At 42.1% G+C, this 144,179-nt stretch overlaps 1 protein-coding gene across 2 annotated transcripts; it reads right to left on the bottom strand.

Moving 5' to 3' along the window:
- Nucleotides 1-1,537: 1,537 nt before the first annotated feature.
- LOC116986768 (alpha-1,3-mannosyl-glycoprotein 4-beta-N-acetylglucosaminyltransferase C-like) lies at nucleotides 1,538-75,117 on the bottom strand. 2 transcript variants are annotated; one of them, XM_033042424.1, is made up of 4 exons: nucleotides 74,658-75,117; nucleotides 11,751-11,908; nucleotides 6,440-6,590; nucleotides 1,538-4,176 (listed from the first exon to the last, which is right to left on the bottom strand). In XM_033042424.1, exons 2-4 carry the CDS (start codon nucleotides 11,880-11,882, stop codon nucleotides 3,020-3,022), a joined length of 1,440 nt encoding a protein of 479 aa, XP_032898315.1. In that variant the 5' UTR covers nucleotides 11,883-11,908; nucleotides 74,658-75,117; the 3' UTR covers nucleotides 1,538-3,019. The 2 variants fall into 2 exon arrangements, with proteins under 2 accessions (XP_032898315.1, XP_032898316.1); XM_033042425.1 differs by having other exon boundaries at nucleotides 74,557-75,117.
- Nucleotides 75,118-144,179: the final 69,062 nt, after the last annotated feature.

The raw sequence follows: 144,179 nt of genomic DNA on the forward strand, positions 1-144,179 counted from the left end.
AGAGAGCCGGCCTCCATTGCCCTCTGAGGCAGAGAATTCCACAGACTTCAGGGGAGAAGAAATAGACAGTAACCAAGGCCAAGGATTTACACGGAAAAACTTGTCAGAATCAAGCACAAAATAAGTTTCTCAAAGTGAATGTAAGAACCTGACAGATTACAACATAAATTTGTATAATTTAGTAATGTAAATCAATGGACAAGTGTATAACCTTTAGAAACACTAGTTAGGTTCTATTGTCTATGGTCTTGCATTCTGGAGTGTAAATGCTTCCAACCTAAGCACACTTTAATCTCTCTGCAAATCATTTGAGGACTACATCGACTTCCAACACAGACTACCTTGTAGTTGATCCCATGCCAAAGTGGTGATCATCTGCAGTAAGTTACCAGCGGAATGATAGAGGCAAATACAACTATGTTAAAAGGCATGTAGACAGATACTTAGTGCTGGAGTAACACAGTAGGTCAAGCAGCATCTCTGGAGAACATGAATAGGTGACATTTTGAGTTTGAAGAAGGGTCCTGATACAAATTGTGTTTTGATCTTAGATTACAAAGCACCTGTTAAATGCTGCAATGACCTGCTGAGTTACTCCAACACTTTGTTCCTTTTTTGTAAACCAGCATCTGCAGTTCCTTATTTCTACTTTGGACAGATGCTTACATACTCCATAGGCGTACTGGTTTGTAAGCTAATTGGCTTGTTAAAATTGTGTGTAGGATAGTGCTAGTGTGTGGGGATCGCTGGTCGGTGCCGACCCGGTGGGTCAAAGGGCCTGTTTCTGCGCTGTACCTTTCAACTAAAGAAAATAGGAAACGCATACACGGATATGTGCCTAATGTAGCCACATGTGATTAGTAGAGATATCATGATCGTCCCGGATGTGGAGAGATGAAAGGGCCCATTTCTGTGCTGCCCAACTCTGTAGTTTTGCATTTCAAAAGTAATCTAACAGGCCCCTTACAATCTGATATCATAACACAAGAAAAACGGAACAAATACACTCCAATATTTACCTAATGCGTCTTCAACTACTGCAACAGTTGGATATTGATGATCACAGGGTGCCAATGAATCATAGCAATTAGTGGCTGTCAGTTAGTCCATAACAGATCCATATGTGATGAGTACTCCGGTGGAAGGGTTAGAAAAACTGCGCTAAAATTAATTAATTTTATTTAAGTGGCACAGTCCATTTTTAAAATAATCATTTGCATGGTTATGGTCCAATGCTGGACAATTGAACCTCTGGTGCGTGAGCAGGTTTAACCATGTATTATGGAATTAAATAACATTGATTTTGGTTGGCGTAAAAAATCTTGGTGCTTCCTTGTAAGGGTAAACCACACTCAATGGTTCCTCATTACTTTCACCTACTAGATACTTCACGTGTGTGATACAACAGTTGTATTTATGGCTAATGATAAAATTTTGAAGAAAATTGCGTGTGTTGGGTTTGAATGCATTCAGTCCACACTCTCAATCTATAACTTATAATGTACAGTATAGTAGAAAATGAGGCAAAGGAGGTACATCTTGAAAAAGCTAACTGTAATAGTGCAGCATATCTAACATTAATGAACCACAACTGCATTTAATATCCAAATATTTTAACAGCTGCTCATCTCATTAAAAAACAAGTAAACAATTCCTTATTCAAAAGATATCATGAATAAACATCTTCATTTGCAAAGTTACCTTGAAAACATCAATGATCACATTATTTGTGGAATATATTACATGTCAAGGCATTCTTTGAATCAAGGTACAAATACTTGTACAAAATATACATAATTTGTCCACAGTTATTTACACTTAATAAAGGCCATTGATCCCCTTCCCTAAGGTGAGGCAAAGCTCAACTGGGTCCATTTGAAGAGGAATTGTAAAATCATTTATAAAGAACAAATTAACTTAAATTCTCCCTCCTACAAGTCCCCTACCAATCCTCTCCATTCTTAGACTCAGATACTGAGTTGGGGACATCCCTAGTTGTGGGTTATTCCTTTTCAGGTAAAACAAAGACAGGACACACAACCTGACACTTTGTACTCCTTCCATCACATTGCAAACCTGTACCACAATGTGCAAATCTTCCATTTTGGGGATGACCACAGAGGGTTTAACTCTTGATCACCTTATTGGAAAAGATTAGGTGTGATCTAATGTCCATTTGATCTGAACATGACTGTTACCATTCTTGCTCAAAAACTTTAAATTTTTTAGCTTTTCAGTTTGTCTGCCAGATTTATTGTGCTTATTCATTTTTGATGCAGGAAAAAAAAAGATCAAATATCCAGAGCTTTCTTTGTAAAATGTTCATGTGAGCTTTGAAGTTCAATTATCATGCTTCCCGGCCCTGTCTACTTGCCCAGTCACACTCTCTCACTACCCATCACACACGTGAAGGGCTAAAAGGTGGAGGAAACGAGAGAGCTGCCTACTGATCACCATGATAATTAAACCTCTGAACAGATTTCATAATTCTGGGCTGACATATTTCAACATCAGCTTAGAATACAAAATCTCGCACTTTTTTCAAAACATCTATCATTTGTGCTGCATGCCACACCAGGAACTAAGCAATTGACTCGTGATTCCGGCTAGCTGGCTGGCAGAGTGTCGTTCATAAGTCATTTTCGTGTGGTCTATTGGAATAACGCTCATGATTTATTGAAAGATTATGTACATCTGAAAAATTGCCAAACCACTAATTATTTAGCTCTTTTCGGTATTCCTGAACTGATGCACTCTAATGTGATCCTCCTGGACAGGGACGAGGGGAAGGGATCTGAATCTGCATAGAGGCTTTCTCCTAATCACCATCTGAGGGCTGGAGGTGCATTCGGAAATTGATGAGGCTGCACAGTGCAACAAGCTCTCAAAGTTCGCTAGGCAGACCCGGTCACGAACAAGCGACTGCTTTACGAGGTGTACACACAGAACAATAACCCAAGGCAGGTCACTGAGGAGAGGACAGCCAAAGACAATAGAGGGGTATAATTCATGTACTTTGTCATAGTGAGGTGGCTTGCTTTGCCCAAATACTAATACTACGAATAATAAGCCAGTCGCTTTGGCTTTCTGTCACAAATATCCGTACACATTCTACGGTGAAGTTTATAATGTTACCTACATCTTTTTGGTCAAACTGTCCATTTTGAAACTCCTTTAGTTTAACATATTCTATGCAATCTTTCCCCTTTTGTGTCAATTTTGGATTCTTTCCAACTTCAACGATCCCAGAATGAAGAACATCACCATGTCTATCTTCTGAGCCAGTGACTATGTGAATTCTGGTGATGTTCATCGGCTTCATGAACACAATGGTGAAGAAATCCCCAGTGCTGGGTGATTTTCCCCAGAAGTACTCATCACTATTACTGTAGGCTTTGCTGGGGTCATAGTTTTCAAAAACTTTGAGGCTAGTGGAGATTGTTGCTGGCGGGTTGTCAGGAACATCAAAGAAGTCTTCTTCAAAGTCATCGTCCTTTAACCTATTTTCCGTACCCCTGAAAGATGAATAGTATCCGATGTGTTGGAACAAGGAAGGCTTAAAACGAATGACATTTTTTTGTGTGAGAAGGTTTCGGAAATGACTTAGTAACCAGTCACATGGCATCTCTTGGTAAAACATCAGAAGAAAGTGGGCCAGTCTAGGAAGGTCAGTTGAATGGTAAAGTTTTCCAATGTAGCCCAGCTTGGAAAATTCCAAGGTCACCCAGTAGGAGCCCTCTTTTGAAGCAAGGACTTTCTTAATTGCAGTTAGGAAAGAGTGGGAACATTGAACATCATCTTCCAGCATTATGTAATAATCAGATACATTTGCACAAAAGTTGAGCAGGAAAGCATAGTCAACATTTTGTTTTGACCTGAATGTCACACGATCAGCAGGGTCATTATAATTTCTTTTCAGGCCTGTTAGCGGTGGGTAGTGCTGTTCAGGGGCATGAATGATGATCAAGTGGCCAGAGATTATGTGGTGGGCAAATTTTGTAGAGATGTCCTGCACCACTTGCATATTCCACAGCATGTCAAAGTCAGCCATGTGGACGACCACCACCATCTCGGTGAGCTCTTCATTAGTAGACTGCTTGAAGATGGACTTAAGTGTCTCAAGAAGGTAATTTCCTCGCTTCCGTTTCACAGAAGACAATCCTACTGTGATGTATTCTGTAAGTGGTGTAGAGACAGAAACAAGTTTGAACAATTGTGAAGAAATATGAAGAAGACCAACTGTTTCCATTCTATTTACCAACCGTGTTAGTTTTATGTAGTAAATGACACTGTACAGTATCTAAAGCTGAGCTTGGACTGATGTTCCAGTGTTTTGTTGTGCTTGGGTATGGCACACAACTTCAATTAAAACCATTTACTTGCTTTGTTAACTGGCTTTTTTTCTCTCCCAATACTTGCCAAACAATTGGTTTCCATCATCAGCAGGGACAGGCCATTCAGTTTTAGGTTAACATGAAAACATGGACTAAATACCCTCGTTTAATCCAGGCTTACAATCTACAGTAAATCTATATTGAAATATAAACAGGTTATCCCTGGATTACTAATGACTTTGTGCATATTCTCCCATGCATTTTAAAGCATGTTTCAAGCTACTAATGGTAATAATAATATAATGTTTCATGGTATTCATTAAAAAGTCAATACAATATATATATTCCATTATTTGAAATATGGGTCATGCCCGAGTGGTTATTGAATGAAATGAAAGACTTATAGCAAGTCTATAAACAGTGGTGAAACATGGGTTGGTAAAGAAAGTGGGCATTTCTGACATCGAAAAATCAGTTTACTAACAATTCCCAGGAACGGAACATTTATGTAGCCCCAGTACTGGCTGTACTCTGGAGCAAAGATGGATGATACAGTCAATTGAAGTTTATTTTCCCTAGTTCTTTACGAAAAAGCTAATGCAGGTTTGTAGAAATTATAACCCCTGTTCCAGGTGCTAGGGTCCCAGGTAAAAAGGTGTCGAGATGACCCAGTTCATAATTTCACATGAAAATGTTTTAGCAATCTACTGGCTTGCACAGCAAATACAAGTGTCACACTTGTATGTGGGTGAAATGAAGGAGTTGTTTAATACATAATATAAGGGACTTGATACAATGCTGGACCATTGCCAATGCTGACATGGGAATGATTGATGAAGTTTGATGAATGGGCTTTTTAGTGAAATTAATATCTTTCAAGCAACTGAACAATATTTAACATTTTGACATGAATTTTGATTATGAATTTTAAATTCTAAAATTAAAAAGATTTCTCTGCATGCAAAGTCTGCAAGGGTAAAATCTATAAAGGTAATTAGTTTGGTCGTGGATTAAATAAAAAGCATGGAAAATGTCTTGGGGAAAGGGCAAATGTGCACTCGTACATAATTTTACTGTCAAAAGGGTAAAAAGTCCTATGTTTACTCATTAAAAGTAAAACAAGAGTTTGCATTTTCTTCCTGTGACCGTGTCAGTTTCCTCCGGGTGCTCCAGTTTCCTCCATATCACAGACACGTGCGACTTTGCAGGTCAATTGGCCTCTGTAAAATTGCCTTTAATGTGTAAGGAGTCGATGCAAAAATGTAATAACGTGGAACTATTGTGAAGGTGTGATCAGTGGTTGGCATGGACTCAGTGGACGGAAGGGCTGTTTCCTTGCTGTATCTTTAAACTAAGAGATCTCATCAGTCTCACTTAGTGATGAAGTGTTGGGAGAGGAAGCTGTTTGGTGCATGCTGGGTGAACTATTGCGAGGTTTGAAATTTTCCATTTGAAGTGAACTTCCCAGAAACCAGCCCCAGGTCCACTGGGATCTATCTACTCATTCAGGGCCACTATAAACCTTATCCATAATGTGATGATGACCTGTTTCTATATGAATTAACCTACAGGCCACATTAGCGAGGCATCAGTCAGACACATGTTGCATGCCGTGGGAAGCCACTACATGTCTACATGTTACCCTGCTTTATTACATCACATGCGTGGAATACCCAAAATATACAGTACATTCTGGGCTTTGAAATCAATGCAGTAAATCTTGGTTTCTATTCCGAATTGTTTTCTCTTTGACATTGGATCGTGCAAAAAAACTGCTGTTACACAATAGAATATTTATCCCAAGGTGCTTAACTATTGTTTGACTCAAGAATAATTTCTTCAGCTAATAATTGCGTCTCAAATGGAAATAAAACTGATGGCACATCTTCGCATGCTTCGTGGGAACACTGGAATACTGTGGATGAAAATAAGGTTATTTTCCCTCATACAATAGGAATGCAGTTAAAAATAACCTACTTTAGCTCATCTGCACACCAAAAAGTTCCTGTTTTAGATTTGAGATAAAATGGCACCACATTTACCTCTTAATTGCATTAATCCTTTTTACAATTAATTCATGCCAAACTTTATAATTATTCTCTTACTTTTTTTTAACAAAGGGTACCCTGCCAAATATTGATAGGTGACGTTAATGGGGGAAGAGAAATTGACCAGCTCCCTGAAGTTCTGCACGTTCCTCTCGGAGTACAGCTGCTGCACGGCTATTTCTTTGGCCAATCGCCTTTCTTCCATTTTCTGAAAGACAATGGCACATTGGAGTAGGAAAATGGACAATATCAAACATGCATGCTTCAATACTGCTTATTTTATGGCCATACTAACACCTTAGCATAAAAGGAGACGTCACAGCACATAGGAGCAGAATTAGGCCATTCGGCCCATCGAGTCTACCCCGCTATTCTATTACGTATACTGGGAGGACTTCCTTACAATTTCCCATTGTAATTTCCTGTTCATCTAAATAATGTCCAGTATATTTCAGTTAAACTCAGCTGAAAATGAATTAAATTTAAAGCAAAATGATTAAAGCAGGATTTAAGCGATTTTCTGAAGCTGGGTCATTGGAAATTAGTTAGGATTTTTTTTAAATGGTCATTCCCATCTAGTCTGGTTGAAACAAATAAAGGAAAATACTGAAAACACTCAGCAAGTCAGGCAGTATATGTGAAGAGAGAAACAAAGTTAAACAATTCATGCCAATGACCTATTATTGGCATTATCTGTTGTCATTTGCATTTACCTTATTTGCAGTCTGATATTTTTAACCTATCTACTGAAGTTAGCTTGATTAGTTTATACTCAGCAGAGACTGTGCTCTCAGTATTCTGCTGAAATTCCAACTCAAAACTAAGAGAGATTCAGTACAAACAAAGGCCAAGACAAAACAGTAATTGGTCTGGACAGGGGATTATTAAAATACACCAGATGAAAATTATATGAAAAGTGAATATTTTGATTGCAATCTAAATAGCCTGGTATGTTTTAAAAAAAAATGTGTAGTCATGCTAAGCACTGAAAATATAAATAACAAGATTAGAGTCGCTACACTTTCTCATGAGGGACACTAAATGATTGTCAATAGAACTTAACTTTGGAAGCAGCGTACAAGACACAGGCATTATTATATCATGGATCAAGTCCACCCAACTCAGGATGAAGTCTGAAATAGGGTTCCAACCCAAAGCATCACCTATTCCTTTTCTCCAGAGATGCTGCCTGACCCGCTATGTTACTGCAGCATTTTGTGTCTATCTTCAGTATCAACCAGCATCTGCTGATCCTTCCTACAGGACTTGCATTTCTTGATTTGACTTTTCAAATAGTATACACATGGTATTCCACTGCTTTATTCCCCCAGATTTACTTATCACACAGGTAGATATTGAGCAGGGAGGAAGCAATGCATAGATGTTACTAAATGATATTACTCATAGCCGGTGGACCAAGATGAGCAGGGTAACTGTCCAGTACAATTATAAAAGGATCATATATTGTGCCAAGATGCCAGCATTAAGATGAGGTTGAAATACTTACACATTTGCCTATACAGATGAATGCAAATGACCAGCTTTGGAAAGAATCATTGATTACATTAACTTTACCGCTGACTTCCACTCTGCCCTCAAATTCACTTGGACTTTCTCTCTGACATCTCCCTCACCAATCTTAATCTCTCTGTCTCCATCACAGGGGATAAATTATTGGCTGACATCTACTGTAGACCTTCTGACTCCCACAGTTATCTGGACTACACTTCCTCCCACCCTGCCTCTTGCAAATAAGCTATTCCTTACTCTCAATGTAATTGTCTCTGCCACATTTACTCCCAAGATAAGGCTTTCCACTAGAACCTCCCAGATGTCTTCATTCTTTCATAAACATGCCCCCCCCCCCTCCCTGCTGTAATAGATGGATCCTTCATCTTCATCTCCTCTATGTCCTAGTTCTGCTCTCGTTTCTCCTCCCACAAGACGGAACTGGAGTTCCCCTGGTCGACACCTTTCATGCCTCCAGCATCCATGTCCAACACATCATCTTCTGACACTTCCGTCACCTCTAACTTGACTCAACCACCAGTCACATCTTCCTATCCTCACCCCTTTCCGGCTCCCTCCGCAACTCCTTGCTTCACTCGTCCCTTCTCATCCAAACCACACCCTTCTCAGGCATTTTCCCCTGCAGCGGCAAGAGATGCAACACCTGTCTCTAAACCTCCTTCCTCACATCCATCCAGGCACCCCAACAGTCCTTCCAGGTGAGACAGAAGTTCACGTGCACCTCCCCCAACCTCAACAACTGCATCCTGTGTGCCCGATGTGGTCTTCAGTACCTCAGAGAGACCAACCATTGACTCAGCGGGAGTTTTGCCAAACACTTGCGCCAAGGCCTTCTGGATCACCTGGTTGCTAACCATTTTAATTCCTCTTCCCATTCCCACACTGACCTTTCTGCCATGGGCTGCCTCAATTGCCAGAGTGAGGCCACACGCAAACTGGAGGAACAGCACCTCATATTCTGCCTGGTAGCTTACAACTTAACAGCATGGACTTTGAATTATTCAATTTTAGCTAACTACTTCCCCCCCCCTTCTTCCCCCACCCCCCCCCCCATTCCCTCGCTTCCCTCCCCTGTACCCTACCTATTCCCCCCAACCCCCCCCTCCCCCGTCCATCTACATTCCTTACTCTAGCTTCACAATGTGCAACTCCTCAATTCCTTTCTCTAACTCTTACTGTCTTTTCATCTCTGGCCTTTGTCCAATTATTTGTGTATCAACCCCCCCCCCCCCCCCCCCTCACTTATATCCAGCCATTACCTGCCAGGCTTTGTCCTGCCCTTCCTCTCCTCCAGGCTCCCCCCACCCCCCTCCCCCTACTATTAGTCAGAGGAAGGGTCCCAATTCTAAACGTCACCTATCCTTGTTCTCCAGAGATGCTGCCTGACCCACTGAGTTAATCAAGCACCTTGTGGCAATTTTGTAGACCAGATTCTGCAGCACCTTATTTCTACCTTGAGCAAATCATACATCAGTCTTGAATTTTACTTGTTATATTTGACCCAGTGCTTCAGTAATAATAGTGAGACCTACAGGTAATTTCTGTGCGCAGGCATATTTGTTTTATTCTGCTGCCAGCTTTGCAATGTGATAACATTTCAGGTTACACAGTGGTACAGCCTCACAGCACCAGCAACCAGGAGTTAATCTTCTTCTCAGCTGCTGTCCATGTGCAAAATAAAGCAAAGTGGCTTTGAATAAGTCTGTGGTTGCAATGGAAACTATTTTGACAATAGCCTATTGACCAGAAGGTCAAACCTTCTGAGATCTCTTCAGGATAATGTTTTATGAAGAACATTGATTGTTCTGTGTGTCTATATGCCAGAACAACTGACATATTCATTTGAGAGTGGATTTTTGTTTAGTTTAGATTATTGTCATATGTACCGAGGTATAGTGAAAAGCTTTTTTGCTGTGTGCTATCCAGTCAGCAGAAAGACTATACATGAATACAATCAAGTCGTCCACCGTGTACAGATACAGGATGACGGGAAAAAATATAAAAGTCCGATTAAAGATAGTCCAAGGGTCTACAATGAGGTAGATGGTAGGTCAGAACTGCTCTCTAGTTGGTGATAGGATGGTGCGGTTGCCTGATAACAACTGGCAGAAACTGTCCTTGAATCTGGAATGTTAGAGTTCATGTACGTTAATATAATAGAAGAAATTTAGACCAGACATCAGTTTGGATTTGGGTGAATTAACTATTCTTCTTTTACCATTGGGAAGGCAATCTCACTATTACCACAAAAAAAAAATACCTGGGCTAGAATGCACTAATTAACAGGCGGGATTCTTAGGTTTTATGTCAATAGAAATATACAGTTAATCTGACACGTGGCACATAGGGGAACAATGCTGAGAGTTACGCTTTGTCACATTTGATTAACTCTCACCACTACCGAGATAAAAACAGAAGATGCTGAAAATACCCAGCAACAGGGGAGTGAAAAACATAGAAACATAGAAAGTAGGTGCGAGAGTAGACCACCAGGTCCGTCGAGCCCACACCGCCACTCGCTCATGGCTGAACACTAAACAGACACACCTACCCACAAACAGTAGACACAAGACACAGAACACAAGACACTACCCTCCCCTTTATACCGCTATCACCCCTCTCCACCCCAAGAACCTCGTGATCTCCTGGGGGAGGCAAAAAACCGGATAAAACCCAGGTCCAATTCGGGAAAAAAATCCGGGAAATTCCTCTCCGACCCCAATCCAGGCGATCGACACTTGTCCAGGAGATCACTCAGGTCTTACTATACTAACCATACCTAGGTCCATATCCCTGCCCTCTCCCCGTAGCCCCTTATCCCCTTGGCAGCTAAAAAACCATCTATTTTAGTCTTAAATATATTTAACGTTTCTGCTTCCACTGCTCCCTGGGGCAGTGAATTCCATAAATTAACCACCCTCTGGGTGAAGAAGTTCTTCCTCATCTCAGTTTTAAAAGAGCCCCCCCTTATTCTGCAACTATGTCCCCTAGTTCTAGTTTCCCCGATCATTGGGAACATCCTCGGTGCATCCACCCGATCAAGGCCCCTCACGATCTTATATGTTTCAATGAGATCGCCTCTCATTCTTCTAAACTCCAAAGAGTAGAGTTCCAGCCTACTTAACCTTTCCTCATATGTCAATCCCCTCATTGCAGGAATTAATCTTGTAAACCTTCGCTGCACTGCCTCCAGGGCTAGTACATCCTTTCTTAAGTATGGACCCCAGAACTGTACACAGTATTCCAAATGTGGTCTCACTAATACTGTGTACAGCTGCAGCAAGACCTCCGTGTTTTTATACTCAATCCCCCTAGCAATAAAGGCCAAAACTCCATTGGCCTTCCTGATTGCTTGCTGCACCTGCATACTAACTTTTAGTGATTCATGTACTAATACCCCTAGATCCCTTTGCGTTGCATTACAACGCAGCTCCTCCTCATTTAGAAAATAACTTGCCCTATCATTTTTTTTCCCAAAGTGAATGACTTCACATTTATTAGTATTAAATTTCATCTGCCAAGTTGTTGCCCACTCACCTAGCTTATCTATATCCTTTTGCAGACTCTTCCTATCCTCCTCATCCCCTACTTTTCCTCCCATTTTTGTATCGTCCGCAAATTTTGATATATTACACTTGGTTCCCTCCTCCAAATCATTTATATAAATTGGGTTAACAGAGTTAACAATCCAGGTTAATGACTTTTCATCAAAACTCCAAATCCCATAGTTATTTGTTGAAAAGCAGTGTTAACTCAACCTACTCCTGACACACGATTGTGCAGAGTTTCAAAAATCAATGCAGATTAGGCACTAAACTCTTCCATTTAAAATACTCACCAGTGCACTCTCTTCTTCATCATCCTTTGTGCAAATATACACAAGCAAGCAAAGGAACAGGGAAAAACCAAGAGTAGTTACTGATCGCTTCCAGTAGCATCTCATTGCAGCAGGAGCTTTCCAAGTTGTCATGAGACTGGCGTGTTTTCAGTCTTGCTCTAAAAAACACAGATGTTATGAATTAGACGTGGAGTCTTCATGTGAACATAGCAAGTAATATCTGCATCATTTTTTACAGAGACCATCACGGGAGAACATGGATAGAACCAAAGTGCTGAAATAACTCAGCGGGTCAGGCAGCTGGTGAGTGTGCAAACCGCGAGAGAAACAGGTTGCAAGGGACTACTCGATGTAGTACCCTCCACCCCAGGTCCCTGATGTAGAGGGGGAGATGGTAACCAGCTTGGAGGGGGATGATGGTATTGAATGCCGAGTTGTAGTCTATAAACAACAGCCTGACGTAAGTGTTTTTATTTTCCAAGTGGTCCAGTGCGGAGTGGAGAGCCAGTGAGATCGAATCCTCTGTTGACCTGTTGTGACAGCAGTGGGTCGAAGTTCTTGTTGAGGTCGGAGTTGATATCCATCATAACCAACCTCTCAAAGCACTTCATCACTACAGATGTTAGTGCCACTGGTCAATAGTCATTGAGGCATGTCATCTTACTATTATTGATGCCCTCTTAATGCAGGTGGGAAGCTCAGACCTCAGTAGTGAAAGGTTGGTCCCGACCTGAAATGTCACCTATCCATTTTCTCCAGAGATATTGCCTGACCCACTGAGTTAATCCAGCACTTTGTGTCTATGATATAAATCAGCATCTGCAGTTCCTTCTTATTACATCTTGGGAGAATAGATGGAGAGAGTTTCAGAGACTTCACTGGGATGGGCACATGTTTAAATAACTGTAGGATATTTTCTGCTGAAATGAAAAGTGACAAATTGGGTGAGAAACCAGGATGCCAACATCCAAGGAAACTTTCTCTTACTGGAGTCACCTCTTTCCGAGGCTTTGAATAGGAAGATACACTATCCGAGTCTGAGAATTATTTGCCACATTGAGACACAGCATGTGGGTGCAAATTTTGAAAAGGTCTCTTAAAAGTTCATTATCAGCCACATCCTCATATTCTGATAGTGGCTACCGACAATCCTTCAATAACAGAATGCCTCACCTGTGATTTTTAAATGGCGTAAGCATTGATGTGGGAGAAAAAATGCACCTACATTGTCAGCGGCAAAGGAAGCACCTCGAAAAACTGGAATAAGTGGGAGCATTTAGAGGGAATCTATCTCCCTCCATTGGAGGGATCTCTCGGAGGCGCTGCCACAATAAGGCAGCCAATATCAAAGGCCAACATCACCCTGGCCATGTCCCCATTTAATTCCTACCATCAGGAAGAAGGTATAGGAGTCTGTAAACTGTGACTACCTGATTCAAGAATAGCATCTTCCCAACAACCATCTTGAACGCTACACTGCGCTAACTCAATGGACTATGAACACAATGAAATGTTATGGACTCTCTGGTTGGACGAAGGTTGATTGCTTTTTATGCACCAGTATTGTATTTATTAATTATTTTTATCTATAGTGCATTATCTATCTATATTATGTTTACATGCCTGTTATGTTTCTGCATGTAAGAATTTCATTGCCCGTTGTCGATATGTCAGACAATTAACCGCTCGTCGCTTGGATCCAAACTACTTACAGAAAATTGCTTGAAGCCATTTTATAGAAAATGACTATTGGGGGATAAATCCTGATAAGATCGGACTGCCTCATGTTGCAATTTTATTTTCCTTCCTGTTCTGTATTCTCAGCAAGGAATTAAGCCACGCTTTGATAGCTAGATAAGTAGTATTATTAAAACGTTTTATTTAATTAAAGTATTTACACGTGTTTCAAAGTGCATTAATTAAAAGGCAATAGTGCAAAATTTGCCATTGTTTGTGGGTAAAAAATGAATGCTTTAATTTAGCTGCATCTATCACTAAAGGTAACACCAAAAGGATCCATCTGACTGATTTGTTTCTGACTGTATTATACACTCTGAACCAGAAATTCTTCTAGTCTGGAATCCTCTTTAATGCAAGTATGTTGGACATAATTTCCATTCTATTCTAGGACAGGTGATTGATAGCGTGGGGGGACAATCAATAGTTCTCTGTAGTGTATCTCTAGAGACAGATATCTCTGATGTATTCAAAGCACCTGTCACCAACCCTAAAGAAAAAGGAATAGCTAAATCAGTCTATCTTCTTCACTCAAGAGATTGATAACAGGAGCTTACATACCTTCCTGTCTCTAAACAGATTTATTGTATAACCCACCACCCTACCAAAGTTACATCCTTCCTTGGAACAGTGTCCACAGAGTATTCCTCTCAACATAATCAGCCCATGATTTCACTCTAATCCTGTGCTAGTCATTTTTCTTGTCCCAATTAATATGTCAGTGTATGTCCGTAGCACAATAACTCAAACACCCACAGTTTAATTGCATGAGGAACTGCACTAGATTCAGACCGCATTTTTTCCAAGGACTGTTTCCAAACTTTTCAATGTAGCAAAACTTTCATAACAGTGGAGTTTATTTTAACAAAGGAATTAGAACTGTACAATTATTTAACTGAGAATGTTGAAGTTCTGAGGTATAAGCTACATGGACAGGGATTGTGTTTCTCCAAATGCCAAACTTCCAGCAGTGCAAAACCAGCAACTAAAACCTGATGTTATTATATTACAGATGCAAAAAACACTTGACAGCTTCTAAGCCAGTGATACAAAAAGGTGTTGTTGTGTTTGAGTGGACTAAACATTTCGATTGGGAATTGTTTTCATTCCAAATTTTCAGCATGTACCCAGCTTACCTCCGCTGTGGGTGGCACACGAAATAACGATAATTAAACCTTAAGTTCCCAAAAGTAAATGAATTATCAATGTGATTTTGGTGATGCCTCTGGTTGAGTGTTAATAATGTTACCTGAAGTAGAATTTAATGGAGTGATGACTCTAGAGACTACTGCAGGTGGTTTAGCTGCAGTGCTGAAAGAATGTTACACTATTTGTGATTTACCTTTGCAGGTTCCTTGGCAGAGGAACATAAAGCTTTCTATTGTATTTTCTGAAGGCGTGTGAGGGGGATGATGCACTGCCTAACATTAATTCCTCAAGTGAAGTCCAAGCCACAACATCTAACTAATTGCAGTAGAACTCTGTGTAAATTAACTGCTGCATTGCAATCAAGACTGTGCCCCGGAGGTACATATTTGGCTGTGAGGAGCTCCACTGATTCTGTCAACAAGTCTAAAGCCAAAGCAGGTCAAAGGCCAAAGTTGGATAAACATCTGTGCAGCTCCTTTTGTAATCAATGGTAAATGGGAGAAACACCCAATAACACAAGACACACAGGGGTGGCGCAACTATAGGGCTGCTGCCTCACAGCGCAAAAGGCCCAGGTTCGATCCTGACCTCAGGTAATGTCAGTGTGGAGTTTGCACGTTCTCCCTGTAATGGTGTGGGTTTCCTCTGGGTATTCCGGTTTCCTACCACATCCCAAATATGTGTGGGTTTGCAGGTTAATAGGTCTCTACAAATTGTCCCAAGTGTGCAGGGAGTGGATGAGAAAGTGGGATAACATAGAAACATAGAAAATAGGTGCAGGAGGAGGCCATTCGGCCCTTCGAGCCAGCACCGCCATTCATTGTGATCATGGCTGATCGTCCCCTATCAATAACCCGTGCCTGCCTTCTCCCCATATCCCTTGACTCCACTAGTCCCTAGAGCTCTGTCTAACTCTCTCTTAAATCCATCCAGTGACTTGGCCTCCGCTGCCCTCTGTGGCAGGAAATTCCATAAATTCACAACTCTCTGGGTGGAAACGTTTTTTTCTCTCCTCAGTCTTAAATGACCTACTAGTATGAATAGGTGACTGATGGTCGGCTTGGGACTCAGTTGGCAGAAGGGCCTGATTCCACCTTGTATCTCTAAACTAAACAAGAAAATAGGAGCAGGAGCAGGTCAGCTGGGTCAGTCCCACAATTCAATTTGATCATTAGTGATCTATGCAGGCCTCAACACCACTTCTGTGCCAGTTCCTTAATTCCTTGATCTTTCAAAAATTTAATTGAACTCCACCTTAAATATTTCTAATGGTCTCACCTCCAATAGTCCCAGGGGTAGAAAATTCCAGCGGGCAATAGAATCAGGAGACTAGGGTGACACAGTGGTGCAGTGGTAAAGTTGCTGACCTACAGTGCCAAAGTTCTGGGTTCAATCCTGACTACGGGTGCTGTCTGTACTAAGTTTGTATATTGCTGGCACAATGTCTGGGCCAAACACGATGCCAAGTTAAACTGCCTGCACATGACCCATACCCCTCTAATCTCTGCACACCGTTATCCAAAAGCCTACGGTATGCCACTCTCATATCTGCCTCCACCATCACCCCTGGCAGCATGTTCCAGGCACCCAGCACTGCCTGGGTGAAATCAAACTTGCCCTGCACATCTCCTTTAAACTTTGCCTTTCACTTTCATTCAATAGCATTTGCTTGAAAGTGTCCACACACAACAATGAAACAGGATACAACTTGGAAATGATGGAATGCAATAAGTCTAATGAGAACAAATAAATATTGCAATAGGAATAAGCTTAGTTCCAACTAAGCTTTATCAGTGTTAGTTAAAATTCTTATACTTTACAAGTCCCAAAAGAGCCGGAATAACTCAGTGCATCAGGCAGCATCTCTGGAGGACCTGGTTGGATAGGCTCCAGCACTTTGCATCTTTTTTTGTAGACCAGCATCTGCAGGTCCTTGTTTCTCTCTTATACTTTGCATGTGGATACCATTGGATGTTCCCTGAATCAATGGGTACAGCGGTAGAGTTACTGCTTTACAGCGGCAGAGACCCGGGTTCAAACCTAACTACGGGTGCTGTCTTCATGGAGTTTGAACGTTCTCCCCGTGACCCGCGTGGGTTTTTCCCGGAAGCCCTGGTTTCTTCCCACACTCCAAAGACGTACAGATTTGCAGGTTAATTCATTTGGTAAAATTGTAAATTGTCCCTGGTGTGGGTAGAACAATGTTAATGTGCGGGGATCGCTGGACGGCATGAATTCGGTGGGCCATAGGGCCTGTTTCTGCGCTGTATCTCTAAACTAAATGAAATACGAGTTTAATAATCCATAGACTTTACAGACTCTCACACAGGCAATGTAAAAGAAGGAATGCTTCAGAGCAGTTCTGAGCAACATAATGGAATTCTGTGTCAACTTGCTGCAACTTTTGCAGTCATGACTCGGCCTTGGAGGTACACAGTTAGTTGTGATGGGCTCAACTGATTTTACAAACACCTTATTAAACCACATAAACCAGGTCAGAGTTACAAAGTTGGATAAACAATTATGTTGCCCCTTGGAAACGGGAAGAAAGATACAAGAGCAGTTAGATAATAACAATAATTTGCTCAAATACACAATTAGAGAACACAAAATAACCAAGTATGTGGCCTATTCAAGAAATAACATGAGAAAGAAGATTACTTCCACAACTTGTCTATTGGAAAAATAATGGAAAGTCTCCTCTGCCATCACAGCAGCAATGATGTGGCAGCGTGGATGGATCAATGTTTAATTTAAGATGTCCCATTTTAATCATTGTTAGAAACTGTTATCTGGAAATTCCATTGCATAAAGGTGCTTTTTTTCAGCGCTGTGCAATTGAAAATTGATTTGTTTTCAGAGTGAAAACATTAATGACCAATTTTGTGTCATTTTGCTATTTCTGCCTTTATTCACACCTGCATCCCTGCTGTGATTTCCTGTTGGACATGTGCGAGCCTTGGAGTATTTTAGGGGAGCTTATTAATGGGTTTCAGAGGACAGCGTGGTCTTATAATCACTGTACCAATCTAGAATAGCAGAAAATAAAGGGGAGGCACATGGAACAGCAAATGCTGGAATGTTGAGCAAGGTACAAACTGCTGGAGGAGCTCAATGGGTTGGGCAGAGGAGAGAGGGAAGGGACAGGCGACATTTTGGATTGAGAGCCTTCTTCGGAGTCTGAAGATGGGTCCCCACCCGAAACATCGCCTGCCCATTCCCACTACAGTTGCTGCCTGAGCCGCTGAGTTCCTCCAGCACTTTTGAGCAAGACAAACAAACTTCCTTATCTACATCTTGTATCTGTATTACTAAGATAAAGTTTATTCCTTCCACCAACACCCATCATCTCCTGGTGGCTCTCAAGACACTACCCAGAGTCCTCTGATGTGCAATCGCATCCAACCCAACCTCCACCCTGAACCCTTTCAAAATAATGTTGTGAACTCTGCACTATTTCCCCGCCAACATCCTGTCAAGTTGATTGCCGAGCCTCTGATTCCCCATTGTCATAATGGCATTTGGCCTCTGATCCCTTCCCCTACAACAATTTCCCAGATCCTGCTCACAATTTCTGCTCCTTTGATCGCTGGGGTTCTTATGCTTCTACCCCCCTTCCCTCCCAGCCTTTGGGGAAAAAGGACCTGTTAAAATGTACAATGGCGCAGCAGCAAAGGTGCTGCCTTACAGCACCAGAGACCAGGGTTCGATCCTGACAATGGATGCTATCTGTAAGGAGTTTATACATTCTCCCTGTGATCATGTGGTTTTCTCCAGATGCTCCGGTTTCCTCCCACACTCTAAAGATGTGCAGGCTTGTAGGTTAATTAATGTGTAAATTTTAAATTGTCCCTCGTGTGACAGATACTGTTAAGGGCCTGTCCCACGAGCATGCGACTGCATGCGGCAAGCGCGACCTAACGTGGTCGCTTGAGCCGTATGGCCTCGCGGGGCCGGTCCTACTTTGATCGCCGGAGCCATATGGAGTTGTGCGGAGCTGGTCCCGACATCGCGCGGGGCTCCGAAAAACTGACACTGTCCAAAAATTCCACGCGACAACGGCCTGCCGGACCGCAGCCGCATTGAGGCCGTAAGCACCGTCTCGACGCCGTACACAGCGTCTTGATGGCGTACGCCTTTGCTCAAACTTCACGTCAACTGGTAAGGGATCACTCGACCTCCACGCGGCCCCCGCTTCCAGTTTGGTCGTGCTCGCCGCATGCAGTCGCATGCTGGTGGGACAGGCCCTGTATGGGGATCATTCGACCTCCGCGCGGCCCCCGCTTCAAGTTTTGTCGCGCTTGCCGCATGCTCGTGGGACAGGCCCTTTAGTGTACAGGCTGATCGCTGGTCAGCGCAGACTCGGTGGGCCGAAGGGCCTGTTTCTACGCCGTATCTTTAAAGTCTAAAATCTAAAATGTACAATGCAAATGCAGCTTTGGGTTGAGGTTGCACCTGCAGTTTTATGCATTGCTGAATGGGATGATTTACAATTTCCAGACCTCCCCAAGTGGAAAACAAACATGAGCACATGCCCAGAAATATACAAGATATCTGTTAACCTTAACGCTGACAAAAATCTCACCACAAATAAATATTTTTCATGGAGTATGTGCAGTAGCAGCCACCTGTATGCACATATTATCAATACAGTATTACATTGGATCCATTTTATTAAGAGGTTTCTTGGCTGCAAAGCATTATTTTGTCAAACAAATAAAGAGCAAAAATAGAAATGTAAATGAGTTTGGTTCGAGCTTTTGTTCCAACATAAAAGGTTTGCACCCTGACAAACCAGTTGAAAACATGCAGCCCACATACAATTCACATCCATTTTTAATTATGTGCTGTATTTTGAGAGATTAATTGACTTGATCATAGAGATAATATTTGTGTCCCTACTGATCTACTACAGCCCAGGGTGATCAGTGGGGATATTAATGCTTTGAATGAACTGCCAAAAAGCTCCTTTGAAAAATGTTACTTGACTATAAATCAGCTGCAGGAATAATTCTCAAATAATTTCTCAATGTGCTTCCTTTAATAAACTTTCAAAGCCCGTCTTTGTGCTCACCACAAAACATTAACTGTTAGCACGTAACAACAATGAATTTCCTTTGCCACAAATTAAAACAATCAAAATCACCTTTTGCAATCGGGAGGTGGCAGGAGGTATTTTAGCAATGAAGGCGAACAACTTTTTAAACAAAGGGGCACTTATGTTGTACGCCTGCAATGATAGAGTGTCCATTAGACACAAACCTATTACATGTAGAAGGGAAATAAATATTGTATATCGGAAACAAAACTAAAGGATGCCCAAGATATTGTCTCCGGTGAAATAAAGATGTTTCAATGACTTATGTTTGATGAAGGAAACTGAAGGCAAAAGAATAGTAACTTATTGTGAGAAAAGTGTTGATCTCTTTTCCTGGCTGATCTCTGAACTTGCGGGCAGTGGCCTAGCAACATGGTCGCCTGACTTCTCGTTTCCAACCAATAATATGTACTAAAACAGAAAATGTTGGAAATGCCCAGCAGTTTAGGCGGCATCCGTGAAAAGAGAAACTGCATTTCGTTGTCTCTGTGCTGTACACTGCACAATGACAATAAAGTTTGAATGTGAATCTGAATCTGAAACAGAGTCAATGTTTCAGGTAGCAGACTCTTCCTCAGAAAACCTGTTAGGATTAAGTTGCAGAGAGGGTGGTGAGGGTTGGACAGGGCAAAGTAAATATCCTTGATAGTATGAGGACAGAGTTATATGGTTGGAAGATTAATGATGGCCTTTATACAGAGAGAACACAACGAAAGATGAAAGCTGTGAAATGTAAAGCAGCATGACAAGGCCAACAGGTTAGACCATGATAGAGTGAGTCAATATGCAGAAAGAAGCAGGACTGGCCAATTATGACACAAAGTTATTCTAAATTACCTATTGGTCTTTAATACAATAGGGAGCCCAAAAGGTTGCAGCTAATCCAGATAGAAGATGAGGCGATGTTCAAGTTTACGCAGTCTTTTTATAACAATATAGATGACATCAACTGTTATCTCTATAGGAAATTTGGCTTTAGCCTTTCAGAGATATTGACTTTGCCCCACCTTCCCTGCAATTTAAATCTAATTTGCTCTCTCTTTTGCCTATTCTTATAAAATGTCCTTGACTTGAAACATTACCTCTGCGGTTGACATCACAGATGCTGCCTATTCTGTTGAATTATTCCAGTATTTTCTCTTTCTTAATTCCAGCACCTGCAGTTTCTAATTTTCATTGATATGTTTTCAATAATTTGGATCATTAAAAAAATGTGACCCAGTGAACACACATTCAAAATGAAGTGGAAAATAATTACTAAATGTTTCTAACGTGAGTATAATTAGCAATCCAGGTGTAGCTTGCAGTAGCAATGTCTTTTGTTCATATTTCTGTACAACCTAAATTGCCCCTCTTTACAAAAATTAAAATCCACTCCAAACTAGTTATGGTTTTAGAATTTTTTTTGTAATCTTTTTTGCCCGAAAAATAAAAAATCCTTGGGATACGTGGTAGTGATAATCTAACATAATTTTATTAAAATAAAAATGGCTTTATCACAATAAAATAAAGGTTTTAAATTGGTGGCGACTCTGCCACCTGTGAACAACCAAAGTTGATTTCTGCCCCTTTGTCCCGACAAGCAGCAGATGTCAGGACTGGCAGTTAAAGTACCGAGACACCTGCGGCATCATGTCTGGAAATTCTGTCATGAATAATCTTATTTGCACATTCTTGTGGCATGATACTTGGGTAGGAGTGTAGACAGACTCATAAGAAAAGATAGCATGTTCACAAACAAGTCCAACAGCTGCAGCTGCCAAATCTTGATAATTTTGGATGATATCCAGAGGATCTTGAGTCACCGTTCAGTAAGTAACAAGGTACAGCTACAAACACCTTTTATTGAAACTAATCAATGCATTATCAACACCAGTGGCTAACAAGCGATGCAGTTTTATATGTAAGCCAAATATAAGTTTGCTTACGGTTTTCATCCATTTGACCACAAATTCTAGTCTTAAAACAGCTCTATCTAAGATCGCAAGATATTACCAGACCATCACACAAACCAACCTCCCTTCCATTGACTCCATCTACACTTCGGCAAGGCCACCAGCATAATCAAGGATGAGTCTCACTGCAGTCACTCCCTCTTCTCCCCGCTCCCATCAGCAGGAGGTACAGAAGTGAGAAATCGCACACCTCCAGATGCAGGGACAATTTCTTCCCAGCTGTTATCTGGCAAGTGAACCATCCTATCAACAACTAAAGAGCGGTTCTTGGGTACTATCTACCTCATTGGAGACCCCTTGGACTATCTTTATTCGGACATTACTGGACTTTATCTTGCATTCAACGTTATTCCCTTTATCATGTATCTACACTGTGGATGGCTTGATTCTAATCATGTATAGTTTTTCTGATGAATGGTTAGCACGCAATAAAAGTTTTTCGCTGTACCTCGGTACACGTGACAATAAAAAACTAATCTAAAAACTAAGCTATTCAAGCTAAACTTCATGCCACTAATGCATCCATTCCAGATATTGATAATCCTAATGGATCATTTCTTCCATACACAATTAATGTAGTATTATACATCGTATGACATATTTTCTAAACATCAACTGAAACACTAAACTTTATCAAGTAAACAACACTTATTAACGCCTATAGTTCAATACATTATCCAATACCATTAATTCCATAATATTTTCAATGTGAATTCCTCAGTTATTTTTCTTGCATGGTCATGCATATTGACTTCTTCTAGACATTGATGAAATTGCAAAGTCATCATTTCTGACCTTCCTCTCTGGATTTCTAATGCTTCTAATTTGGTCATGTTTTCAGTATCCCTTTCTGTACTTGGCTTCGCTGAATGGAGTCAGTACAGGCTTAGTATAAAATCTCTCTTGGGATCTTCAGAATTTTTACTCACTCCACACAACACAACAATTCTCCCTCAAAGCATCCAGCCCAATTGGAATTTGGTTGAATCATTCAGTAACTCTGCAGACACTAAACATTTTGCCATTCACTGCAACAGTTTTATCTCATACAATTGAAATGACTTAATTACAACATAGACACAGAGTGCTGGAGTAACTCAGCAGGTCAAGTAGCATCTTTGGAGAAAATCAGTGGGTGATGTTTCAGCTCACAATCCAAAACGCCACCCATGCTTTTTCTCCAGAGGGGCTGCCTGACCAGCTGAGTTACTCCAGCACTTTATGTCTATCTTCGGTACATACCAGCATTCGCAGTTCCTTTCTACTCATTCCAGCACGTTGCATTGAGATTGCTGCCCTCCATGTTATTTACAATGGTAAAGGTCTCAGGTCCTGACACTCTGATGAACCAATTGCCTCATATAATCCAAATGGCTCACAGACGATTTGTTCACATTTCCTTTCAAGAATTGCAAATAACTCCATTGCTCTGAAAATGCTAAATGACCATCCAAATTATATCTTGAAGTTCAATCTGTTAAAATTGTGTTGCCCTCCTCTCTTGGGACATCTCACCACAGTCCAGCTTTCAAGCTTGTCTGTGCTGTAGAGACAGAACAGTACAGGCGAGGACAAGCCATTGGCCCACAATGTCCATGCAGAACATGTCAAGACCAACTCTCATCTGCCTGCACATAATCCACATCCCTCTATTCCCTGTATACCCATGCACCTATCCAAAAGTCAGTTCAATGCCGCAATTATGTCAGCCTTCACCATCACCAGGCACTCACAACCTTGGACTCACTCACTTACTGGACTCGCTCAGTAGCAACCTCTTCCCAACAACCGTCAGGCTATTAAACACTAGACCCTCCAAATAAGCTCCGAACTACATCGACTTGAAGGCATTGTTTTTGTCTTTGCACTATTATTGTTTATTTTTGTTCAGTTTCAGGACATAATGGCAATAAAACATTCTTGACTGTGTAAAAAAAAACTTGTATCACACATCTCTTTTAAACTTTGATCCTCTCACCTCAAAACTATGGCCTCTAGTGTTTGACATTACTATCCTAGATAAAAGGTTCTGACTGTCTATCCTATCTATACCTCCCATAATTTTAAATACATCTATCAGATCACCCCTTAATCTCTGGTGTCCCAGAGATTTGCTTTGATCTTTCATCTCAAGATGGCCTTCTTCTGCTCACAGTAACGCTATATTCAAGGTCTCATTACTCCACATCAAGGTAAACATGTGCAACCATTGGGCTAAGTGTTCGGCTGGCGACCGGAAGGTGGCCGGTTCGAATCCCGCTTGGAGTGCATACTGTCGTTGTGTCCTTGGGCAAGACACTTCACCCACCTTTGCCTGTGTGTGAATGTGTGTGAGTGATTGGTGGTGGTCGGAGGGGCCGTAGGCGCAGAATGGCAGCCACGCTTCCGTCAGTCTGCCCCAGGGCAGCTGTGGCTACAGAAGTAGCTTACCACCACCGAGTGTGACTGAGGAGTGAATGAATAATGCGATGTAAAGCACCTTGAGTATTAGAAAGGCGCTATATAAATCCCATCCATTATTATTATTAACCATGCTATAGACAGCAAAACATATACACTGCTTTCTAAGAGAATGTCAAGAACATTTATTATCTACTCAAAGGAACATTCTTCATTCATGTTGCTAAGTCACACTACAATCCCACATCTGGTGGTTTTGCCTTTCCACCCACTGCAGTGAAGTTCCATCACACCCCTTGCCTCTACATTACTTGATCTTGTGGTTCCGTGCATTCTACCCAGCAGCCCAGTTTCTGGCATTAGTTTTGTAATAACAAGGTTAGCGTTACCAACAAAGCATTTTTTGTCAGTAGCCAGCACTCAATGGGTGCAGAGTATGATAGAACAAAAGCCACACCACATAATACACACAATCTACAAAGGAACCACTGCCACCCTTACATACTTCATTGGATGTGTAGATACGCAAATTCTATATTAATTGGAGCTGTCGCTACTGTGTGATGTGTTTAGTGCTACTGACCAAGGATGAACTTCAAGCCACTTTAGGTTTGTGACAGAATGACAAAATGTAAATTTGCATTGGAATAATCCATGAGATTGAGCCACAAGGAATCATTTAATTAAATTTAATGTGATCTCCTTTATTCTGAGCTAAATAAGGGGTGAACAATTTCTTCAAAGTTGGAAGGGTCTCGACCCGAAACGTTGCCTATTTCCTTCGCTCCATAGATGCTGCTTCACCCACTGAGTTTCTCCAGCATTTTTGTCTACCTAGGGGTGAACAATTGGTAATCAGACTAGAAAACAAATGTGAAATAGCGAGGCCTGCATGTGAAAGCATTCATCACTCCCATTCCTTCTCTTCCCTCTGAGTTACTCCAGCATTCAGTGTAAACCAGCATCTGCAGTTCCTTTCTACACACGATTGTTTTCAAATGCACGTGCTCAGGCATGAGTGAAGAGGGATAATTACAGAGGGGATATGGAATTGGAGTGAAAAAGGACACTGATTGCAAACCAACAGAGTTAGCCTGAAAGGACATGGATCATTTCAGTCTACCGATTACAACAGCAGAATATTCTACCTTTCAAGACTGACTATCAGCCAGCAGTCTGGCAACATCTGGGCTGTAATGAGGTCAAACTAGGAGGCAAAGATGAAAAACTGAATAAGAATATTATGCACATTATTGGATGATGCAATCAGCTTGAGTATGAGAACTATGGGGAGTGACCCATGCAGAACGACTGTGGTCAGGTTCTGACAAACATATTTTACATTAATTCTACATTTCTAACCTGTGTTCCCATGAATCCCCTTTGCTTTCTCCTCCAAAATGTTCATTTAAGATAGTGAACCTTTGTAAAGTTAAAAATATTGCATAAATTTACTTAGGGAAAAATGATAGTTTTAAACTGATCTAATGTAGAAATCATGTTACTATGGTAGCAATTTATGCCATTTGACATAGATTATGTCACAGATTAAAATGCAAATGCTGGCTATATTCATCTGTGAATATAAATGAAAGGGAGGGAGAGAAAAACAATTAGATGACAGAACAGAATTCAAATTATTTCGTTAGAAGTCCAATATCGGGACGACAGATGGCACAATGGGCTAAGTGTTCGGCTGGCAACCGGAAGGTAGCCGGTTCGAATCCCGCTTGGAGTGCATACTGTCGTTGTGTCCTTGGGCAAGACACTTCACCCACCTTTGCCTGTGTGTGAATGTGTGTGAATGTGTGTGAGTGATTGGTGGTGGTCGGAGGGGCCGTAGGTGCAGATTGGCAGCCACGCTTCCGTCAGTCTGCCCCAGGGCAGCTGTGGCTACAGAAGTAGCTTACCACCACCGAGTGTGACTGAGGAGTGAATGAATAATGCGATGTAAAGCGCCTTGAGTATTAGAAAGGCGCTATATAAATCCCATCCATTATTATTATTATTATCTTATCAAGTTCATTCCTAACATGATTAGACTTGGGCACCGATGTAACTTTTTTTTGTGTGTTGTATCTGTTCCACATTTCCTCTTGCACAAAAAGGTGGGAAAATGGTTTGCTCTCAATTGTGGGGCGACGAGAAAACTGCAAGTACAATGTGAAGTGAATCTGTCTTCTCTTTCTCTTCACTTCCATTCATTTGGTCTGCCTTTTCTGCAGAGATCTGGCTCGGGTTTTATTTTCTCTTTTTCCTTAGCCTGGCCACACAAAACAAAATCCATAAAACCTACTACCAGGTAGACACAAAGAAACTGCAGATACTTGGTAACAAATAAAGGCACAAAGTGCTGGAGTAACTCAGTGGGTCAGGCAGCGTCTCTTTAGAACATGGATAGGTGAACTTCGGGTTGCGACCCTTCTTCAGACTTACCAAATGTTTATAAATATCCGCGCAGAGGGAATTTGTGTAAATGTACCTCGGTACATGTGACAAATAACTAAACTAAGGTTGTGGATTAAATCATAAGACGACAGCCAACAATGCTTTCATTGGTGCCATTCATGTAATTGCCAGGGAATTTTGTACAGCTTTGCACAGTGGCAATGATAAAAGCCCAGAGGATATAGCCATGGATCTAGTGTACCGAGGCTCATTGTCCTGCATAGGTCTTGAGACCTTTTTTCAGACCTGATGTCTGAAGAAGGGTCTCGACTCGAATCATCACCAATTCCTTCTCACCAGAAATGATACCTGTCCCGCTGAGTTACTCCAGCATCTTGTGTTTATCCTTGCACTGTTTGAGCGGAGAGGACTGAGAGCAGAAGCACAGAAAATAGAAGTCACTCACTTCTATCATTAATTCTGTTTTTTGTTTCCTTCTCTACATAGACACTGACCTAGTGGACACATCTGTCATTTTCCCTTTATGTTTCTGATTTCAATCCTTTTTGTTCTTCAATCTACATCCTTGTGCAAATTAAGTCAACCAAATATATACTTGTATATAGCGTCAATATACATGTCAAAGATCTACCTTTTAACATCGCATCATTATATACATGTCTTTAGTACATTGTATGTCCACCACGGTTCTTTATCAAGTCTGACGCGATTTGCATGGAATTAACCAGATTCCAACGGTTGTGAGGATTTCTTCATCTTGATATTACAGTAGAATTATGACCTTGATGAGCTTTTACCTCCTTCTGCAGACCTGTCCTTTCAGTCTCTTTGAAAATTGACCACAAATTCTGAACCAGATTCAGGTCAAGCGAGTTCCCAGGTCAGTCCAAGACACATACGCTGGAAATATTGGGTCACCGTCTTTCACCGCACGATGCAAGGGCTCGCTGGAACATCCCAGATCCATCTGAAAAATCTTTACCATCTCCTGCACCATTCTTCCCTGCAATGCTTTGACATATTGTGGCGATCACATCATTCATCAACTGGGTGCAGTGAACAAACATAACAGCAGCTGAAATGACCCGATAACATCACCTATTCAGGGTGTTTGACAAACTGGTCGATGTGGCATTTTCTCATCGATTCTCCGTTGATGTCTGAAACTGTTATCCATGTTGGCCCTGAACTAGGAAATGACTTTCAAAGTGAAAAACTTTGTTTTGTGTGCTCTCCAGTCAAATCATACCATAGACAAGTACAATTTCTAAAGTAAACTCCAAATCAAGCCGTACACAAGAACAATAGGTTGCACAAAGGGAAAAATGAATAGAGTGTAGAATATATTGTTACAACTACCAAGAAACCCATGTTACCGTTACACGTATTGGCAGGTGATCTTGGTTTCTATATCACCAATAGAGAATCATCTTGGAATGATTTACTTAGTGATACATGGATCATACAATGATCTTATGTCACTGGAAAAGGCCATTTAGATTACTGCACTTAATGGGGAACACCATATTTAACAAATAATGTATCAATTTGTGAATATTGAGCTAGAAACAAACGGAATGACAATTAAAATGATTCTGTCTATATTGTCATTCCATTAACTAATTGCACATTTGAGATTCCACAGGGTAATTTAAAATGCTGTTTTAGCTTTCACCCTCATTGTATGTGGCAGTAATACTGGAATGGTAATGAATCTTACAGGAACAAAATGACCTGGAATGGAAGCTATAATCATCCTTAATCCCCCAACTATCCCAACTGTATCCATTGATGCATTTCTTCCTCAGTTGTCCACACTGTACAATATAAACCAGGAATCACATCATATAAATAAGATTTACAGTACACATTGAATATGGTTGCATTGTAGAGAAGTAACCAGATAAGATAACTGCCATTATCCACAACAACAATGAGCTAAAGAACTTTGAGTCAAGAATACCCAAAGAAAAGAGCTGTGAAGCAGTGGGTTGTATGATCCAGCCCTTGGTTCTGACCATGAGGGTAACTTTTACAAAAGGAAGTAGCGTGCAATCAGCAAAATTAAATTGAGAATCAATTACATGCCACCTTTATTTTTTCAATTTGTCTTCCATCGACTTCAATGGGAGGGAAATATTGGTGGTAATATATACATCCAACTTCTATCAAACTTTTGGCATTATCACCCAAAATTAAAACTACGTCAAACTTCACATTTCCACAACCCAATTTTCTGGAAATTATTAGAATTTCTAAAACGAGCATTAAGGTGCTCTGCAAAGTTCTAATGCAAGTAAAAATTAGCAAAGGAATTTCAAAGTTACAGAGTACCAGCCCAGCTGTTCAATTAATATAATCAAATTAAAAAATTCCCAAAAAGGTTGATATTATATGTATTTTGTATGTAGTAATTGCACACTGTAGTCCATAATCATAAGTGACTTCATTTAACTTGGTTTCCAGATCACATCAGACTGCAATAATGAGTTCAAGGTAATTTTATTTAGTTATTAATCGATCACAGACTGTCTCTAAAGTAAAGATTGTTCCGTTCTTAGAAGACATTATGGCTATAGGACAGGCAGATCATGAATCAAAACAAACTGATCAATGACTTCATGGTCATCGGTGTACAGTTTTGGCGAGAGAAATAATTGATACTCTTTCATCTTTTATTAAGAAGTTCCATAGGAACAAATTAACAATCATTTTCATGCAAAACAGTTCTTGAAATATTATCTGATTGACATCATAATTGTACCTCGTGAATGTTTCTGTCAATGCTGAAAAATATGTTAAAAATTGGTTGTCAGATGCAACAAAACATGAGATGCTAAAGAGTGAAGGTGTATATTAAAAGCTTGAAAGCTTGTCCTGGCAATCCTGGAAGGTTGGTAGCTCCGACTGAGAGGCCAGTCATTCTAGAAGCACCAGAGTAAGGTTGTGCAGAGAAATGGTTTCATAGTTCAAATAGACTTAAGAAATTTGGTCATTGAGAAAACATTCTAATATTAAATGAAAACATTTTTACATTTTATATTAAAGAGCCATACTGAAATTGGCTTTTTGCTATCAGAGGGCTGGGTTTGTTTCACAAGTGAGCATCAGCTTTTTACTTTAAATTGTTCGTAGTAAGTGGATGTGCCTAGAAAGGCCAGCGTTTATTGTACATCTCCATTCATCCTTGAGAAGCTGATGGACTGTGAGGAATATCTCTCCAGTTTAAGTGGAGAATTCCAGGACCTTTAAATAGCCATGGCCAAATAAGAACAAAATGTTTCTGAAGACATTGTGTGATATGGAGAGGAACAACTGGTAATACAGTGGCACAGCAGTAGAGTTGCTGCCTTATAGTGCCAGAGACTTAGGTTCGATCCTGACTACGAGTGGTCTCTGTACGGAGTTTATACATTCTCCCTGGGATCGCGTGGCTTTTCTCCAGGTGCTTCGGTTTCCTCCCACATTCCTAAGATGTTAATTCCCTAGTGTGTGGGATAGAACTAGTGTGCTGGTGATTGTTGGTCGGCACGGACTCAGTGGGCGTAAGTGCACTTTTCCCTGCAATATCTCTGAACTAAACTAAATTGGGTGATGATGCTGCCATGTGCCTGCTGCACTTCTTTTTGGTAGCAGAGGTCACAAGTTCCAGAAGTGCAGTTGAAGAGGTTATTGGGCAAGTTGCTGTATGTTGCAATATACACTGCAGGCATGGAGTACAGATAGTGGAAGTGGTTGTTCAAGATGGTGGCTGCAAGTTCTTTAAGCAAACTATTTTTTTCTTGGTTGGTGTTGAGTTTTATTTTTTTAAGTATTTTTGGAGCTGCACTAATCCAAGCTCGTGGAAACTTTCCACTAGTCTGCATCAGACTGTTCTGACAGATGGTGCCTCTTCGATGGTTTAGGTGACAACAGGCCCAGGTCATTCAGAAAAGACAGCCCAGTGTCTTGACTGTTCTTGTAGGATGGGGGTGACGGAATTCTGAAGGATGGATCAGATATTTAGGGAAGGAGGTCAAAGTCTCCCTGTTGGAAATAAATAAAAATGCAATTGCTGGAAATCTGAAATAAAACAAACTGAAAAAAAGACTCAGGAGCATTTACAGCAAGAGATGCAGGAGTTAATGTTTCGGGTAAAAGATTGGAGAAATGAGAAAACTGGTTAGTTCTGGGTTTCAGCGAGGGTGGGGGAAGAATAGATAGGACCAACGGAATATCACTTATAGGGTGAGGGCAAAATTGCCAAGGAGATTCCACTGGTCTCAGACCTGTCAGGTTCACAGACTAATGAGGGCAGATTGAGAGAAAGACAACTGACAAACTTGTGAAAGCTGAGAACTGCAGGCCAGAGCAGTTGCCTAGATTGGAAACTGAAAGGAGAATGCTGGAATTGCCCAGCAGAATAGGCAGCATTTGTGGAGATGGAACAAAAACAATCTGTGTTACTATCATGGATGGAAGACCTTGTAGCAGCACAGGCCAGTTCTACTGCAAACTGTTTTCTTATTTTTGGTTTCCCATAGCCATCGATTCCATCTCATCTATTTCCGTCAGCTCCCAGCCAGCTTCCTCATTCAATGTCGTCCTTAATAATATCTACTACTTTCAAAGACATCCCACCACCAGACACACACCCTCCTCCCCTCCTCTTTCAGTGTTTTGAAGTGACTGTTCTTTCTGCAACTCCCAGGACAACTCTTCCATGTGCATTAACCACTCTCTTCTCTTGATACTTTGCCATGCACCTGCAGTGGATACAACGCCTTGCCAAGCACAAAATAATAGTTATCCGCCTGATAACAATACTGATATGTACAGTTTTCTGCACATTTCCTATGGACTATTTCAACTATACAGTAAATCAATGTTGTTTAGTGCATTGGCGTAGAAATGGAAAGGTATGAATTATGCCATGCCAAGCTTTTAACTGCTCACAAGTTTTTAAAAGGTGAACATAAAAGTATACTGTACAATAGTAATACAAAGCCTTGCTCAATAAGCAAACTGTTCATGCTGGACTGAATCCAATATTATATTCCAGTCTGACCTCACCTCAACCCCACCTCCATAGATCATCAAGACTGACTGCAAACCTACAGTCAATTGCAGATCTAATTCAGCTGCTCTACTTGCACCTGAAATCCAACAGGAAGGGACAATGTACCGTATGTCCTGTTCAAGTTCTTTCCAATTGCCATCTAATTTTAACAGCATTTCAATTGCACCTGACATGCTGGTGCTCACAATACATTCCTGTACATTAAAGAAAATCAAATGCTGATTAGGTTTCACACGAAGAGTGGCGGGTGTTCGGAACGAGATGCCAGAGGAGGTAGTCGAGGCAGGTACTATCGCACATTTAGACAGGTGCATGAATAGGACGGGTTTAGCTGGAAATGGGCCAAACGCAGGCAAGTGGAACTAATGTAGATGGGACATATTGGCCAGTGTGGGACAAAGAGCCAGTTTTCACACTGTAAGACTCTATGATGCTTAGCAGAACACTTTCACTCAGGTTAATCTCAGCTTCCAGCTCCCTGCCTCATTGACCTCCCATTCCCACCCTCACCTCTTTGGCTAATAATGTTAAATGTAGGTTTGAGGTAAATCATTTCATGTTTTGTCTGATCAAGTTAGATCAATTGAACAATTTCAGACAACCTGTCTTTCCATTTTTTTCTCATTGTAGATGGGGTCATACATGATGAGTGTTTCCACCAGCTCTTTCATTCCAAATTTCCAGAAACCACCTAGTTTCTCAGATCTGATCTCATTCATCCTCTGCTAGTTATCTTCTGCCAATGTCTCTACTTTTAGATGTTTGAGGAGATTCTGCATATCACTGAATAGTGTAACAAATTTCTACAGATGTGCTGCAGAAAGTACTCTGACTTGCAACCGTTTACATTATGGCCTGTTACAGCAATTCCAATGCAAGAGTGCAGGGAGTGATGAACTCGCCCCCGACCCATTAAGGGCACAGCCACCCCACCATTGATGAGGCGTTGCCTCAAGGCAGTGACATTATCGAGGATCCCCACCATTTGGGCCATACCCCTTCTCATCACTACCGTCATGAGGGTGGTACAGAAGCATGAAGCCCCACACCACCAGGTTCAGGGACAGCGACTGTCCAACAACCATCAGGTTCCTCAACAGCAACCTGCAAATCTCTAATCCCCCCCTCACCACAGAGCACTAATGACCACCTTTTGCGCTAATGTCCTGTGTTATCATTTTTTTATTTTCATTGTCTTGTATAATTTATCTGTAGTGTATAATTTGTTTCATGTTTTATCCAAATCTATGTGCTGTGGTGCTGCTGCAAGCAGACTTTTTATTGCACCTGTACCTTCCATATTTGTGTGAGAGACAAAATATTGCAACTTGACAAGCACTCACAATATTCCCTCAGTTGGCAGCATCACCAGGTATGAGTAAGTGTCTTGGTCCACACCCTATGACTGCTATTCCCTTTGTTCCCTCCACCCCTTCCCTTTTTCCTGGAGGTTTAAACATTTTGACTTCTATTTTTTTCAGGTTTTGACTTGAATCACTAACTGTTTCTCTCTCCACAGATACAGCCCGATTTAGAAACATAGAAACATAGAAATTAGGTGCAGGAGTAGGCCATTCGGCCCTTCGAGCCTGCACCGCCATTCAATATGATCATGGCTGATCATCCAACTCAGTATCCCGTACCTGCCTTCTCTCCATACCCTCTGATCCCCTTAGCCACAAGGGCCACATCTAACTCCCTCTTAAATATAGCCAATGAACTGGCCTCGACCACCCTCTGTGGCAGGGAGTTCCAGAGATTCACCACTCTCTGTGTGAAAAAAGTTCTTCTCATCTCGGTTTTAAAGGATTTCCCCCTTATCCTTAAGCTGTGACCCCTTGTCCTGGACTTCCCCAACATCGGGAGCAATCTTCCTGCATCTAGCCTGTCCAACCCCTTAAGAATTTTGTAAGTTTCTATAAGATCCCCTCTCAATCTCCTAAATTCTAGAGAGTATAAACCAAGTCTATCCAGTCTTTCTTCATAAGACAGTCCTGACATCCCAGGAATCAGTCTGGTGAACCTTCTCTGCACTCCCTCTATGGCAATAATGTCCTTCCTCAGATTTGGAGACCAAAACTGTACACAATACTCCAGGTGTGGTCTCACCAAGACCCTGTACAACTGCAGTAGAACCTCCCTGCTCCTATACTCAAATCCTTTTGCTATGAAAGCTAACATACCATTCGCTTTCTTCACTGCCTGCTGCACCTGCATGCCCACTTTCAATGACTGGTGTACCATGACACCCAGGTCTCGCTGCATCTCCCCTTTTCCTAGTCGGCCACCATTTAGATAATAGTCTGCTTTCCTGTTTTTGCCACCAAAATGGATAACCTCACATTTATCCACATTATACTGCATCTGCCAAACATTTGCCCACTCACCCAGCCTATCCAAGTCACCTTGCAGTCTCCTAGCATCCTCCTCACAGCTAACACTGCCCCCCAGCTTAGTGTCATCCGCAAACTTGGAGATATTGCCTTCAATTCCCTCATCCAGATCATTAATATATATTGTAAATAGCTGGGGTCCCAACACTGAGCCTTGCGGTACCCCACTAGTCACTGCCTGCCATTGTGAAAAGGACCCGTTTACTCCTACTCTTTGCTTCCTGTTTGCCAGCCAGTTCTCTATCCACATCAATACTGAACCCCCAATGCCGTGTGCTTTAAGTTTGTAAACTAATCTCTTATGTGGGACCTTGTCGAAAGCCTTCTGGAAGTCCAGATACACCACATCCACTGGTTCTCCCCTATCCACGCTACTAGTTACATCCTCGAAAAATTCTATAAGATTCGTCAGACATGATTTACCTTTTGTAAATCCATGCTGACTTTGTCCAATGATTTCACCACTTTCCAAATGTGCTGCTATCCCATCTTTAATAACTGACTCTAGCAGTTTCCCCACTACCGATGTTAGACTAACTAGTCTGTAATTCCCCGTTTTCTCTCTCCCTCCCTTCTTAAAAAGTGGGGTTACGTTTGCTACCCGCCAATCCTCAGGAACTACTCCAGAATCTAAAGAGTTTTGAAAGATTATTACTAATGCATCCACTATTTCTGGAGCTACTTCCTTAAGTACTCTGGGATGCAGCCTATCTGGCCCTGGGGATTTATCGGCCTTTATTCCATTTAATTTACCCAACACCACTTCCCGGCTAACCTGGATTTCACTCAATTCCTCCAACTCCTTTGACCCGCGGTCCCCTGCTATTTCCGGCAGATTATTTATGTCTTCCTTAGTGAAGACGGAACCAAAGTAGTTATTCAATTGGTCCGCCATATCCTTGTTCCCCATGATCAACTCACCCGTTTCTGACTGCAAGGGACCTACATTTGTTTTAACTAATCTCTTTCTTTTCACATATCTATAAAAACCTTTGCAGTCAGTTTTTATGTTCCCTGCCAGTTTTCTTTCATAAACTATTTTTCCTTTCCTAATTAAGCCCTTTGTCCTCCTCTGCTGGTCTCTGAATTTCTCCCAGTCCTCCGGTATGCTGCTTTTTCTGGCTAATTTGTACGCATCATCCTTCGCTTTGATACTATCCCTGATTTCCCTTGTTATCCACGGATGCACTACCTTCCCTGATTTATTCTTTTGCCAAACTGGGATGAACAATTTTTGTAGTTCATCCATGCAGTCTTTAAATGTCTTCCATTGCATATCCACCGTCAACCCTTTTAGAATTAATTGCCAGTCAATCTTGGCCAATTCACGTCTCATACCCTCAAAGTTACCTTTCTTTAAGTTCAGAACCATTGTTTCTGAATTAACAATGTCACTCTCCATCCTAATGAAGAACTCAACCATATTATGGTCACTCTTGCCCAAGGGAGCACGTACAACAAGACTGCTAACTAACCCTTCCTCATTACTCAATACCCAGTCTAAAATAGCCTGCTCTCTCGTTGGTTCCTCTACATGTTGATTTAGATAACTATCCCGCATACATTCCAAAAAATCCTCTTCCTCAGCACCCCTGCCAATTTGATTCACCCAATCTATATGTAGATTGAAGTCACCCATTATAACGATTTTGCCTTTGTTGCACGCATTTCTAATTTCCTGTTTGATACCATCTCCAACTTCACTACTACTGTTAGGTGGCCTGTACACAACACCCACCAGCGTTTTCTGCCCGTTAGTGTTTCGCAGCTCTACCCATACCGATTCCACATCCTGCAAACTAATGTCCTTCCTTTCCATTGCGTTAATCTCCTCTCTAATCAGCAACGCTACCCCACCTCCTTTTCCTTTCTCTCTATCCCTCCTGAATATTGAATATCCCTGGATGTTCAGCTCCCAGTCTTGGTCACCCTGGAGCCATGTCATTTACTGAGTAATTCCCACTTCATGCATTTTTACTTTATTTGCCCCGTAACAATCATGATCACAATGCCTCTAAACATTCCTCTCAAGTTCTTTTGAGCACCTCTAATGACGGGTATGTGTGGTAGGCCCGCCAGAAGAAAAAGCATGTTGAAGTCAAGAGACAATTGTAAATCTCTTTCCTAACCGATTTCAAAACCATGGAACTTATCCTTCAAACAACATTAATTAAATTAGTTTTCTGTTTGAGGCCATCTCGTGGACTGCATTCAAATCAACTGAGCTGTTCCCATGATTACAATAATGACGTCAAATTGGATAATTTTAAGCACAACATAGTGCCCAGAAGTCATGGAAAGTTATTCAGAAATGCAAGTGTTTTTTCGAAAAATCTCTTGATTTTTCCTTCCTTCAACGAGTTATAGGCCTCTCATGATTCGAAATCATATCATATATTGACTGGCATAGAACACATTCTAACCCAACCTTAGCCACAAAAGCCTTGTCGTGCTTGTCATCTCTTTTTACTCAATTGAGAAACAGAAGTGGATTTAAACTAAATAATGAAACACCCTACAGGGATTTATGCCCAGCCCAATGCGTCATGACAACTGGGAAGAGTAAAATCACCATTGCGCTTATAAATTTTTTAATACGTGACAGCAGCTATCAAGATTCAGTAGTTCAACAAAAAAATCTAGTTACTGTAAGTATTAACATTACCCAACAGTCCTTGTCCTATCACTGCCAAAAATGTCATGATGAAGATGTCAGAGATCATTTGTCAATGGAGTCCTTTACACAGGTGTCCACTTTGTTTGGCAATAACTTAGCAGGCCAGACAGCACGGTAAGAACACAAAGTGCTGGAGGAACTCAGTAATCAGGTGGCATCTGTGGAGCGAATGGACAGGCGACGTTTCCGGTCGGGAATCTTCTTCTGACTGATGAGCGGTATATGTGGGGACAAAGGCTCAAGGTGAAGAGGACACAAAAGGGTGTCAGATAAGGAGTGAAGATGAGTGGTTGATGGGCACAGGGATCCAGGAGACAGAGAGCATGAGGGAGGGGAAAGGAATAGTGTGATGGCGGTGTTGGGGGGAAATGGGGGCGTGCTGGGGAAGGGGAGCACAGGAAAGAGAGATAGGTTGGTGAGGGGTATTTACTTATTATCCAGGCAGCATTAATGGCAAAAAGAAAGATACTAATAGGCCAAATCATGTTGATAGCTAAGTGGCAAGTCCGTGAACATCAGTACATGCATTACCGTGCTTGGGGCGCTGTTTGGAACACTTGACTGTGTCACCAATGCTGGTATCACCAATCTTAATCCTCAATAAAAATGCTATCACTATTTGTTCCCTCTGCTGCTTCACACCCTCGATTCAAAACCCAAGGTCATTTGCATTGCTTTACCATTGCAGTCTGAAGAAGGGTCTTGACCCGAAATGTCACCCATTCCTTCTATCCAGAGATGCTGCCTGTCCCGCTGAGTTACTCCAGCATTTTATCTCTCTCTTCAGTTTATACCAGCAACTGCAGCTCCTTCCTACACATGCTAATTATTGCTTTATCTTGGTCTTAGACAGGATTATCTCACCCGGCAGAATTCAACAATCGTACCTGGGATCTTCCCATTCTGTGTGGCTCGGTATTATGTCAGTGAACTCACCATCCAAGTTGTTGAAGAGATCTCTCTACTAGCTCTTCCGTAAGTTGAAGTTCTGCCTTTATGATGTACAGACTATGAAATATCACGCTACATGTGGATAATGTGCCATTCACAACAATATCATAGGATAGGCGTAGGGAATAGACCCAACTGTCCCTTAAATCTGTTATTCCATTCAATAAGATCATGGCTGATCTCAGCTAAGTGTCAACTCCCCTGTTCTCATTTCTCATGATTTCTCGGCTATGAATGTACTTAATGACTCGGAACATGCGGGTGATTGAGGGCGAGGGAAGGCATCTCATTGTTTAAGGACATTAACTTTCTGAGAAGAGCCACGAGATAGATTTTGTCTGGCAACTCTCAGCAGGGCAGGCCGGTTGGTCAAAACACAAGCGCTGTTGGAACTCATTGGGTCAGGCAGCATTTATGGAAGGAATGGGCAGACGATGCTTTGGGTCAAGAACCTTCTTCAGACGGATTACAATCCGGGGAGAAAATGAGAAGAGAGATTTGGGAGCGCGACAAAGTTAGGCAAATGAATATAGACAAAGGGGATTTGATTAGCAGATGGGTGGAGTAAGTGACAAAGCGCGCGGAGACAAAAGGGTGTCAGATAAGTAGAGGAGAGGAGTGTAATCTAAAGCCAGTGGGAGGGATATAGTTGGATGGGCACAGGTGTGAGGGGAGAGAGGGATAAAGGGTAAAGTAGGTACGTGATGGGAAGGAGGGGAAAGGAACAGGGTGATGGGGGAGTGGGAGAAATGGGTGCACGCTGGGGCAGAGGGCACAGGAAGGAGAGAGAGGTTAGGGGATATTACTTATTATGCAGGCAGCATTGGTGGTGAGAAGAAAGATGCTAATAGGCCAAATAGTGTTGATAGCCAAGGGGCAAGTCTGGGAGCATCAGCGGCTAGCTGCAGCACATGCATCAGTGCCTTCCTTAGCTCCTGCAGTGCAGCAGCATGAAATGCAGGGCATCTGGCGATTTCATTTCCCTCCACCAACAATGCAACACATTGCTTTGCTCCCTTTGAACTCAATCATCGCGGGCTGAGCCCACTGAATGAAACCATTGCTTCTCATGGTGTTTAGCCATCAAGGCCCAAATGCTGCTATTTTTAATTGCAATACTTAAGAAATTAATGACCCTGGCGCTATTCAGCAGTTAAAAGGGACTGCAATCATTCAACCCACGAATGTGTATTATTTTCAAAGAATTGCTATAATATTTAATGGAGCCTTAAAATTGACAGTTCCTTACACTAATTCAATGCAAGAACATTCCATAAGACTGCTCAACTCTAGGCTGCATGTTAAAAATTAAACAGATCTCATCATTAATTCACACCAGACCATCAAGATTGCTAGATGTCTATTAAACCCTATTACAAATGAAGAAAGGCTTATCGTAAAGGTAGTATAGAATAATGTACAGTGCCCTCCATAATGTTTGGGACAAAGACCCATCATTAATTTATTTGCCTCTATACTCCACAATTTGAGATTTGGCTTCACAGGTGTTTGTAATTGCTCAGGTGTGTTTAAATGCCTCTTTAACACAGGTATAAGAAAGCTCTCAGCACCTAGTCTTTCCTCCAGTCTTTCCATTATACAGCAAGACAATTAGGGTAGCTAAAGTTATCCCACTTTTTAAGAAAGGTGAGAGAGAGAAAACAAGGAATTATATACCAGTTAGCCTGAGATTGGTGGTAGGCAAGATGCTGGAGTCAATTATAAAAGATGAATTAGCGGCACATTTGGATAGCAGTAACAGGATCGGTCCGAGTCAGCATGGATTTACGAAGGGGAAATCATGCTTGACTAATCTTCTGGAATTGAGGATGTAACTAGGAAAATGGACAAGGGAGAGCCAGTGGATTTAGTGTACCTGAACTTTCAGAAAGCATTTGATAAGGTCCCACATAGGAGATTAGTGGGCAATGTTAGGGCACATGGTATTGGGGGTAGAGTGCTGACATGGATAGAAACTTGGTTGGCAGACAGGAAACAAAGAGTAGGGATTAACGGGTCCCTTTCAGAATGGCAGGCAGTGACTAGTGGGGTACCGCAAGGCTCGGTGCTGAGACCACTGCGACGAGAATGCAGGGTGACTTAGACAGGTTGGGGGAGTGGGCATATGCATGGCAGATGAAGTTTTATGTGGATAAATGTGAGGTTATCCACTTTGGTATAAAAAACAGGAAGGCAGATCACTATCTAAATGGCGTCGTTTGGAAAAGGGGAAGTACAATGGGATCTGGGGGTCCTTGTTCATCAGTCTATGAAAGTAAGCATGCAGGTACAGCAGGCAGTGAAGACTGTTAAGGGTTTGGACACGCTAGAGGCAGGACTCCCCCAACATCGGGTCCTGCCTCTAGCATGTCCAAACCCTTAACAGTCTTATATGTTTCAATAAGATTCCCTCTCATCCTTCTAAAGTCCAGAGAGTACAAGCCCAGCCGCTCCATTCTCTCAGGCCTACTCCTGCACCTATTGTCTATTGTCTCTCCCAAACATACTGTTAAAGCAACAAAGGAGTTTTTCAAAGCAAAAAAATTGTAAATTCTTGAGTGGCCAAGTCAATCACCCGATCAGAACCCAATTAAGCATGTCTTTTATATGCTGAAGAGAAAACTGAAGGGTCAACACCCCCAAAACAAGCAGAAGCTAAAGATGGCTGAAATACAGGCCTGGCAGAGCATCACCAGAGAAGACACCCAACAACTGGTGATGTCCATGAATCACAGACTTCAAGCAGTCATTGCATGCAAAGGATATGCAACAAAATACTAACCATGACTATTTTCATTTACATGACATTGCTGTGTCCCAAACATTATGGTGTCCGGAAATGGGGGGACTATATATAAACACTGCTGTAATTTATACATGGTGAAACCAAAATGTACAAAAATAGCCTTTATTAAAATCTGACAACGTGCACTTTAACCACACGTGAATTTTTTTCTATTACAAATCTCAAATTGTGGAGTACAGAGGCAAATAAATAAATGATGGGTCTTTGTCCCAAACACTGTATTTAACATTAAATTTATGGGAAGTTCAGTGTTAGAAATAAAAATTAGTTCTACATTGCTGAATGCTCAAATGGGAATGTAAAGCTGAGCTTTATAAATTGATTGCTAAATCTTCTCTTTATAAAGTGACTGCAAAATGCTGTGCCTGTGTTTCAGATTCACAACACCACCAATCATGCACTGCCATTTTGATGGGCGATACAAAGTGCACAATAACAATAAATGTAATTATTTCAACAAAAAGATTATACAGCCCTTTGGTAGGCCATTTTAATTAAGTTTATGAACTTTATCATAAAATCATGTTCAAAAGTTGACAAAAGGAAAAAGGACGAGAGCCAAGTGAGAGTGTTAAAACAAATGGAATGGAATGAAACATGATATAACTAAAATACTTATTTAAACCCCCTACCATGCTTAAAATGTTGAAGGGAGTTTTTAAGTGCACTAACTTCTTGCCCTTCCATACATTTCAATACTGTATTTTGGAAAAGTACAGTCATGGCTAATGTCTTGGAGAATCTATACATCTCAAGACAATGTTCTGACCTATTGCATTTCACTGTGCCAATGCAGACACTAACCATATAATAACCATATAACAATTACAGCACGGAAACAGGCCATCTTGGCCCTTCTGGCCCGTGCCGAACACTAGAACTTCCAGCCTGATTTATTCCTTAATAACAGTGGTGAGAGTCTTACTGTTATTCTTACTGCTAACCCCCACTAATGTATGTCTTCTCGACATGCTGAAGTCAAGAAACTGGAAACATTATTGCTTTAATAAAAGGTTCTTAATTGCTAACACTGAACATAATTGCAAGTTCCATCCTCTTATCAGACTGGTGAAGAAAAAAAACTATTATACTGGTTGAAGACCAACTGTTTATAACAAAAAGCCACTTAGATTGTCTAATTGTACAAATCCTACAGGGCTCACAATAAAGAAAATCATTATCACTGAAGAGGTTTGAACAGACACGTTTACAAAAGAGCAATTGCATTCCCTGGTAAAATGCCAAAATGTGTTTTTCACAGTTGGAAGAGCATGTGCAACTTCCACCGTACACATTGAGAAACCATCACCTACCTCCATCAAATAAAGCACTTCATCAAAACAAAACTGTGCTTACCTTTACACACAATCAGCCTCAGCAGTAAATGGACAATATTTCCCAACATCAATTGAAACATGCTTACACCTACAGAAGCCAGTTGACATTCCACTTGTATTATGTCAAATGTTGTGAAATGTTAACATTTTATTTCTAAACTTACGGTAATAACTGTGCAAGTAAGCACTTGCAGCATGACTCAATTGAACCTCACTGGTAGCAGCTAGGATAAGCTCAGTGAGGGCATTTGGGTGGAAGGCTGTTGTGGGCAGAGAACCAAACTGGAAATAATGATGAAGGCTTTAAGAAGGAACTGCAGATGCTGGAAAATCAAAAATGTAGACAAAAATGCTGGAGAAACTCAGCGGGTGAGGCAGCATCTACGTTCAGACTGAAGAAGGGTTTCGGCCCGAAATGTTGCCTATTTCCTTTGCTCCATAGATGCTGCCTCACCCGCTGAGTTTCTCCAGCATTTTTGTCTATAATGATGAAGGAAGGGGTTGAGTTGGTGAATGGTGGATTAAATGGGCCGTCAGTTTGGGCTGGATGTTGATGGCGCGAAAAAAACAATTAAGGCTGCAGATTGGTGTGGAGGGGTTAAATGTAGTGTGATTGGCCTGTGAGAAGAGTGGGGGAAATCGAAGGAAGAGCTAATACAATGGGCAAATAACCTCACACACACACACTGCTCCTTTCCCCCTTTTGTACACCCATCTCCAATCCCCAAGTCCCCAAATTATTTTATTCCCCCTCTTTCTCCTCCACCCACATCCCTCCCTCTGGCTTTACAGAGCAACAAAGTAACAAAAGATTTTCACTGTTCCTCAACACACGTGACAATAAACTAAACTAAACTGAACTGAAACCTTTCTCTCGTCCGCTCCTTATCTGCTGTCCTTTTGTCTCCTTCTCATCCTCTTCACCTCACACCTTTGTCACTTACTTCACCCATCAGCCCGTCAGATCACTCGACATGTATACATCTATCACTTGCCAGGCTTTGTCCCACTTCCACCTCATTCCAGCTTTAGCTGCCCCTCCTTCTCCCCCACCCAGGGGCGGAAAACCCGGGGGGGCCAGAGGGGACACATCCCCCCCCCATGTTTTGAGAGGTAGGGGACATCCCCCCCAAGTTTTTGTGATCCCGATTTTAAAATCTCCGCTTTTAGCGCTGTATTGAGCCTCCGAAGCTGCGCGTGCGTGTGTGTGTGTGTGTGTGTGTGTGTGTGTGTGTGTGTGTGTGTGAGTGAGTGAGTGAGTGAGTGCGCATGCGCGCGTGGCCACCAAAAAATGGTGTCCCCCGTCCCCTCCATGTTTTGATAGTGAGTTCCGCTCTTGCCCCCACCCCACTACAATCAGCCTGAAGAAGGTCCCCGATCCAAAATGTCCTCTATCCATTTCCTCCACAGTTGCTGCATGACCTGCTGAGTTCCTCCAGCACTTTGTGTTTTTAACAGTAACACTTATTGTTCTTACACAAGTAATATAGCTGCAGTTCAGTAAATCTCCATTCTGTGTTTAAAATCCCCATCTGGTTTACTGCTGTAATTTACTACTTGCTTCAAGTGGAGAGGCTCATTGGTAATGGAAAATGCCAGTCATAGCGAAACCAACTTCCCCTTGCCTCAACTCAACCTGATCTTGTGGACACAGATGTGAATGAGTCAGATCGGCATGCAAAGCATTCCTTATCAAATCTGACACAGGGTGACTTTGGAAGAATTAACTACAGCTTATATCTTTAAACGGCCACTTGAATCACAGTGAAAAGGTGAAGCACCACCAACTCAGCACTGTTGCTGGTTCCAGTCTCACTGCTCTCTCACCTCTGACAACCTGTGTATTAATAAGTCTGTGCGGAGAGGAGAGAGGTAAAGGTTTGAAATCTGTGAAGTCTGATGATCTGATACCAGATGGAGCAGAGGGAGCCTGCTGTCAGTGGAAGATCGAGCTGTTTATTATGTACTGTAGCACTGAACAAAATCTGCAATTGGATAGTAGCTTTGATTTAAAGTCTCTTCCAAAGTGGCTTCATGATGTTTTGTATTTACTCCCTCGTGGGATAGCGATTTTCCTGGGCAGTAAACACCAATTTGTACCAATCTCTTGACAATTAACCCCTTTGGTGCATTTCAAGTTTAAAAAAAAATGAAACTCGCATGATTCCTACTGCAAACCCCTTCATTAGGATCAACTGGATCAGTACAAATAGAAATTTGGGTTAGTTTTGTTCAATTTGATGGATTGTATCATAGCTATTAATTTTTGCCGCTCTAATGCAGCCATGCTGAGTGGTGGATGCAGACATCCATCCCCATTCACTTCCACACCCATTTGGCACCCTCCCAGCCTCTACCCTAACAACACATTGCATCATTATGGTAACAAAAAAATAACTTTTTAAACTGCAGCTTAGATATTCTTTACACAGAAAATGTCAAGACTATGAAATGAAAAATAGTGAAGACATTGGGTCAGTTTCAGACAGATGCCAGCGTTAAATTTGACGATGGCTGAGGAACATAGATTGTTACATGAAATTAAGATGATGCTTTCAGTCTTTCTGATGTTTAACTGGCAGAATTCCCTTCTCATGCAGAATTAGACAAACAGTCTGATGAAAAAATGTTAATAGTGGATGGACAAGACAGATAATAATGAGGGTATCCTAACTGGTTGCTTCATAGCCGGGTATGGTCATTCCTATGCACTGGAATGCAAGAGGCTGCAGAGAGTGGGAAATTCAGCCCAGTCCATCATGGGCACAGTCCTCCTCTCTATTGAAACACTGCCTCAAGAAGGCAGCATCGATCGTCAAAGATTCCCACTATCCAGGCCATGCGCTCTGCTTAGTGCTACAGTTGGTGCAGGAAGCACAGAAGTCAGAGGTCCTACACCACCCAGTTCAGGAGAGCCTGCTTTCCTACAACGTCCAGGTTCTTGGACCAACCTAATACTATTTCAATAATGAAATGCTACAGTCCACCTTTTGCACTACCATGGACTTGTTTTTTTTTTCCTGATGTATTTTTGGTATAAATGTCTATTTAAGAGTCTTTTAAAAAAATAATAATATTACATGCATTTTATGCATCATTTGTTCTCTTTGCTTGTCTGAGTCTACAGTGCTCTCCATAATGTTTGGGACAAAGACCCATCATTTATTTATTTGCCTCTGTACTCCACAATTTGAGATTTGTAATAAAATTTTAAAAAATCGCATGTGGTTAAAGTGCACATTGTCAGATTTTAATAAAGGCCATTTTTATACATTTTGGTTTCACCATGTAGAAATTACAGCTGTGTTTATACATAGTCCCCCCATTTCAGGGCACCACAATGTTTGGGATACGTGGCTTCACAGGTGTTTGTAATTGTTCAGGTGTGTTTAATTGCCTCCTTAATGCAGGTATAAGAGAGCTCTCAGCACCTAGTCTTTTCTCCAGTCTTTCCATCACCTTTGGAAACTTTTACTGCTGTTTATCAACATTGTAATTATCCTCCTAGAGCTAATCCCCTTAGTCTAGTTCAATAACGAACTCCCTATACAATACCTAACCACCTTGGGATCGATCCTTGTCTCTGCTTGTCCAAGCCCTTTAGCCTCGTGCAAGCAGATACCTCCTAAAGGTTATGCAGTCCCAAGCACCCCTCCAGAAGATTGACAATGATCCTCATGGGGGTTACCTTTTATAGGTCAACGGACCTTGCGTGGCAGAACTACATTAGGGTGGTAACCCCAACAAACCAATCACAGATATCGATTACATTAAAATAATATTGACTTCCCCAACCCAATTACAAAGCATCCCATTACAATGTTTCTACAGAAGCTTCTGGAAGGAAGTCAATTAATCAAGTAATACAACATTCTCCCAGGGAGTATAAACAATTCAAACAAGGCTTCACACTTCAGCCAATCATCAAACAGTAACATAAACACATTGCAACATTACTAACAGTATTTACAACCCTTCAGCAGCGGGCCAATCCTGATCATGCATCTGCAACACCTCTGAGCTTCTCTGCAAAGTCCTCATACATTTTAACAATAGAGAGGACATCTGGATCTTTCCCCATCCTGCATATCAATCTAGGGTTTAGACTAGCTGGCGCCAACTCACAGCCTGTAGCTTTTCACAGACAGAGGCCAAGGAGGCCCTGCAGATGCAAAGATCCTCCATTTTATAAAAGCTCTATTTTGGCCAATATTAACAACATGAGGACCGAAATTGTGCCAATGAAAGTCAAAGAAGCCATTATGAGACTGAGAAACAAGAGTAAAACATCAGCCAAACTTTAGACTAACTAAAATCAACTGTTTGGAACATCATTAAGAAGAAAGAGAGCACTGGTGAGCTTACTATTCGCAAAGGGACTGGCAGGCCAAGGGGACCTCCACAGCTGATGACGGAAGAATTTTCTCTATAATGAAGAGAAATCCCCAAACACCTGTCCGACAGATCAGAAACACTCTTCTGGAGTCAGGTGTGGATTTGTCAATGACCACTGTCTGCAGAAGACTTCATGAACAGAAATACAGAGAAATACAGAAAAACACTGCAAGATGCAAACCCATGAGTTAGCTGCAAAAACAGGTTACAGTTTGCCAAGAAGTACCTAAATGAGCAACCACAGTTCTGGAAAAAAGGTATTGTGGACAGATGAGATGAAGATTAATTTATATCAGAGTGATGGCAAGAGCAAAGTATGGAGGAGAGAAGGAACTGCCCAAGATCCAAAGCATACCACCTCATCTGTGAAACACGGTGGTGGGGATGTTATGGCCTGGGCATGTATGGCTGCTGAAGGTACTGGCTCAATTATCTTCATTGATGACACAACTGCTGATGGTAGTAGCATAATGAATTCTGAAAGTGTATAGACACATCCTATTTGCTCAAATTCAAACAAATGCCTCAAAACTCATTGGCCGGCAGTTCATTCTACAGCAAGATAATGATCCCAAACATACTGTTAAAGCAACAGTTTTGCAAAGCTAAAAAATGGTCAATTCTTGAGTGGGCAAGTCAATCACCTGATCTGAACCCAATTGAGCATGCCTTTTATATGCTGAAGAGAAAACTGAAGGGTACTAGCCCCCAAAACAAGCATAAGCAAACGTTGGCTGCAATATAGAACTGGCAGAGCATCACCAGCAACTGGTGATGTCCATGAATCACATACTTCAAGCAGTCATTGCATGCAATGGATATGCAACAAAATACTAAACATGACTTTCATTTACATGACATTGCTGTATCCCAAACATTATGGTGTCTTGAAATGGGGGACTATGTATAGACACTGCTGTAATTTCTACATGGTGAAACCAAAATGTATAACAATGGCCTTTATTAAAATCTGACAATGTGCACTTTAACCACATGTGATTTTTTTTTTCTCTATTACAAATCTCAAATTGTGGAGTACAGAGGCAAATAAATAAATGATGGGTCTTTGGCCTAAACATTATGGAGGACACTGTGTTTGCACATAATACTGCTACAGCAAGGATTTTCATTATACCTGCAGCTCAGGCAATAAACTTGCCTCGACTCAAGGTAAAGCTAGGTACAAGTAGCATTCCTGTGGAGGAGGATGCTGTGTTTTTGGTTGAAATTGCTGAGGGGCAGTATTATTATGAGACATTGGAGGGTCAGGTTAGATCCTTAATGAACACCAGAGTTAATTACCCAGTCATTATTGGTAACTAACCATAAAATTAAGAGCAGACATGTATAGTCCTAGCTAACAGTACATTGTAAGGCTTACATTTTAACTGCAGCAAAAGAGAACTCGGAAAGGTTATGTGAGAGGCTTGGTCACAAGCAGAATGAGGCATAGAGTTTAAATATTGTTTAAAAATATATATAAACCAGCTTCATTCCAATTGTCTGCATCCAAAAAGCATAGACACACAATTTATAAATGTAAACTGTAATGAAGCATGAACAAATATCAAATACACAGCTATAAAACAAGATGTCCTTTATTAAAAGACAGTAGTTCTCAACTAAACTGTAGTAATTGTGTACAAAAATCTATCATGGGGTCATACCACATGATAAATGTCAGTTTCTAAAGATACACTGGGTAAGTAACATGCTCCATAATTGTGCTGCAGTTGCTTCATTACATACCTTGGCAAGCACAGTCCAGTACAGTGTCGGCTGCTCTACAATCTTTCTAAAACTGTCCACCAACTCCAATTCCAGTGTCAATTACAATGAAAATAGAGCAGTACCCTCCCAACTTTCTTCTTAATGTTTCTTCTTAATGTGTAGGAAGGAACTGCAGATCCTGGATTTCACCGAAGAAAGACACACAGTGCTGGAGTAACTCAGCGGGCCAGGAAGCATCTCTGAAGAGAAGGAATGGGTGACATTTCGGGTCGTGTCTGAAGAAGGGTCTCGCCCCAAAATATCACCCATTCGTTCTCTCCAGAGATGCTGCCTGTTTTGCTGAATTTCTCCAGCATTTTGTTGCTTTTTAATATTCTTCCTATTTAATAAACATTCTGAGCTGCTTTATCAAGTTGCTGTCACCTTTAACAGGCTGAGACTGAATAATTAAAGTTATAGTCGTCCTGCTAGTTTCGCTGTTCCTATCCCTTCGTTATCACCTCTCCCCACAGACAACAATGGACCATTGTGGACTCCACCATTCCTTGGCCATTGGTGCCGCCTGATTTGTTCGATACCTTTTCATACCTCTAGTTTCCCTCTCCCATAACTCTCAGTCTGAAGAAGAGTCTTCATCCAAAATGTCACCTAGAGATGCTGCCTGACCCGCTGAGTTCCTCCAGCATTTTGTGTCTATCTTAAAGTTAAAACATGTTTATTATGATGAGCAATTCATAAGATTTCTAAATCGAAATGGGAGAAGTTTTGATTGAAACTACAGAGTGACTATATGCTGTGCAAGCTTAGATTATTTTAGAGATACAGAAGGAAACAGGCCCTTTGGCCCAAAGAGTCCAAGCTGACCATCGATAGTTCGTTCACACATTTTCGATGTTATCCTGCTCTCTTATCCATTCCCTACACACTAGGGGACAATTTACAGAGGCCAATTAATTTGAAAATTTACACGCCTTTGTATTGTGGGAGCAAACCAGAACACCCAGAGAAAGCCCACAGGGAGAACGTGCAAACTCCACACAGATAACACCAAGATCAGGATTGAACCCTAGTCTCTGGTGGTATGAGGCAGCAGCTCTACCAGCTGTGCCATAGTTGATCGCGGGGAATGGTGGGGAATCCAGCGCTAAATGCAACTCAACTCTGCCTGTCTCGCCGGGTTAACTACAGCCCTGTACGGACTGATGGGACACCAGCGCTGCTTCTCCGCGCTGGCCACATTTCCCACAAGTCCAGGAAGGGTTGTAAGCTCACCTGGCGGGACAGGCAGAGTTAGCTGGGTTTAGCGCTGTTTCTCTGCGCTGGCCCGTCTGATTCCCGACCAAAGATCCTATAGCGGAGGATCTTTCCTGCCGACTTCTCTCGCCACCCGCGGGGGGGTACTCGGGAGGGGACAGGACAGCGCCGGAGACCCGGCCGGGATCGATCCTGGCTGCGGATGAGGCGCAGGTCTGTGCCACATCTCCCTCCTCCAATCACCGCGCTCTATCCTCAGTCTCACCCCTCCCTCCTCCAATCATCGTGCTGAATCATGTCCCGCCCCCATTGCCTCCTGACCGACGTCTCTCTCCTCCAATCATCAGTCCCACCCCCACTGTCTCGCAGAAAGCGGAGATTTCACCGGATTTTAAAATCCGGAATACAAAGACTTGGGGGGGGGGGGGGGGGAGGAAATCGTCCCCCACCTCTCAAAACATGGAGGGGACGTGTCCCCTCTGGCCCCCCCGGGTTTTCCGCCCTTGCACTCATTTACACTAGCCCTACTCTAATCCCTCTTTTTACTCTCCCCACATTCTCATCAACTCCTTCAAGATTTGACCTATTCATCTACACACCAGGACCATTTTACTGTAAGGCCAATTCATGTAATAACTTGCACATCATTGAGATTTGGAAGGAAACAGAAGCACTTGGAGGAAATCTTGATTGCAGGGTGAGAATACAAACTATGTGCAGACAGCACTTGAGGATGCAGTTGAACCTTGGAGATGTGAGGCAAGTGGCTCAACTAACCGTGCCATAATAGTGGGGTGAAATATCTATTCAAGAGATTTCTAATTTCCTTTGAAAGGCGAATGAGATCCAAGAGGTTTCTAATTTATTCCTTTAAAAACAAAACAATATTTGTGTCAGAATATTTTATAGTTCCCAACTGTTGAAATAAAATGGGAAAGCTGTTGGTAATAAAACCACTGACTTTTTATTATTGTTACTGAATTGCAACAGGTGTTCCAAATAACTTTAGCCATTTTTCAAAAAATGTATTCTGCAAAATTTGCAGGGAAAAAAAAAAATCAATTTGACTGCAAGTATCACTAATTCTGCCGTCAATCTTCCTGATTTAACTGTGCAACACTGTTAATGCAGGGCAGCTGATGAGCACCATGTGTCTGGCTGTGGATAAATATTTTCATTTAATCAAGGCATGTGTGATTATCGGGTTGGCTGCACTGACTTATGGAAGCATGTTAAAAAAGGAAAAACACTCTCTATCCGCTTCAGCAGCCTAAATTTAATCATGGAACAGGATAAGTTTTGTATGTAAGCAGCACACACTTACACAAGGTAAATTGGCCTGGTTAAAATAACTAAAATAAAATGCAAAAAATCTTCACAATTTTGAGCATATTAAAACACGCCTCTAAAAATCAGAAATGTTAACATATTTTTATCTTCATTTTATATTTGGGCCGAGCACTGGTACATTGGTTACCAGATTAGGTCATCTGTTTTTGTTCATTCCCTCCCACTGCATCCATTAATGGAGGACACACACTGCTACCCTATCTCTAAATCAGAACAACATGGCAAGGAAAGGTCACTCTCAGTTGCTTTTTTGGCAAGTAATTAAAAATAAGCATTCATAACTTAATTAATCCAAGCCAGGGTCCTTATTTTGTTTTTAAACAGTGCATTGTGTGAGAAGTGGAAGGTGGTTTATGGTAACAGCATGGCTGAAGAACTTGTACAATTTGAAACAGATGAAGTATTTCCTAATAAGAGGAATGGGTTTTGTCAGGATAAATACAAACCACAGCCAGAACCCTGACCTAATCTCTCTCCAGAAGTGATAGTTTAGGTTTGCATCTTTACAATGGCTTAAATGGAGATTTTTTTTCAAAGATTTACGTACATAGACAAGACAGCTCCTACTCAAATTTCATCAGCTATAAATATCTGCAAATAGAAATGTAGCAACACTCGAACATGGGAACAGCTGGAATACTAGTTGTTTGGCTGATCTGCCGCTCTTCTCTAATCAAGCGCCCTGGGAGTGTCTCTAGCTTCCATGACGTAACACTGCACTTCTCAATGATACTGTGCATGTTCACCATCACCCTTTACCAAAACCGTATTAAAATAATGATCGTGAAAAACATGATTTTAAAAAGTGCCAGATTCTAAAATACAATTTAAAAAGTTTTGACAAACTTAGAATCAGAGCCAACTGGGAGAAAGATAGATATTGCAGTTTCACATAAAGGACTTGCATTTATATTGCGTTTTTCATTGCGTTGGATCATCCAAGATATTTTTTACCAACATTTCAGTGTCATTGTTGTAACATGGGAGATGAGGCAGCCAGGTTTCACAAAGAAAAATCTCGTCAACACCAAGGGAATAACGATCAGATTGTACTCCAGCTGTGACGTTTATTGAAGGAAACATATTGAAGAATAAAAAGGTCACTGCGGCCAACTTTCTTTAAAGTGAGTGCACTGGGGTCTGAAAGTTTATCGTCTTATCCAAAAGTTGGCACTTCCAACAGTGCTCTGAAAGATTTTGCCCTCAAGTCTCTTTGGTGGGATTAACCCACAAATGACTGAATCCAAGACAGAGGACTACTCAGGGCTCTCACTTAACTTTTTTTCTCTGTTGCCAGCCGGGCAATCTAGGCAATTTTTTAGGTTGCCGAATGACAGTTTAGGTGGTCATTTAAGACGGCTTGCATGACGTGTGCGATAATGTGCTCGGAAGAAGTGTGTAATTACCAGTCGGAATTATGCTCAATGAAGCATTCACATATTATTTCTGCTTCAAATAAAGTTACAAACTAAACATATTCACCAATAAAGACATGATAGATACCACAATGACATGCAGCAAAATTATAATACAGTATCTCAACTCTTTTTACATTGCAATGAATGCAATTTCTATTATTTCTTTGAGGATGCTAGGGGGTTGCAAGGTGATTTGGACAGGTTGAGTGAGTGGGCAGATGCATGGCAGATGCAGTATAATGTAGATGAATGTGAGGTTATCTACTACGGTGGCAAAAACAAGGAGGCAGATTATTATCTCAATGGTGTCAGATTCTGAAAAAGGGATTCGCAATGAGACCTGGGTGTCCTTATGTACCAGTCACTGAAAGTAAGCATGCAGGTACAGCAGGCAGTGAAGAAAGCAGATGGCATGTTGGCCTTCATAATGAGAGGATTTGTTCCGCAGTTGTACAGGGCCCCGGTGAGATTATTGTGTGCAGTTTTGGTCTCCTAATTTGAGGAAGGACATCCTTGCTATTGAGGCAGTGCAGCGTAGGTTAACGCGGTTAGTCCCCAGGATGGCGGGACTGTCATATGAAGAAAGATTGGAAAGACTGGGATTTAGAAGGATGAGAGGGTAACTTATAGAAACATATAACATTATAAAAGGACTGGACATGCTAGATGCAGGAAAAATGTTCCCAATGTTGGGGGAGTCCCGAACCAGGAGTCACAGTCTAAGAATAAAGGGGAGGCAATTTAAAACTGAGATGAGGATAAACTTTTTCACCTAGAAAGTTGTGAATTTGTGGAATTCTCTGCCACAGAAGGCAATAGAGGCCAATTCGCTGGATGAATTTAAAAGCGAGTTAGATAGAGCTCTAGGGTCTAGCGGAATCAAGGGTTATGGGGAGAAGGCAGGCACGGGTTATTGATTGTGGATGATCAGCCAAACGATTGGCAGCCCGCCAAGAGTCTGTCTGTTTTTTTGTCTTTTTTAACATTTTTAGTGCGTTTTAAAAGTCTGTGTAAATGTTCTCCGGTTTGATTTATGTGGGGGAGGGGGTCGGGAGAAACTTTTTTTCAGTTTCGGATTGTTTTCTGGGTCACATCTCTGGTCGCTCAGCGGCCTATCATCGATGGAGCTGGAGGCCTCCTTGGACTGACTTTGAGCCCCACCGTGGGGCGTGGACTTTACATCAGAGTCAATCCCTTGTCTGGGATCGCTCTAACCGCGCCCTGCGGAATTTACATCGAGAGCTCGCAGTCTCGGGAGAGACTAGTCGGGAGCTCCAACGATGCAGAGGCTCGACCAGCCCCGACGTGGGGTTCGATCGCCCGGCGCGGGGGAGCTGACATCCCCCCGATGCAGGAGCTGATCGCCCCGATGCGGAGGACCAAAACGCCGCCGGCTACGTGAGTCAAGATCGTCCCATCAACGGAGGGCTCGAGGCCCTCAACCGCAGGAGAGGAAACAAGGGAAGAGATTTGAACTCTTTTTCGCCTTCCATCACAGTGAGGAATGTGGAGGAGTCACTGTGGTGGATGTTTATATTAAAATGTATTTTGTGTGTTACGTTGCTTTTTATTTGTATGACTGACTTGGCAAATGAAATTCCTCGTATGTTACAAAACATACTTGGCTTATAAAGTATTATTGTGATTGTGATCACAATTAATGACGGTGCTGGCCCTAAGGGCCAAATGGCCTCCTCCTGCACCTATTTTCTATGTTTCTATATGATGCATGTGATCCTCTGTCTCACCATGAAGGGTCGCTGGGGTCCCTGGATGGAGGCAAGAGAGCCAGGTGTTACACCTTCTGTGCTTGCAGGGGTAAGTACCTTGGGAGGGGGTGGGATGAGCAAACCGATGAGCTGCATAAGGAGTGGTTGCCAGAGAAAGCAGAAAGGGATTGGGACGGGAAGATGTGTCTGATGCTGGGATCACCTTGAAGATGGGAAGATGTGATTAGTGGTGAATTTATACACGTTCTGTATTGTGCAAAGATTTATAGATCTACTGGGTGTGTGTCGTTATCAGTAGGTATTTCAACTGTTTACAAGCTAACAGCTTTTTATGCCTGTGTACCTTGGATCTTAATCTTTTACAAAAGGTTAGTTCCGATAAAAGGTAAATAACTTTTGTCCAAAACATAATGGCTGGGTGTGGTGTGCACACTTTGTCGGCAGCACAGAAGATTTCCAGTGAACTCTACATGGAATTCTTGCTGATGTTAGTACTTTTAGGTTTCAAGATTAATTGCAGCATTTGTTGTTATGGGGCTGTCCCACTGTATGAGTTCACCCAAGAGCTCTCCCGAGTTTAAAAACAAAAATCAAACTCGTGGTAACACGTAGAATGTACGTAGCGGGTACGTCGGAGCTCGGGACGTCTCTTAGCGGCTCGTAACGCTAACGGCAGGTACTCGGGAAACGCGGGAAGCTCGGGAAGACTCGTGAAGATTTTTCAACATGTTGAAAAATGTCCACGAGAGCCCCGAGCACCTACGAGCGGCTATTACCGTAATTCTCCGAGTTCGAATCGGGGAAACTCGGGAGAACTCTTGAATTAGCTCGTACAGTGGGACAGGCCCATTAGAGTATCAAGCAGAAAGTCATTTGTTCTTAAAGCCCACGGCACTTCAACAATCTCACTGGTCTGTTGAAGCAGTGCAATACTTATATCCTAAGTGCATTCTTGATGTTCTAAATTTACACTATCTAATATGTGGCATTTGATAAATGATATCCTTTATCAAACAACCAGTTAACATTCTGAGTACACAATGTTAGTGGCACTTTTTAAAAAACTTTGCAGATACTTTCCTAAATTTTGCTCCTCTTCTCACAAATTTTGAACAAGGTATACAAGATTCTGTAAGTAATTATATTCTGTTGGTACCTCAACGTAAAGGAAGCAGGAAACCAGAAACAAAGAAATTATTTGGCACAATAACTAATTTAATCATGCTTCAGTGCTGTCAATAAGTTAAGTAAGTTTAAATAATTCTAGGTATATTATATTTTTAGAAAGTTATCGCTGTTCAATGTCTACCATTCAATACTGAGAGTGCACTTTTAAGCAAGGGTGTAGAGAAATATGACAACATTGTATTTCCAATGGGGGGAAAAGTCAGTTGAATGGCTGGAAAGGTCACCCACTAAAGAACCACATAGATGGAATCCAAATGTAGACAAAAGTGCTGGAGAAACTCAGCGGGTGCAGCAGCATCTATGGAGCGAAGGAAATATGCAACGTTTTGGGCAAAAACCCTTCTTCAGACTCCAAATCCAAATCCTTGTTTGAATTGAAGGTCATTTTATACAGACTAAAATGCATCTCAAAATAATTTAGTTTCCATATCTTTTTAAGATATTAACAAGCTGTCTCAGTATGTATGAATGAGGACAAACAACATAGTTAAATATAGACTTTTAGGTAGTGAGGGTAATTGACATTGGCTAATCAGTTCTGTACAAATATCTTCACCCAAATTGAGCCTTCATTAGTTGATATTACATTTAAAGTGATTAGATAAACAAAAGTGGAAAATGTCAAAGTACAAGGACAAAGCCAGTTTGATATCATAGGGATTACTTCCCGCTTTATGCAATGATCGTACGACAACTATCCCTTTGATATTTAATTGTTCCTCCCATCCACTCCGGCAGATCATTCCCAGTTCCAGGCGGTGGTGGTGATGGGGGAGTTCGGAATCTTAATGCCCAGGTTTGTGTTGGTTACAAACTACATGGAGGTAAATTCTAGAGAGGTTGATAGTCCTCCACGAAATTAACACCTGCATTTAACTCCATACTTTAGTAGATGTGGGTGAATCCTCTTGGAAAGATAGGTTGATGGTTCAAGAGATTAACATGGTTTATCCAATGTGACAATCAGTTTCCAGGCTTTTTCTTGGCACTCAGCAATATAATTAAGGCAAAAATGCAGGATTATTGGAGTGCCCAAATACGGGTCATGTAAATGCACCAACAACTGGGAGCTCACAGGTTCTTTCTGTATTGTTTGTGTGAACAGCCCTGTTAAGAGCCTTTGAGTATTAGAGATACAGAACAAAGCAGAGCCCCTTCCCATACCTTTAGTTTCCCCCTCCTTGACTCCCAGTCTGATGAAGGGCCTCGACCCAAAACGTCACTAATTCCTTGTCTCCAGAGATGCTACCTGACCCACTGAGTTCCTCCCGCATTTTGTGTCTATCTTCGGTGTAAACCAGCATCTGCAGTTCCTTCTTAAACATATTGAGTATAAAAGTTGGGATGTTATGTTATAGCTGTACACGATGTTGGTGCAGCTCCATTTGGAATATTGTGTTCAGTTTTGGTCACCCTGCTTTAGGAAGGATGTCATTAAGGTGTAAAAGGTGCAAGAAAGATTTACGAGAATGTTGCTAGGACTTGAAGGGCTGAGCTAAAGGGAGAAGTTGGGCAGGCTAGGAATTTATTCATCGGAGTGCAGGAGGCTGCGGGATGATATTATAGAGGTATGTAAAATCTGAAGGGAATGGATAGGGTAAATGCACAGGATCTTTTACCCAGAGTAGGGGATTCACAATCCTGATCACATGTTCAAGGTGAGAGGAGCAGGTTTTGATACAAACCTGAGGGACAACCTTTTCACAATGGAACGAGCTGCCACAAGAAGTAGTTGTGGAAGGTACTATAACAGCATTTAAAAGATGGACAGATACACAGATAGGGGGCTGAAGAGAGAAATAAACAAGAGAGAAAGATGTGCCTTGCAGAAGGCCATACTGGTGCGTAGAGGCAGAGGATTAGTTTCCTCGAATACAGACACAAAAAGCTGGAGTAACTCAGCGGGACTGGCAGCATCTCTGGAGAGAAGGAATGGGTGACGTTTCGGGTCTAGACCCTTCTTCAGGAGATAAGTGAAACGAGAGATTCGATTCCTCAACAGGTTGGAACACAAGTCTGTGGAAACGTACAGCATTTTCTCCTGAATTTGTCACACTGGTCACTCTTTTCTGGGCTGTTGTCAATATCAACATTGTCCTGAATTCATTTGCTTTCCATTGCTTTGACGGAAATATTTCCAGTGTCTTGAATCAGCTGGGCACAAATGAGTAAGATGGGTGACAGGACAGGCAACCTATTTTCCATGTAACACTGGTCAGAATGAGTGAATGGTGTGGTCAGGGTTCTGGCTGACTGCCCAGAGGTGCAGAGTGAGGGCCCATTGACTGCACACCCATGGTAATGAAGGCACAACTAAAACATCCAGAGGTGTTCAATAAATGAAAAGGTCTCGATGCCTTCAACAAAGCCATAAAGAAATCTTGGGTTGGAAGAAACTGCTGGTTTGATGTTGGTTTAAACCGAAGATAGACACAAAAAGCTGGAGGAACTCAGCAGGTCAGACAGCATCACTGGAGAAAAGGAATAGGTGATGTTTTGGATTGAGGCCCTTCTTCAGATTCAGAGCCTATCTTAACAAAAAATCTTGCAACAGGTGATAATAATGCAATAATATTCCCAGGCTCCTGTTATGATCCTAAGAATCTACAGACCAAACACATAGAGAAGCAGAATTAAAGACGTCTCTTTTAAGCACTCACTTCAAAACCGGTAGACATGAGGAATCAACTATGGCGGTCCAGAAGAAATAAAATGCAAGGCATAAAACAGGCACGTGCATCACTGAGCAAATTATAGGGTGGTGACAATGACTTCCAGGTGCCCCCTCAATCTGACGGAGGCCTTCATTACTCATCCAAGCTGTCTAGAATTGCTCTGGTTATTTTATGGCACTGTGCAAAACATTATGGGGCAGAGATATCTGGATGTACAGGAGGAAGAAGGGACTGATTATGGAGCCTGACAATATCAAGGAGGAAGAACAAGGAAGGTAGACACAAAATGCTGGAGTCACTCAGCGGGACAGGCAGCATCTCTGGAGAAAAGGAATGGGTGACTTTTCAGGTCGAGACCCTTCTTCAGACTGATGTCAGGGGAGTGGGCGGGACAGAGATAGAATGTAATCCGAAACAGTAAGACTGGTGGGAGAGCTGGGAAGGGGGAGGGGATAGAGAGAGAAAGCAAGGGCTATTTGAAGTCAATGTTCATACCGCTGGGGTGTAAGTTACCCAAGCAAAATATGAGGTGCCGCTCCTCCAATTTGCACTGGAACTGACAATGGAGGAGCCCAGGACAGAAAGGTCAGATTGGGGATGGGAGCGGGGGTTAAAGTGCTGAGTAACCGGGAGATCAGGTAGGTTAAAGCGGACTGAGCGGAGAAGTTCAGCGAAACGATCGCCGAGCCTGCACTTGGTCTCGTCGATGTACAGGAGTTGACACCTGGAACAGCAGATACAGTAGATGAGGTTGGAGGAGGTGCAAGTGAACCTCTGCCTCACCTGGAAAGACTGTCGGGGTCCTTGGATGGAGTCAAGGGGGGAGGTAAAGGGACAGATGTTGCATCTCCTGTGGTTTCTGGGGAAAGTACCTGGGGAGGGGGTTGTTTTGTGTGGGAAGGGATGAGTTGACCAGGGAGTTGCGGAGGGAACGGTCTCTGCGCAAAGCAGAGAGGGGTGGAGATGGGAAGATGTGGCCAGTAGTTGGATCCCGTTGGAGGTGACAAACATGTTGGAGGATTATACACTGTATGCGACAGCAGGATGTGGGGGCAAATATGTGCGGGAAGAGGATGGGGCAACAATGGGCGAGAGGTGCAAACACCCTGATCAAAGCCCTCACAATGTTCCCTTTCATCATTATTATTCCCCTCTTGAGCTTCTGTAATATTAATGGGAAACACATTGGCCAGATTTAAATTGCTAAGGTGGCAAGCTAAATCAATCAATGTCATACTAATCAATTTACTGGATAAACTCTTTGATCCTAAAAATAATTATTTCATGCAAGTAGATTTTAATTCCCTCGGATAACCATTTTTTAAATACCATATTCAACTTTCTATACTTTATACAAAATGTTATTATTTGATGGTGATATGCTGGTTGCCAGATACCCATTTGAAATGTTGCCTGAAACTGCTCAGAGGTGTGAAGGCCATTAAATCTTGACATTCAGGTTTTTTCTGTCAGTGGCTAATATTATTGCTTCAACGATGACAGCAAAAAACTTCCAAAGAAAATCTGCCTGTCATTGTTTCAAATTCCAGTCCATGCACAAATCCTTCATGGACCAACAGTAACTGGTGTATCAAATAAATCTACTGCATGATACTGCACAATAGGTATCACGTTCCATTGTATCAATCGTATACAATTAACATTTTATCTTGTAGAAATTAACTAAACTAACTAGTCTGGTTGTAAACGAGTATCCAGTTCAATTGCTATGGTATATTTTACAAGTTATTGACATTTTAAACTTTACAAAAACCACTTAAACAAAAAGTTTTTTCACTTGCCCTGCCCGTTAGCTACATTCGACGCCACAATGACGTCACAATGGGATCCCGAATTTCATTTACATATAAAACAGCAATTTTTAAAATTCTAAAAAAACATATGTTTAAATAAATCACAATTTTCATTGTATGTGTGTGCGTGTGTGTGTGCGTGTGTGGGGGTTCATTTGAAAAAAACATTGCAATTTTCATTGTGGGGCGGGGGGGGATAGGGAGGAGGTGAGGAGTGGGAGAGCAGGGGATTGAGAGAGAGGAGGGGGGTAGGGATGGAGATGAGGGGAAAGTGGGGGGGGGGTGAGGAGGGAGAATGGGGGAGGAGGGAGGGATAGAGGGAGAGATGGGGGAGTGGGGGAAATAGGGAGTCGGGGATAGAAAGGAGGCAGTGGGGGAGGGTGGGATAGGGTAGGTGAGGAACGTGGAGCAGGAGTATTGAGGGAGAGGAGGGGGTAGGGAGGGAGAGGGAGGAGTAAGTGGAGGAGGGAAAGTGGAGGAGGAGGGAGGGATAGAGGGAGAGGAGGGCAGTGGGGGAGGGGAGGAGATAGAGTGGGGGCTGAGATAGGGGGGAGGTGAGGTGTGGGGAAGCAGGGGGATAGAGGGAGAGGAGGGGGTAGCGAGGGGAGAGGGGTTATGGAGGGAGGGAGGGAGTGTGAGGGTAGGGGAAAGGAGAGGGAGGAAGAGGTGAGGGAGGAAGTGGGGGAGGAGAGGAGAGGGGAAAGAAGAGGGAGGGTGAAGAGGAGGGGGAAGGAGTGCTGGGGGTGAGGGGGAATGGAGGAGGATAGGGGTAGGAAGAGGGATGGCGAGAAGCAGTTGGGGGAGGGTTGCCGTGATTCGCGTTACATCGGGGATCTCTGGCGTCACAACGGGAACCCGTCAGCCACGCCTGCGCAGTTGGGGGCTATGGGTGAGTGGTGGAATATTGCGTTGGGGGAACAGGGCCCAACGTGTCCGCACCTGGTGTAGTGTTTCATAGCAGACATATACTTGACACAAGTAATTCTCAGCAAGTACATGTAAATAGATATTAGATCTATATAGTGACACAGAAAATGTAGTGTGAACATTGTGTCATTCTGGAGTGTTCGGCCAAACAGCAGGGAACATAATAGATCACATTGAGATGGATGAGACAAAGGACTGTGCTGTCTGGATTCCAATTATCTCCTTGAAAGATAAATTGAAAATCCAAGACAAGGGTCATGATAAAATCAGGATTAGATGAAGGGGAACATTAGATGAATGGGCCAAGCATTAAAGCCCCAGACATTTTAGAATCAAATTATTTTTTACTATTACAGTACAAATCACGAGGGGTCCTATGCCATAAACTTATGCATAGGTCCATGTCTACTAAAGGGCCTGTCCCACTTTCATGAGGTAATTCACGAAATCTCCCGAGTTTTCCCCTGATTCAAACTTGCAGGATGTTCGTAACGAGTCCGTAGGATTTCGTAGATATATCGTAGCGGCTCGTTATGCCAGCCGTAGGTACTCAGGGCATCAGGTAAGTCGGGACGTTTTTTTCCAGCCTGATAAAAAATGTCCACGAGTAAAAATAGTCAGGATGAAAAAAATTGCAACTTTTTACTCGTAGTTAGTTCGTGGGCAGACCGTGAGGGTAGTCGTAGATATTCGTGGGTACTCGTAGCACGGCAGCTGGACAGAGAAATAAAGGCGAGTGAAAAAAAAAGCTTAAGTCAACATTAGCACGTGACCTCTGTAACTCCAGTTCGTGAGCATATTCGTGGAAGGTCGTAGGAGTTCGTAGATTGCCAAAATCTTGATTTTTCTTTTTTAGGTCCTTTAAACTCGGCAGAGGTTTTGGATTAAGTCGTGAAAGTGGGACAGGCCCTTAAGTCTAACCAAAAAAAAATGGTGATGGTAATATCTGATGTCATGTATTTTCATTGTATTCAAATCCTCATTACGTCTAGTTTCTGGTTCCGAGAAGCTCCTGAACCACATTGTCCAATTGTATCTGAACAATCACACTCTTAGCCACAATGAAATCTCAGCAACCTTAGTAGAAAATAACTGATTAAACCAATCCAAACGTTCTTAATTCAGCATCAAATACTTTGTTTATTTTATCCATCAGTGCACAGATTGTGAATGGAATTGCTTTTACACATCTATTTCTGAGATTGCTGGTTGCTGTATTCATGTCTATCCTTCACCACCAGAATTCAATAATCTCCAAAGAAATGTATTGAAATGGCAATGCATTCATTGAAGAAGCTACACACTTTCAACAAGAAAACAATGGCCAGCGGGTTGAGTTACTACCTCATTCCTCCAGTGACCTGGGTTCAATCCTGACCTCGGTTGCTGCCAGTGTGGAGTTTGCACATTTTCTCTGTGACCACATGGGTCTGCTCTGGTTTCATCCCCACATTTCAAAGATGTGGTTTGGTAGGTTCATTGTCTTCCGCCTCTTCTCATCTTAGTCACCTCTTCAAAAAATTCAATCATATTTATTATCCCTAATAAATCCTTGCCTTTCTAAAGCAGGTAAATCCTGTCTCTCAGAACCCCCTGCAGTACCTTTCCTACCACTGATCCCCACCAGTGTGCAGGAGAATGGTAGAATTGGGGACACTTGATAGGAACAAGGAGAGAATAAAATGGGATTAGTGCAAGATTAGTGTTAAAACAAGTGCTTGTTGAACAATGTGGACTAAGTGGGCTGAAGGACATGTTTTAACGCTGCAGGACTCCCAATACCAAAATGTGTATTTCATCCTGAAATGCTTTTTGGAACATGAAAAATATGCACCCTGCAGTCAAACAATAGGCAATGAACATGATAAAATTCATAGCAAGTTTGAAAATCTTCATTCCTGCCTCTGTAACATTGCTTTTATCTGAGCCTGCCTCGGTCCATTTACTGCTGAAACTGTTTGTTCCTCAAGGACAAATATTTCAGTCCTCTCCTGGCGACTTTACTACCTCTGTAAACTATTAAAGTGGTTGCTAATTTTCATTTGAGTCCTAATCTACACTAAAACACTTATCCCCCAATACAATATGCACTCACTTATACTGCTCTTTGTTTAGAAATGAATCCTTTGTCCTGCCTCTCCTTGTATTTCATCCCTCCAGCTTTCTTAAATATCTTCAATTCTGACCTTGTTTTATTTATCTCACTTTTGAGGGATTGCCTTTATAGCCATGGGATTATAAAGACAATCAAAAGTGAGGCAAATTCTTGCAGAAGATCTCTATAAAACCTATATTTTTGATCAACTTTAGTCTGCCTCGATTTCTGCTTCATTCTTTAACTGGATATCAGTTTTTAACTGATACTCTCCTGTGGAAAAACTTGGAATATTTCCGTATTAAATAAAATATTGACATGAAAGTTTATTATGTTGGTTACTGAACTAATTTTTTATCGAATGTCAAATATTTGCATGTTGAATGAGGGGCGAGGAGAGGGTAACAAGCAAGTGAATTAACTTAAATGTTCATAGTTTTGAGACACATAGTTTTGGTCTTCGGCCCTTCAGCCCACCGAGTCCACACCGACCATCGATTACCTGTACATTAGTTCTATGTTATCCCACATTCGCATCCTACACACTTGTGACAATTTACAGTGGGCAATTAACTTACAAAGCTGCACATTTTCAAAGTGGGGGGGGGATACCAGAGCACCCAGAGATATCCTACACGGTCACAGAGAGAACGTGCAAACTCTGCACATACAGCACCCGTAATCAGGATTGAACAGAATAAGATCCTCATCAATGAATAAGACATATTCGCTGCTCCTGATGTGGCCTATTTTACATCGGCAAGACGACGCATAGACTAAGCCATTGTTTCGATGAACACTTGCGTTCGTTCTGCCAGGGCATGTTGGAGCTGCAGGTTTGGTAATCATTTGGTAAATCCCCTTCCCATACCGACATTCTGTCCTTGGCCCCCTCCACGGCCATAGTGAGACCACATCCAAACCGGAAAAACCTACAGCCTAATGATAGGAAGACTCAATCCTCCAATTTCAAGCACCAACCCACCGAACCCCCTCCTTCCACTCCCTTACATTTCGCCCACTTCTGTATGCTCATCTCTCACCCTTTTCTCCCCAGAATCCCTTTTATCCCACTTCTTTCCTTATCCTTTGGCTTCTTTCCTCCTTCAGCTTTTGTAACTATCTCCACCCATCTGACAATCATTATCCTCAACCGCATTCACTTATCAATAGCCAGGGTTTACCCCACCTCCCCCAACCATTCCCAGCTTTCTCCCCTCTATTCAGTCAATCTGAAGAAGGGTCCCGACCCAGAATCAGTACCTGTTCATTCCTCCCACAGGTACTGCCTGACCCGCTGAGTTCCTCCAGCACTGTGTTTTGGTCACAGCTACTTGGAGCAAGTCTGATGTACGATACTCACTAAATCAACAGAGCTACATTCTCCAATCAAACTTCTGCTTTCAGTTTCAGGGACAATTACAATTCAAGGAGGCAGACCAAAAAACAAGTCATATTCAGGATTTAACAGCTCTCTCCTGCTTCCCCCCATATGTATTGGCAGGCAATGGTAGGAAGTACTTTTTCTCAATAGCATTTCAATCCAAGGTTAGAATTAATCAAAGTGCAGTTTACCAAATAGTGTTTTACAGTCTTTTCGGGAATAACATTATGCTCTGTCACTATTCAACTTATTCAGGAACCACATTATTTATCTTCTCTGCAGCAGAGACCACACAGGCCAAGCCCATGTTATGGGGGCGGGGTGGAAAGAAAGGGTTGCTTTCCTAGAAAATGAGTCATAACACAATTTCCAATAGCAAGGCGTGTCAGGAAATGCAGATTAAATAAAAAAATACAATAGCCAGTTGGTTTGCAAATTTTTTAACCACACTATTTTATTAATATCTCTAAATTCCAGGTAATGATTTGCAAATTCTGGAAGGGTAAATTTCCATAACCCAAATGGTTGTTATATAGGGATCACCTGTACTAAATGATTCAAGTCAAGTTGAGTGTATTGTCATATGTGCATAGAAGATAGACACAAAATGTTGGAGTGACTCAGCAGGTCATGCAGCATCTCTGGAGAAAAGGAAGAGGTGACTTTTGTGCAGTGAAAAGCTTTTGTTGCCTCCTAATCAAACAGCAGAAAGACAATACATGATTACAATCGAGCCATCCACAGTGTACAGATATGTGATGAAGGGAATAACGTTTAGTGCAAGATAAATTCAGTAAATTCAGTACACATATTTGTGTGTATGTGGGGATACAGATGTAATAACAAATACAGGGTATAGATACAATTAAGGTACAAATATAATGCAAATCTTGCATGCAGCTTCATGGACACAGAGTCGCAAAACACACAAAAACATAAATCCCACGTAAATTCTGCAAGAGTGAAAAGAAAAATAGTCCTTGCAAAGAAAAGGAATCTGCCCAAAATGCACAATGAGAAAACAAGTCCACAGCAGTACAGGAAGTGGTCGGTTATGCCCCGTTGTCCAAAGCTCGCTGTAGGATCTTTGCCGTTGTCATGGTAGGATTAGGGCTGTGTAGATCAGTTCAAGAACACTGACAGCTGTGGGAAGGTAGCTGCTTCTGAAGAAGGGTACCGACACAAAGTGTGGGAATTCAGATATCTGTACCTTATGTATCTCAACAGTAACAGTGAGAAGAGACATGGCCCTTCCGTTAGGAACCCTCCCCGACAGATACCATCTTCTTGAGGCAGCAACTCATGCAGATGATTTTGATGGCAGGAAGAGCTGTGGTCTGGGCTGCTTGCAGCACATCCTCCAGCCTTTTACATTTCTGTGCAGTGAAACTGCCAATACCAGGCCATAACGCAATCCTGAGGCAACTGAACCATTCCACCAACAATTAGCGAGCAGTCCTGATCTGCTATCTACCTCATTGGAGACTCTCGGAATATCTTTGATCGTACTTTACTGAATTTATCTTGCACTAAACATTATTCCCTTCATCACGTACCTGTACACTGTGGATGGCTCGATTGTAATCATGTATTGTCTTTCCGCTGTTTGATTAGGATGCAACAGAAGCTTTTCACTGTACCGATAACATGTGATAATAAACCAAACTCAAACTAAATACTTTCTACAGTGCATCTGTGGAAGTTTGTTCGAGCATGGGGTGACATGTCATATCTCTTCCCTCATAACATTAGCTTGGCTAAAGAAAGAAGAGACTCTGGCACACACACCTTCTTTGTGATTATGTGCCTGGCCCAGGGCAGAACAACTGAGGAGTTAATAGTCAGCAACATGAACCTGCGAACTCTCAACACTGTCAACCCACCAATGAAACTGACACATACTCTCCCGACTTTCTGTTTCTGAAGTCAACTATTAATTCCATGGATAGTTACAAAATGCTGGAGTAGCTCAGCGGGACAGGCAGCTTCTCTGGAGAGAAGAAATGGGTGATGTTTCGGGTCGAGACCCTTCTTCAGACTGGTTTTGTTACTGTTGAACGCCATCAACCAGGTGTTCTATCGCTCTCCTATACGCTGACTCATCACCATTCATGAACTGGCCAGTAACAGTGGTGTCATCGATGAAATTGCAAATGGCATTGGAGCTATTCTTAGCCACATAGTAAGTGGTGCAAAGAGGGTAGAGCAGGGAACAGGAGTCCGTTATAGGTTTACTGCAGGGATGCAGCCCTGAAGTGTACCTGTGTTGATGGTCAATGAGGAGATGCTTTACCAATCCACATTGATCGAGGTCTGTCATAGGTATACAGCAGGGAAGCAGGACCTTCCGCCCAATTTATTTATCCATGCGGACTAAGTTGGCATTCTGGGCTTGTCCAATTTACCTGCAGTGGGCTCATGTCTCTCTAAATCTTCCCCAAACATACATATCCTTTCAAATGTCTTTTGAAAATCGTAATTGTATCCACTTCGATAGCTTCCTCTGGCAGTTGGTTCCAGATACAGACAACCCTCTGAGTGAAAGTGTTCCCTCTGAGCTCCATCTTAAATCTTTCCCTTCTCACCAAAATCATATGCCCTCTAGTTTTGGAATCCTCTACCCCGAGATAAAAAGACTGATCGTTCACTTCATCCATGCCACATGCATGCATCAATAAAGTTTACCCCTCAACCTCCTATACTTCAAAGAAAGACACAGCCTATCCAACCTGTAATTCCAACCTGCAAGTCCAGGTTACATCCTGGTGAAATGATTTTGCATCCTTTCCTTCTAATGACATCCTTCCCATAGCTGGGTGACTGGAACGGCACATGACTTTTCAATTGTAATGGATCATGCTGCTGCATCATGATGTCCTAACTTTTGTACTCATTACCCTTCCCAATTAAGGCAAATGTCAAAGGCCTTCTTCATCATCATGTCCACCTAAAATCACATGCTTCAGGAAACCATGCAACTGTACTCGTAGATCTCTCCAGGACTCTCCCAATAGCTGGAGATTTACATATCAAAGGACAGCACTAGAGTTACATTCCATTTGCCATTCCTTTGCCCAATTACCCAGCTGATAAAGATCTGGTTGTAAACGGAGAGTTCCTTCCTCATTGTCCACAATTACACCAAAAATTGGTGGCATCTGCAAATTTACTAACAAAGTTAACTGAATTATCCTCCAAATCATTAATATTAGTAATGTCAGTTACTAATATCAGTACAGGGACCCAGTACTGACTCCAGCGTTACACCACTGGTCACAGGCCTCCAATCAGAAAAGCAATTTTCCACAACCACTCTTTGATTCCTTCTGCCAAGTCACATTTGAATCCAATTGGTTAGCTCTCCTTGGATTCTATGTGATCTAACCTACCAGACTAACTACCAAGTGGCACCTTGTCAAAGAACTTGCAAAAAGATAAATACATAAAACTTACATAAAGATAATGTGCACTGCCGTGTCCTTGTCATTCCACTTGGCGACCTCTTCAAACATTTCTATCAGATCCTTGAGACACTATTTCCCATTAAAATACATGTTAACTATCTCTAATCAATCAATGCTTATTCAAATGCTGATAGCTTCAGTCCCTCAGAATCCCTCTAACAACCTTCCCACCACTGACATCAGGCTCACCAACCTGTAGGTTCCTGGTTTCTCTTTGCTGCCATTATAAAATAACAGCACAACATTAGCCACCCTAATGGAACGTCATCTCTGGTTGAAGACAATTCGAATAAAGGGCCTGCCCTACTTTCACGACCTAATTCACGACCTCTGCCGAGTTTTGCCCTTGACTCATGCTCGCAGCATGATCGTCACGAGGTCGTAGGAGGTCGTAGGTAGGTCGTAGCAGGCCGTGATGCTAGTCGTAGGTACTCGTGGCATCAAGTAGGTTGGGGCGTTTTTTCTAGCACGATGAAAAATGTCCATGTAAAAAAGGTTGTGAAAGTGGGACAGGCCCTTAACTCAGCAAGAGCCTCCGCCTAGCTTCTTCCTTATCTTCCCATAGCGTAATTGGGTGCGCTTGGTAAGGTCCTAGGCATTATCCACCTTAATGCAATTTAACAGCAACAAAATTCCTCTTTGGTAATTCATATTCAATCACAACATAGACATCACACCACATATGGCTCAATTCCTTAGCTTCCATAATCTTCTCCACATTAAAAGCCAATGAGAAATATTTATTTGAATATCTCCCCTATCTCCCTCCGCTGGCTCTACACAAAGGTGGTTATTAAGGAAGTCAAGGATCTAGTTGCAAAGGTAGGTACAGAGACCCAGGAGCATTATGAACAGAGTGTCGGCCTTACAGCCAACGCTAAAATCAAACAATGCTGCTTCTTTAAACCACTGGGCAACAATAACTATTTATACAGACATTTGTTTGACATTTAAAATGACCATCAGGATAAAATAAATTAATAATTTTCCCATCATTGTTCAAAGAGAAAGCTCTACATTAAAGATTTACAAGCAAAGAAAGGAGCTTATCATTTTATCTCCAACAACAATATCAAAATTTGAATTGTCACGATTTATGAACTGCACAAAGAAAATAATATTTCAAAAAATAAAGTAATTTAATTTGAAGAAAACTGTTAAGAGATTTCAGCAAGGACGATTTTCAGAAGTGGATACAGATAAAATATTCTCATATTAATTTTTTCTCTGCATGGAGGATATCCATTTTAGTGATTAAATCAAGATTCAGGCAAGAAATAATGCTTTTTTGAGGGAACAAAAATACTCGATCAGTCTGAAGAAGGGTTTCAGCCCGAAACGTTGCCTATTTTCTTCGCTCCATGGATGCTGCCTCACTCGCTGAGTTTCTCCAGCACGTTTGTCTACCTTCGATTTTCTACCATCTGCAGTTCCTTCTTAAACAAACTTCCTGTATTTGACTTGTTTTGGTAAAATTATCAGCAGCAGGATGTGGAAGATTGCAACCTTCTTGTGGTCCGACGAACGCAATCAACCCGGCTTACACAATCAAATAAGATCAAATAGAACAATTTGTCCTGCAACTTTAGGCTGTGCACGTTGACATACTCAAGAAGAAGATCAGCAGCAGGATTCTTATTGACAAGCTCCCTCTGCAGCATTAATTAGCAAGTCAATATTTTACTCCTGTTCGGACTATGACACTTTAACTGTAGTTTTGTGCTATTTCTAGCAAATATTTAATGAAATAAATAACTTTGAATATAGTAGCAGTGGAGCAACAGAGTTAGTGCTCCGGGGCTGTGCAGGAAGTGGTACAATAAAATATACCAGGAAACTAGAGTGCAGCTGTGGAGTTACAAACATCCTGGTGTGTGTATAGGAAGGAACTGCAGATGCAGATTTAAACCGAGGGTAGACACAAAAAGCTGGAGTAACCCAGCGGGAACGGCAGCATCTTTGGAGAGAAGGAAAGGGTGACGTTTTCGGTCTGAAGAAGGATCTCGACCCAAAACGTCACCCATTCCTTCTCTACAGAGATGCTGCCGTTCCCGCTAAGTTACTCCAGCTTTTTGTGTCTATCCTGGTGTACGTATTACCCTTTTCTATGCTTTGAACAACCTTGAACTAACACATCAGCCAACATTATCTTCCAAGCACAATTATTGGTCACTTTTATAATAATAAAATAATTGAAAGTGCACATTTCCCTCAACAGGTGAAGCAGCATTTGTGGAGAGGGCAATAGAATCAATTATTCCAGTCAATGATGCTTCATTTGGAACCAGAAAAGTGCATAATTGCATTTTAATTTCAAAGAGGGGCAGACAATGAAATAACAAAAGCCATCTCTGTGATGGGGAGAGGCTAAGTTTGTTCAGGTACCATCATTCTTTCAGAGCTGCCATTAAGAGTTTAGAAAAGATTTACAAAGATGTTGCCAGGACTGGAAGCCCTTAACTATAGGGAGAGATTGGGCAAGCTAAGACTTTATTATTTGGAGTGCAGGAGACCAAGGGGTGTTATAGCGGTGTATAAAATCACGAGGGGAATTGATAGAGTGAAAGCACATTTTTTTAATCCACGGTAGGGGAAAACAGATCAAAGGAGAAAGATTTAATAAAAATCTGATGCAGGACTCGAAATTAACGGTTGCCCAGGTGCCAATGGCCGTCAAAAGTCCCGCCAAAGTCTGCATTTATCCCATAGTCCCATGATACTAAAACAGATGATGTGGAATAGACTTTGTGCAGTACTATTAGTGGGATCTTGCCGTCACTGACTGGGTCCACAAATGGGGGGCGTCGGGGAAAGTGGGAGGAGGGGTTGGAAAATGGGAGAATGGAGGGAGAGAGGGAGAAGAGTGGAACGGAGAGGAAGAAGAGAGGGGAAGGGAAGAAGGGGGGAGAGGGGAAGGGAGAAGGGTAGGGGGGGAGTGGAAAAGGAGGGATGGAGGAGGGAGTGGGGAAGAGGGAGGGTGGAGGGGAGAGAGGAGTTCAGTCTACACTCACTGAAACCATCCCTGTGAAAAGTTAGAGGCTGTGATTTAGATCTGGAAGCGGACCAATACAAAATAAAACTGAACGATTCAGACATCTTTTCATCTGCACAATTGATTTTATTGTATTAATTTTAATATATTAATGTTTAAAATCCATGCATTGAAGGAAGAATATTTTACAGCCCATCTGTGGACCCTAACCCCAATCCTAACCCTAACCGGGCATCACCCGCAGGACAGCATATACGTCAGCTTGTGACAGGGCGCACGACATGATGAGGCACCCAAATGTAATTCCTGGATTTTGAAGATTCTAAAATCCTGGGGCGACAGGGAGACACTGCGCGTCACGACCCGACCACGACGTGACAACCACTTTTCAGGCTGTTGCCGAAAATGTCGCCCAAGTGGGATAGGCCCTTAAATCCCTCATCCCACGGGAGTGGGAGAGAAACTGCTAAGACAGCTGTCCATCCGCGTTTGGTCCATATCCCTCCAAACCTGATCTATCCATGCACCTGTCTCTGTCTCCATGTCTGTCTCTGCTCTTTCTGTCTCTCTCTGTCTCTGTGACTCTCGCTTACCAGTTCTCCCCCACTTTTTCATCAGAAACCCACCCTGAAAGTTGGGCATTGAAGCTCTCCTTAATGCTCCAGTTTAGCGCCAAGTAATAGCCATGTTGCTGAAAGGGTTGTTGTGATACAGCATGGAGTTCCTGAAGTCCCACACCAGAAGGGCTACCCAATATCTGCACTCTCCTTGACCTCATCCTTACCATATCGGCAAGTTCAGCTGAGGCTGAGCGAGGCTTCAGCCGGCTGAAGCAGCTGAAGACCCCCATCAGAAGTTCCCTCCAGGACGACCAGGTGACGGACCAGCTCCTCATCATGCTGCATGCCAGCAATGTCAAGGACTTTGATCCCCGGCCAGCCATCAGCTTGTGGCATGCAGGAGGGATGAGGGCAAGGAGGCCTGACACGGGAGAAGACTCAGCTGCAGCATCTGCCTCGGGACCTCACCCTGACAGTGACAAGTCTGATGAGGAGGATGCTCTGCTCGAGAGTGACTCAGATGAAATTAAAATGACTTTTAGACGTATTTGAACAGCTCTGTCTTTACTTTGCTTTTCAGGAGATGGTTTAAATATCAAGCAGAAAAGTTACACAAGTTCTCACAAATATAATGGTTCTGTTCATTTAAAGTTGATATCCCCCCCCCCCCCCCCCCCCCCCCACCCCCCCGCAAAAAAAAGTACTTCAGCCATTTTTATTGCACTCACTTGCCAAGTTCCATGATTGATTCAATATAGTCACCTACTTCCATGACTCATCTTCTTAGTGGGCATAGAGTAAAAGAGGTACTATGTACATTCAAAAGTGTGGTATAGGTCTGGTCAGGTAATAATAATAATAATAATAATAATAATAATAATACAGTAACAAGTATGTTACAAGAAAAACAAAATCAAAGTACACTTCCATTCGCTTTATTTCTTTTAAATTTCAAAATCCAAGAGCAGAAGGGATATATTATGTATCTATTTTCCCCTCTTGATGTTGTTACTGTGTCTACCTTCAAAGGTGTCAAATAGATCGATTCAATTCTTTATCAATTTACTTGCTGTGACTGGGCATAACAGAGATTGATGATTGAAGATTCAAAAGGAAAAGACCCATGCTATGGCCATGTCATGATAATTTTCAGTCCTTCACAGAAAACATGTTTGCATCAATCTGTAGTGTGCATGGTTAAGCATATATGTTACCATGGTCCAGGATTTATTGACACAGGTTGATCATATGCTGAATAATCCAACCGCATTTTTGTTTGGAAGTGGAAAGAAATAATAGAAATTGCATTCATTGCAACGTGTAAAAAGAGTTGAGATACTGTATTATAATTTTTCTGCATGTCATTGTGGGATATATCATGTCTTGATTGGTGAATATGTTTAGTTTGTGACTTTATTTGAAGCAGAAATAATATGTGAATGCTTTATTGAGCATAATTCCGACTGGTAACTACGTACTTCGTCCGAGCACATTATCGCACGCGTCATGCAAGCCGTCTTAAATGACCACCTAAACTGACATTCGGCAACCTAAAAAGCTGCCTATGTTGCCCGGCTGGCAACAGTGAAAAAAAGTTAAGTGAGAGCCCTGTGATGGGGCAACTTTTTCACTCAGAGGGCTGAAGGTATATTGAATCTGCTGGAGGTAGTTCAGACAGTTACAATAGCAACATTTAAGAGACACTTGAAAGCCATATACTTAGGAAAGGTTTAGAGAATTATGGGTCATATGTGGGCAAACAGGACTGCTTTAGATGGGACATCTTGGTTGGCTAGCACAAACAAATTGAACTGAAGGGCCCGTTTCTGTGCTGTGTAACTCTATCTCTCTGCCCAGTTAATAAATTAAAGGGCAATTAAAATGAGGGAGAGAAAGACAAAATAACATGTTGGAACTGTGAGCTGTAGAACAGAGCTGTTGCTGGAAATCTGAACAATAGAGATCACTGGAAACACTCAGCACATTAAGCAGCATTTGTGGAGGGAGTATAAAAAAGAGAATTAAAGATACTGCTGGATGACCTTACACAAGAACAGCCTGGAGGCGACACAACCAGGATGGGCTGGTATGTTTAGTTAATATACTATGCAGAATATATGAATGCAACCTGTGGAGACTAAAGATGAGGTGTGTTGCCTGGAGCATACATTGGCCTTTCCTGGATTATTGTAGCCAGCCTAAGGCTTCGGTGCTTTCATGTAACCCGATTTAGCCTAATCAACTTCCTGACAACCATACAGTCGTCTGAAGAAGGGTTTCGGCCCGAAACGTCGCCTATTTCCTTCGCTCCATAGATGCTGCTGCACCCGCTGAGTTTCCCCAGCAATTTTGTGTACCAACCATACAGTCCAAATGCTTTCCCTCAAAGGTAGACACAAAATGCCAGAGTAACTCAGCAGGACAGGCAGCATCTCTGGAGAGAAGGAATGGGCGACGTTTCAGGTTGAGACCCTTTTTCTGACTTTCCTTCTATTGAGCCAGTGCATGCCACGACATTAACTCATAAATCTCCTCTCCCTTATTCCCTTCTTAATGCAGAGCACCAGGATGAGAGAGATAATGTTTCTTCTTTAATCCATCTTAATTCATCCATCCACCATTAATCTGTCCACCAAGATGCAGGACAGAACACCACAGAAGATCCTTCTTCCCTCTGGCTATCAAACTGTACAACTCCTCCCCCATCTGTTGTGGGGTAGACTGACACAGACTTCCCCCCTCCCCAATATTAGCATATCTCCAATCCTTTCCACCCATCACTCTAATTTCATTTATTTTGTGTTTTTATGACTTGGCAGATCAATTTCCCTCCTAGGATAAATAAACTTGTATTGTATCATATCGTTACTGTATTTATAATCAACACCTTTCTTTGACATATTGGTAAAACAGCACTGTGTATTTAAAATAATCTGGATTTTGAAAGATACACTTTGAGGGTTATTTCTTCTGTTTGTTGACAGAAAAACGACCTCATTCATAATCAGATATTATAATATCCTCACAGTGGACTGAAACTTTGGCTTCCAGGAAAACTTCATTTTGATTATACAGACTAACCAAATCCAGTCAGTAACACTCTCTTCTTGCCAGAGTGGGAAAACGGTGTAATATCCCCATAAATAATGGTGACACGGGGAACTGCAGATGCTGGTTTACACAAAGTGCTGGAGTAATTTAGCAGGTCAGGAAGCATCTGCAGAACCAATGTTAGGCTGAACACCAAAATCTCCAATATTAGGTTGAACATTTATTTCTCGAAGTTTAGGTTACAGCCCAAAGGCATGAACATTGAATTATCCAATTTTAGGTGAATAACCTATAAACAATCCCCATTCCCTGTTCTACTTGGATTCACACCAATTTTTTCCCATTTTCAAACTAAATTCCATCCTCTGGCTTCATAAATAGGACCACTTCTATCCTTATCTCTTTATCTCTGGTCTTTGTCCAACCATCCGCCAATCACCCCACTCCCCTCACCTTTATCCACCTATCACTTACTAAACTTTATCCCGTCCCCTCCTCCTCTCTTCCAGCTTTCTCTCACCACCACAATCAGTCTGAAGAAGGGTCCGACCCAAGATGTTATCTATCCATGTTCTCCATAAAGGCTGCCTGATCCACTGAGTTACTCCAGCAATTCGTGTCTTCGCTCGCCCACCTTCCCCCCCAAAAATAATACTCAGAACAACCCACGCGAAGAAGGGTCCCGACCCGAAACATCCTCCAGAGAGGCTGCCAGACCTGCTGAGTTACTCCAGCACTAAGTGTTCAGCCCACGTTACCCGCCACACTTAGAGGTGAGGGCAATACAACTTTTTGTTTTTTGCCTACCTGAGACCCCAGCAGTCATCCCAGTTCCTTCAATCACAACCATGCTGGCACAAGAGCAACGCTGAACCACTTATCGACTTTGTGGGGGGGGGGATTTTTACCTGAGATTACACTAGAGCCGGATAAATCCGCAGATCGGAACACCGAAACAACTGGATTGCAACCGACTTTGCTGCCGTGCGCTGTGGACTCGAGTGGTGACTTGTGTTTTCTTTCCCTGCTTGCACAGTATCTCCAACAAGTAAATGACAGACTTCACGTGTCCGGTTAGAAAGTCCCGGGGCGGAGTCTAATTTACATTCCTCACAGTGAGCCTGAGAGAGAGAGAGAGCCCCGGGCTGTCGTTGTTTCCCGTCAGTGTGTGGACTCGATGTTACTGGCAGGCGTTGGCACCGCTCTGTACACGGACCAAATACATCATTCCTGGCGTGGTGCGTGTGTGTTGACAGATTGCCTTTTACTTCTATAAATGCCGGGGCGATGAAAGAGTTACACCAGCCGTCGCCCCGCCTGTCCTCGCCCGTGTATCTACAGACTGGCGGGTGTGAGTGAGGTCGTGGGCGCAGCGACCGGTGAGGAAGTGAAACCGAACCGAGCGTAAAACGGGCGGCGCCAGCCAACAGCCACGGCTCCGCTGACTAAAGCAGCTCTCTCACACGCCGCTCTAAAGGTTGAGCCCGACTGGGTTTTTTTCTTCTTCCCCTTTGGGGTTCATATTCTCGATAACTGGACTTTCCCCAGTCTGGAAGGGGACGGAAATACGTTTGAGAAACATTTATGTTTTGTCAGAACAACTTGTGTTTTGAGTTGGGCAGGATAAACGCTGAGAGCTTCTGACAGCAGCGGCACCCACAAGCTTTAATTCCCCGCCTTTTGTTGTATTAATCTTTTTTTTTTAACGTGTCTAACTTTCAAACAGATTAAAGAAGGGAAATAAAATGCCTGAAATAGTTATTTTTCCCCTTTAAAAATGCCAACAAAGAGTTAAACATGTAACATGCCATGTGAACTGGTGGTTGTACTGACAATTTCCAACAGGCATTTGAGAAAGTGTCACATCTTAAAATGAAAGCATTTTATGGTTCGTGATGAAGCATGTTTGTGTACATTGAAGATTGGCTTGCTGACCTCAGTTTTTATAATGCATAGACTTTGCTTTGCCAACTCAGGTAACCTACCAATTACTGCCTCCTTGTGTCCTCCTCACAACATACTTTCCCACCTACTCTGCATCAACAGCAAATGTGCAACCACGCTATTGATGCCTTCGCCCATGTTATTTATAAGGGGAGGGAGGAACTGCAGATGTTGGTTTACAACGAAGATAGACCCAGAATGCTGGAGTAACTCAGCGGGTCAGGCAGCATGTCTGGAGAAGAGGAATAAGTGACATACTTGAGTCATTCGTGCCAGCTTCGATTTGTTCTGGACCTTTTCATACCCCTAGTTTTCCTCTCCCGTGACTCTCAGTCTGAAGAAGGGCCTCGACCCAAAACGCATCGATTCCTTTTCTCCAGAGTTGCTGCCTGACCGGCTGAGTTACTCCAGCACTTTGTGGCTATCTATGTAAAGTTGTCCATTATGGTCGTGAATAAATAACATTATCTGAGATGGATAAACTAATGCACTGAAGTGTGTTTATTTCAACACATGGAGTGTCCTGGGTAAAGTAGATGAACAGAGTCTGGATCAGTGCCTAGATTTATAATGTAATGGCCATTATGAAGACTTGGTTGCAAAATAGGCAGGGCTGGCAGCCCAATATTCTACTGTTTCAATGCTTCAGATGTAATGGAAAGAGGTGGTGAAGTTGCTTTACTAATTGGGGAGAATGTCACGGCAGCACTCAGAGAATGTTACAAGGCGATATGAGTAGAGCTTAAAAATAAAAATAAACAATAATCACTTTAACGGGATTGTACTATAGGCCTCCCAACAGCCAGCGGGAAATAGAGGAGTAGAATGTAGACACATTACGGAAAGATGCAAAAGCAACAGGATTGTCTTAATGGGCGACTTTAACTTCCCCAATATTGACTAGGACCTAGTGCAAAAGTCTTAGATGGTACAGAATTTGTTAGGTGTTTCCAAAAGTATTTCCTGAAACAGTATGTCCAACTCGAGGAGAGACCAAACTGGATCATGTATTGGGAAATCGAACCTGGCCAGGTGACCCGTCATTGAATTAATAATAATAATAAATACTTTATTGATCCCCTCAAGGAAATTCAGATGTCCAGAAGCCCCCAACCAACAAACCCACAGATTCAAAACGAACGCAGACAGAAAATACATAGAATACAATGTGGACACTACCTGAGAGCAATAAATACTTAAAAAGACCAATAATGAACAATTAAAAATTAAAAATTGCAAAATGCATCCCCCTACAGCCTAGCGGTCCGAATTATAAAATCTAATGGCTGCAGGGGTGAAGGATCTCCTGAACCGCTCCGTTCTACAGGGCAGGGAGAGGAGCCGGTTGTTGTTCCGAGTGCTCTTTTGACTCTCCAGAATTACATGGAGGGGATGCCCGGGGTTTTTCAGGATGACCTGCACCTTGTGCCTCATACGCCTCTCAAGCACATCCATCCCAGAGTCTACTCTCCCCTCCAGCACTGAACTAGCTCGTTTAACCAGTTTGACCAGCTTCTTGTTGTTTTTTGCACTAATGCTGTTGGTAGAGCATGTTGGGAACAGTGATCACAACTCCATAAGTTTAAAGAAATAAGGATAAGTCTAGAGCTTGGAAAAGGTACTAAATTGGGGTAACGCAGATTACAGCATTATTAGGCAGGAGCTGGGCAGTGTAACTTGCGAGCAGTTATTGGGAAATCCACATCCGACATGTTGGAGTCAATTAAAGGTCTGCTGATCAGAATTTAGAACAAACATGTTCCAGTAAGGAGGAAGTAAAAGGATCTGTGGACAGACCACTTGTTGTAATATATACAGTGACTTGCAAAAGTTTTCATACCCCTTGAACATTTCCACATTTTGTCACGTTACAACCACAAACGTAAATGTATTTTATTGGGATTTTATGTGATAGACCAACACAAAGTGGTGCATAATTGTGAAGTGGAAGGAAAATGATACATGGTTTTCAAATTTTTTTACAAATAAAAAACTGAAAAGTGGCGTGCAAAAGTATTCAGCCCCCCTGAGTCAATACTTTGTAGAACCACCTTTCGCTGCAATTACAGCTGCAAGTCTTTTGGGGTATGTCTCTACCAGCTTTGCACATCTAGAGACTGAAATTTTTGCCCATTCCTCTTTGCAAAATAGCTCAAGCTCAGTCAGATTGGATGGAGAGCGTCTGTGAACAGCAATTTTCAAGTCTTGCCAGAGATTCTCAATTGAATTTAGGTCTGGACTTTGACTGGGCCATTCTAACACATGAATATGCTTTGATCTAAACCATTCCATTGTAGCTCTGGCTGTATGTTTAGGGTCGTTGTCCTGCTGGAAGGTGAACCTCCGCCCCAGTCTCAAGTCTTTTGCAGACTCTAACAGGTTTTCTTCCAAGATTGCCCTGTATTTGGCTCCATCCATCTTCCCATCAACTCTGACCAGCTTCCCTGTCCCTGCTGAAGAAAAGCATCCCCACAGCATGATGCTGCCACCACCATGTTTCACAGTGGGGATGGTGTGTTCAGGGTGATGTGCAGTGTTAGTTTTCCGCCACACATAGCATTTTGCATTTAGGCAATCTGACCAGAGCACTTTCCTCCACATGTTTGCTGTGTCCCCCACATGGCTTGTGGCAAACTGCAAACGGGACTTCTTATGGCTTTTTTTCAACAATGGCTTTCTTCTTGCCACTCTTCCATAAAGGCCCGATTTGTGGAGTGCACGACTAATAGTTGTCCTGTGGACAGATTCTCCCACCCGAGTTGTGGATCTCTGCAGCTCCTCCAGAGTTACCATATGCCTTGACTGCTTCTCTGATCAATGCTCGCCTTGCCCGGCCTGTCAGTTTAGGTGGACGGCCATGACTTGGTAGGTTTGCAGTTGTGCCATACTCTTTCCATTTTCGGATGATGGATTGAATAGTGCTCTGTGAGATGTTCAAAGCTTGGGATATTTTTTTATAACCTAACCATGCTTTAAACTTCTCCACAACTTTATCCCTGACCTGTCTGGTGTGTTCCTTGGGCTTCATGATGCTGTTTGTTCACTAATGTTCTCTAACAAACCTCTGAGGCCTTCACAGAACAGCTGTATTTATACTGAGATTAGATTACACACAAGTGGACTCTATTTACTAATTAGGTGACTTCTGAAGGCAATTGGTTGCACTGGATTTTATTTAGGGGTATCAGAGTAAAGGGGGCTGAATACTTTTGCACGCCACACTTTTCAGTTTTTTATTTGTAAAAAAATTTGAAAACCATGTATAATATTCCGTCCACCACAATTATGCGCCACTTTGTGTTGGTCTATCACATAAAATCCCAATAAAATACATTTACGTTTGTGGTTGTAACGTGACAAAATGTGGAAAAGTTCAAGGGGTATGAATACTTTTGCAAGCCACTGTATATCAATGATGTAAATGTGGATGGGTTGGTTGGTATGTTTGCAGACAAACTTGGTAGGGTTCTGGAGAATGAGGAAGCTTCACAAAGTACTGTGCCTTCCATAATGTGTGGGACAAAGAACCATCATTTATTTATTTGCCTCTGTACTCCACACTTTGAGATTTGTAATAGAAAAAAATTACATATGGTTAAAGTGCACATTGTATCTTAAACACCATTTTTATACATTTTGGTTTCACCATGTAGAAATTACAGCAGTATTTATACATAGTCCAAACAAGAGAGGTTTATCAGGATGCTGCCTGGATTAGAGAGTATTAGGTATAAGGAGGTTAGGTTGTATTGGATTGTTTTCTCTGGTTCGTCAGAAGTTGAAGGGAGACTGATATCTATATAATTAAAAGTCTCATCTTGACCACTTCCTGTTTGCACTGTGCTTTGATTTTAGAAATACATGCTACCACATATGCCTGCGATTTTTTGGCCATCTTACTCAGAGTCCTCCTCCGCTGCGCAGGCCCAGAGGATTTTTCCCATCAATGAAAAATAAAAGACTTATTAGTGTTTAAAAAATCTTGAGATTCTCTCTCCTGTCAATCACTGCCATGAAGGCCACGCCCCTTCTGATAGGAGGGGGAGGGACTATAAAACCCAGAAGTGTGGGCGTGGCTCAGTCTGTCTGCAAGATGGCGAGGTAGTGGTCACGACTCTCTGAGCTGGGAAACTACAGAACACCGAGTATGCAGTGTACTTGAATAAATGATTTGTTAGCCCTTAATGAAAATTAAATGAGTTGTTTGGCCAGCCCTGTGCTTGAAACTGCAATGGCAATGGAAATGTAGTGAAAATACAATGAGTTGCTTGGCTTGAGCCTGTTCTGTGCTTGAAAGTGCAATGGCAATGGAAATTAAGTGAAATGAGTTGTTTGGCCTGTCTGAAACCACTAATTTCGGCCCAAAAGGCCCCTATTAGCTGAGAAACCAGTACCTATTGTCCAAAATGCCCGCATTTGCCCAGGAAGAGCATTTTGGCACAAAAGGCCCGTGCCAGGCCAAGAAAAGTGCAGAAAAAAGTGCCTTTCACTCATTTTATTAAAAACAGCCACTTCGGCCCATCAGGCCTGTACTAGCCCAGAAGTCCCTTTGGCCCATCAGTAAGTATTCCCCCTGCAAGTATTAAACCTCACCCCAGTATTTTTCTCCCTCCCTTCATTTGCTCCCTGTGAGATCCAGGCCAGGATAGACTTTCCACCTTCATTGCTGTGATCTGCAGAAAAATATGAAAAATGTCTAAAATTGATTCTCCACCCTCTCCCCCTTCTCGATCAGTCTCTCACCTGTTTTGAGCAGAATTTCTGGCAGCTTCTGGCACCAGACCTGAGTGACTGAGCTGTCAGTCCACCAGGCCTGAGTGACTGAGCTGCCAGCCCAAGAATCCATTCGGCCCACAATGTCCATACTAGCCCTCTGGAAAACAGTCCCTTCGGCCCACAACACCCTTATTAGCACTCCAGAAAGCCCCCCACCCCACTGTCCAGCAATATTGGAATTGGTGGAGAGGTCTTGGTGGAGAATATTGGAATTGGTGGAGAATAGTGAGTTGGTGGAACAGCCCTGACGTGTGAACATGGGACCCAACGGGTCCCACTTAGTCTAGTAAATAGATAATAATATGAGAGGAGATTTTGTTCTGTCATCCCGTTCGCGATTTTAAAAAAAACGTTGCTTAACTATTGAATCGCTGGATGAAAATCGGGACAACAACGACGCCTTCAAAATCACGGATCGCAAGTTCAGGACAAAACAAAAGGTATGTACTGTAGGGCGTTTATTTAACATCTTATCTAGTTTTTGGTGTAATTTCATTTTAATCTGATGATGCGAAATATGTTATTTAGGTCTGATATCGGCCGTGTCCTGCCTGCCAGCTGTGACTGAGTGTGAGCAAAATCAAGGTGGCGGCCACAATCCGTTCTCTGCATCATAATCCACAAACTTCCTCTCTCAAAATAATCAAATTCATTATGTTTTGCACAATCATGTCATAAGAACATCTAAATTATCTATATTTTGTGTTATTGTCTATCCATGATCAATATTTTCATACTAAATATCTGACTAAAAACTTCCACAGTACATAGTTATTAGTCAGATATTTATTATGAACTAGACTAAGTGGGACCCGTTGGGTCCCATGTTCACACGGGAGGGCTGGTCCTCCGATGCAATATTCCACCTCTCCACCAATTCCAATATTGGTGGCCAGTGGGGGGGCTTTCTGGAGTGCTGGTATGGGTTCTTGGGGTGGCAGCTCAGTCCCTCAAGCCTGATCTGCTGGCAGCTCACTCACGGCTGGTGGGCTGGCAGTTGACTCATGACTATTCCTTGAAATTCCATTTCAAGCAGGGTGCAAGGCCACCAAATTCAAATCCATGTTCCTACCATTTCAAGCAGGGTGCAAGGCCACCAAATTCAAGTGCAGTTTCTTACCACTATGAGCAGGGTGCAAGGCCACCGAATTCAAGTGCAGTTTCCAACCACTTCAAGCAGGGTGCAAGGCCACCGAATTCAAGTGCAGTTTCCTACCACTTCAAGCAGGGTGCATGGCCACCAAATTCAAGTGCAGTTTCCAACCACTTCAAGCAGGGTGCAAGGCCACCAAATTCAAGTGCAGTTTCCAACCACTTCAAGCAGGGTGCATGGCCACCAAATTCAAGTGCAGTTTCCAACCACTTCAAGCAGGGTGCAAGGCCACCAAATTCAGTACAGTTTCATACCACTTCAAGCAGGATGCAAGGCCGCCAAATTCAAGTGCAGTTTCATTCCACTTCAAGCAGGGTGCAAGGCCACTAAATTCAAATGCAGCTTCATACCATTTCATGCAGGGTGAAACCATCATAAAACCACACAAAACACCAAACTCACAGTTCAGTAGACATTCAGTGTGTTCAGTTGATTCACAGCTCAGACAGAGTCTTGACCTCTCCCTCCCCCATCATGCAGAGACTGAGCCACACCCACACTTCCGGGTTTTATAACCCTTCCCCCTCCCACCGGAAAAGGTGTGGATTTCATGGCGTGATTGACAGGAGAGAGATTCTCAACATTTTTTAAACACTAATAACACTTTTATGTTTCATTGATGGGAAGAATTCTCTGCACCTGCTCAGCGGAGGGGGGACTGAGTAAGATGGCCAAAAATCACAGCCGTAAGTGGTAGCGTTTTATCAAAAATCAATATACAGTGCAAACAGGAAGTAAGTGTATTTGCAGTAGTGCCTTTCAACTTCAAGCCAAAGCACCCGCCACTATTTGCAGTAAGTAGTGCCTTTCAACTTCAAGCCAAAGCACCCAAGCCACCATTTGCAGTAAATAGTGCCTTTCAACTTCAAGCCAAAGCACCCAAGCCACCATTTGCAGTCAATAGTGCCTTTCAACTTCAAGCCAAAGCACCCAAGCCACCATTTGCAGTGTAGTGCCTTTCAACTTCAAGCCAAAGCACCCAAGCCACCATTGCAGTAAGTAGTGCCTTTCAACCACATGCCACCATTTGCAGTAAGTAGTGCCTTTCAACTTCATGCCACCATTCGCAGTATATAGTGCCTTTCAACTTCAAGCCAAAGCACCCATGCCACCATTTGCAGTAAGTAGTGCCTTTCAACTTCAAGCCAAAGCACCCACGCCACCATTTGCAGTAAGTAGTGCCTTTCAACTTCAAGCCAAATCAACCAAGCCACCATTTGCAGTAAGTAGTGCCTTTCAGCTTCAAGCCAAAGCACCCAAGCCACAATGTGCAGTAAGTAGTGCCTTTCAACCTCATGCCACCATTTGCAGTAAGTAGTGCCTTTCAACTTCAAGCCAAAGCACCCAAGCCACCATTTGCAGTAAGAAGTGCCTTTCAACTTCAAGCCAAATCACCCAAGCCACCATTTGCAGTACGTAGTGCCTTTCAACTTCAAGCCAAAGCACCCAAGCCACCATTGCAGTAAGTAGTGCCTTTCAACTTCATGCCACCATTTGCAGTAAGTAGTGCCTTTCAACTTCATGCCACCATTTGCAGTATATAGTGCCTTTCAACCAAGCCAAAGCACCCATGCCACCATTTGCAGTAAGTAGTGCCTTTCAACTTCAAGCCAAAGCACCCAAGCCACCATTTGCAGTAAGAAGTGCCTTTCAACTTCAAGCCAAATCACCCAAGCCACCATTTGCAGTACGTAGTGCCTTTCAACTTCAAGCCAAAGCACCCAAGCCACCATTTGCAGTAAGTAGTGCCTTTCAACTTCAAGCAAAGCACCCAATCCGCCATTTGCAGTAAGTAGTGCTTTTCAACCTCAAGCCAAAGCACCCAAGCCACCATTTGCAGTAAGTAGTGCTTTTCAACTTCAAGCCAAAGCACCCAAGCCACCATTTGCAGTAAGTAGTGCCTTTCAACTTCAAGCCAAAGCTCCCAAGCCACCATTTGCAGTAAGTAGTGCCTTTCAACTTCAAGCCAAAGCACACAAGCCACCATTTGCAGTAAGTAGTGCCTTTCAACTTCAAGCCAAAGCAACCAAGCCACCATTTGCAGTAAGTAGTGCCTTTCAACTTCAAGCCAAAGCACCCAAGCCACAATTTGCAGTAAGTAGTGCCTTTCAACCTCATGCCACCATTTGCAGTAAGTAGTGCCTTTCAACTTCAAGCCAAAGCACCCAAGCCACCATTTGCAGTAAGAAGTGCCTTTCAACTTCAAGCCACCATTTGCAGTAAGTAGTGCCTTTCAACTTCATGCCACCATTTGCAGTATATAGTGTCTTTCAACCAAGCCAAAGCACCCATGCCACCATTTGCAGTAAGTAGTGCCTTTCAACTTCAAGCCAAAGCACCCAAGCCACCATTTGCAGTACGTAGTGCCTTTCAACTTCAAGCCAAAGCACCCAAGCCACCATTTGCAGTAAGTAGTGCCTTTCAACTTCAAGCAAAGCACCCAAGCCGCCATTTGCAGTAAGTAGTGCTTTTCAACCTCAAGCCAAAGCACCCAAGCCACCATTTGCAGTAAGTAGTGCTTTTCAACTTCAAGCCAAAGCTCCCAAGCCACCATTTGCAGTAAGTAGTGCCTTTCAACTTCAAGCCAAAGCACACAAGCCACCATTTGCAGTAAGTAGTGCCTTTCAACTTCAAGCCAAAGCAACCAAGCCACCATTTGCAGTAAGTAGTGCCTTTCAACTTCAAGCCAAAGCACCCAAGCCACAATTTGCAGTAAGTAGTGCCTTTCAACCTCATGCCACCATTTGCAGTAAGTAGTGCCTTTCAACTTCAAGCCAAAGCACCCAAGCCACCATTTGCAGTAAGAAGTGCCTTTCAACTTCAAGCCACCATTTGCAGTAAGTAGTGCCTTTCAACTTCATGCCACCATTTGCAGTATATAGTGTCTTTCAACCAAGCCAAAGCACCCATGCCACCATTTGCAGTAAGTAGTGCCTTTCAACTTCAAGCCAAAGCACCCAAGCCACCATTTGCAGTACGTAGTGCCTTTCAACTTCAAGCCAAAGCACCCAAGCCACCATTTGCAGTAAGTAGTGCCTTTCAACTTCAAGCAAAGCACCCAAGCCGCCATTTGCAGTAAGTAGTGCTTTTCAACCTCAAGCCAAAGCACCCAAGCCACCATTTGCAGTAAGTAGTGCTTTTCAACTTCAAGCCAAAGCTCCCAAGCCACCATTTGCAGTAAGTAGTGCCTTTCAACTTCAAGCCAAAGCACACAAGCCACCATTTGCAGTGCCTTTCAACTTCAAGCCAAAGCAACCAAGCCACCATTTGCAGTAAGTAGTGCCTTTCAACTTCAAGCCAAAGCACCCAAGCCACAATTTGCAGTAAGTAGTGCCTTTCAACTACATGCCACCATTTGCAGTAAGTAGTGCCTTTCAACTTCAAGCCAAAGCACCCAAGCCACCATTTGCAGTAAGAAGTGCCTTTCAACTTCAAGCCAAATCACCCAAGCCAACATTTGCAGTAAGTAGTGCCTTTCAACTTCAAGCCAAAGCACCCAAGCCACCATTTGCAGTAAGTAGTGCCTTTCAACTTCAAGCAAAACACCCAAGCCACCATTTGCAGTAAGTAGTGCCTTTCAACTTCAAGCCAAAGCACCCAAGCCACCATTTGCAGTAAGTAGTGCCTTTCAACTTCAAGCCAAAGCACCCAAGCCACCATTTGCAGTAAGTAGTGCCTTTCAACTTCAAGCCAAAGCTCCCAAGCCACCATTTGCAGTAAGTAGTGCCTTTCAACTTTAAACCAAAGCTTCCAAGCCACCATTTGCAGTAAGTAGTGCCTTTCAACTTTAAACCAAAGCACCCAAACAACCATTTGCAGGCAGTGCCTTTTTACTTCAAACAAACCATATTTTCATTTTCAAACCACAATAAGGGGACTCACAGTTGTGTAGACATTTATTCAGTGTTATTCAGAGCTCAGAGAGACGTGACCCGTGGCTTCATATTTTTATTTTTTAAATAAAATTTAATTTTAGCCTTTTCTTAAGAATGGGACAGATGTTTAGATCTAGTAATTGAATTAAGATTAATTTAAATGATATGCTGACACTGATGAATATGATTTTTTTGTTGGGTATTTACCATTTGTTTTAACGTTACAATAATATTAAAGTTCTGATCTTGAGAATATCACATTTTTGAATTTTCAAGGCAGTCTGGGTGTTTATTACTATTTCCGTCACAACGATTAATTTTGTAATTAGCTACTTAATTAGGTAATTAACTAATGATATACTTTAATTGCAGGTCATCCAAGTAAGATGTATCATATTTGTTTCAGAATGCTTCAATCTATAATAACTGAAAATTTCATTCAGTTCTCTTAATTTAAAAAAAAATTATGGGCTTTTATGTCAATTGACTGTCCTCGATCACAGCTTTTGTGTTAAGTTAATGGAAAAGCAATAGGGAACAAGATGCAAATCTCCAAGTATGCAAATGACCATAACTATTTTTTAATACTGAAGATATGGAAGTGAATTAGGTATCAAATTAAAGTTATTTTTTTGCTTTATCTGATGGGATAAATTACAGGCTTGATTTTTAAAATCTCAAAATTTTGTAACATTCCTACATAGATATGGTAGACAGACAGAACCGTTTCCTCAGGGTGAAAATGTCAATGGTTAGATGACATGGCTTTAAGGTGAGATGGGCAAAGTTTAACGGAAATGTGCGGAGCGTGCTGGGTGGCTGGAACATACTGTTGGGGGTGGTGGTAGGGGCATTTACAATAGGGGCATTTGAGAAGCATTTATATAGGCACATTGATATACAGGGAATGGAGGGAAATGGCTAAAGTTCAGGCAGATGTGATTAGTTTGACGTGGCATCATGTTGGGCATGGACATTGTGAACTGAAGGGCTTGTTTCCATGGTGTACTGTTCTTGCAGATGATACTAAAGTGGGTGGTATTGTAGACTATGAAGATGGTTGTCAACAATTGCAGTATGATCTTGATTGGTTGGGAAGGTGGACTGAGGAATGTTTAATACAGAGAAGTGTGAGGTGTTGCATTTGGGAAGTAAAACCAAGGCAAGACTTACATGCAGGGCTCTGGAGAGTATTGTAGAGCAGAGGGATCTAGGACTACAGGTACATAGTTCCTTGAAGGAGGTTTCACAGGTAGATTGGCTGGTCAAGGAGGCTTTCGGCAGATTGAGCTTCATCAGTCAGAGTATTGAGTATAGAACTTAGAAGGTCATGTTACAGTTGGACAACGCATTGGTGAGGCCACATTTAGAGTATTGTTTAAGAAAGAACTGCAGATGCTTGAAAAATCGACGGTAGACAAAAATACTGGCGAAACTCAGCGGGTGAGGCAGCATCTATGGAGCGAAGGAATAGGTGACGTTTCGGGTTGAGACCCTTCTTCAGACTGATGTCTGAATTATTTAGAGTATTGTGTTCAGTTTTGGTCACCCTGTTAAAGGAACAATGTTATTAAGCTGGAAGGGGTGCAGAGAAGATTTATGAGGAGGGCCTGAGTTAGAGGGAGATATTGTGAGCAGGCTAGGACTTTATTCCTTGGAACACACGAGGATTAGGTATGATCTTATGGAGGTGTACAAGATTATGAGAGGAATAGATAGGGTAAATGCACAGAGTATTTACCCAGAATAGGTTATCAAGAACCAGGGGACATAGGTTTAAGGTGAAGGGGGAAAGATTTAATAGGAACCCAAGGGGCAACTTTTTTACACAAAGGGTATATGAAATGAGCTGCTGGACGTGGTAGTTGAAGCAAGTACTATCACAATGTTTATGAAACATTTAGACAGGTACCTAGATAGGATAGGTTTAGAGGGATATGGATCAAATGTGGGCAGGTAGGATTTGTGTAGATGGGGATGTTGGTTGGCATAGGAAGTTGGGCTGAAGAGCTATATTAACCTGACTATATAATGTCATTGCTTCTTGCCCGGAGGATTGTTTTCATGTTATTGGGAAAGTTATGCTTGAGTTATATAGTGCATAGGAGTACTGTGTACAGAAGAGGTCTCTTTATTCAAGGAAGTATATTCATATAGTGAAGGAAATTCAGAGATGATTTACTCGACTAGTACCAAGAATGGACAAATAGTCTTGTAAGGAAAGGTGGGAAAAGGCTAAATTTGCATCTACGGCTGTTCAGAAAAGAGAGAGGGGATTTGATTGAAACATATTGTTCTAAAGAGTATTGATAGGGTGGACATGCAGTGAATATTCCCTTTTATGGAATAATCTACAAAAGGTCACAGTTTAATAATAATATTGTCCATTTGCAACGAATTAAATGCATTTTTTCTCTCATTGTTTGAGTCTTTTGGAAGTCTCTTTCACTGAGGGTGTTGGAAGCAAAATAATAGCATGTTTTTGAGATACAGCTGATTAAATTATTGAGAAGCAACATGGTGAATGATTACCAAGGAGAGGCAAGAATGTGTATTTGGGGTTTAGATCAGATTAACCGTAATCTTCCGGATGACGGGATGTTCAAGGAAGTTTGATGCCAATTCATGGGAAAATATGTGAAAAACTTTAAGAATGCAAAAATTAATCAAACAACTTAGACTAAACAAAAATAACTATGAAAAAAACCGTCCCCTTTGATTTGTATAAGCAACCCTACATAGAAATATAGAAAATAGATGCAGGAGTAGGCCATTCGGCCCTTCGAGTCACTACAGCTATTCAATATGACCATGACTGATCATCCAAAATCGATACCCCGTTCTTGCTTTCACCCCATATCCCTTGATTCCATTAGCCCGAAGAGCTATATCTAACTTTGTCTTGAATACATCCAGTGAATTGGCCTCCACTGTCTTCTGTGGCGGAGAATTCCATAGATTCACAACTCTCTGGGTGAAAATCCACAGATTCGCAACATATCCCATTGAGATTATTGGGGTCTGGGATTCTGAGTCAAATGTAATCTGGCACACATTCCAGCAGTAATTTCCCAACTGTAAATGCAGAGGAATCTCAGCAGGATGGAGCTCCGTCAATGGACTGCCATTTGCATGAGGACTATAGTGTAGGGGTGAAATGGGAGTTTCAGCACACTTCGACAGGCTCATTCATGGAAATTCTGGATTTGCTTTCATTTCAACTGACAGCTCCAAATTTGTGAGTAGGACCCAGCCCTTTATGACCAAGGATTCGTACTTGCCATTGGTAGTAAGGATCTTTTTTGACTGATGAACTGAATAATACATAATGTGCATTATTCCACTTTTTATTTTCAGTTGACAAGTGAAGACCTGGCCATAAATCCTACAGAATATTTCACGTTTAAACCTACCAGGCAAGGTCGGTGAGGTTAACTTCTACTGAGGTGAAACCTGTCCAACCTGCCTGCACATGAGTTAACTGCTCTGGAGAGGTGGGGCCAGGAGAAATGTGGCAGATGGATCAATTATTGTAAGAACTTTTATTTTTGGTTTGATTTTCAATGGGTTTTTTCTTGGACAATGATAATATGGAGTTTAGGAAGCAGATATAGAGCTTAGTAATATAGTGTCACACGTCTACCTCAATGTCAGCAAAAAAAAGATCTAGTTATTGACTTCAGGAAATGAGGTGGTGTACACGTCAGTTTGCATCTGTGGTACTGAAGTGGAGACAGTCGAGAGCTTCAAAGTCCCGAGTGTAAACGCACCCGCATTTGCCTTGCGCAAAGGGGAGGCACAGTGGCGCAGCGGTAGAATTGCTGCCTTAGAGCGAATGCAGCGGCGGAGAACCGGGTTCGATCCCGACTACGGGTGATGTCTGTACGGAGTTTGTACGTTCTCCCCGTGACCTGCGTGGGTTTTCTTAGAGATCTTCGGTTTCCTCCCACACTCCAAAGATGTACAGGTTTGTCGGTTAATTGGCTTGGTAAATGTAAAAGTTGTCCCTAGTGGGTGTAGGATAGTGTTAATGTGCAGTGATCACTGGTCGGTACAGACACAGTGGGCCGAAGGGCCTGTTTCCATGCTGTATCTCTAAAGTAAACAAAGTACAGTGAAGGTATGGTCAAGAAATCACAGCAATGCCGCTAGTTTCTCAGAAGGTAAAGAAGTTCAGCATGTCTCCAATGACTCGCATTTGTTTTCTATGGATGCCCTGTAGAAAGCATCCTATTGTGATGCATCATAGCTTGTTTTGGCAAAAACTCTGTTAAAGAACACAAGAAATTGCAGAGTTGTAGATGGAGCCCAGTCAATCACACAAATCAACCCCTCCCCCATTGACCCATGGAACATAGAACCGTACAGCATAGGAATAGACCTTCACCTCCTCCAGCCTCATCTACTGTATCCGCTGTTCCAGGTGTCAACTTCTCTACATCGGCGAGACCAAGTGCAGGCTCGGCGATCGTTTCACTGAACATCTCACTCAGTCCGCCTTAACCTATCTGATCTCCCGGTGGACCAGCACTTCAACTCCCCCTCCCATTCACAATCTGACCTTTCTGTCCTGGGCCTCCTCCATTGTCAGAGTGAATGCCCTCTGGTATTTATCTATTTGAACTATATGCTGTATTTGTGTATAACTTGATTGTATTCATATAAAATGATTTGGAGACCTGAACTGCAGATACTAGTTAACAAAAAATGACACAAAATGCTTGAGTAACTCTTTGGGTCAGGCAGCATCTCTGGAGAACATGGATAGGCGATGTTTGAGGTTGTGACCCTTCTTCAGTCCAAAGAACGGTCACTATCCATGTTGTCCAGAGATGCTGCCTGATCCACTGAGTTTCTCCAGCACTTTGTGTCTTTCTTTACAATATGATTTGACTGGATAGCATACAAACAAAGTTTTTCACTTTATCTCGGTACATGTAATTGTAATAACCCAATAGTAATACCAACAAAGGGATATTTTGTTACTTCAGTAAAGAAAACCTTCCAAAACCACACACAATACTGCACACCTTTAAGGGCACAATTACATTAGCCTTAGTCCAGCACTATTTCCAAGTCAGGATAGTGTACCACACCTCTAGTGCTGGTGCCTCATGCTCCTATGCACCTCGTGCTATTATCTTTCTTGGTGGTAAATATTGGGGATTTGGGAGGTGCTGTTGGAATGGTCAAGGCATGGAACCGCCACATTTTGTCGATGATACACACTGTCACCTTGTTGCACCAAAGAGATAGTGATTTTGGGGGGGGGGGGGGGGGGGGGGGATGGATGTGGTACTAAACAAGCTAATGATGGAATAATTGCCGAGTGTCTTGAAAGTGTTATTGAGTTACATTCATCCAACATTTCTACATACTCCTCATATTATTTGCCTATGACAAGACTTTGGGGAAGGCTATGTGAAATATCTAGCTCCTGTGAACACAATATTTACAAGGCTGATCTAAGTTCATAAGTTCCGTAAAACATAGGAGACGAATTAGGCCACTTGTCCCATCAAGTCTGCTCTGCCATTCGATCATGACCGATCTATTTGTCCCTCTCAATCCATTCTCCTATCTTTTCCCCCTAAACTTTGACGCCCTTACTAATCAAGAACCTATCAATCTCCGCTTTAAAAATACCCACCTGTGACAATGAATTTCTCAGATTCACCACCCTCTGGTTGAATAAATTCCATGTGATCTCCATTGTGAAGGTATTACCTTTTCTCCTGAGGCTGTGCCCTCCGGCCCTAGATTCTCCCACTACTGGAAACTTCTTCGCCACATCCACATTCTGTATCTAATTTAGTTTCTGGTTTTAGGTTCAGGATTTTGATGTGTGGGTAGTGGGTGATTTGCCTCACTGTATCAGTTACCATGTACTGGGGTTACTCCACTGTGATCAATATTTGTGTTGTAAATGTAGGACTGCACTTTCTCCGCTGCTTGGCTGAAGGGACGATGACTACTCGCAGTGTGTGACTATTATCATGTATTGATGTTATCCATCGTGATCAATATTTGTTGCAAATGCAAGACTACACTTGCACCAGAAGTGCACTGATCGAACGGTGTATATTTTAGTTTTAGTTTAGAGATACAGCGTGGAAACAGGCCCTTCGGCCCACCGAGTCCACGCCGACCAGCAATCCCAGTACACTAACACTGTACTATACACACACCCGGACCAATTACAATTTCGCCAAGCCAATTAGCCTACATCTTTGGAGTGTGGGAGGAAACTGGAGTACCCGGAGAAAACCCATGTACGTTATGGAAACGTACAAACTCCGTATAGACAGCACCCATAGTCAGGATTGAACCCGGGTCTCTGGCGTTGTAAAGCAGCAATTCTACTGCTGCGTCACCGTGCTGCCCTTGTGTGAGCTGATTGGGAGGTTTTGTTCTCTGAAGTAACGAAGCATCCATCCATTGAAAAGCAGCATCAAATTTGGTTGTCAGAAGCATTTGTTATAACAGGAAACAAGTGTCGAGCCCTTGATTTGCATTGTTATAAGTTCATATCATTAATCATTAAACTACTGGAATAAATCACAACCCAGGCTATATGTGTATGTGATATGTGTGGGTGGCTAGTTGGATGGGAGTGATTAATAACGTCATATATTCACAGATATTCAGAACTGGAATGGAAATAAATAAGTGATACCTAACATGACATATAGATTCCAGTTCCTTCCTGGGAGTGAATAATCCATTATTCACATGGATGCATGTACTAGTGTCTAATGGCAGGCCTAAAACTACGCAGGAGTAAGCCAGTAACGCTGTCATCTTCGTGTCTATGCTGTGCGTTCTAAATATATACCTGTCTGATTTTGACATTTTGGTTGTAGAATTCTGTACATGTTGCCTCACTGTTGGAAAAACAACCCCATTTGCATGTGTTTGAATGTACTTCCAATCTATTTCATGCTTGCCCTGACAAAATCTCACTTCCCACAATAGGCAGATTTGACAGATAGTCCCTCCTTATTTTATCCTTAGTATGTAGGAAAGATTACCAAGACTTTCACCAAACAACCAGTGTCAATTTTAATAACCCACCTATACGGGAGGGAACAGGTTGGTAAGCAATAGGTTCAGGATTAGCAATTTGTTCTTATTTTGGTTTGCATTTGACAAACTCAGGCCTCACTAATAATTACAGAAGGCTGACATAATTGAAGCCACAACTTAATTGTAGATTGGTGGAGATTTGGACTGACAACTGTATAATAATGGATCGACAAGAAACTCTCTCTGAGGTGAGAACTGAAAATCAGTTCCTTTCATCTCTTTATGTAATTCTGCTCCTATCTCTTATGATCTCATGAACCTTGGACGAGGCTTCCACTTTAGGGGGGGTTCCGCGGTGGACGAGCCAGTCCTGCTTTCGGGGTATAGCCGGGACTCTCCGGGATATTCTGCCGTGCGCAGCTCGCCCAGACCTTCTCAATCATCAGCAAAATGGTGAAAGATGTGATTGACAGATCTGGCAGGTACTCTCTGCTGACAAATAACCTACTCATCAATGCCTAATTTAGGTTTTACCTAGACTACCTGCTTCCACATTTCATTACAGCCTTGGTCAATACATGAACCAAGCAGCTGAATTTTAAAAGGAAGTTAGGCATAAAATGCTGGGATAACTCAGCGGTACAGGCAGCATATCTGGAGAGAAGGAATGGGTGATTTTTGGGTCGAGACCCTTCTTCAGACTGAATTCTATTCAGAATTTAGAATTCAGACAGCTGCATTGTATAGGTGAGTTGAGAATGATTGCTCCTGATACTAAGGCAGCATCTTTCTGAATACTGCATGGATTAACTGAGAAAATGAAAGTTAATGAAAAATCACCTATTCAAGGTGTTTGCACAAAATATATGTACAATGTGGTATGATGGTAAAAGGAAGTCAATCATTGTAGCGTTCCAGGCTCACCCATCTTCAGCTGTTTTATCCATGATCTTGCAACCATGTTAATATCAGAATATGTGCAGAATCTTAAATTCCATTTGCAACTGCTCACAAAATGAAGCAATTTGTGCCTGCATGGAGCAATTCCTTCTTCATCACTGGTTCCAAATTCTAGAGCTCTCTACCCTGAGGCTGTGCATTCACCAAAACTCTGCAGTAGTTCAAGAAGATTCAGACAGTGACCCAAGGGGTGACAAAGTGGTGGAGTTGCTGCCTTACGGCTCCAGAGACCCAGGTTCAACCCTTACTACAGGTGCTGTCTATACAGAGTTTGTACGTTCACCCTGTGACCGTTGTATGTTCTCCCTGTGATCGCAGCGGTAGAGTTACTGCCTATTCTCTCCATGACCTGCATGGGTTTTCTCCAAATGCTCCGGTACCCTCCCACGTTCTAAAGACGTACAGGTTTGTAGGTTAATAGACTTCGATAAAAATTGTCCTTGGTGTGTGTGCGGGGTAGTGTTAGTGTACACAGAGGTAGTGTTAGTGTTAGCTGGTCGGAGCAGACTCGGTGGGCAGAAGGGCCTGTATCGGTGCTGTATCTCTGAAATAAAGATGATTCATTGCCACCTTTCCAAGGACAGATGTAATTGAGCCTTTCAAGTCATGCCCAAATTCCACACAATGTATTAAAAATATTAGCAGCAACGGGAAAAGTAAAACCAGAGCTACATTGTGAGGACTTTAATGATCTAACAACTGATTTGGCATCTTTATAAAAATATATATCCTTAAAATATGTTGAAAGGTCACTTTGTTTCATAACCACTTTGAAATATGGCAAGAAGACAGATATGACAATCACAAACACGAATGACTTTGATCTGTTTCATAAATGAAAAGTAGCCTGTCTTCATGAATAAAAAGAAGCCGGAGATATGTTGTCAATAATGAGGTGTTCAATCTTGTCTGAGATATAATTCTTTCTTTCAAAAATAAGAGCAATTCACAGTTTTTTCCTGCTTTTGAAGACATGATGTATACAGTTTTCATGTTATATCCAAAGCAGACCAGAGATCAGTAAATATTAATATTACTTTTCAGCACATGCTGGGAACTGATAATTCAATGTTTTATCTCCGCTGTGTCTGTTTCTTATTCACTGTCATAGGGAAAAAAAGTAATTAAACTTGATGCCTTTTCACAGCGGCATTTCTGTGAATTCACTAGTCACTAGCTTCAAAAGCAGCAGGGGGGAAAGCAGAGACATGTTAGACTAGTTTGTCATGACTTGTGATGTTTTGGGGAGGTTATCTTTAGAACCAACAGATTAAAAAAACAAACAAACATAAGGTCTATTAATTAATTCAGGGATCCATAATAGCCAAAAGCCAAATATAAAGTTTGCATCAAACCTCTAATTTATTAATTAATTCAGGACGTCAATACATCCAAGTCACAATCGAAATCTATCGATAATAATTACAACTGTGAAACCTCTCTTTCGGAAGAAGGGTCTCAACTTGAAACATCACCCATTCCTTCTCTCCAGAGATGCTGCCTGTCCCACTGAGTTATTCCAGCTTTATGTGTTTATCTTCTTTCTATCACAGTTGTGGGTGAGGGAAGAATGGTCCTTGATTCACAGTTGCATCTAATGCCTGATATTCACTTGGTAATGCATAAGAAAACCAGCCTTAATCCTGTAGTCACATCTCTCAGGTAGGACACAAATCCACAATTGTTTTGTCTAAATGCAAGGCTGTTACCCACTAGGTCATCATGGGCACTATACAGAAATTAACTGTGAGCAAATTTGGGCCCCATATCTGAGAAAGGATATGCTGGCTCTCGAGAGGATCCAGAGGAGGTTTACAAGAATGATTCCAGGAATGAATGGATAAGCATATGGTGAGCGTTTGACAGCACTGGGCCTTTAATCGCTGGAGTTTAGAAGGTTTAGTGGGGACCTCATTGAAACTTACAGAATAATGGAAGGCATGGATGAGTGGATGTGGAAAGGATGTTTCCACTGGTGGGAGAGTCTAGGACCAGAGGTCATAGCCTCTGAATTAAAGGGTGCTCTTTTGGAAAGGAGGTGAGGAGGAACTTCTTTAGTCAGAGGTTAGTTCATCTGTGGAAATCATTGCCACAGAGAGGTGTGGAGGCCAAGTCAGTGGATATTTTTAAGGCAGAGATTGACAAATTCTTGATTAGAACGGGTGTCAAGGGTTATGGGGAGAAGGCAGGAAAATGGGATTAGGAGGCAGAGATCAGCCATGAGTGGACTTGATGGGCCGAATGACCTGATTCTACTACTGGAACTTGTGAACTGATCTATTGTGTAGGAAGGAACTGCAGATGTCAATTTACAATGAAGAGAGCCACAAAATGCTGGAGTAACTCAGTGGGACAGGCAGCATCTCTGGAGAGAAGGAATGGGTAACGTTTTGTGTCAAGGCCTTTCTTCATAAGCTGTTTATGACACTATGACTAATGGAGTTAATTCTGAAACATGACAACTGTTGAGAAAGGATGGTGCCACTGCAGGTTCAAATACATTGAGGATCAACGTTGGTTAGCTGGGATACCTCAGTTAGTTTTTCTGCAATACTCTCAGATTTCCACTTCTTAATTAACTTGTACCTCGTTAATCTGGGCATCTGGAGTGGTCTTGAATACCAAACTCATCACACACTGGCCTGTTTCCTTTATCATCGTTACTTTTTAGCATATCTTTCATTTATTGTTCTTCATCTCTCCACATCATCGTCTATATCTCTCGTTTCACTTATCCCTAACCAGTCTGAAGAAGGGTCTTGACCCAAAATGTCACCCATTCCTTCTCTCCAGAGATGCCGCCTGTCCCGCTGAGTTAAGGGCCTGTCCACTTTCACGACCTTTTTAACTCGTGGACATTTTTCATCAGGCTAGAAAAAAAATGCCCCGACCTACTTTTTATTTACTTTTTATTTTTTTTTAATTTAATTTTATTTATTAAAAGTGAGTACAATGCATTGGTACAAAAACGATGTTAACATATTACATTCTCTGTACAACTTCCCTTTTTTTAAAGAGAGAAGTGAGAAAGGAGAGAGGAAAAAGAGGTTGTGAAAAGCGAAGAGTAGATTAATGAGTGTGGGTGAAAAACCAATAAGGAAAAAGTGAAAGAAAAGGAATAAGTGAAGAAGGTAAGCAGGAGGGAGATTATTCCATTACCACAGTGAGATTTTTTTTTTAAATATTCTAAGTCTTCTTTCACCCATACCTGAAACTGTTGGTTTTCTATGATACTATGTCACCACATGAATCCAAGAAATCAATAAATGGGGACCAACTCCTTAAGAATAGGTCTTGTTTGTCTATTAGGAGGAGTCTCGACCTACTTGATGCCACGAGTACCTACGACTAGCATCACGGCCTGCTACGACCTCGTGACGACCATGCTGCGAATATGAGTCAAGGGAAAACTCAGCAGAGGTCGTGAATTAGGTCGTGAAAGTGAGACAGGCCCTTTATTCCAGCATTTTGTGTCTATCTTTGGTTTAAACCAGCATCTGCAGTTCCTTCTTACTCACCACACACTATATTTTCTAACTTATTTGTAATACCTTAGTCTATCATTCGGGTAATAACTAATAGAACAATGATTGGGCAGTTTGAGTTTCAACAACCATTAAGACTTCAGTCTAGGATCAGTCCTTTTGGATCTCTTTCAATAGTTTTTCATTTTCAGTCAATGTCGCCCATGTTCCTGGAATGAATCTGCTGAAATTTTAAATGAAGTGAAACTGGCAATTGAGAACAAATGGAGGTGAACATTGTCATGACTGGAGAAAAGCTAATAATTTCCTTAATTAAATCTAATCAATAACAAAAAAGACAGCTTGTCTGAAGAAGGGTCTCGACCCAAAACGTCACCCATTCCTTCTCTCAGCTGAGTTACTCCAGCTTTTTGTGTCATTCTTCAGCCTTCAGAATAGACTGGCATTTCAATGTAATCTGTTTTGTGCCACTGGCTTGGAGGAATCATGTTTCTCATCTCTCTGCAGGAAGCTTTTTGTCTCACAGTATGCGAGAGAGAGAGAGTGTGTGTGTTCAATGCTACTAAATGGCATTGTAACATCTTCCTTATTTTCCAAGCAGATAAAATTTGTTCCGTTCTCTAAACCACGCAAGTCATTTGTCAGCAGACATTCTTCATTTCGAAACACTGCACTTCTGCACAGCAAACAGTGCAGTCTAACCGACACACAACAGGCTTGCTTAAATGTTGGAGAATCTCACCCTGTGGGATACCGATTATTGAACAAATCCTAAACCATGTCATGCAGCCTTCAATATATTGGTTTCAAAATCAAGTCATTCCTTTGTGAGAATCAGTTCATGGATGGTATAGCTTACAAGAGGTTATTTAATTGTATCTGATTTTTTTCAATTTCCTGGAAGTGTTCTTCTTTAGGTAATAAAAAGAGGATTACCGGCACACAACATGGCGACATTTCATTACAGTATGACATATTCAGAAATCTTTGAGTTACATTTCTCAGTTCAAACCAAGTAATATTGTTTATATTAAGAAAACAAAATAAGGAATGTCGGCACTGCACTGCACCATTCAGTATTTCAAACCTAGCTAGTCATTCAATTGATTTATAGCTGACCTGTACTTCGATCCTTTTCAATGTCTGTGAAGCCATATCTCTTGGTACACTTTACCAAACAAATTCTGATCTCAAACTTGAAAGTTCAAATGGACCTGGCATCGGGATATCCTGGAGGGTCAGGTTTAGCACCTATATCTGTGACAGTCATCCTGGCCACTTTTATTCCCCAATGCCACATCAAAGGTCATTTATTTCTAAACGAAAACATCAAAATTAAATGCTTTGCTCCTCCTGACCATAGGTTGACAGATCAATTGGCCACCATAAATTATGCCGTGTTAAATAAGTGGTATAATCAGAGAAGTGAATGAGGATATGGGGGACAATAATATGAGATTAGAGTAAGATTAGTGTAAACAGATAGATGCAAGAAGCTGGAGATAGACACATAAAAGCTGGATGTAAACATATGTTTGATGGCCAGCGGCAGACTCCATAGGCCAAAGGCTTTGTAATGGATGTAAACAGATGTTTGATGGCCAGCATGGGCCAAAGGGTTTGTTTCCATGCTCCATTCCACTATAGTGTTCATAGAGCTACAGAACACGGAAACAAGCCCTTCAGCCCAATTTGTCTATGCTGACCAAATTGAATTGAATTGAATTGAATCCTTTATTTGTCATTCAGACCTTTCGGTCTGAACGAAATGCTGTTGCCTGCAGCCATACATGTAATAATAACAAAACACAATAAACACAAATTAACATCCACCACAGTGAGTTCACCAAACACCTCCTCACTGTGATGGAGGCAAAAGTCTTAGAGTTACTGTCTCTTCCCTCCTCTTCTCCCTCTGCGCCGAGGCGTTACCCCACCGGGCGATGGCATCAGTCCTGCGGTTCAAGCTCCGCGGCCCGGGGGGTGGTCGAAGCTGCCCGCAGCTGTTGCAACGGGTGCTCCGGAAAACAGGCACCAGCCTGTGACCTGCGAGCTCCCGACATTGTCCTCCATTGGCCCGCGGCCGAGCCCCGGATCCAGGTCGCTGCCGCCAGAACGCCGCCTCAGCCGCCGTAGCACCGTCTCTGCTCCGCACCGGGCCGCCCACAAGGCAGCGTCTCAGCCCCGCACCGGGCTGCCCCCACGAGAGCACCTTCCAGCCGGTAGCCAGGCCACCCAAATTGGCATTCTGAGCTGTCCCGGTTGCCTACATTTGGCCAACATCCCTCCAAATCCTTCCTATCCATATATTTGTCCAAATGTCTTTTGAAAGCCAAGTCCAGTTCTATGGCTTCCTCTTGCAACTTGTTCCGGGGTCAAGGAAAGAGCGTTCATGTCGCAGCCCTGGTTCCACCAATCTTTCCACCACCACGCACAAGAAGCACAAGAAGCGACAAGACAGACACCATTGTATGCAGATGCCAAAAAGTGTGTTCAGCTCTGGCTGAACAACTTCTAACCTTGTGCGTGGACTCGATAAAAAGAAGAAGCAACTTGTTCCAAATATGAACTACTTGCTGAATGAAAAAGTTGCCTCTGAGCTCCCTCTTAAATCTCTCCCCTCTCATTTTAAGATTATGCTCTCTAGTTTGAGAATCCTCTACTCTGGTAAAGGACTGTGAGCAAACCTTTATCCGTGCCCCTCATGAATGGGTAAGGGTGCTTCCCCTACTTTACTCAGTAAGGTCACCCTTCAGTCCCCTAAGATCCAAAGAAAAAAGTCTTAGCCCATTTAGCATCTCCCCTAATTCAAGCTTGCAAGTCCAGGAAACGCCTCGGTAGCTCTTCTGCACCCTTTCCAAAATAGTGGCATAGTTTTTATAGTGGCGACCGGAAATGCACACAGTACGCCAAGTGTGGCCTTGACAATGACTTGTACAGCTGCAATATGAGGTTCCAATATTTGTACTCAGTACCCTTCACAATTAAGACAAGCATGCCAAATGCCTTCTTCATCCTGTCCACATGAACACAGAGAAACATGCACCTGTACACCTGGATCTCTCTGTTCCACGACACTCTCCAAGGGTCTACCATTTACTGTGTAAATCCCAAACCAGGGCATAATACCTCACACTTGTCAGATTAAATTTCCTTCCCCATTCTTTGACCCATCGTCCAAACTGATGTAGATTGTGTTGTAAACAGATATACAGTGCCCTCCATAATGTTTGGGATAAAGACCCATCATTTATTTATTTGCCTCTGCACACAATTTGAGATTTGTAATCGAAAAAAATCACATGTGGTTAAAGTGCATATTGTCAGATTTTATTAAAGGGTATTTTTATACAATTTGGTTTCACCATGTAGAAATTACAGCTGTGTTTATACATAGTCCCCCCATTTCAGGGCACCGTAATGTTTGGGACACATGGCTTCACAGGCATATGAAATTGCTCAGGTGTGTTTAAATGCCTCCTTAATGCAGGTATAAAAGAGCTCCCAGCATCTAGTCTTTCCTCCAGTCTTTCTATCACCTTTGGAAACTTTTATTGCTGTTCATCAACATGAGGACCAAAGTTGTGCCAATGAAAGTCAAAGAAGCCATTAAGAGACTGAGAAACAAGAATAATCATCAGCCAAACCTTAGGCTTAAGAAAATCAACTGTTTGGAACATCATTAAGAAGAAAAAGAGCACTGGTGAGCTTACTGATCGCAAAGGAACTGGCAGAGCAAGGAAGACCTCCACAGCTGATGACAGAAGAATTCTCTCTATAATAAAGAAAAATCCCCAAACACCTATCCAACAGATCAGAAACAATCTTCAGGAGTCAGGTTTGGATTTGTCAATGACTGCTGTCTGCAGAAGACTTCATGAACAGAAATACAGAGGCTACACTGCAAGATGCAAACCACTGGGTAGCCGCAAAAATGGCCAGGTTGCAGTTTGCCAAGAAGTACTTAAAAGAGCAACCACAGTTCTGGAAAAAAGGTCTTGTGGACAGATAAGATGAAAATTAAATTATATCAGAGCAAAGTATGGAGGAGAGAAGGAACTGCCCAAGATCCAAAGCATACCACCTCATCTGTGAAACACGGTGGTTGAGGTGTTATGGCCTGGGCATGTATGGCTGCTGAAGGTACTGGCTCACTTATCTTCATTGATGATACAACTGCTGATGGTAGTAACATAATTAATTTTGAAGTGTATGAATTTTGACATCCTATCTGCTCAAATTCAAACTAATGCCTCAAAACTCATTGGCTGGCGGTTCATTCTATAGCAAGACAATGATCCCGAACATACTGAAAGGAGTTTTTCAAAGTTAAAAAATTGTCAATTCTTGAGTCCAAGTCAACTGCCCAATCTGAACCCAATTGAGCATGCCTTTTATATGCTGAAGAGAAAACTGAAGGGGACTAGTCCCCAATACAAGCATAAGCTAAAGAATACAGGCCTGGCAGAGTATCACCAGAGAAGACACCCAGCAACTGATGATGTCCATGAATCGCAGTCTTCAAACAGTCATTGCATGCAAAGGATATGCAACAAAATACTAAACATAACTACTTTCATTTACATGACATTGCTGTGTTCCAAACATTATGGCGCCCTGAAATGGAGGGGACTATGTATAAACACTGCTGCAATTTCTACATGGTGAAACCAAAATGTATAAAAATGACCTTTAATAAAATCTGACAATGTGCACTTTAACCACATGTGATTTTTCTATTACAAATTTCTAATTGTGGAGTACAGAGGCAAATAAATCAAGTGATGGGTCTTTGTCCCAAACATTATGGAGAGCACTGTATTTCTCATTGTCCACTATACCTGCAATATCTTGGCATGTCCTTGTTGCCATTCTTAATTAACAGTACACAGTAGTCACTCTTCAGTCTACTGGAACTTCAGCTGTGATGCAAAGATGATGCAAATATCTCTGCAAAGGCTTCCACAATTTCTTCTGTGGTTTCCCAGAAGGTTTGTGGACGCACCACCAGTATCTCCTCTTTGGTAACTCGTTTATAGTTCTACAACATCATAACCCATATGCCACAACTTCTTAGCTTCCATGATCTTCTCCTCAGTGAAGACAGATGAGAAATATTGATTTAATATCTCTTCCATCTCTTTCAGCTCGACATAAAGATGGCTATGCTGTATGGGGACCAACACTTTCCATAGCCACCCTTTTACTCTTAATATACTTGTAGAATCTCTTATGATTTTCCTTAACACATTTCATGTCTTCCTTTTGACCTCCTTCAGTGTACTCCTATACTTCTCAAACATGCAGAATAGTTGACTTGCTCCCAACTGCTTACATCGGACGTATGCCTCCCTTTTCTTGACCAGAACCTCAACATCTCTTATCAACCAGGGTTTCCTAAGTTTGCCAGTTCTGCCCTTCACTCTAACAGGAACATGCTACTCATGTACTCTTGCTGTGGCACTCTTGAAACCTCCCACTTTACAGACATCCCCTTACCTGCAAACAGACTCACACAATCGACCTCGGCAGGTTCTTGCCTAATGTCTTCAAAATTGTTGCCCAGTCCTGTCCTTTTCCATAACTATAAATTTAAGATAATTATGGTAATTGGTCTCAAAGTGTTCCACAACTGACTCTTCAGACATTTCCAGACAGTTCCTTCAGAAGAAACCTGTGGTGTTCCTCTTTCTCAATTGCCTCTTCTGTCCCTCAGTCCATGTCTTTGCTATGCCCACACACCAAGTCTATCCTGATTGAAGCCAGCAAAGTTCTTTCTTCTCAGGTGCATCTGAAAGCTAACTTTCTGAGTCAGGATGCAAACAACAAGATAATCTATGTGGAGTGAATTTTAAGAGGTTGTGATTTGTGACATCCTTCAAAGATATTTACTGCATTATAAACTTTTGATGTATCTATAAGGGTCTTGTGAAACAATATGGAAGCATATATCAAATAAATAGTGAGATGGGAATAGCAAGTTGATAATGAAGTGTGTGGGCAAAACTGTGGCAGATGGAGCTCAATGCAATAAGTGTGAGATCATCTGCTTTGGACTCAAGAAAGGTCAGAATATTTCCCAGATGGCGAGTGACTTGGCACTACAGATCGGCAGAGAGTCAAAGGGCTCCAAGCAGAGATGAGGCCAGGTAAAAAATATAATTTAAAAAATAAAAGGAATATTGGAATTTATCTGGAGAAGCCAAATTAGAAAGAAATGAAAGATGAGACTGTTACAGGGGTGTTCCAAATGCTAGTTAGACTCCATTGAAAATATTGGAGCTAAAATGGAAAATGGATCAGTATTGATGACTTTTATCCATTCATGCGACATGGGTGTTTTGGCACAGCAACATTTACTCCCAATCCTTTAGAAGATGGTGGTCAATGTCTTCTCACCATTTCACAGTGTCATGCCAGGAGTCCCAGGATTTAGAGCCAGTAATGACAATGATACTGTGGAGAGTCATTTGGAAGAGAATCTGCATGTTGAGGTGGCCCCATGTACCTGCTCCCCTTGACTCCCATTTGGCTTTCAATGTCGTAGATTTGGGAGGTACTGTCAGTCTAGTCTTGAATTCCCTTTAAGAACAGGTCAAACTGAGATATTTCCATTAATCAAAAGGAATTTATTAGGTAGAGAGGAACTCTTTTGTCTGAGGAGAGAATCCAAAATAGGAGAGCAGTCCTCAGATTAGAGTTGTACCTTGCAGGAGTAATAATAAAAACATTTTTTTCAGTCAAAGGGAAATCTGGAATTCCTTCCTGTAGGAGTATGTTGGGGCTTAGTAATTTGAAAATTGAGAATCTGGGATCCATAGATTGTTGATAGGTCATGGTATGGGGCCATAAAATTAGTACAACCGTTTGGAGTTACGATACACGTTAGCAATTATATAACTGGCTCTTCAGGCTGACTCCTTTGCTCTTGATCCTGTTTCATCGAAAGCACCCAACTGTAACTTTCATGTTCCATTCATAACCTTTCCACATATTTACCGATATCTACCAATCATAAAAAAATTGTTCAGCCACGGGAAGCCAATCTCTGTGACTTACCAAAAACAAAATCTTAGTTCCACTGATTCAAGAGTCAAGAGTGTTTTATTGTCATATGTCCCAGATAGCACAATGAAATTCTTTTTTTTTTGTTTTTTTTTTGTTTTTTTTTTTGCTGGAATAACTCAGTGGGACAGGCAGCATCTCTCGAGAGAAGGAATGGGTGACGTTTTGGGTCGAGACCCTTCTTCAGACTGATTAGGGATAAGGGAAATGAGAGATATAGGCGGTGATGCAGAGAGATAAAGAACAATGAATGAAAGATATACAAAAAAGTAACGATGATAAAAGAAACAAGCCATTGTTAGCTGTTTGTTAGGTGAAAATGAGAAGCTAGTGCGACTTGGGTGGGGGCAGCAGCAGCAGCACAACAGAATATGAAAACATAGTACACTGTAAACAATATAATAAACGAGAGAGAAGAAAAAAGTGAACAACCAACAAATCAGGAATCTTTCCACACTATTCAGTCACATGTAAGAGGAAGTATTAATTTACTGAAGCTTAATAAACCACAACATATTTAGAGTCCTCCAAATTTTCACTGAGAATTGCAAGTTTTGTAGTCAGGCCCCATTGAAATTGAAATTGCAGAGAATTGTGGACGCAGCCCAGACTGTCACATAATGGAGTCTGCAATCACAACCAATATCAGATTCTCTAATAACAAGATTCAGGCTGCTTGACAAAACTCGCCAATAAATATAGATTTGACATTGCTGACAACAAGGCTTTTATATTTAGTGTTATGTACTGGCAATAACATTTATTAAGATTATATGATCTATTATTCTATTTTTTCTTATTGACATAGAAGGCAGCCATTTGACCCATCAAGTGTATGCTGGCTGTTATATCATTCCCATCAGTACTGCTCTTCAGGTTATTAGCCTGTAACCTATTCTCTCACACGGTTCTCCTGCCATCCACTCACACTAGGGGCCATTTATAATTAGCTAATTAACCCATCAATTAGTCCATCTTGGGCTGTGGGAGGGAACAACCAGGGGGAACAGTCGCGGGAAGAATGGGAAAATTCTATGCACACACACAGCTTCACAACACTCAGAGGAAACTCCTCTTTATCTCAGCCATAAGAGAATAATCCCATGTCCATTGTCTATGCCCCCAAGTTCTGAAGTCCTTAACAATAAAAACATCCTCTTTGTGTCTATCCTTGTGCACTGCAACATAGGTGTTGGCAGTCTTTGCTTTGAGAATCATTGGTTTGACTGTGATGCACACAAAAGTAGAATAGGTATTTGACGTTAATTGATTGCTCTATTCAATGGTTTTATCAGAGGCAGCCATAGCAAATGTCAATGCTTCCAGGGTTGCATAAAACAAACAAGAAGAATCTCATAAAAATGTAATGGAAAATAAAAATTATGTTTACACAGGCTTGAAAACCACTGACAAAGTGGATATATTCAACAACAGCTGTTGTTACATAAAGGAGAGAACTCAAATGATTCTGTAGCTATTTATAAAATGAATTAATGATACAAACACAACCCCATCTATCAGGGATAAAATACTTTCAGCTGCAGGGCTCAACACCATACATTACCAATAACTCCTGGAGTAGTAACAGCATTTTTATGCACTAATTAAGAGATAATGAATATAAGGGTGTTGCATGATCATCTGCTTTAGCACCAGTGGTTTATTTCCATGCATTATGCAAGTTAATGAATAAATAAGCATAACTACAAATTAATTTTCTTTTAAATTCATCTCTCTCCATCTCCCATTCCCTCTCCCTCTCTCCTTCTCCCCCGCTCTCCCCTTCTCCCCCGCTCCCCCTCTCCCCCTCCCCCCCTCTCTCCCACTCCCCCCCTCCCCCTCCCCCTCCCCCCCTCTCTCCCATGTTATGCGGGACTACCAGTAATTATCAAGATAAAAGTGCTTATTCCTTGTTTTTTCTAACCATCTAAACATTTGATCTATTTCCTGTGAATGTGACTTTGATCTGAGGTGCAAGCCAAGCTGCCTTCCTCAATATCTTAACAGTTTTTACAATCATTCAAACAGCTCATAAAATTGTACATTCCTTTTCTATAAGATGCTCTCCATTGATGCCTTTTAATTGGTGACAGTAACATAAAAGCAGAAGAGGATGGAGCAAGCCTTAATGTCGCTCAAGCCACTTCCATTGTTTAAATAGATTATTGATGAACTCATCAATGGCCTCATCTGATTTTTCCTTCCCAATTCCAGTGTTGATAGAAATCTGTCAATATCAGCTATGAGTATATTTAACAGCTCTACATCCATGGCTATCTTGGGTAGAGAATTGCAGAGCTTCACAGAGAAGAAATTTCTCTTCAAGACTAGACTAAGTGGGACCCATTGGGTTCCATGTTCACACGGGAGGGCTGGTCCCCCAACGCAATATTCCGCCTCGCCAGCAATTCCAATATTGGAGGCCAGTGGGGGGGGGGGGGGGGGGGGGGGGGGGAGGGGGCTTTCTGGAGCGCTTGTATGGATGTTGTGGGCCAAAGGGACTGTTTTACAGAGGGCTAGTATGGACATTGTGGGCCGAATGGATTATTTGGCTGGCAGTTCAGTCACTCAGGCCTGGTGGGCTGGCAGCTCAGTCACTCAGGCCTGGTGGACTGGCAGCTCAGTCACTCAGGCCTGGTGGGCTGGTAGCTCAGTCACTCAGGTCTGGTGGGCTGACAGCTCAGTCTCTCAGGCCTGGTGGGCTGACAGCTCAGTCTCTCAGGCCTGGTGGGCTGGCAGCTCAGTCACTCAGGCCTGGTGGGCTGGCAGCTCAGTCACTCAGGCCTGGTGGGCTGGCAGCTCAGTCACTCAGGCCTGGTGTGCTGGCAGCTCAGTCACTCAGGCCTGGTGGGCCTCTCCCCTGCGATCTTCCAGAGTCACTGACTCGCGTCCAGGCATCCGAGGTTTTATAGTCCTGCCCCCCCCCCACTGATTGACAGGCGAGAGGACCAATCAACTGATCTCAAGACTTTTTAAACACTCATAACTTTGTTATTTTTCATCAATCGGAAAAATCCTCGGGGCTGCCTCGGTGGAGGAGGACTGTGAGTAAGATGGTCAAAAATCATAGTGATATAGCGTAGCGTTTTTTCCAAAATCAATATTGAGCACAGACAGGAAGTGGTCAAGATGAGACTTTTAGTTATATAGATGTCGATTCCCTTCTTTGTCTATTCTTCCAAATTCTAGGTTTTGCATCAAAGAAATCTTCACAGCATCCACCCCGCCAAATCTCCTCAAAATCTTATATATTTCAATGATCTCTCATTATTCTAAATTTCAGCCAGTATAAGCCCGCTCTGATCAATCTTTTCTCCTAAAAGTATTCCCTCATCCAAGAAAATATGCTTCTTTAAGTAAGACTGAAATTGTTGACAATGCTCCACGTGTGAATAGCCACTGCCACATTCAATTCTAGCAAAATATCCCTGTACTTGCACTGCACCCGCCTTGTAATAAAAGTCTTTCATTTTTGCACCAGCACTTGATGCATCAGCACATTATGAACATCAATACATCTCTCTAAATACTAATATTTAGTGGTCCCATGCCCGTTAAAATAATACTTTGCTTTTCTGTTCTTTCTATGAAAGGAAATAACTCACAATTCTGTCATTACACCTCATCTGCCATCACTTCTCACCCATTTAACCTGATTATATTATTTTGGTCTCTATATCCCTTTCACATCTTACTTACCCAGATTATTAGATCAGATTATTCCTGGTTCTTTCATCCAAGTTATTTATATAAATGATAACAAGATGAACCCTAATACTGATCCAAGTAACACCATCATAGCTACAACTTGCTAACTTGAAAACAACTTATTTATCCCTACTCTTGGATTCCTATTTGCTCAACAAAATATCCATCCATATCGACACTCAACACCTTGAGTCCTGAATATGCACACTCTTTTATGTGGCATTCTATCAACACTTTTTGAAAGTCTAAGAGCAGCAGATCCATTGAATTTTGTTTACCTAACCTGCTAGTTGCACCCACAATGAACTGTAATAAATATCATTAAACAGCATTTCCCATATGGATTTATTAAATTAAATTTTGTTAAGTGTTATCAGAGAATCAGTCTCATAACTTCAAAACAATTTAGAATGAATGAACTATCTGAAAGCTATATCTAAGTAAAATAAAGTACCCATTATATCTCAGTATATGTGATAATAATAAACCAATACCAACCTCCAAGTTTTGCTCAAGTGTGCTACCAACATGTTCTTACAGACTAACTTTATCTACACCCCTGGAATCATAGTTTTAATGAATTCACTCACTTGTAGTGCAGAGAGATCTACAACACTGAAGCAACAGATCAATATTGATCAAAAAACTTCACAGCCAGAGGAATTCAATGTGTCAGGCAGTGGGGGGGAGAGTGAGGGGTGGTGGATGGGTGAGGTGGCGGGTGGGAGGTGGGTTGGTGGAATGAAGAAAGCTGGAAGAGAGCAGGGAGCATGGCTGGTAATAAGTAGACACAAGGGTTTTTTCTTGATAAGCAGATGATTGGAAGAAAGACCAGAGATTAGAATGGAAGGTGTGAGACAGACAAATGGAAGAGTTGTGAATTGTGAGGTCAAAGGTAAAATGGTAGGAGGGTAGGGAAGGAGGAGGAGAGCAATAGGCACCAGGTGGGGTACAGGGGAGATGGGGTGGGGGTGGGGGGGGGGAGAAAGGGGAGGAGGTAGGGGGTTGTTAGAGTTTACTTAAAATGGAAGAATTCAATGGTCATACCATTGGACTGTAAGTTCTCAAGCAAAATATGGGGTCTGTTCCTCCAGCTTGCATGTGGCCTCACTCTGGCAATAGAGGAGATCCAGGACAGAAGGGTCAGTATGGAAATGGAAAGGGGAGTTAAAATGGTTAGCAACTGGGAGATCCAGTAGGCCTTGATGGACCGAGAGCAAGTGTTTGGTGAATAGTTGCTCAATCTACGTTTGATCTTGTTTACTTCCCAAATTTCACCCTGTTTAGATAAAATATGTGCAGGTCGGAAAGGCTCTAATTTACTATGGATCAAAGGATAAAAATACGTAATGTTAATAACTAAGGCTCCGTCAGAAATTGACCCATTTATATATGTTTTACCAAGCATGATTCACTTCAGTGCATCTGATATTTGTTTGAAATCAAATGTGATCTGATAATGCAACAGCCTCTTTCATGTTAGCAACATTCATTGGCTGTCAACCATATGACCCAATACCGGTACTTTTCACACAGAATTACAGGGAAAAAAACATTAGAAAATTGGCAAAGGGAAGTGAATTAAAGAGTTCTCAAAGGAGCATGAATGTTTTGCCCATGGCCTCTGCCAGAATTCGTTTTTCTGTGCTCCACCTTTGTCCACATTCTTCACTGGCAATGATTATAGCGTCTCTATGTTATGCAGCCTTCATTGGCACCTCACAGTGATAGCACCCTGTTGAATTGCATCAGTCCATAAGAGCAACAAGGTTCCCCTTCTCTGTTCTCCCATTTACTTTCAAGGGAGCTTTCACTCTGCTGCTGCCTGGCTCCTGTGGAGAATGTATGTTAACCGCTAACCTGTTCCCCACTGATCTATGGTGAATTCTTCCCTTCTTGGTCATAACACGGCAAATTTGAAATTACCACTGGACAAGGAATAAAAGGGAACAACATTTTGACCTGGATTCTAGAGTAACCTGATACCTGACTCAATCAATGGTGGTATGTGAGTTTATTTTGAAAGCAAACCCATCCAGAAAATTGGGCTCAGATTGTGAGAAATTTAGATTAAGGTTTGAAATACATGGTGGCTCTGCAGGCAAATACTCTCAGGAAATATGCAAATAAAGTTTAAACCAACCTAATGATTGTTTTCACTAATTCCTGATATTTTGTGGGTCATCTGATTGGTGTTAGCTCTAGATGCTCCAATTGTTTAGCATGCTCAAAATAATGAACAAATTAATTCACCCATATCAGATAAAAAGCTTGTTAGCTTCAGTCCTTCATCAGCACACTGCTTGCTGCACAGTGTCACAGTTGATAGAGCTGCTGGCTCTTGGAGCCAGAGATCTGGGTTTGATCCTGATCTTGGGTAACACCATATACATTAATATAACCATATAACCATATAACAATTACAGCACGGAAACAGGCCATCTCGACCCTTCTAGTCCGTGCCGAACACGTATTCTCCCCTAATCCCATATACCTGCGCTCAGACCATAACCCTCCATTCCTTTCCCGTCCCTATAACTATCCAATTTATTTTTAAATGATAAAAACGAACCTGCCTCCACCACCTTCACTGGAAGCTCATTCCACACAGCCACCACTCTCTGAGTAAAGAAGTTCCCCCTCATGTTACCCCTAAACCTCTGTCCCTTAATTCTCAAGTCATGTCCCCTTGTTTCAATCTTCCCTACTCTCAGTGGGAAAAGCTTATCCACGTCAACTCTGTCTATTCCTCTCATCATTTTAAAGACCTCTATCAAGTCCCCCTTTAACCTTCTGCGCTCCAAAGAATAAAGCCCTAACTTGTTCAACCTTTCTCTGTAACTTAGTTGCTGAAATCCAGGCAACATTCTAGTAAATCTCCTCTGTACTCTCTCTATTTTGTTGACATCCTTCCTATAATTATTTGGATGAAGGGGTTCAAAGTAACATTAGCAAATTTGGAGATGACACAAAGCTGGGTGGGGGTGTGACCTGTGAGGAGGATGCTATGAGAATGCAGTGTGATATGGACAGGTTGGGGGAGTGGGCAGGTGCAAGGCAGATGAAGGTTAATGTGGATAAATGTGAGGTTATTCACTTTGATATCAAAAACAGGAAGGCAGATTACTATCTAAATGGCGTCAAGTTGGGAAAAGGGGAAGTACAATGGGATCTGGGGGTCCTTGTTCATCAGTCTATGAAAGTAAGCATGCGGGTGCAGCAGGCAGTGAAGAAAGCGAATGGCATGTTGGCCTTCATAATAAGAGGAGTCGAGTATAGGAGCAAAGAGGTCCTTCTGTAGTTGTACAGAGCCCTAGTGAGGCCACACCTGGAGTATTGTGTGCAGTTTTGGTCCCCTAATTTGAGGAAGGACATTCTTGGTATTGAGGGAGTGCAGCATAGGCTTACAAGGTTAATTCCCAGGATGGTGGGACTGTCGTATGCTGAGAGAATGGAGTGGCTGGGCTTGTACACTCTGGAGTTTAGAAGGCTGAGAGGGAATCTTATTGAAACATATAAGATTGTTAAGGGTTTGGACACGCTAGAGGCAGGAAACATGTTCCCGATGTTGGGGGGGTCCAGAACCAGGGGCCACGGTTTAAGAATAAGGGGTAAGCCATTTAGAACGGAGATGAGGAAACATCTTTTCTCACAGAGAGTTGTGAGTCTGTGGAATTCTCTGCCTCAGGTGGCCGGTTCTCTGGATACTTTCAAGAGAGAGCTAGACAGGGCTCTTAAAGATAACGGAGTCAGGGGATATCGGCAGAAGGCAAGAACGGGGTACTGATTGTGGATGATCAGCCATGATCACATTGAATGGCGGTGCTGGCTCGTAGGGCCAAATGGCCTACTCCTGCACCTATTGTCTATTGTCTATTATCTGTGTGGAGTCTGCACATTCTCACTGTGACCGCATGGGTTTCCTCTGGGTTCTCCGGTTTCTTCCCACACCACAAATTTGTAGGTAAATTGCGTCTAGAGTGTAGGGTGTGGATGGGAAAGTGGGATAACATAGAACTAGCGAGAACAGGTGATCGATGGTTGCCGTGGATTCATTGGGCTGAAGGGACTTTTTCTCCATGCTGTAACTTTAAACCAAATCAAACTAAACTAAACTGAACTAAAATTCCAGGTATTTGAATTCAATGTAATTTCAGTGTTAATAAAGATGAATAAGAACCATGTGCTTGGAAAAATGTTACTCGAATCAGATGTGATTAACTGAAATGGCATATACGATCTGGTTGAGAAGATATACAGCAGAACAACCTCTCGTCATAAAACCAAGCTGTGGAAGCAGAAGTAAATCAAATGCAAACCACAAAATAATTATGCTTGAAAATCCAACTATAAACGAATGCTTGTAATTAGAGATTGTAGGGAAAATAAATCATCCCACTTATTTGTCTCAGTGACGACAAGTATAATTAGACTTTGAGGTTTAGCTGACAACATTCACACATAGCCTGTGTTCATTTTCAGTGTGAGGGTGGGTATTGAGTGAATCTTCACGCATCATAAACAATGCATGCTAACCACTTGTCGATTACATTCAAAGGGCTGTGATAACACACATTTAGGGTTACCTTGAAAAATATCAACATCTCAAATCTTTATGTAAGGTCAAAGCTAAGGTTTTCCGTAACAGGTTGAACAGGTTTGCTTTCAAAATTAACCCACATACCTGCATTGATTGAATTTATCCTAGAATCCAGGATAAATAGCTGTGCCCTTATATTCCTTGTCCAGAGGTAATTTCAAAATTGTTGTGGTAGGATCAGGAAAGTAATAATTCATCATCTTCCAGTTCATTATTTGGGTACTAATATCCACCTGTTAGAAGTGATAGCTCTCTGTAGGGAATGAAGGAGCAAGGACAAAAAGTGGAGGGAAATCAAGTTGTACAGTGTCACCCTACAGCACTTGTTCTGGTACATTTAGACTTTCAAGTCAAATCAAGTCAAGAGAGTTTATTGTCATGTGTCCCAGATAGGACAATGACATTCTTGCATTGCTGCAGCACAACAGAATATTGTAGGCATAAATACAGATCAAATCAGTGTGTCCATATACCATAGAATATATATATACACACACATAAATAAACAGATAAAGTGCAATACGCTGTTATTGTTCAGAGTTTGTTTGAACTTGTGTTTAATAGTCTGATGGCTGTGGTGTTTAATAGTCTGATGGCTGAAGAAGATGTTCCTCAACCTGGATGTTGCAGATTTCAGGCTCCTGTACCTTCTCCCTGATGGCAGCAGAGAGATGAGCGTGTGGCTAGGATGGTGTGGGTCCTTGATGATGCTGCCAGCATTTTTGAGGCAGCGACTGCGATAGATCCCCTCGATGGTAGGGAAGTCAGAGCCGATGATGGATTGGGCAGTGTTTACAACTTTTTGCAGCCTTTTCTGCTCCTGGGTGCTCAGGTTGCCGAACCAAGCCACGATGCAATCGGTCAGCATGCTCTCTACTGTGCACCTGTAGAATTTCGAGAGAGTCCTCCTTGACATACCGACTCTCTGTAATCTTCTCAGGAAATAGAGGCGCTGATGTGCTTTCTTTATGATTACATCAGTGTTCTGGGACCAGGAGAGATCTTCAGAAATATGCACGCCCAGGAATTTGAAGTTCTTGACCCTTTCCACCATCGACCCGTTGATATAAACGGGACTATGGGTCCCCCTTCCGAAGTCCACAACCAGTTCCTTGGTTTTGCTGGTGTTGAGAGCCAGGTTATTGTGCTGGCACCATTTGGTCAATCGGTCGATCTCACTTCTATACTCTGACTCATCCTGTTCAGTGATATGTCCCATAACAGTGGTGTCATCAGCGAACTTGATGATGGACTATGTCCGGCTACGCAGTAATGAGTATAGAGTGAGTACCGCAGGGGGCTGAGCACGCAGCCTTGTGGTGCTCCCGTGCTGATTGTTAACGAGGATGACACATTACCACCAATACAAGCAGTCTGTGGTCTGTGAATGAGGAAGTCGATGATCCAATTGCAGAGGGATGCGCAGAGACCCAGTTCTGCGAGTTTGGTAACCAGCTTGGAGGGGATGATTGTATTAAATGCCGAGCTGTAGTCAATGAATAACAGCCTGACATGAATTTTTGTTGTCCAAGTGGTCCAGAGCGGAGTGGAGAGCCAATGAGATCGCACCCACCGTTGATCTGTTGTGGCGGTAAGCGAACTGCAGTGGGTCCAGGTTTTTGTCGAGGTATGAGTTGATTTGCACCATGATCTGCCTCTCAAAGCACTTCATCACCACCGACGTTAGTGCCATTGGGCCACTGGTCAATAGTCATTGAGGCACGTCACCTTGCTCTTCTTGGGCACCAGTATTATTAATGCCCTTTTAAAGCAGGTGGGAACCTCAGACCTCAGAAGTGAGAGGTTGAAAATGTTCGTAAAAACTCCACCACTTTGGACTTCTGGTGGCGCCATGCTGGACTAGCAGTCGCAACTTTTAGCTCCGCTGCTGTAAAAACGGATTTTTCGCGTTAAAATCAGGTCTGGAAGTCGGGACCAATTCAAAAACTCACCGGAGCCCCGGGACGTCGCGCTGATTACATCATCAGTAAGCGCTGCGATTTAAAACGGAGGAAAAAGGACTTTAAATGAAAAAAACGTCTCCAGCTCAGAGCCCTCAGAGAAACATCTCAAAACTGCTGAAAATACAGAAAACTGAAGAACAGACCTCTGAAGTGGATTCTGGAATGGCTACAAGATCCAAGACTGAGATGGCTACTAAGGAGTAAAATGAAATGGAGGAGATAAAGAACTCGGTAAGAGAATTGAGAAAGGATATTGAGGCTGGAAACTCAAAAATGATGGAAAATATTAATGTTAAATCGATGGAAAATATGTCAAACATTAATGCTGGCAATCAAAAAGTTATTGACTGCATTGGCATTATACAAAAACAAATTGAGGATGTGCATGAAGAGCTAATGGGGAGAATTAAGAAAGACGAAGAAGAAACTGAGAAGTAGTTTGAGGCTGTGCATGTAATTGTTTCTTCACACGTAACCAAAATAAAAGACATGGAAACAGTTGTTGAACAAATGGCTGAAGATATGCAGGGAATGAAACTAGAACTAGACAGCCTCAACTGGCGAAAGTTTCAGATAAATGCCTTGATCTCGAAGCTCGCTCACGACGCCAAAATCTACGAATATTTTTTATTTTATTTTTTTTATTATGAAACTACTTTTATTCAAAAAATAAACATAGAGTATTAACACAATCAAAGACTGCCTATGCTGACAGTTTACAAACAAATGATCGTCAAATTAATAACGTCAACGTCAACTGGACCCACGAATGGCCGTTGAAGGTCGAGTGTTCCGTTTATCAACAAAACACTCGACCTTCAACGGCGACCAGTATTCATGGAAAGCCTCCAAAGTCCCCATGGACACCACGTGTTCCCTCTTAACACTTAAACAAAATTATCAAATTAAAATATTAACATTCTTACCGATAATATATTCAACCTCCTGTGGTGACCAGCGTGCACAGAAGGCCTCCACAGTCCCCATGGACACCGCGTGTTCCTTTTCTAGGGACACGCGAGCTCGGACGTAACCCCGGAAAAGGGGCAGGCAGGCAACCGGTGTGCGGCCATCGACTGCCCGCTGCCTGGACCCGCGAATGGCCATCTTGGCCAGGCCCAGGAGCAGACCGACAGGGAGACCCACTCCTCCCTCCCATCCTTCCCCCCTCTGCACCGGGTGCCCATAAATTAATAGTGTTGGACTAAAATGTAGCCAAAACTTGAGGAGCAGCCCTTTCAGATATTCGAACAGTGGCTGCAACCTCTCACACTCTATGTACACATGGAACACGGTCTCTTCATCACCGCAGAAATGACAAGCAGGGGAAGAGTCCGTGAACCGGCTCAAATACCTATTACAGGCCACGGCTTTGTGCAATACTCTCCACCCCAGGTCCCCGATGTAAAGGGGGAGGACTCCCTTGTAGATAGACCTCCACTGGGGACCGCTCCCCTCGTCAGGTGGTAACACGGACCGCCAGGGTGTGTCTGGACGAAAGACGAGGGCGAGGAAGTGGAGAGTGTGCAGGAGCAGCCTGTACAGTACGCGCCTCTCCGCATCACAGAACGGTACGCTGGGCATCTCGGAAAGGCGGCTCATGTTGCATGGGGCCGGCTCTCGGGCAGGGACCCGGGCCTTGGGCCCTATGAACAATTCCGACTGAACGGGGGCAAGCTCGTCCGGAATCGTTCCATGCACACGTCTCTCCTCAACACCCACCATCACAGCCACGACACCCCCCTCCCCCTGAGGAGTAGGGCCCTGGCTGAAGGTGACCAAATTCCTGGCCTTCAAGAAGTCTACGAATATTGGGAGTAACAGAAGGGGCAGAGGGGAACAACGCTCGTGAGTTCACTGCCAACTTAATCAAACATGTACTCAATCTACCTGTGGAACCGGAAATTGAAGTGGCACATCGAATACCTAGATTTAAGCCAAGATCACAAGCAGATCCAGCCCACCCACGACAGATCATAATCAAACTTCGGGACATTTCAGCACTTGAAGAGCTGATGAAAAAAATCAAATATGGAGTGAAGATGACCTTTGGAAAAGACACTATCAAACTCCTCCGGGATTATCCCTATGAGATCGTTCAAAAGAGAAGAAAGTTCGAACAGACAAGACAGATTCTCCATGGAGTTAAAGATGTTAGATGTGGCGTTTTTTATAAATAATTAGTAGATGAAAGATAAATAAATAAAGTGTTAGATAAATAAATTTCACAGTAGCTGAACACAGATCGGATAAGTCTGAATGAAATATATAGACTTATCCGATAAGAAGGCGGTGCCATTTCAAAATCAGTTATATTTCACCCAATTGGGTGAAATATAACTGATTTTGAAATGGCACCGCCTTCTTAGGGTTAGAGTAATAAAAGGAGCGGAGCTAATTGTACAACATCAACTTCGGAAGTCGAATAGATGTCGGACCCCACAGACGCGTGGGACACGCACTACAGTGTCGAATACTTCAGACACTAATTTTACTTGTTCCATTTAAAAAAAATCACAATATGTCACTATTATGTGTTTTTTTTTCAAGGACAATCGCAAAAGGGATCTACCAAGGAAGTTAATAATATAAACGCCCCCCAAATATCCAGAGTCCTGAGGTATGGATGCACCGTAATAAATAAGGGTACTAAAATCAGAGAAAATGCAAGATGATAAACAAAAGAAAATGGGAGGAATCACACTGTGTAGCTGGAATATAAGGGGTATTAATGAACCAATTAAAAGGGGCAAAATACTAGCTCAGTTGAAATCATATAACACGGACATTTCTTTTCTACAAGAAACGCACCTTAAACATCAAGAACAGATGAGATTGAGGGCGAATTGGATAGGCCAAACATTTCACTCCTCATATACTTCGAAATCCAGAGGCACCGCAATTATTATTCGCAAAGGAATACCATTCAAATCAAAGAATATTATATCAGATAAGGAAGGGAGATACCTTATAGTTACAGGAGAGATTCATGCTACGCCAATCACTTTGGTAAACATATATGCGCCCAATTTTGATAATCCTCAATTTTTTAATAAAATCCTGAATACAATCGCAGAATTTAACTACCAAAATGTTATAATTGGAGGAGACTTCAACTGTGCTTTAGATCCGTACTTAGATAAATCGATGCAAAAACAAAGAGGTAATATGAAATCTAAAACTAATGAACTCTTAAATACATATATAAAAAATACAAATATAGCAGACGTTTGGAGGATCGCGAATCCGACTGGAAGGGAATACTCGTTTTATTCAATGGTACACAAAATATACTCACGTATAGACTACTTCCTAGTGGATACAAAACTAATCCCTTATACTATGAACCCTAAATATCACACCAATACGATTTCAGATCACTCCCCGCTAACTTTCGTTTTAAAATTGGAAGGAATCTCTACGAACAAATCGTTCTGGAGGTTTAACTTGCAAATTCTGAAAGACCCACAAGGGAGTATATATCTAAAAAAACAGATGGACCTATTTTTTGAGATAAATGATACACCAGATATATCGCCCACTTTATTATGGGAATCCTTCAAAGCATTTATTAGAGGAGTCATTATCTCGTATCAAGCTTTTCAAAACAAAAAGAATAAGAATGAACAAATCAGACAACTAGATATAGATAATGCTAAAGATCCAACTATGGATAAACATAATAAAATTTTAATACTGAAATTTAAGCTAAATTAATTATTATCAGAGAAGATTATAAGATTATTCCAAATTACAAAACAAGAACATTTTGAATTTGGGGATAAACCCCATAAACTTTTGGCACGCCAACTGAAAAAATGGGAAAAAGATCATGCAATTTTAAAGATCAAATCAGATAGAGGGGAATTATTAACACTACCTAATGATATCAATAAAAGATTTGCTCAATATTATAAGAATTTATACACATTGAAAACGCTAATTATTAAATAATAAAGTTTCAGAATTTTTGGACGATTGTAACCTTCCAAAACTAGAATTGAAGGAACAAGAGGAACTGGGAGCACAAATTACAGCTAAGGAAATAGAAGACACAATAAACACACTTAAGAATGGAAAAACACCAGGACCAGACGGATTCAGTAATGAATTTTATAAATGTTTTTACGACATAGTGACCCCACGTCTACAGAAAATGTATACATACGCTTTTAAAGAACAAACCTTACCTGAAACACTAGCAGAATCAACGATCACATTAATACTTAAAAAATATAAAGATATAGAAGAACCAGGCTCATATAGAGCTATTGCTTTGTTAAATACGGATCAAAATATATTAGCGAAAACACTAGCTAGACGACTAAGTCAATATGTCAGTAAATTAATAAATAAGGATCAAACGGGATTTATACCTAAGAGACATTCATTTAATAACATGAGACGTCTGTTTAACATAATGCACTCTCACAAACCTCAAGAACAAGAGTTATCTATCATTTCATTGGATGCAGAAAAAGCGTTTGATCAAGTAGAATGGGATTATATGATTAAAGTATTGCAAAAATTTCAAATGGGAGAGAGCTTCATCGCATAAAATTATTATATAACAAACCCACGGCTAGAATATTAACTAATAATATACTATCTACGAAATTCCAATTAACAAGGGGTAATAGACAAGGATGTTCATTATCACCGCTGTTATTCGCTCTGGTAATTGAACCTTTAGCTGAAAAAATGAGAACACACCCGGATATTTACGGTTATAATACAAAATATTTAAATAACAAAATATCCTTATACGCAGACGATGTATTACTGTATATCACAAATCCCCAAATCAGTATACCAAACATATTAAATCTAATTGAGGACTTTGGATCTTTCTCAGGATACAGAATAAACTGGAACAAAAGTGAAATTATGTCGATAAAACCGAAAGACTCAACACATCTCTTGAAATTCCCCTTTAAAATAGCCACAGAAAAATTTAAATATTTAGGAATTGAAATCACTAGAAATTATCACGGTATGTTTAATGCCAATTATAGCCCCTTACTTAAGAAACTAAATAATCTAATTAAATTCTGGAAAACGCTTCCGATGTCTTTAATAGGTCGAATAAATGCTATAAAAATGATATTTTTACCACAAATCCTATATTTATTTCAATCAATTCCAATATATCTTCCAAAAAAGTTTTTCAAAAAACTAGACTCAGACATTACAAATTTTATATGGGATTACAAATCCCACAGAATACAAAGAGCACACCTTAGTAAACCAAAAGAGATGGGAGGTCTAGCGCTCCCTAACTTTATGTACTATAATTGGGCAGTATATATTAAAAATATGATTCACCTGCTGGACAACTCTGCCCAGCAGGTGGATTGGATTGTAATGGAGAGAGAGGACTGCACTCCGTGTAATACAGGAGCGACTCTCCTCTCACCAATGAATTTGAATAACAAAAATTATAATAAAAATCCAATGATACATAGTACAATTAGAACTTGGAAACAAATAAAACAGAATCTAAAATTAAGAAATCTATCTCTTTTAATGCCAATAGTCAATAACCCGTCATTTAAACCCTCAATTATAGATAAATCATTTACACAATGAGAAAGAATGGGAATCAAAACGCTCGGAGACTTGTATGAATTAGGAAAATTATTATCATTTCAACAATTACAACTGAAATATAATTTGAAAAATAATCAATATTTTAAATATCTTCAAATCCGTGACTATCTGAAAAAATACACAAAAGACTATCATAACATGCCCCCAGACTTATTGGATGAAGCCATGAAGACAAAGGCTGAATCAGCAAATCTAATATCATACTTATATAACATTATTTTGAATATAGAAATACCTACAACCGATGGTATTAGAAGAGACTAGGAACAAGAACTAGCTATAAAAATTTCAAAAGAGAGCTGGGATAAACACTTACTATATGTGCATAAATGCTCGATCAACGTACGACATACCCTAATCCAATATAAAACATTACATAGACTATATTATTCAAAAACTAAAATAAATAAACTTTTCCCCAATGTCTCACCCATTTGTGATAAATGTCAGTCACAAGAAGCTAACATAGCGCACTCTTTTGTTTTCTGTATAAAAATTCAAAAATTCTAGAAATAAATATTTGAAATCTTCACAAAATTATTTAAAATAAAACTTGTACCAAAAGCAGAATGGATCATTTTTGGAATATCGGAAGGTAACCCCGGATTAAATGTGTTTCAAAAGAACTTACTTAATTACGGGCTAATAATGGGAAAAAAGCTTATACTCAAATTTTGGAAAAATGCTCCAATACCAACAATAAAAATGTGGATTTCAAACATGTTCGAAACACTACACTTGGAAGAGATGAGACTCCTCCTAGCAGGCAAAGCAGACCACTTCCAAAAGACGTGGTCTGCATTTACGGAACTATTACAAGCATAAGGTGCAATAGTAATTTAAAATATAAATGGTACCAGGATCTGGTAACGGGATATATAAAATAATTTTTTTATAAAAACACGGTTGGTATATCCTTTTTTGCAGAGTTTTGTGTTACAATAGAGCGATTGTTTTTCCTTTTTTTTTTTTTTTTTTTCTTTTCTTTCTAGGGTCTTATTTCCTTTCTTTACTTCCTTCTCTAATTTCTTCCCTAAGGGGCTTTCTTCTCCCAACACTTTCCTGCACCTTCACGACTCTTGCTCACTTTCCTTACTTCTTTTATTTCTACCTTTTTTAAAGCTCAAAAAACGAAGTGGTACAACAAAATGTAATAAGATATATGTGAAGTGTATTAATGTTATTTACTGTACTCCTAATAAAAATAAAATAAATAATTAAAATAAATAAATTTTTAAAAAATAAAACGCCACCACTTTGAAGGATCTTGTGACGTCAGTCTCTGTGACTGTGGAAGTTTCAATACTTTTACCATTAACTCACCCTGCTTTCAATTGATCATCCCTGAGTCCTCCCCTGCATTAACTTCCCTAGACTGATTCCTGGGATGTCAGGACTTTCATATGAAGAAAGACTGGATAGACTTGGCTTATACTCGCTAGAATTTAGGAGATTGAGAGGGGATCTTATAGAAACGTACAAAATTCTTATGGGGTTGGACAGGCTAGATGCAGGAAGATTGTTCCCGATGTTGGGGAAGTCCAGGACAAGGGGTCACAGCTTAAGGATAAGGGGGAAATCCTTTAGGACTGAGATGAGAAGAAACTTTTTCACACAGAGAGTGGTGAATCTCTGCCACAGAGGGTAGTTGAGGCCAGTTCATTGGCTATATTTAAGAGGGAGTTAGATGTGGCCCTTGTGGCTAAAGGGATCAGGGGGTATGGAGAGAAGGCAGGTACGGGATACTGAGTTGGATGATCAGCCATGATCATATTGAATGGCGGTGCAGGCTCGAAGGGCCGAATGGCCTACTCCTGCACCTATTTTCTATGTATCTATGTATCTCCATTTCTTGAGGGATGAGCTACGAATATCCCTCACTATGCATGGACTCCAGTAGCCATGTTATGTGCACCTCTTCCCTTCCTGCACCCTGCAAAGGATCCATTCCATTCTTTCAGTTTCTCCCAATTTGCCTTAGCAGTTCGGCAATACCATCTTCCACACCAGTGCTTCCAACTGTCTTTTGTTTTTCTCAGTCGGCTTCCTTTGTAAGATAGGTGTAGATTAGTGTCGCTCATACGATTGCTCCACCCACAGGCCTATTAGAGAGCTCTCTCTCTCTCTCTCTCGCTCTCCCTGACAGACTAGTAGTATGCATGTAGAGATGATAGCACCTTGTGTTTCCTCGACAGAGTTGCTAATAAAAGACTATGAATTCTAATAACCATGTGTGAGTCTGATCATTTCCTACATGTTGTCAGGTGTGGCCAACTGTTTAGCACCACATCAACAAAAGCAACCACTTCTATCACACCCAAGTTAAACCCTCTAAAGTGCAAATTCAGAGTAAATGAGGAACTACTAACATGCATACTAACACGATCCTACATACACTAGGGACAACTTACATTTATAGCAAGCCAATTAGCCTACAAACCTGCATGTCTTTGGAGTGTGGGGGGAACCAGAGCATCGGGAGCCACAGGGAGAACGTACAAACTCCGTACAGGCAGCACTCATAGTCAGGATTGAACCCGTGTCTCTGGCACTGTAGGATAGCAACTCTACCTCTGCGCCACTGTGCGGCCCTTAGTTTCATTAGCTTGAGTGGAATTCTACCACCATTTTCCCGGCTCCTGCTAATATTCTGAAGGAACTGTTCCTCTTCGGCCTTGCTCTGACCCACTCTTCCAACTCCACCAACCCACACTCCCTTTCCAGTGGTATTTTCCATCTGACCTCAGGAGATGTAACACTTGCCCTTTCTTCTCTTCACCGCTCAACATTCAAGGATCTAAACACTCTCCAGGTGAACCTATGATTCACTTGTACTCCATTTGGTTTAGTGTATTGTAATCAGTGCTCACAACATGATCTCCTCTATGTTGGAGAAACCAAATGCAAATTGGGTGATGCATTTTGCAGAACATGCCTGTTGAGTTTGCAAAGTCACTCTGGGTGAGCTGGGTTTCCAGCTGGGTTTCCAGCTCACTTGTAACGTCAATTCTCCATCCCACTCCTACCCCGACCTCTCCGGCTTTGATTTCTATTACTGTTTCAACAAAATAACCTTGTGGTAGAGGACCTCATCTTCCAATCAGGCATGTTAGAGCCTTCATGAATTTGACACGTTTCCAGCCTTTCCACTTTGAATTAGAGCTGGCCAGTTCTTGATGAAAGGTAATGTTTATCTTCCACAGATGCTGCCTGACCTGCAAAATATATATTTTTACTGTATTTATCTCCTATTTCCAACGTCTGCCATGGTTTGCTTCTCCAGTTTCCATCTCATTGTTTCAGCATTTTATTTTATTTTCTTTCTTCCTCTATTTTCATCAGTTTTCCCCTGATTGTGTTTCCTTCAGACACATTAATTTCCTTCACCTCCTAGTCTCAGCTGACACTGCCATACACGTAAATGAAGAAGAATCTCGACCCGAAAAAGTCACCCGTTCCTTCCATACAGAGATGCTGCCTGTCTGCTGAGTTACTCCAGCATTTTGTGTCTATCTTCAATGAAATTCTTGGACTCCACTTCATCACAGACATTCGCTTAGTTCTCTCCACCCCTCCAATTTCTCTGTAACTTGAACTTATCTGACGTCTATTTTTTCTGCATTCAGATGAAAGATGATTAGTTTTGCTGACATAAAATTAGGAATACAAGATGATGGAATCTGGAGCAACACAAAAACTAATTGCAGCAGGAACACAACAGGTCAGGCAGCATCAATGGGGACAAGGGCAGAGCTAACATTTTGGGTTGAGACCCTGGATCAGAACTCATCAAACATGTGGAGGGCAGAGATTGTAGTCGGGGAACAATGATCTGGTCAGTCACCAAGAAGCAAGGCATATCACCAGATTGATTTGCAATACAGGGTTTAGCTTGCAGTATAAAGGACCAGAAAGCAAGCAATGTTTTATTTTAGTTCCAACTGGTTGCATGAGGAGTAATGTCATCTCTCAATGTTTAGCAACAGTATATCACCACAGAAGATAAAATTCTAGAGTCATTTATTAAATGCCACGTTCATGACTTTTTGCATACCTGGTAGTTCAATTAATGGTCATTTCTGAACAGAGAGGCAGGAGAAGAGACCACTTTCATTATATTGGTGTGTTTGACTGGGAATCTCTCAATTCCCACCATAAGACTAGCAGTGTGATGATGTTCACCATTTTTGGAAACAACTTGGATTGTCTTAGGAAACAACATCCAATTAGAATCTTTTGTTTTCAGACAGAGGATTGGGTGAAAGTTAATTATAAGTGGGATTGCTGCCATTTCATCAGCTGCTGCTCTGGGAATGTTCAAATTGGTAGTTAGCACCTTAGCAGGAGAGTGAACAGACCAACACAGCGTCTCCATAGGAGCAATAGGTTTAACTATTTTATAAAACTGCCCAAAACTCCTAGAAAAATAAATTATCCCTCAGAGAAGTAAAGGCTCATAACCAATTACCATACACACTCTGGTAAGGTTATATTCTTGCATCGATATGCATTACCTTGGGGGCAGCATAGTGGCGAAAGGGAGCAGCACAATGGTGTAGTGTTGGAATTGCTGCCTTACAGTTCTAGAGACCCAGGTTCGATCCCAACTATGGGTGCTGTCTGTATGGAGTTCATACGTTCTCCTTGTGACCGCATGGGTTTTCTCTGGGTGCTCTGGTTTCCTCCCACATTCCAACCTGTAAATGGCTTCTGTAAACTGTCCCTAACGCATATGATAGAACCAGTGTATGGGTGAACGTTGCTTTGCGCGGACTTGGTGGACTGAAGGGCCACGCTGTATCTCTAAACTAAACTAAACTAACTAAGCTAAACTAAACTAAACCGTGTATTTACTTACCATACTATAAATAATCAGCCAACTGCTAAACAGTTTCAGATCTCTTGAATGATATGCATTTTGCCAACCTACACAATTTTAGGTTATCAACAGATGTTGCTTTAAACCCTTTTGTCTATTTCATTAATGAAAACGTAAAAAAGTTGAGGATCATGAATATAGAACTTCACAAATCAGTCCTTCACTGTGCTGAGTTTTGTTTTGATTCAGCCAATGTTTCATATTAATTGTTTCCTACTTCAAAACCCTCATCTGGGCTGCAAGTGTTGAAAGAGGCATTGTATCTGTAATACCCTCTGGATGTCAAAGTGGAATTTATTGGATTAGATTCTCCAATATCTTGTTTTGTTTGATGAGACAGTGATTTGGTGAAGGTAAACTGCAGCCCTCTACAATAACAATTAAATGCGTCCTGGTTCACTGGAATTCAATGTCACGGGAGTGTCCTTTTCACTGTAATTGTGTGGCATAGGAATGAAAATGGAACAATTCAATGGGACTGATCTGGAAGGAATTTAATGAAATGGATTGCGATTTAATCCATGTAAATATTAAAATAACAAGATTAAATGGGAATTTGGAGTTAATCTGTTATGTTCAAATATTATTGTTCATCTCTCATTACCATGACAACTAGCCTCTCGTGTCGTGATGTGGACGAGGATGGCTGATTAGATCAATCTGTGCTCAAACGTTCCTTCCCAATTGGTGAAAGAAGTGGAAATACTATCCCTATTTTAGTCAGTCATTTCTAATGCTGGTTGCAAAATCAGCAAAACAACTTTTCAACACATTGCATGTGACAATGCAGATAGAAGAAGGGTCTTGACCTGAAACATCACCCATTCCTTCACTCCAGAGATGCTGCCTGTCCCTCTGAGTTACTCCAGCATTTTGTGTCTGTCTTCGATGTAAACCAGTATTTGGAGTTCCTTCCTACACAGATAACACGTGTTGGGAAACATTTTGATTGCTATAAAATGTGTTACTAGCCAGGGAATGTATGTATTATACATTGTTAATATGTGACAAGTGTTTGGACAGCCAAGATAACATAGGTGCATTTCTTCCACCCTCAGGTTTGCCAGGAAGCAGAGCAAATTAAAATGTTCTGTCTGTCAGATGTTCTGCACTTAGAAGATATTTGTAGGAAGGAGCTGCAGATGTTGGTTTAAACCGGATAAACAAAAAATGCTGGAGTAACTCAGCGGGACAGCAGCATCTCTGAAGAGAAGGAATGGGTGACGTTTCGGGTTGAGACCCTTCTTCAAACTGATGGATGACTTTTTGGGTCAAGACCCTTCTTCAGTCTGAGAGAGTTCTTCTCTCCAGGGCTGCTGCCTGTCCCGTTGAGTTGCTCCAGCATTTTGTGTCTATCTTAGAAGATAGTTGTTTGTTCTTAAATATGTCTTTATTCAATCTGGTGTGTCTTAGGTTAAAGTGAGCACAATTCCCTTCAGTTGTAGCTGCTCAACTGCTGTATTAACTCAGTGAACATAATGTTGGCTAGCCATGAATGTTCTCCAATGGACACCTGTCATAGATAATCAACATTAAGGGGCAGAAATTTGTATCAGAGAACCAATTTAATTCCCAAGGTCTTATATCCTTTCAGGCAATGAATCAGGAAATACATTAGGTATTTAGATATGCATCATTCCCCATAGACCTTGTCACTGTGATTAAGTATTTTATAATCTTTTTTGTTATTTACCATGATCTTGAAGGTCTAAAATTGCATCATGAGCTTGATAGTATTTCAATATCTTCACTCTCTTCTTCCTTTTTTCTAGATCCATAGCAGTCCAAAATTAAAACCCATTATGACTGACAATTGCTAAGGACTACATTATTCTGCAGCGTAGACCCTTTTATTTGGGCACTACCAAATACTGATCACCTTTCAAATTGATATACAACGTGTGTGCCCATACATTCTTGGGATGAGTTACAAGGTGACCCATCTTGCAATGGAAATTAGTTTATCTATTCGGGGCAGCACAGTGGAGCAGCTGGCAGAGCTGCTGCCTCACAGGGCCAAAGACCCGGGTGCTGTCTGTGTGGAGTTTGCACGTTCTCCCTGTGACCACGCGGGTATCCTCCAGGTGCTCCAGTTGCCTCCCACATCCCAAAGTTGTGCTGGTTTGTCAGTTAATTGAGCTCCGTTATTTGTCCCTAGTGCGTGGGGAGTGGGTGTGAGAGTGGGATAGCAGAACGGGTGATCAAAGGCTGGCATAGTCTCAGTGGGCCGAAGGGCCTGTTTCCTTGCTGTATCTCAAAACTAAACTAAACAATGTAACTTGCCAAAAATGATCTACTCGAGTAAGTAGATTATTATATCAATCAACATGCAACATTATAGTCAGTTTGGAATTCCATGATGCAGTTAACACTTGTGGAAGATGAAGCTTTCAGTTATTGGAGTAAATCCCTTTTTGTGCAATTTAAATATATTATCTAGTGCTTTCAATTTAGTTGCTGATTTAATCTCTACCATGTGTAACGTTGAGTCAACTGATGTTTCTTTAACCTCTATGACATATTGCCATCTACATGCCTAGTTTTTGTTGTCCCATCATTTAACTGCGTAAAGGCATTTTAGGTTGTCATGTGGCATTGGGATTGCGTTTCTTGGTTAAACATTTAGTGTGTGTGTTTGTTAACATGTAGAACAGCTTCTTCCCCACAGCCATCAGGCTCTTAAACTCACCATCAAACAAACTGTGAACTATAACAACCTATTGCACTTTATCTGTTTATTTAATACAATACAATACAATACAAGTTATTGTCATTTGAGCCTCAGTGAGGCTCAAACGAAATTCTGTTTCCACAGTCATAACCAAAGACAATTCCTAGACATACACACAATTTAGTTCACACAAACATCCATCACAGTGGACCCACTGTGATGGAAGGCAAAGTCTTTTCTCTCCCCTGTTCTCCATGACTCTCCCGATGTCGAAGCCCCAGGCGGGCGATGATAAGTCCCAGGGCCATTTTAGGCCATGCCGGGCGATTTACGGCCCCGCTCCCGGTCTAGAAGTCTCGAAGTTGGAGCCCCCGGCGGGCGCTGGAATGTCCCACGGCCATGAAGCCGCGCCGGGTGATGTATGACCCCGCTCCGGGTCGTTCCAACCTCGTGACACGGGCTGGAGAAGTCGCATTGCGGGAGCTCCAGGAAGCGGTCTCTCTCTCCCCCCGGACCCGCGAGCTCCCGATGTCCCGACAGTCCACCGGACCTGCGGCTGCGTTGCTGGAGCCTCCGAGCCCCAGGAGTCGAGTCGCAGCAGCGAGTCAGCACCGCTCCCCACGCTCCGAGGCCGGCCAGCCCCACGATGGTGAGTAGTCGGCAGCTCCGCAGCTCCGCAGTCTCCCGAGCCTCCGGGTCGTTCAGGCTGGAGGACGCTCCACAGTGCTAGACCCCAACGACAACGGAGACCCGACAGGGAAAAGGTCGGGTCTCCCAGACAGGGAAGAGGTTTTAAACAGTTTCCCCCTGCCCCCCCCCCCCCCCCGCCCCCCACATATACACATTTAAAACCAGTATTAAAAAACACCAACACTACATTTAACTAAACAAAAAATAAAAAATAGACAGACAGGCTGTAGGGGCCGCTGCAACGGGTGAGTCGCGCCGTTGTGTAAATATATGGTCTATGCTGTGTAGACACACTGAACTGTTCTGTATTTATGCTTACAATACTCTGTTGTGCTGCAGCAAGCAAGAATTTAATTGCCCTATCTGGGACACATGACAATAAATAATAATAATAATAATAATAATAATACATTTTATTACGGACTCAAGGTCCAGACAAGGGGCAACATTACATTAAAAATGCATTGCATATCAAATATCATAAATATATATAAAATCTTGGTATATCACTTATAAAAACATCATAATTTATATATTTTTTAAACACAATACTTGTTAAAAATCCAGATTAAAAGATGATCAATGTCCTACAACAAGACAACGATAGCAGTGTCTCCACAACTGGGATTTGTAGCGTGTAGTGCTAACCTTTATGTTTGACAAGGCCACAATAAGCATATTTTTAGAGTCCTTTATCCTGCAAATTAATTTATACATGTGGTGTCTTAGGATAGCTTCTAAAGTACCGACTCCTGCAGCCACAAACATATTATTGGCACTACACCATCTAGGTTGCCTCAGCAGTGTTCTCGTGGCATCGTTATATGCCACGTTTAGTCTCTGCATACTTGTCTTTAAATAGTTCGACCACAGGTGCGCAGTGTGGAGGGGTGTGCAGTATGCTCTAAATAGCGACATCTTCACCACATCTGCACACGTACCAAATTTACGCAAGAGGATATTTGCCTGTACATACAGCATGCGTCGTTGCCTATAAATATCCTCATCATCTGTCATTTGTTCTGTAATAATATGCCCTAGATATTTTATCTTATTACAGACACTAAGATTGTTGTCGGACAATTTAAAATCAGGATATTTTAGGCATTTATCCTCTTTGGTTCTACAGATCATAACAGCACTCTTACTAGCGTTATATTTAATGTCATGTTCCACACCATACACGGAACATATAGTAAGGAGCTGCTGGAGACCAGCACTAGATGGACTAAAGACCACAAGATCATCTGCATACATAATAAACTATCTTGACTTGACTTGACTTGGCTACTGAATATGAAGTTGGTTATTGTCCTATAGCATTAGTGTGAATAGGCAGTTTAGATACTACTTTGGCAATGGGTTTGATTTTCTTGGTTGAGCGCTTATCCTGGTGTTATAGCACATGTACTTTGTGTTTTAACAGTAATAACTGAAGCTTAAAGGAGTCAGATTATTGGGAGTTGGTTGGGTTTGCCTTGAATTATGTGATGGTAATAACCAATGTGTCTAGACGTGTGTTGACATTGTTCTCCTCCACCTTTTTGAATTTACAGACAATTTTTCCAAAGCACCATGTGATTGAATGATTTATTTCTGTAAGATAGACACAAAATGCTGGAGTAACTCAGCGGGTCAAGCAGCATCTCTGGAGAAAAGAGATGGCTGATGTTTCGGGTCAGGACCTTTCCTCGGATTGAAAGTAGGGGGTGGGGAACGAGAGGTAGGAAAAAGGTTTCTATTTCTGTAATCTGCCTCATCAAAGTTTTGAGTCTGTTTTCTGCAGCAGAGCCTGTACATAAACTCATCCTGAGAGGAATTGGCAGCTTTACTTCTTTCCCAACAGCAGGCCATTTATGTCTAGTGATCTTCCGCACACAGTTGCCAATCCCAGTCAACCTCCATGGTTTGTTAAGTGTATGTACATGAACTGTTGGGAACAAGTGTCAAATTAATCAATGGTATGTTTTTATCATCATTCTCCTCTTACTTTTGTATCACTGCCTTCCCTCTTTGCCGTTGAAAGGAGAAAGAAGTAAGGGGAGCATCAAGATATGTGTGTGCGTGGGCGTGTGTGTGAGTGTGTTTGCATGTGCATGTGCGTGTGTGCGTGCATGTGTTTGCTTGTGTGTTTGCGTGCGTGTGTGTGTGCATGTGTCTGCCTGTGTGTGCATATTTTTATGTGTGCGTGTGTGCATGTGTTTGCATGCGTGTGCATCTGTGTGTGTTTGCGTGTGCGTGTGTGTATTTGCGTGTGTGTATTTGCGTGTGTGTGTGTTTGCGTGTGTGTGTGTGTGCGTGTGTGTGTTTGCGTGTGTGTGTGGGTGTGTGCGTGTGTGTGTTTGCGTGTGTGTGTTTGCGTGTGTGTGTGAGTGTGTGTGTGTGTTTGCGTGTGTGTGTTTGCGTGTGTGTGTGGGTGTGTGCATGTGTTTGTGCGTGTGTGCGCACGCACGTGTCGAGGAAGATGTTAGATACAGAGCAAGATATACATGGTTTACATGTTCTGCAGATTGTCAGCTTAGAGGAGACTTGAGAGGAATGTGGGAGTGGGAGGAGGAGGATTAGTACAAAGAAAGTGTCATTTTTGATTATCTCATTTTACAATGGTTGCAGATTACATACAGTTATAGTGCATAGAAAATAGGTGCTGGATTAAGCCATTCAGACTTTGAGCCAGAACCACCATTTAATATGATCATGGCTGATCATCCAAAATCAGTACCCCATTCCTGCTTTTCACCCATATCCCTTGATTCGGTTAGCCCTAAGAGCTAAATCTAACTCTCACTTGAATACATCACCTTACCAATATCACCTTTACAGGATAGACCTCAATGTTCTATCTAGCACTAAATGTTGTATCTTTTATCCTTGATCTGTGCACTGTGGACAGTTTGATTGCATTCATGTGTAGACTTCCCTTTGACTGGATAGCATGTAAATAGAAGCTTTTCACTGTACATTGGTATTCGTGACAATAATAAACTAAACTTAAGTAAGGTGATGGAACTGAACCATCTCCTGTCAGTTTGCTACTGGTGGAACCAGTTAAGTATTGCCTTGTCTATCAGGAAAGACAGACGTGTGTTTGGTTGTACTTGAGGGACATTCCTGCCATGATGAAAATGAGGTAACAAGTGCAATTTATCGGCATGTGATGGAGCGGTAGATTGTGTGTGAGGTTCAAGCATTTAATTGGTAAGTCCTTATTGGTAGCGATTATTAAACCAACTGATGGATTGGTGGGGAGTGGTACATTGACAGTAGAGTTAACTGCCTGTAGGATGTGAAGATGTGACAACATTCTTAGCCATGAAGTTGAGGGTTCGTGAATCTTTTGTGTCTATATTGAATAGTACACATAGCTTGAAAGGCCATATAGGCAGTTCCTGATATTCCATATCTTCTCATGCATTCAATCTTCAGACTGCCTTCCTGGCATTCTTCTCTATGTTGCGTCAGAGAATCATGTAATCCAATCTCATCCCTCCTGTGCCTCATCTTCTAAGTTGCAACTATCTCTGAATCAATTTAGCCTCTCTGCTGTACCTCCTGATTAACTACTGCTTGACACCTTTAAGCAATGCTGACTTATTTGAACCTGGTCTCTCTTCTGTTGCACCAAGGCAAATTCCTTGTATGTGAATACTTGGCCAATAAACTTACTTACTTACTTACTTACTTACTTACTTACTTACTTACTTACTTACTTACTTACTTACTTACTTACTTACTTACTTACTTACTTACTTACTTACTTACTTACTTACTTACTTACTTACTTACTTACTTACTTACTTACTTACTTACTTACTTACTTACTTACTTACTTACTTACTTACTTACTTACTTACTTACTTACTTACTTACTTACTTGGATATCGGCAAACAACAGTACAATGAACACTGGCATCATTGTTTGGAGATACAGAATGGAAGTAGGTTCTTTGGCCCACCGAGTCCACACTGACTACCGGTCACCCATTCACACTCGTTCTACATTCTCTACCACACTCCCTACAACACTAGGGGCAATTTACAGAAGTTATAACCTACAAGCTCTCATGTATTTGGGATGTGGGAGGAAACTGGAACACCCGGAAGAAACTCATACGATCACAAGTAAAACGTGCACACTCCACACAGACAGCATCCGAGGTCAGGATCGAACCTGGGTCTCTGGTGCTGTGAGGCAGCATCTCTACCAGCTGCGCCACTATGCCACCCTAAAATGAAATCACCAAGTCATTATCAGGTAGAATAATTCTGTGTTGGATCAAAAAGATGTGGTGGGTCTATCACTCGTTACAATCCCCACACCATCCAAATTAGCACCCCATCGAATTTCCTCAATAATTATAATTTTAGAACATTTTAAAGATGTCCTACACTGCAATTATTACACCGCCTACAATTATTATGCTGTTTTACTAGATTAGTGCTCCTATCCACTCTTGGGCTCAACTTCCATCCCATGTTCAGTAATTATCCTTAACACACTGTGATCATTTCTCCAGTGTTGGCCTAATTAACAATCTGAAAATTTATTTTATTTCTCTTGATAGCAGTGAGGTGAGTAATCTAATACGACAATAGCTGCTCAAACCATAGCAACTATGGTAACAGCCGTGCTTTTGGTCTCATCTGAACAAAATGTTTTGGCCGAATGCCTGAACAATATTAAATATGGTACTGTATATTACATCAGATCTATTAAATCTTTCTTCTGTAGAATAATTAGAAAGAATAAAACAAGTGCCCGGAGATTTAATTGCATTTGCTTTTCCCCCATCGCTGTGTGATTGAAAATTGACTTTCCTCAAAGTAAACTACAATATTGAACATTTCTGGATCCAAGCCCAGTCTGGAAATTTGACTGTACCAGAGGTGTTCATCCTTGAACAAATTCACATTCAATCCCTTTGCCATGCAATGCTCCTTAAAAAGCATTGAGGGGAACACCAGGTCAAATTGTCCCAACAGCAACTACTGAAATGTCTGAGAAGTGATTTGCTCAGAACTAGAGACAATTACACAGTTTATTTTGAAATTATAATAAGATGTCTTTAAATTGAATTTATTGATAACTAACAGGAGTTCAGGAAAATAATTTTCTTTTTTACATTAAGGTGGTGTATTATTTTATGCCAAGGCAATTTGCTTTTTTAGGTACTGTATGATATCCTGCTCATTTGAGTCAATCAGCCTCTATTACTCTCCTTTTGAATTGCCAGTCTCTGTGGCAAAGTAACATGTCGATAAAGGCCAAAGTCATAAGAGAGAAAATAAACATTGATTTTTAGTTTAGTTTAGAGATACAGCGCGGAAACAGGCCCGTCGGCCCACCGACCAGCGATCCCTGCACATTAACACAAGCTGACACACACTAGGGATAATTTACACTTATACCAAGTATACAAACCCAAGCCAATTAACAGACAGAACCAGGATTGAACCCGGGTCTCAGGCATTGCAAATTTTTATTTTGTTTGCAAATGCAGTAGAGCTGCTGCCTAATAGCCCTGTCCCACGGTACGAGTTCATTCCAAGAGCTCTCCCGAGTTTGCCCTGATTCAAACTCGGAGATTTACGGTAATGGCCACTCGTCGGTACTCGGGGCTCTCGTGAACATTTTTCAACGTTGAGAAATCTTCACGAGTCTTCCCGTGCTTACCTGCCGTTAGCGAGTCTTCCCGAGTACCTGCCGTTAGCGTTACGAGCCGCTAAGAGACGTCCCCGAGCTCTGACGTACCTGCTACGTTCATTCTCCGTGCTTACCACGAGTTTGATTTATTTTAAACTCGGGAGAGCTCTTGGAATGAACTCGTACCGTGGGACAGGGATATTAGGCAGCAGCTCTACTGCATTAGCAAACAAAATAAAAAGTGGTTCTGTTATGAGCAAAAAACAAACTGTTGGTGGAACTCAGCAGGCCAGGCAGCATCTGTGGACGAAAATCGACATTTCGTGTTTCAGACTGAAAAAGGGTCCTGACCTGAAATGTCATCTGTCCATACCCCTCCCCAGTTGCTGCCTGACCCGCTGAGTTCCTCCAGCAATTTGTTTTTTGATCAAGATTCCACCCTCTGCAGTCTCTTGTGTCTCGTTGCTTCTGTTAAGAACTTGTTGATTATCTGCTTGTAATAAATCACTTTTACCTATCCCACCCACAACCTCTTGTATAATGGTCCCAAAATGGTTGTGCAATTTTCACATAATGGCTTGGAAAATGCTTTGCTACATTTTAATGGCATTAAAGCTGCGATGTGTCACATTCTAATCCTGTTTTTAAACATCCGATAAACAAAGCAATCTTCTCCAGTGAAGTCCCCAGAACAGCACTGTTGGGTTTCCCTGGGTAACACTGCACTTTTAGTTTTATATTGCACCACTTTATTGAATGATTCTGAGCATCGCTATTAAAATAATTAATGCTGCAATGAAATGTGGATGGGGAGGTGAAGTGTGGTAGGCACTGTGTCCCAGGGAATCAGAGGGAATTGACCAGACTGTATAAGAAAGATCCTCTTCCATCTGCACTCAAATTCACCTGGACCATTTCCGACATCTCCCTGCTGTTTCTAGACCTCACTATCTCCATCGCAGGTAACAGTCTACTGACCGACATCTACTACAAACCCACTGACTCCCATGGCTATCTGGACTACACTTCTTCCCACCCTGCTTCCTGTAAGGACTCTATCCCCTACTCCCAATTCCTCCATCTACGCCGCATCTGTACCCAGTATGAGGTGTTCCAAACCAGGGTATCGGAGATGTCCTCATTCTTTAGGGAACGGGGGTTCCCCTCCTCGACTATAGATGAGGCTCTCACCAGGGTCTCTTCTATATCCCATAGCTCTGCTCTCACTCCCCATCCCCCCCACTCGTAACAAGGGCAGAGTCCCCCTTGTCCTCACCTTCCACCCTACCAGCCGTCACATACAACAGATAATCCTCCGACATTTTTGCCACCTCCAATGGGATCCCACCACTGGCCACATCTTCCCATCTCCTCCCCTTTCGGCTTTCCGCAGAGACCACTCCCTCCGTAACTCCCTGGTCAATTCGTCCCTACCCACCCTAACCCTAAAGTCGGATTAAAGATAGTCCGAGGTTCTCCGATGAGGTAGATAGTGGCAAAGGACTGCTCTCTAGTTGGTGATAGGATGGTCTGATATCAGCAAGGAAAAAACTGTCTCTGAATCTGGAGGTGTACGTTTTCACACTTCTGTACCTCTTGTCTGATGGGTGAGGGGAGAAGAGGGAGTGTCCGGGTGAGACTTGTCCTTGATTGGTCCTAGTGGCCTTGCCAAGGCAGTGTGAAGTGTAGATGGAGTCAATGGAAGGGAGGTTGGTTTCTGTGATGGTCTGGGTTGTGTCCACAATTCTCTGCAATTTCTTGTGGTCTTGGATGGACCTTGGATGGAACTTGGATCATAGTTACAAACACTTGGATTCAATCCTGACTACAGGTGAGGTTTCTTGCTGCATGTGATTACCTTTCGGTAGGTGGGTAAATCAGGTGGCCTTGTGAAAGAAAATGGGTGACGGTAGAATATGTGGGAGAATGGCAGTGACAAGCTCAGAGATATAGCATAGACCTGATGGGCTGAAGAGCCCCCTATTTTGTCATGAGAAAGTCAGGTAAGATACAAGTGTGAGCTCATATCTGAGGTTGCTAGAGGTCACAGATCCATAGACAGTATGGTTTAGTAGAGACATGGAGATATAGAGTCTTCCAGTTGAGAAACATGCCTGTCAGCCCAGCTCGTCCGGGCCCACCAAGATGCCCATCTAAATCAGTCTCATTTGCCCATGTTTGGCCCATGCCTACCTGGGTCGCCGTTTGGAGCTCCGGAGCGTTGGGCCGCTGCTCCAACATCGTGGACCTCTGGTGCGGAGAGCTTCCAACGCGGGCGGCGCTGAACAACATCGTGGAGTCCTGGGGCGCCTTGCAGAGGGTCTACAGCAGCCGTCTCCACCCAGCGCGGCCTGCGGACTTTGGAAGCCGTCGACTCCAATAGGAGGGGGCCGACTCTGGTGTCCACGCCGCTGAGGACGTCCCGCAGCCCCGACGTCGGACTTGTACCATCCCGGCGAGCGGACCTGGACATCGGGGCACCTGTAGCTGCAACTGCGGAGGACATGGGGAGGCCCTGACCACGAGGAACAGTGGAGGAAGAGACTGACTTTGGTGCCTTCCCACACAGTGGGAAACTTTGATTCTGCTGTGTGGGGATGTTTTATGTCAAATTCTATAGTGTGTGTTCTTTATACCCTTTCTGGCTTAATCCCTCCCTTCACCACCTCCAGTTTAAATTCCAGTTGGAATATTTTGGAGGACCCAAGAACCAAGAACCAAGCCTTTCCTCTCCCCATGTACTTGTCCAAGAGTCTTTTAAATATCGTTATGGTACCTGCCTCATCTGGCAGCTTGTTCCATATACCCACCACCCTCTGAGTGAAAATGTTGCTCCAAACCTTCCGATAAAATTTTATCCCTCTCACCCTGTCAATGCCCCTCATGATTTTGTACACCTTAGCCTCCTGCATTCCAAGGAATTAAGTCCTCGCTTGCCCAACTTTTCCTTGTAGCTCAGGCCCCCGGGTGCATAAAAACAGACTTTGTGAATAAATAAGAACTTTCTCATTTCAAATTAAGCCATGCCACAAATCAAGCTGGAGATAGACATTATCATGCTGTCTCTGTCACTTGGAGGATGTTCACACCAGAATAAATATATTGCTGCAAACAAAATTGTCATTGAAAAAGCAGGAGTTGAATTTACTGATTGATGATAAGACAACTAGAAATATAGGCAATATTGCCCTTATTTTCAGCTGCACGGCACCTTTTATTTTTGAAGTGGTCCAGATCAAAGATCCTATAGCGGAGGATCTTTGGTCCAGAGCAATTACTAGGCCATTTTTATTTGGGAGAAGGAAGGGTGTATCTTAAGGAGTCGCGTATTTCAAATCTCCATCCTTCTTGCACTGCAAGATGTGTTTTCCCAAAAGAAAACCCTTCCTGGCCCTCTACCATTGCCGCCACCATGACCAGTGCTTTTTCAGAGGAGCTGCTAAAGCAACAAAGACGAGCAGGGCACCCACAGCCCACTCAGTCTAAACATAATGTTCCAGCAAACAATTCCTCTCCTTCCTTCCTATTGTGTGATCTCAGTTTTCAGTTCACACAGAATGTGGCTTCTGCCTAACACACTGAGGAAATACAAAGCCCAGTTCTGCAGCTCAGCTAAGAGTTGATTTAAAATTAATCAAACACATTAACATTTAATCCCTCCACAAATATTATTGAAATGCAAATATATACAACTCAATTAAAATGCCAGAACTACAATTCCCTTTAAAGAAAGGTTTATGTTTGAGGTTAAGAGCTGCGTTTTGCAGAACATTTGAAAACCATCCCAGCAAATCACCAGTTGAAGCAACACCTCCCCTCTCTTCAATATTTAATTTGCAAAACACTCGAAAATGTTAGTTAAGTCAGGAAAATGCTTTGAAAAAAATAAATACCGTTAACTTTTAAGGTCTGAGACCTTTTGCTATAATTGGGAAAAAGAATAATCGATTCCATTTTTAGTGGCAGGGAAGCTGAAGGAGGAATGGAAAGGTCAAACAGAATATTGCTGATAGGGTAATTTTATTGTTTACTTAGACAAATGGTTCACAGATTAAATAAGGGAAGATAAGGATAGAGAAAACAAACAAAAGCATTGCGTTGAGCTGCAGGATGCGGGCCTGTTCTTTAGCCGAATCTGAAGGTGGTACAGTGGGTTTTCTTACAGTGGCTGCTCCGGCTTCCTCCCACATTCCAAAGATGTACAGATTTGTAAGTTAATTCGCTTCTGTGTTGGATGGGATAGCATAGAACAAGTGCATGAGTGATCGATGGTTGGTGTGGACACGGTGGGCTGAAGGGCTTGTTTCCTTCCATGTTGTATCTTTAAACTCTAAACTAAACTCAAAGGGAGAATGCTGGGAAAATCATGCAAATCATGAGGAAAGAGAAAAAAAAATTAATATGCAGGACAACAGTGTCGGAAATGCCCAGTACTGATTCAAACAGGGAAGGTGCGATACCTAAGATTGTTGAATTCATTATTGAGGTCTGAAGGCGGCAGCGTGTTCAGACAGAAAATGAGATGTTGTTCATTAACCTTACTACGGGCCTTGTTGGAGCAGTGCAAGAGGCCACAGACGTATAGGTCAGAATAGATGTGAAATAAAGTATTAAAGTGACAGGAAATTGGAAGCTCGGAATCCCTCCCACAGATTGAATGGAGGTGCACGGCAGAGCAGTCATGTAATCTACATTTAGATTCTGTGGAGTGGATCACTTCATGAGCTTCAAATCCTGTGCTATAAATTGAAAAGACGTGGAAGGAAATTGCTGCTTCACCTGCAAGGATTGTTCGTGTCACTTGATGGTGAGAGTAAAAGAGGTTAAAAAAAACAAATGTTGCATCTCCTGTGATTGCATTGGGAAGGTGCAGTGAGAAGTGGAGTTTTTATGGGCACTCTCCAGGAAAGGCTTCTTTAGAATACTGACAGGGGAAGAGAGGTGTCAATGTGTCGGGTGAAGAATCTTATTGAAAGTAACAGAGGTTAAGAAGGATGATCTGCTGAATGTGGACACTGACTTTAGACTTTACTTTAGACTTCAAACTATAGAGATACAGCGCAGAAACAGACTGTTTGGCCGACCAGCGATCACCCCGTACACCTGGCACCATGCGACATGCTAAATACAATTTGCAATGTGGCCGAAGGCAATTAACCTGCAAACCTGTCTGTCTTTGGAGTGTGGGAGGAGACTGGAGCACCCGGAGAAAACCTATGTGGTCACAGAGAGAATGTGCAACCTCCATACAGACAGCACCCGCAGTCAGGATCGCACCCGTGTCTCTGGTGCTGTAAGGCAGCTACTCTACCGCTGTGTCACCGTGCCATCCCAGTGTATTGGAGATTCCACCACCTGACACATTGACTCCTCCCTTCCCCTATAAACATTCTAAAGAAGCCTTTCCTGGAGAGTCTCCAACTCCACAAACGACTCCATTTTACGATGTCACTACCACCCCAATGCAACCCAGGTGCTGCAACACCTGCTTTTTTACCTCTTTCTTTCTCACCATCAATCAACCCAAACAATCGGAGGAGGAGCCATCTTGGGGAACGGCTGCTAACCAGCAGCCGTCCGTTTAATTCACTTTTTTGTTGCAGTTTTAGTGAGTCCTGTGCTTTGCTTGTTGGAGAGTTAGACTTTTTAATGTGGGGGGTAGGGGGTAACGAAATTTCTAGGTCCCTACCTGGTCGGTGAGGCAGGTTTTTCTCCGGGCTGCCCCGTCGACCTGTCCTCGTGGCCTACCAGCGGGCGTGGAGCGCCGTTTCCTGGCGGGGACCGCCCAGCACCTCGGCTTCGGTGGCGGCACAGCGCTGGAGCGCTACCGCGGAGCGGGCGATGCCTTGCCTGGGTCGCCGCGCTGGATCGACGCGCTGGAGCTCCGGTGAGCTGTGACCGCCGAGTTCATCACCTCCGGGCTGCGGGTCTGCGGAGCGGAGCGGGCAGCGCCGACTTCATCATCGTGAGCCTGGGAGCTCCAAACCGGCGTGGCCTTGTCGGTTTCGGAAGCCGCGGTCTCCGGTTAGGAAGCGGCCGTTCCAGGTGGCCCAGCCGCTGAGTGGACTCTCCCGACGCCGGGGCAACAACACCCGGCCAGAACGGCCAGGAACATCGGGCCTCCGTAGAGGCAATAGCGGAGGCCTCAATTAGGCCTGACTTTGGGAGAACTGGGGATGGGGACTGGACACTGTGCCTTTCCCCACAGTGGTAACCATTGTGGGGGGATGATTTTTGTATGTAAGTGAATATTTAAGTTTGTGTCCAAGATGGCTGTCGGAAGGGAGAGTGTACGCTGGCGCGGTTTGGCTGCCGCTGCTCTCTCTTCACATTGTGTTTTTGATTTTTTTTGTCTTTGGATCGAATTCTGTCTTTAATTTGTGTATTGGTGATGTCTTTATTATTTATTTTATTCCGATTATATGGTTTTTTTTACTCTTGTTTCTGTAAGGTGTCCTTGAGACTTTTGAAAGGCGCCCTCAAATAAAATGTATTATTATTATTATTAATCCTTGCAGGTGAAGCAGTATTTGCCGTCCACATCTATCCAATTTATAGCATTGGATTCGAAGCTCATGAAGTGATCTCCTCCACAGACTGGTGCCATGTCAGGTGACTGCAGGAAATCCTCTTCTTACTCCATCCAAAAGGAGCGGTGGTGAGAGCAGAGAGCAGAACATGGAGATAAATCAATAACACTAAAGTCTCTATTAGCAATAGGAGTGCAAAGCTATACTGAGGAAAAGAAGAAGAAACTGCAGAGGTAGCTTGGTGAATGAAGGATCTTTGACCTAAAGCATAAATCTTGTTTTTCCAAACACAGATGTTACCTGGTCATCTGAACGTTTCCATTTATTTCTGATTTATTTCTAGCATCTACAGTTTTTTAAATTTACATTGGAGTAATCTTTAGCATTAAACAATACAGAATTGTGTTCAAAACTGTTAATCACACTGATAATATCTGAAAAAGGCACGGTGGGGCAGTTTGTAGAGTTGCTGCCTCACAACGCCAGAGACTAGCGTTCCAACCTGACCTCGGGTGCTATCAGTGTGGAATTCGCATATTATGTCTGTGACTGCCATGGAATCATAGTCATAAGTGATAGAGTCATACAGCATGGAAACAGGCTTCATCCTTTCTTGTGAAAGGCAATGCATCCGTGGAAATCACGCAGAACTTCAAAAGACGCCCATTTCAAAAGGATGAACGCATCCACCTACCAGAGAGAATTATGAATCTCTACTAGTTATTATCATGAGGAGCCTTCTTTCAAATGTTATGCAATATCAGTTTAGTTTGGTTTATAATTTCATTTGTTCAGTTGTTATAGGAGCAAAATTAGGCCATTCAGCCCATCAAGTCTACTCCGCCATTCCATCATGGCTGATCTATCTTTCCCTCTCAACATGCTACAGTGGAAACATGCTCTCCACATCCACTCTATCCAGGCCTTTGACTTTTCAATTAGCTTCAATGAGGTCTTCCCTCAGCCTTCTAAAATCCAGTAAGTACAGGCCCAGTGCCGTCACATGCTCATTGTTTAGTTCAGAGATAGAGCATGGAAACAAGCCCTTTAGCCCACCGGGTTCACGCTGAGCATCCATCACCCTGTCACACTAGTTCTATGTTATCCCACTTTCTCATCCCCTTGTTATACACCGGGGGTGACAATTTACAGAGGCCTACAAACCTGCATGTCTTAGGATGTGGGAGGAAATCGGAGCACCCATAAGCAACCCATGCGGTCACAGGGAGAACGTGCAAACACCGCACAGCCGAAGTCAGGATCAAACCTGGGTCTCTGGGTTTTGAGAGGCAGCAACTCTACCCACTGTGCCATCCTTATGTTCTTTTTGAAAACAATTTTCTCAGGATGTGTGTAATGGCCCCATTTTATCCACTGGGGAAGTAAACCGATGCAATCCTTGCCGCAACAGGGCTCAAATAATAGTGAGTTGAAGAGCTACTGTTGTACTCTGTATCTCTGTATAATAGATTGTACATGGAGCAGCTTCTGTGCGTCAGTGATGGAGGAGGTGGATGTGGCACAAATGCCATTGTTATAATCATAATGAAACCACTTCACTCGGGAACAACCTGTTCCAGTACATCAATCTTACAAGTTACCGCTGCCAATTATTTTATCAATTGGCTTCGTTTTAAAATAAATAGGTGAAATTGGGCACGACAATTGATCAAATCTCATCACATTTATGGGATAACCATCAAAGATGGATACAAGATGCTGGAGTATCTCAGCAGGTCAGGCATCATCTCTGGAGAAAATGAATAGGTGATGTTTTAGGTCAGAACCCTTCTTCAGAATGGAGTTCTTCATTCATAAGCTGGGGAATTCTGTGCCAACCCTAACAATTTGAATTCAGTCCTCTTTTAAAAAAAAAAATGGAATATTACTTTTCAGACTATTAGTCAAAAAAGGGTCTTTTGCAAAATACATTTGTTTCCTCTACTGAATTGGTTTAAGTACGTTACACCATTGCTAAATTAATATTTTTGAAGTTCATATTACTGTCTACTGTGGCCAGTTGTCTGCTCTAGTGTCAGGGCAACTAAAGTAATCAGCTTGTAACTGATATTCTCAGTCCAAGAATGGATTCTAAAACTTGAAAAATTATAAAATGTCTACTTCAAAATGTTGATAAGTTAAAATGTGTCCAGTTCCCGTGTGAGAAAAATCATCTTTGCCCCTCAAGAAACAGAATGCTGTACATGGTATTTATCATAGTTTTCATGCCACCACTGTGTTGAGGTCTCACACAAACATGTCTAAAAATAATGGGCTATCAATAATTCTGTTGGCAGTAAAGGTTATCTAACAGCAGGGTATGAATTATTTTGTTCTAACAACTCCCTGGTCTTGTCATCCTAAATTAAAGCAATCAGCATAAATAGGAAATCAGAAGTGTGCACTTGAACCTGTGGAACAGAGCAGCGAAAGACCTTGTGTTAGTGTAATTCATGGGCTACTGGTATGTCGAACATTTCATGCAAATTGCATATCAGGGATGAGCTACAGTCTGTCCTAACCCACAATGCAAGAAATTGTCAAACTTCTTGCTGCAAAGCAGCCTGCACCCAGATCTAGTTTCTAGCTTTTCCATGAGTCTTTGACACCATGTTAAAAAGGAGAAAGGTGAGCTCATTCTCAATGCTAATGAATGCATTTAATACCACTTACTCTGATGTACATCGTTTGTACTGCCAGAGAGACTGCAGGAACTGATTACTAGATTCCTATTGAGATACTGGGAATATTAAACATTTTTATGACAGGTTCGGCAGGCCTTAGGCGAGTTTTACAGCAATTAATTTCCTTTTGTGGAGCAGCATCGAGAAGATCCAGAAATATCATTCACTGTTTACTAAATTCCAATGGACAGCTAAGAGTGGAGAAGTCTCATTTACCCACATTGCACACAAATGTTTCCTGTGGTTCCCAGCCTCCCTAAGGACATTAAATGAAGTGCTAGGAGTCAATGACATTACAAATTGTCATGCCTTGTCCAAAGGTACGGGTGACAAAGGCAGAATTAGGCCATTTGTCCCATCATGTCTGCTCCACCATTCAATCATGGCTGATCTATCTCTCCCTCCTAACCCCATTCTCCTGCCTTCTCCCCATAACCTCTGACACCCGTACTAATCAAGAATCTATCTACCTCTGCTTTAAAAATATCCATTTACTTGGCCTCCACAGCCTTCTGTGGCAAATAATTCCACAGATTCACCACCCTCTGACTAAAGAAATTCCTCCTCATCTCCTTCCTAAAGGAAGTCCTTTAATTCTGAGGATATAAGCTCTAGTCCCAGATTCTCCCACAAGTGGAAACATCCTCACCGCATCCACTCTATCCAAGCTCTTCACTATTCAGTAAGTTTCAATGGGATCTCCCCTCAACCTTCTAAGCTCCAAACTATTCAATGGATGTGGAGCAAGAGCAGCAGTGAGTGATACAGCCAGAACCAGCAATCAAGCAAATCAGTGCAACACAAGTAAAACCTGTGCCAACGCATTTGATACATCATAACATTTTTTATTGCATGCAAAGTATCTTCACGGTGAGGTAGTTTGATAACATAGGATAGAAAGGATTCCATATTGGTTTATCATTAAGAACAGGCGCATTACCCATCAAATCAATCTCACCATACTTGGAAATGTTAACACAAATTTTCATTTCTCATATTTCATTACATGATGGGGCGACTGAATAGCTCATTGAGTGAGCAGTTCCATCATTCTCATTTTCCTGCCTCTTCTTTAGTTTAGTTTAGTTTAGAGATACAGTGCAGAAACTGGCCCTTCGGCCCACCGGGTCCGAACCTGACCAGCGGTCCCCGCACACTACACCATC

This window comes from Amblyraja radiata, chromosome 24, assembly GCF_010909765.2.
Source record: "Amblyraja radiata isolate CabotCenter1 chromosome 24, sAmbRad1.1.pri, whole genome shotgun sequence".
Classification (NCBI taxonomy): domain Eukaryota; kingdom Metazoa; phylum Chordata; class Chondrichthyes; order Rajiformes; family Rajidae; genus Amblyraja; species Amblyraja radiata.

Coding starts and splice junctions, on each gene's coding strand:
- LOC116986768 (XM_033042424.1), bottom strand. CDS start 11,882: ATGACAACTTGGAAAGCTCCTGCTGCAATGAGATGCTACTGGAAGCGA. Junction 6,591..11,750: donor ATGAAGAAGAGAGTGCACTG/GTGAGTATTTTA, acceptor ATTGTCTTTCAG/AAAATGGAAGAAAGGCGATT. Junction 4,177..6,439: donor GTACCCTTTGTTAAAAAAAA/GTAAGAGAATAA, acceptor CACCACTTACAG/AATACATCACAGTAGGATTG.